The sequence below is a fragment of the Ovis canadensis genome, chromosome 14 (assembly GCF_042477335.2).
Source record: "Ovis canadensis isolate MfBH-ARS-UI-01 breed Bighorn chromosome 14, ARS-UI_OviCan_v2, whole genome shotgun sequence".
NCBI lineage: Eukaryota > Metazoa > Chordata > Mammalia > Artiodactyla > Bovidae > Ovis > Ovis canadensis.
This window is the reverse complement of record NC_091258.1, coordinates 30,110,095-30,253,974: the sequence shown is the minus strand read 5'-3', so window position 1 is coordinate 30,253,974 and position 143,880 is coordinate 30,110,095. Positions and strand designations below refer to the sequence as shown.

The window sequence follows — 143,880 nt, the reverse complement described above, 5'->3', positions numbered from 1 at the left end:
TAGATGCCACTTGCTGCACTAGAGAGTCCATATACCACAATGAAGAGAGAAGATCCCACATGTTGCAACTAAGACCTGGTACAGCCAAATAAATAAATAAATAAAACTAAAAATAGACAAGGTCCCTGCCCTCAGAGACAGTCAAGGGGGAAAGACAGATATATAAACCCACCAAGATAAGATTACAAAATCAGCACAAGTGCTACAGAGAAAAAAAAAGAGGATGTTTCTATTTTGATTCACAGCGTCAGATGTTGCAAAGGTAGGGCCCCAGCAGGGAAGGAGCCTACCCTGCTGACCCAGGACTCATATTTGGTCCCTCTCCTCCGCAGCCAAGATGTCTGGGCCAAGGCACTTCCTAGCTGGCATTACTGACTGGGAGAGAGTCAGGGGGACAGATGGATCCCTCCCACACAGTGTGGTGAAACACTTACAGCAAAAGGGACTTGGCCAGAGGAAGACTGGGGACCAGGGCATGTTATGTGAAAAAATAAATAGCCTTCCCGCTTCTTCAGCACCAAAAGAAAATGTGAAAATAAAATCTTGAGAATCCACTTGGCAAAAGAAAAGAAACATTTTAACTCCTGCTCTTCTAAAGATATTTTTTTTAATGAAAGTGCAAACCACAGAGTGAGAGAAAATACGGTATATATATTTGAAAAAGGATTAGTGTCCAGATAATGTTTTAAAAATTTCTACAACTCAATAATAAAACAATGCCCAATAAAAACTGAGCCAAAAAAAAAAAAGTGAGTAGACACACCACAAAAGACATAAAAATAACCAATAAGCCCACAAAAAGATACTCAACATCATTAGTCATCAAGAAGGTCCAAATTAAAATCAAAATAGAAAGATACCAGTGCACATTCAATAAAAGAGCTAATACTAAGAAGACTGGGGCCTTGTGAACTTCCACTGGCAGGGGATGGGCAGGGCAGGGCAGGGGGCAGGGGGTGCTGGGGACGGGGGGGCGCAGATTCAATTCCTGGTCTGGGACCTAAGATGCCACATGCTAGAGCAGCATGGCCAAAACCAAATAAATAAAAGTGGGGCGGAATGGGGGGAGGGAAGACCAACATCACGCATCATCAGTGCGGATGTGGAGTGACCCAAGATTCTCACACACCGCTAATAGAAATGTAAAAACATCTCCTTGGAAAGTAGTTGGGCATTTTCCTTAAAGGCTATCTATTATCATATGTCTCCTCGGTACCTACCAAAGAGAAATGGAAGTGCATGTCTATGCAAAATCTTAAACAAGGAATGTTCATGACAGCTTCACTCACACTGTCTAAAAACTGGAAACAACCTAAATGTCTACCAAGAAATAAACGAACAAACAAATTAGAAAAACACAACGGAATCCAGTCAGCAACAAAATGAACACACAGGATCTATATGAGTCTCAAAACATGCTGGGAGAGTAAAGCCAGCCATGAAAGGATTCTACTTACAGAAGCTCTAGAAATGGCAAATCACATCTTCAGTGGCAGAAAGGAGATCCGTGAACACAAGGAAGTGTGGAGTGACGTCAGTGTTCTATATCTGAACATGGTGGCAGCGGACGCCTGGGTGTAAACATTGGCCAGCACTCGTGCCACTGCACACAGAAAAGGGATGCATGTTATTGTGCAAATTCTATACCTCAGTAAAGCTGGCTTTAAAAATATCTCAGGCCTGGAGACTTAAAGCATGACGCCACTGAAATAAGGAAGTCAGGAGAATTTTCTCAGTGAGATAAGAGAGTTGAAACTTGCCCAGGCCCTACCTTCTCATGCCAGCTCCACCCTCTGCTGGCCTTTTCTCCCAGTGAGTCCAGATTTTCCAGCTGCCCAGACAGAGTGGTGTCTCATCCATACAATAGTCCTGCAGAGAATTCTCTAACAGTCCAGTGGGTAGGACTCTGTACTCTCACAACTGAGGGCATGGGTTCAATCCCTGGTCAGGGAATTAAAGTCATATAATTCCAGTGACACAGCCAAAACAAAAAAAAATAGTCTTGCAAATATGTAAAGAAAGGAAAATACTAGGTTGTAACAAGACCTAGAGTGAGGAACCAAAAGCCCCTCAGCGTTACTGTCCACCCCCCACCCCCAGCTGGGCAGCCCTAGTCAAGAAGATGCTTTACTCTGTGGCCCTTGGCTTCCCGTCTGTAAAACCCCTGGTGACCTGCAGAGGGCAGCTTGCTGGAGTGACAAGGCTGGAGCTGGGCCACGGGGACTGAGAAGGGAGGCGCAGGAGAGCACAGTGCTCTGCGTTCCCGTCTCATCCAGCTCAACCACAAAACTCACGGTTCTTAATTCAGGGCATTAATACCGATGAATCCAGTCAAGAAAACAGGCCTGGGACTTCTGTGATGGGCCAGTGGCTAAGACTCTTCGCTCCCAGTGCAGGGGGCCAGGGTTTGATCCCTGATCAGAGAATTGGATTCCACATGCTGCAGTGAAGACCTGGCACAATCAAATAAATTAAATAAATAAGTCAATTTTTTTTAAAATAAAGAAAACAGATCTGTGGGCCTTTTGCTCGAATGGTACAGAATCTGCTTGCAATGCGGGAGATCCAGGTTCAGTCTCTAGGTCAGGAAGATTCCCTGGAGACAGGAATGGTGACCTGCTACAATATTCTTGCCTGGAGAATCCCACGGACAGAGGAGCCTGGTGGGCTGCAGTCCACGGGGTCGCAAAGAGTCAGACAGGACTAAGCGACTAGCACAAGCAATTGTAAGAGATTGGCATGTTGTCCCACTCCTCCTGCATTTTCTCTCTTAGCTTATTCCCTCAACGGATCATGACAGAACAGTTTTCTCCTCCCTCGATGCGTGTGCCTGCACATGGAGCAGGCACCTTATTTCATAGGAATTCCCTTTCTAACACTGCAAGTCCTTTTCCTTGGCCCTCTTTCCTCATTTCTGTATAATCCAGTCTATGGTGGAATTGGCAGTTTGAAGCAGCTTCGATACAGTCATTGTATTCAATCATTTTAATATTCAAGTTCATTCAGACCCATAAGCAGAGATGTAGCCCTTTTTCGGGGAGGGCACAACTCAACACTAACCCTCTCAGAAAAACAGCCAGTCCTCAGCTCAGTGTTTCCCTGGAGTCATGTGAATATACCTTCCTTATCCTGCTGAATGGAGAAAGCAATGGCACCCCACTCCAGTACTCTTGCCTGGAAAATCCCATGGATGAAGGAGCCTGGTAGGCTGCAGTTCATGGGGTCGCTAAGAGTCGGGCACGACTGAGCTACTTCACTTTCACTTTTCACTTTCGTGCATTGGAGAAGGAAATGGCAACCCACTCCAGTATTCTTGCCTGGAGAATCCCAGGGACAGAGGAGCCTAATGGGCTGCCATCTATGGGGTTGCACAGAGTCGGACACGACTGAAGCGACTTAGCAGCATCCTGCTGAATTGCTATTGCATATTCCCTTGAGCTGCACTTAGTTGCTCAGTCCTTTGCAACCCCATGGAACTGCAGCACGCCAGGACTGCAGGGAAGTCAGGACTTCCCTGTCCTTCACCATCTCCTGGAGCTTGCTTAAACTTGTCCATTGAGTCAGGGATGCCATCCAACCGTCTCATCCTCTGTCATCCCCTTCTCCGCCTGCCCTCAATCTCTCCCAACATCAGGGTCTTTTCTAATGAGTCAGCTCTTCGCATCAGTGGCCAAAGTATTAGAGCTTCAGCATTAGCATCAGCCCTTTCAATGACTATTCAGGGTTGATTTCCTTTACCATTCACTGTTTGGATCTCCTTGCAGTCCAAGGAACTCTCAAGAATCTTCTCCAACACCACAGTTCAAAAGCATCAATTCTTTGGTGCTCAGCCTTCATTATGGTCCAACTCTCACATCCATACACAACCACTGGAAAAACCATAGCTTTGACTAGATGGACCTTTGTTGGCAAAGGAATGGCTCTGCTTTTTAATACACTGTCTAGGTTTGTTTCTTCCAAAGAGCAAGAATCTTTTAATTTCGTGGCTGCAGTCACCATCTGTAGTGATTTTGGAGGCCAATAAAATAAAGTCTGCCACTGTTTCCATTGTTTCCCCCATCTATTTGCCATGAAGTGATGGGACCAGATGCCATGATCTTCGTTTTTCAAATGCTGAGTTTTAAGCGAATTTTTTCACTCTCCTCTTTCACTTTCATCAAGAGGCTCTTTAGTTCCTCTTTGCTTTCTGCCATAAAGGTGGTATCATCTGCAGATCTGAGGTTATCGATATTTTTCCTGGCAATCTTGATCCCAGCTTGTGCTTCACCCAACCCTGCATTTTGCATGATGTACTCTGCATATAAGTTAAATAGGCAGGGTGACAATATACAGCTTTGACATACTCCTTTCTCAATTTTGAACCAGTCCTTTGTTCCATACCCAGTTCTGTTACTTCTTTACCTGCACACAGATTTCTCAGGAGGCAGGTAAAGTGGTCTGGTATTCCCATCTCTGGAAGAATTTTCCACAGTTTGTTGTGATGCACACAGTCAGAGGTTTTAGTGTAGTCAATGAAGCAGAAGTAGATGTTTTTCTGGAATTCTCTTGCTTTTTCTGTGATCCAATAGATGTTGGCAATTGGATCTCTGGTTCCTCTGCCTTTTCTAAATCCAGCTTGAACATCTGGAAGCTCTTGGTTCACATACTGTGGAAGCCTAGCTTGGAGAATTTTGAGCATTGCTTTGTTGGCATGTGAAATAAGTGCAATTGTGCAGTAGTTTGAGCATTTTTTGGCACTGCCTTTCTTTGGAATTGGAATGAAAACTGACCTTATCCAGTCCTGCAGCCACTGCTAAAAGAAAGTGAAGTCGCTCAGTCACGTCTAACTCCTTGCAACCCCATGGACTGTAGCCCACCAGGCTCCTCTGTCCATGGGATTTTCCAGGCAAGAATACTGGAGTGGGTTGCCACTTCCTTCTCCAGGGGATCTTCCCAACCCAGGGATTAAACCCAGGTCTCCCATATTGCAAGCAGTCTCTTTACTGTCTGAGCCACCAAATTTGCTGACATATTGAACACAGCACTTTTACAGCATCATCTTTTAGGATTAGAAATAGCTCAGCTGGGATGCTATCACCTCTGCTGGCTTTGTTCATAGTAGTACTTCCTAAGACTCACTTGACTTTGGACTCCAACTAACCTAATTTTCTTTAAATCAACTTCATATCAATTTATTATTTTTTAAATATTATTTATGGGCTGGAAGAAGCACAAGCAGGAATCAAGATTGCCAGGAGAATTATCAATAACCTCAGATATGCAGATGAAACCACCCTTATGGCAGAAAGTGAAGAGGAACTAAAAAGCCTCTTGAAGAAGGTAAAAGAGGAGAGTGAAAAAGTTGGCTTAAAGCTCAACATTCAGAAAATGAAGATCATGGCATCTGGTCCCATCACTTCATGGGAAATAGATGGGGAAACAGTGGCAACAGTGTCAGACTTTATTTTTGGGGGCTCCAAAATCACTGCAGATGGTGACTTGCAGCCATGAAATTAAAAGACACTTACTCCTTGGAAGGAAAGTTATGACCAACCTAGATAGCATATTCAAAAGCAGAGACATTCCTTTGCCAACAAAGGTCCATCTAGTTAAGGCTATGGTTTTTCCAGTAGTCATGTATGGATGTGAGAGTTGGACTGCGAAAAAAGCTGCGTGCCGAAGAGTTGATGCTTTTGAACTGTGGTGTTGGAGAAATTCTTGAGAGTCCCTTGGACTGCAAGGAGATCCAACCAGTCCATTCTAAAGATCAGCCCTGGGTGTTCTTTGGAAGGAATGATGCTGAAGCTGAAACTCCAGTACTTTGGCCACCTCATGCGAAGAGTTGACTCATTGGAAAAGACTCTGATGCTGGGAGGGATTGGGAGCAGGAGGAGAAGGGGATGACAGAGGATGAGATGGCTGGATGGCATCACCAACTCGATGGACGTGAGTTTGAGTTGGTGACGGACGGGGAGGCCTGGGCGTGCTGCGATTCATGGGGTCGCAAAGAGTCAGACACGACTCAGCGACTGAACTAACTGACTGACCAGGTCTTAGTTGCAGCGTGCAAGGATCTTTAGTTGCAGCATGTGAGATTTAATTCTCTGACCAGGAGTCAAACTCAGGGGTCAAACCCAGGCCATCTGCCTTGGGAGCACAGAGTGTTAGCCATGTGGACAACCAGAGAAGTCTCCAGTTTATTAGTTTTTAACTTAGTGCACTCTAAACAATAATAACCACGAAATCATGGGTATATGTGTTAATAACACATTTTCCCATTTTTCAAACAGCTCTTCCACTGTATACGCTCTGTCTGGACTGAGGTTTTTGCTTTGGGGGCTTATATTAGTTTGCTAGGGCTGCCATAACCAATTACCACAGCCTGGAAGGCTTAAACAACAGAAGTGTATTTCCTCTCAGTTCTGTAAGTCTGAGATCGACTTGTCGGTGGTGCTGATTTCTCCTGAGGCCTCTCACCTTGGTGTGTGGATGCCGCCTTCCTATGGAACAGGCAGAGACTCTATGAGGTCAGCAGCTCAAATAGTGTTACCTGCTGTCCTACAAACTCAGAAAGATCAGGCGAATGACTTGCCTGTGACTCCCTGGGTAGGAGAGAAGGGCACTCATGCCAGAACCCAGGTCTGACTCCTGGCCCAGAGCTCACTGCATGGCTCCAGTAAATAAAATAGCACAGATCAAATGACAGTCTAAAACGTAGGGGTCTATGCTGGAAAGGCCTCCTTCTCTTGCTACAGAGGAAACATACCAGAAACTGTTAGGACTGGGGACTTCCCTAGGGGTCCAGAGGCTAAGATTCCATGATCCCAATGCAGGGGGCCAGGGTTCGATCCCTGGTCAGAGAACTTAATCCCACATGCCTCAACTAAAGATCACATGTGCATTTGAATCAGTTCTAATGAGGTGGATGAAACTGGAGCCTGTTATACAGAGTGAAGTAAGTCAGAAAGAAAAACACCAATATGGTATATTAACGCATATATATGAAATGTAGAAAGATAGTAACAATGACCTTATATGTGAGACAGCAAAAGAGACACAGATGTAAAAAACAGTGTTTTGGACTTTGTGGGAGAAGGCGAGGATGGGATGATTTGAGAGCCTAGCATTGAAACATGTATATTATCACATGTGAAACAGATCAGCAGTCCAGGTTTGATGCATGAGACAAGGCGCTCAGGGCCGGTGCACTGGGATGACCCTGAGGGATGGGATGGGGAGGAAGTTGGGAGGGGGGATCGGGATGGGGAACACATGTACACCCATGGCTGATTCATGTGAATGTATAGCAAAAACTACTACAATATTATAAAGTAATTAGCCTCCAATAAAAATAAACTAATTTACAAAAAATAAACAAACCCAAGGAGGGGAACCATTGAGGAGTTTGCATTCTGGGGCAATTGCAAAGAAATAAATTAAAATGACTAATAAATATATACTGTTCAAAACTTCAAAGAAATAAATAAATAAAGATCACACGTGTGGCAACTGAAAAAAAAAAAAAAAGATCCTACCTGCTGCAAAGAAGATTGAAGATCCTGTGTGCCACAACTGAGACCCCACACAGACCAATAAATACATAAGCACTAAGCCATGCAGTGAAAAAAGAAAGAAAGAAACTGTTAGTACTGTTTGCTCTGGAGCCAGGCTACCCTGAGTTCCCTCCTAGATCTGGCCTTCACCTCCCAGAGCCTGAACAAATCGCTTCATCCCTCTTCATCTTTGCTCCCGCAGCCCTGCAACATTACCTGTTGCAACAGTACCTGCTTCAAATAAGTTAATCCATGAGGAGGACTTGGCGCACAGTATGAGAAAGGCCCAGTAGGATGTAGCTATCAATTATCCCGTTATCACAGACCGACTTCATTCTCCCCAGTGGCATTCTGAACAGTAATGCCAGGCTCTTGCCACAGGGTGGCACTCTTGTCTCTGGCCTCCGTTCTTTTCCTGAGCCCGTTTAAGTTTCATTTCTCAAAACTTCAGATTGGGCAAGGATGAAAGACACACAGAAAAAGATGAAAAAGTCTGGGTACTACAGCCAAAAGAATGTCTACCCTTTCACATCAAAAGTGCAGAAACTGCTTCATTCATTTATCTCTGCTGGCTCTTACAACTATGTTCCCAAGCCTGGCTGGTCCCCAAGCTTCAGAAAAGGCTGAAGGAGCTGATAAAACAAGATGGTCCAGCCCTCCATCCTCACCCCCCCACCCCCACCCCCACACACGCACCGTGGTGAGGGGTCAGGAGTCTGCCTGGAAGGAGTCTGAGGGAAAAGGGTGACTGAAAGACACTGCTGCAGAGCAGACTCTCAGACTTTTCTTCTTTTTCCCTTTTAATATTTACCTTTATTTATTTATTTGGCTGCGCCAGGTTGGGTCTTAGCCATGGCACATGGATCTTTGTTGTGCCATGCAAGGGCTTCCTCGTGGAATCTTTAGTTGCAGCACATGACTTAGCTCAGCATGCAGGATCTAGTTCCTTGACCAGGGATCAGACTCAGGTCCCCTACATTGGGAGCAGGTCCCCACTGGACCAGCAGGGAAGGCCCTCTCACAAACATTCATGCATATTCAAATCACCTGGGGACCATGCTAAAATGCAGCCTCAGATTCAGCTAGTCTGGGAATGAGGACCTGGAATTCTACATTTCTAACAAGCCCATCAGGGACAGACTTTATTTTCCTGGGCCCCAAAATCACTGCAGATGGTGACTGCAGCCATGAAATTAAAAGATGCTTGCTCCTTGGAAGAAAAACAATGTCAAATCTAGACAGCATATTAAAAAGCAGAGCCATTCCTTTGCCAACAAAGGTCCATCTAGTCAAAGCTATGGTTTTTCCAGTAGTCATGTATGGATGTGAGAGTTGGACCCTAAAGAAGGCTGAGTGCTGAGGAATTGATGCTTTTGAACTGTGGTGTTGGAGAAGACTCTTGAGAGTCCCTTGGACTGCAGGGAGATCAAACCAGTCCATCCTAAAGGTGATCAGTCCTGAATATTCTTTGGAAGGACTGATGCTAATGCTGAAACGCCAATACTTTGGCTGCCTGATGTGAAGAGCTGACTCATTAGAAAAGACCCTGATGCTGGGAAAGATTGAGGGCAGGAGGAGAAGGGGATGACAGAGGATGAGATGGCTGGATGGCATCACCGACTCAATGAACATGATTTGAATAAGCGCTGGGAGATGGTGACGGACAGGGAGGCCTGGTGTGCTGCAGTCCATGGGATCTCAAAGAGTCAGACATGACTGAGCAACTGAACAACAACAAGCTCTCAGGGAATGCCTATGTTGCTGGTCCTTGCACGGCTGAACCTTGAGTACCAACAGCCTAAAGGACCTGGCCCTTTGCCTGGAAAAGAGAAGCAGCATACACTCTGAGCACTTACTGTGTGTAAGCTCCTTATGGGCACTGATTCTTCAAGGCCTCACAGTAGCGCCATGCAATCAGTGCTACTGCCCCTCCTTTATGGATGAGAAGCAAAAATGGTAACTATCCCAGAGTAGTAACAGCTAATTAGCCCCAGATCCGAGGCTCACAATACACTTTTGCTAAAGCAAAGGTGAAACGTGGCCCAGCTTTCCTCCTTCCCTTTCCAGAACAAACAGGAGAGGCCGCAGACGCAGCAGAGCAGTGAAAAGCACAGATTCCGGAGCCAAACTCCCCAGACTCACGACCTCAGCTCTACCACGCAGGAGCTGTGGGGCTTGGCCGGGTGGCCTGACCTCTCTGTGCCTCGTTTTCTTCATTTGAAAACTGAGGCTAACAATAGCACCTATTTCAGGGAGTCGTTACAAGGACAAAGTGAGGCGCTTGAATAAGGTGCTGAGCAGGCACCCGGGACAAGATCAGGGCTCGGTGTTGCCTGTGCCCAGGTGGTTCCTCCAAGGCTGAGAGAACAGCAGGGACGACGGAGTCTCCACTTCAGCTCTTTAGGAGCTCACAGTTCCGTGGGAGCAGTGGAAGAAAGTGCTAGTGGAAGGGCCATCAGAGCACTCACGGAGTGCCCCCATGTGGCACTGGAAGAGGCGGCACCCAGCACGTCTGCGAGCAGTTTACATGAATTAACTTGTGTGCATCCTCCCTCCACAGAAAACTTTAATACCTTGAGTGACTCCCCCACCACGCCACCCAGCTGATCTCTGCAGCCTTGGCCTGCGGTGGCTTAAAGCAGGATTTCGATTCCTGGCCGGAGACTGAAGTCAGGCCAAGGCAAGGAGAGCACTGCATCCCAACCATGAGAACACCGGGGATCCGGGGCCAGGGACAAGACTGCGACCATCAGCTGTGCAGAGATGAATTTCCATGTAGAGATGGAAAGTGAAGCAAGTGTTTATTAGGAGGAGAAAGCGTACCTGTGGGTAGAGTCACAGGGGTGGGCTCAGACAGAGACTTGCCGCACCCTTGTGATAGTTTGAATCACTTATACGGGCATTTCTTCCAGTTTCCTCTGGCCAATTAGCTTGCTTTGCCTGCTTCTGAGCCTGTATTTGGTCTATCCTTGGTGGTTCAGACGGTAAGGAATCTGCCCGCAATGCAGAAGACCTGGGTTTGATCCCTGGTCCAGGAAGATCTCCTGGAGAAGGGAATAGCAACCCACTCCAGTATTCTTGCCTGGAGAATTCCAAGGACAGAGGAGCCTGATGGACTACAGCCCATGGGGTCGCAAAGAGTCAGACACGACTCAGCGACTAACACATGCAGGCTCCTCCCACGTGCACACGGGCATCTCTTGGCCAAGACGGATTCTAGGAAAGAGGCCTATGAGTAGGCTGGCATCGCCTACTATGGGTTGACACCTCCTCCCTTTTTGATCTTCAAGGAGCCTTTCTGAGCTTGTGTGGTCAGGAAGGTCTCCTTGACTTTGAGAATGACGAATATGTGGGTTGTTTTTTTTTTTTTCAAATCTAAATATTTTATTATATTCAGTTCAGTTCAGTTCAGTCACTCAGTCGTGTCTGACTCTTTGCAACCCCATGAATCGCAGCACGCCAGGCCTCCCTGTCCATCACCAAGTCCCGGAGTTCACTCAGACTCATGTCCCTCAAGTCAGTGGTACCATCCAGCCATCTCATCCTCTGTCATCCCCTTCTCCTCCTGCCCCCAATCCCTCCCAGCATCAGAGTCTTTCCCAATACACCCAATTGTGGTTTTGCTATATACTTTTAACTTGAGGACATCTGTAAAACCAGTACATTAGAGAAATCCTAAAATTCCATTAGCTATAAGCTATTTAAATATTGCTTATACAAAGTATTTAGGGGGTGGGGGACGTGGACAAAAGCTTATTGGCAAAACAGAAGTCAGATGCAGAAAACTTATGATTATCAGGGGATATGGGGGAGAAGGATACACTGGGAGACTGACACCGGCATGCACACTCTGCTGCTGCTCAGTCGCTTCAGTCGTGTCCGACTCTGTGCGACCCCATAGACGGCAGGCTCCCCCACCAGGCTCCCTCGTCCCTGGGATCCTCCAGGCAAGAACACCGGAGTGGGTTGCCATTTCCTTCTCCAATGCATGAAAGTGAGAAGTGAAAGTGAAGTCACTCAGTCGTGTCTGACTGCTAGTAACCCCGGGGACTGCAGCCCACCAGGCTCCTCCGTCCGTGGGATCTTCCAGGCAAGAGTACTGGAGTGGGGTGCCATTGCCTTCTCCCATGTACACACTACTATACATAAACAGATGAGAGTAGGAAATGGCAACCCACTCCAGCATTCCTGCCTGGAGAATCCCATGGACAGAGGAGACTGGCGGGCTACAGTCTATGGTTTTGCAGAGTTGGACACGACTGAAACAACTTAGCATACATGAAACACAGAACTAAAACTCTGCATAGCGCAGGGAACTCTACTCAGTGCTTTGTAATGGTCCATATGACAAAGCAATGAGTGGATACATAACTCATTCACTTTGCTATATACCTGAAACTAACACAACATTGTAAACCAACTACACTCCAATGAAAATATAAAAAAAGTACTAAAGGAAAGCCAGCACCGTATAAACAGCATACACTTAAATAAGAGATGGATGTTTCACATACAATGTTTTCTATCCACTGATAAGCTAAAGGTCCATTTCAAGATGTTTCTTTTGTATGCTTAATTAGTTTTATTAGCAAGCAAAGCCCTACAAAGGATGGCATCATCCAATCCTCAGACGCAGATTCACCTTCATCTTGACTAATCTGGAAGGAACGAAGCTCATAAGTCTCCTTGTCAGATGCAACCACACGACGCCAATCACAAAGATTGTTCTTTTTAAGGTATTTCTTGGTAAGGTACTTCAAATACCTTTTAGAGAACTGTTTCTCAGAAATGACTATGAGTTTATCTTTGAAGCGTTCAATGTGAACGACATTCCCAAGATTTCCAGTTTTTCCATTCACTTTAACCTTCTCCCGCAGAAACTGTTCCTATTTTAAAACAGAAAAAATGCCACACTAGGGAAGAAAACCCTAGATATTCACTAGGGAAGGTACCAAAATTTCCAGAATCAAAAATTCCATCTTCTGCTGGATGAGTAAGATCCAAGCTAAACTTCCAGGTCGACTTCTTAGGCTTCTTGTCTTTCTTCGGCGCCAACTTGAAGGCTTGCCGCGCGATGAGAGAGCAGAATACGTGGTCTTCTATCTCTTATCTGGGCAGGGCTGAGCTTTTCCTCCCTCCTGCTATTTTAGAGAATCTGTCCACAGGGGATGAATTCTGGTGCTCAGCCTAGGACCCATCTATTTCCTGCCTCACAACAAGCCCAGAGAGAGCCTGAGATGGGGACTGAGAATCTGCAGGACCCTCTGCGGCATAAGCCTCTCATGGTGTGGGGTGACCCCACCGTGTGAAGACACTTGGTTTGGACCACAAGGCCCCTAAAGGCACAGCTGATACCCTATACGGCATGTGATCCATTCCAGTACTGGAAGAAAACCAACCTGGGATTTACTGAGGGAAGGGGTCAAGGCTTGAACGTGGGCCTGTCCATTTTCAAGGGTGAGTCTAAACAGTACATTTTATTTTGATGTCATGATTTAAACTCTGGGTAAGTTGAATGGGCTCCTTTGGGTGATTAGTTTCTTGAGTCTTCAAGAAACTGGAAATAACCGTAACGCCCATCGGCAGGGGAGTGGTGAGTGCAACCATGGTGTCTGTACGGTGAGCAACTGGAGCAGCTAACAAAGGCAAGGAGGTGCGGCATTATTTATTACACAATAGCCAAGATGTGGAAACAACTCAGGTGTCCAGGGATGAATGGATAAAGGAGACGTGAATTTGTATGTACACAATGGAACACAATTCAGTCATTAAAAAAAAGAAGGAACTCCTGCCATTCGACGTGGGTGGACCTTGAGGGTATTAGGCTAAGGGAAATAAGTCAGAGAAAGACAAGCATCATATGATCTCACTTATACGTGAAACCTAAAACAAAAACCACACCCACAGCTGCAGAGCAGGGCGTGGGAGGGTGGAAAATACAGGCAAAGTGGGTTAAAAGGTACAGACCTCCAGTTATAAAATAGATGTCGTGGGGATATGGGGTTTCCCTGGTGGCTCAGACAGTGAAAAATCCGCCTGTAATTCGGGAGTCCCGGGTTTGATTACTGGGTCAGGAAGATCCCCTGGAGAAGGGAATGGCAACCCACTCCAGTATTCTTGTCTGGAGAACTCCATGGATGGAAGAGCCAGGTGGGCTACAGTTCACGGGGTCAAAAAGAATCAGACACAACTGAGCGATTAATGCTTTCACTTTTCACAGGGATATAATGTACAGCGTGGCAACTCTAGTTAATACTGTACTGAACAGATATGAAAGTCGCTAAGAGAATTAATATTAAAAGTCCTCATCACAAGAAATTTCTATAAGGTGGCAGATGTTAACTGGACTTATTTTAACTAACTTATAGACTTATTGTAGTTAATGTATACAGATGTTGAATCATTATGTTGTACACCTGAAGCTAATATAATATTACATGTTGGTTATACCTCAATTTTAAATTTTTCATTATTAATTAATTTTAAAAAGGAATGAGGGGCCTTGCTGTTCTGATATACAAAGATCTCCAAGACATAGTGTCCCAGGACAATAACAAGATTCAGATTGGTATGGATAGTTTGTTATTCTTTGTGCAAAAAGGAAAGGAATAGGATGTATTTCTATTTATTCCTGTGTGCTTTAAAAAGGAAAGATTGATATGAAACTAACAGCAATGCTTACCCATGGTGAGGGGTCACTAGACAACAGGGGACAACGGCAAGAGAGAATCCTTCCACAGAATGCTTCCTTTAAAAAATTGTGGTTTAAAAAAAAACACATATTAAAAAATAAATACATAAAAAGGAATAAATTTAAAAAACATATAAAGTTCACCATCTTTAAATTTTCAAGCACAGTGGTTAGGACTGTGAAGTGTATTGACACTGCTTTGCAATGTGCTGAATATGTTTTAGTAGTAATACTTCAGAAAATTGCTGAAGGCGTCCCTGCTGGCTCAGTGGTTAAAATCCTCCTGCCAACGCAGGCGACATGGGTTCGATCCCGGGTCTCGGAAGATCCCACAAGCCTGGGAGCAAGTAAGCCTGTGTGCCACAACCACTGAGCCTGCGCTCTAGAGCCCCAGGAACTGCAGCCACTGAAGGCCATGCACCTAGAGCGCGTGCTCCGCAACAAATGAGAAGCGCACACCGCAGTTGGAGAGCAGCCTGAGAAGGCCCTCTCACGGCAGCTGGAGAAAAGCCGGCGCAACAGTGAAAACTCAGCGCAGCCAGATACATGAATAAGTAGATATTTTAAACATTGTTGGGGCGCATACCCGTATTGCCTGTTTTAAAAACTAACTGTAAAATCACTATACCCAAATAATATGAATAAAGAAAATCACTGTATTGGGACAAGTTGAGGGAAAAGAATATATGCCTTGAAATCAGAATGAACTGAATTTCAAGCCTCCCCCTGCCATTTACTGGTCTGGGGCAAATCAAGTAATCCTCTAAGCCTTAGATCTCCTCTTTCTTTAAAATGTACAGAAAGAAGGTGCCCACATAAAGGGCAGTTGTTGTTTAGTTGCTAAAGTGAAGTTGCTCAGTCGTGTCCAACTCTTTGCAACCCCATGGACTGTAGCCTATCAGGCTCCTCCGTCCATGGGATTTTCCAGGCAAGAGTGCTGGAGTGGATTGCCGTTTCCTTCTCCAGGGGATCTTCCCGACCCAGGAATCGAACCCAAGTCTCCTGCATTGCAGGCAGATGCTTTACCATCTGAGCCACCAGGGAAGTCACTTAGTTGTAAGCCATGTCAGACTCTTTTGTGACCCCATGGACTGCAGCCCACCAGGCTTTTCTGTCCATGGGGAATCTCTAGACAAGAATACTGAAGTGGGTTGACATTTCCTCTCCAGGGGATCTTCCCCACCCAAGAGTCAAACCCGCATCTCCTGCATTGACAGGCAGAGTCTTTATCACCGAGCCACCTGGGAAGTCCCTTCAAAGGGCAGTGGTGAGTTTTAAATGAGAATTCTCATAATGTCCAGGTGTACTACCTAGTAGGAAGTTTCCCATCCACAATCAGTTATTTGTTCACCATACCTGGAAGAAGCCTGGACAAAGAGGTGCCTTTCAGGCCAGTGCAGTGGTGTGCAAACTTTGGAGGACACTGCAAAGAATCACTGCAGGGGTGACTTCCTGGACCCAAACCCACTGTCCCATAATCTACGGGTGAGACCAGAACACTCCACTTCTAACGTCCGCTGCTCCCCCCCCCCCCATTCCATCGAAATGCCCCACCCTCCCATCCCCACCACAACTCAGACCAAAGCGAGAAAACGCCTAAGGTGGAAAGCCTGTGCTCCTGGGAGCATCCCGGCCTACAGCTGCAAAACCTAACTGGACTTTGAGCTGTTTGCTCAAGTTACCACTAAGTGGAGGTGGTGGGGTGCTGGGGGTGGGGAAGCAAGAGGTGGCAGGCCCAAGCAGACTGAAATGGAGATGTCACTCTGGATGCAGAGAAGTTCCAGCCTCCTAGCTGAGGCTGCTAAGAAAGAGAGCTTTGGGGAGCAATTTCAGTGTGTGTTGCCCGGGGTAGAAAGGGGGGGTGCCGTTTCTGTACCTTCGATCTTGGATCGCCTTCAAAATAGCAAAAAGAATGCACTGTCCCAACTAAATTCATTCATCATCCACTTACTGAGCTTCTGGTGCAGCTCCGCAGCTTCTCTCTCCACATGGTGGATGTGGTGGAGCACAGTCCCAGCGACTCATTGCTTGCCTGTGGGTGCCAGGTGTAAGCGTTTATGTCAGAGAAAAGCACGGCGGGACGGGGCTGCTGCTGCTGCTGCCCACTTTTCTTCGGTTCCCTCCGAGGCCCTTCCTGCCGTGGGAGGCTTTTTTTGCCTATCACCCGGATCTGTTTACTTTGCATTCCCTTTCGGCCTTGCCATTGCTCCCAAAAGGTCTGCGCCTCGGAATTTCCCTGGGATTTTCATCCTCTGCCTCCGCAGGAAGGGCCCTCGAAATTGGCGGCTGCACTGCCCCATAGAGACAGCAGGTGGCGCCCTGAGCTTTAGAAGGCCTTTCGTACCAGACTTTCCTAGAGAGAGCAGAGTTGCCCCGTGCGGAGGGACCTTATAAAGAAGCCAGTGTGCACGTGAAACGTGAAGTCGACTCCCGATTCCCGTTACACCGTATCCCGGTCTAAGCTCTAGAAGTGGCAGGAGAGGGAAAGAAGGCGTCTGCTGGAAGGGCGGCAACCTCCTCATTGCAGAAAAGGGGAACTCAGCACAGGGCAGGGAGGCCCCCAAGAGGAAGGGCAGAGCCCAAATTCTAGTTCTGGAGCTGGATCTAAGACCCACCGACTGGGCTCAAAAATTTCCACTATTCTCCCATCCCTGCTTACCGGAAGGTGTGCTGGATTCTGAACTAAGATGAACAGTTCCCACATCCAGGCTTTTACATCCCTCTACGTGATTCTGGACGTTATCTCTACATCACCCAAGTTATTATCTGGTTATCATCTGTCTTAAAATCAACTAACTTTTTAAAGTTAAATATAATTATACAGGAAACACTTTATTGCTATAATAACTAGAAGCCCGATATTTCTTGCCAAAACAGGACTGTAAAAATAAATACTTAACAATTATGATTCCTTAGAGGTCGAGCTATTTCCCAGTGAAAATTGTTTGCCATAGCAGCAGTGTCACGTTTTCCACATTTTAGGAAAAACAGATTCTAGCACAAGCTCTCCCAGGAACTCTGAATGAGAGGAGACAGATGTAGGGGTGCGGGAGAAGGAGGCAGGGGGAGCTGGAGAGAGAGGCAGCTACACTTTTTACCCGGATGCAGAACAAAGAGAGCCTTGACGGATAGCCCATGTCCTTCCTGCAGTGTGCGCATATTTCCGGAAACTGCAAGTTATTTTTTATTCTGGAGAGCTGGAGGAAAAGGGTGGAGGCTTGGCTTCCTGTGAGCCTGCCCCACCCTGGAGCTCTTATGGAAAGCAAGATAACATCTCAGGGTAAGGAGATCCTTAGAGTCGCCTAGCCAGAGCGTTAGAGTGGAATGAAGGCAGGCCTCCACCCTTCTGCTTTTGCAGAGAAGTCTTCAATATTCCAGACCTGCTCGGCCAGTTCTGCCTCTATCCCTTCCTCATGATGGAAACCAGATGAGTTCCTTCACCTCCCTAAATCTCAGTTTCCTCATCTGTAAAATGGGAATGATGCCTGATTCTTAGAGTTGTTTGTGGGAGCTAAATAGGATTGTTTGTGTAGAGTCAGCCGATCAACAATTTCCAGAACACCTACTATTTTAAGTGCTGAGTGCACAGCTCAGTTCCTCATGTAGGGTTAAGCATGCATGAAGTATTTGGAAAAATAGCATATGTAATATACATATAAGTTAGTATAGTGTCTATTCCACGCTACAGCAGTTTCAGCCAATCCCCTCCTCACATGTGGTCTGCATCCTCTGAGCCCCCCTCAGTACTCCCTCATGGGGTGACGCATCCTCCATTCCACTATGGAGACATCAACTTCCCTCTCCTTCTCCAGGAAGACAAGCAGAACCCACTTTAGTCATCGCTGCCTCCTCCCTCCCACCCAGCTTCTGTAGAACACCCTGAACATTACAGGCACTCATGTGAAGTTTGTTGTCTCAAATTCCACTGCCCACATAGCTCAGACCAGAGGTCCCACAAAGCAAACACCTTTTGTTGCGCCATTTTGTTCTGAAAGCCTAACGAGCCAGGTGCTAAACCTGATTAAGGTTGAGCACCCAGAGGCTCCCCATCCAACCCCCAACTTGGTGGCCTCCCCAGCTCATGAACCCTACAGCCCCTCCCACCTCCCCGGCTCAACCATGCCTCCCACAAACAGAAAATCTAATTACCGGGATGCTGAAGCCCTTGCCTCTGTGATTTGGAGCCCTCATTTATCAAGGAACATTGATCATTCTCTGATGACTTTCCATCTCATGTAAAAGAAAATCTAACATCCTTCCCCAGCTCCCTTGGCCCCCATGCTCCAGCCACTGCCCACCTCTCAACTTCAGTCCCTTCTCTTCTCACCCTTACTCCCCAGCTTCAGGCACACAGGTCTTCTTGCTGCTCTGCAAACACACTAACTACTATCTCTGCCTAGAAGCTCTTCTCCAGATGTCCCCATGGCACCCCCATCCAGATTTCTGCTCAAACGTCAGCCTCTCCAAGAGGCCTTCCCTGCACAGCCTGTGTGGTGGTGGTGGTGTTCTGTCGCTAAGTTGTGTCCAACTCTTTGCGACCCCATGGACTGCAGCACGCCAGGCTTCCCTGTCCTTCACTATCTCCCTGAGTTTGCTCGAGCTCATGCCCGTTGAGTCGGTGATGCCATCCAACCATCTCATCCTCTGTTGTCCCCTCCTCCTCCTGCCTTCAATCTTTCCCACCATCAGGGTCTTTTCCAATGAGTGGGCTCTTCACATCAGGTGGCCAAAGTATTGGAGCTTCAGCGTCAGCATCAGTCCTTCCAATGAATATTCAGGATTGATTTCCTTTAGAATTGACTGGTTTGATCTCGTTGCAGTCCAAGGGACTCTCAAGAGTCTTCTTTAGCATCACAGTTCAAGAGTGTCAATTCCTTGGCACTCAGCCTTCTTTATGGTCCAAATCTCACATCCGTACATGACCACTGGAGAAACCATAGCTGTGTAAATAACACAAACACAGCTGCTCCTTTGCATAATCCTTGTCACTGTCGGGACACTCTTTTTCTCCATTTTTCATACCTCCATGTGGAGGGAGACCAGCAGACCATCTCTCTTGGCTTGTCGCCCTACCCATCACTCCCTGTTCTCCGCGGGAGGACTGGGTTGCCAGACTGATGAGTTTGGGGCAAGACACTGGCTCCCTTCTTGGGAAGCCAGCCTTTCTGAGGGAAGCAAGTCCTCTTCTCTGGTCTCAGTCTCACAAAAGAGGCCTCCCACCGGCCCTGGATGGAGGATGAAGAAGAGCAGGCCCGAGGGTATCCAGCCGCACCAGTCACTGGACTGTAGTTCACGAGTAAAGCATTATCTAGACACATCCTTCAGTCAACATTGCTAGTGATAAGCTCAAACATCTATTGCTCTTATGTTGACCTGTCAATTGGTTATGGATTTAGATGTGTTTCTGTTACCTACCATTGCACAACAAATCACCCCAAACTCAGTAGCTTAAGTTAAGAATGTACTATTTTTCATGAGTCTGTGGGTTGACCAGATAGTTCTTCTGCTTCCCAGGTTGTCAGTTGGAATGATGGACCAGCTGGAAAGTCCAAAAACGGCCTCCCTTGCATGGTTGGTACTTGGCGCTAGCCACTAGCTGGGAACTCATCTGGAGCTGTCTGCTGGGCCTGGAAGGGGGGCTGTGGGGGAGGGTCTTGGCTTTCCTCCATATAGCTGCTTGGGCTTCCTCTCAGCATGGTAACTAGGTTCCAAGTAGGACTGTTCCACAAGCAAGTGTTCCAACAGGAAGGAAGTAGAAGTCGACAATCTTTTTTTTTTTTTTTTACATATTTATTTATTTTTAGTTTGGAGAAGGCAATGGCAACCCACTCCAGTACTCTTGCCTGGAAAATCCCCACGAACGGAGGAGCCTGGTGGGCTGCTGTCCATGGGGTCGCTAGGAGTTGGACACGACTGAGCGACCTCATTTTCACTTTTCACTTTCATGCACTGGAGAAGGAAATGGCAACCCACTCCAGTGTTCTTGCCTGGAGAATCCCAGGGACGGGGGAGCCTGGTGGGCTGCCATCCCTGGGGTCACACAGAGTTGGACACAACTGAAGCGACTTAGCAGCAGCAGCAGTTTTTGGTTGCACTGTGTCTTTGTGGCTGTGAGCAGGCTTTCTCTAGCTGCAGTGAGTAGGGGCTCTTCTCCATTGTGGTGCTCAAGCTTCTTCTCTTGTCGTGGTGCATGGGTTCAGTTGTCCCACGGCATCTGGAATCTTCCTGGCCCAGGGATCAAACCCATGTCCCCTTCATTTGCAGGCAGATTCCTATCCACTGCACCACCAGGGAAGTCTGCCAGCACTCTCCTTAAGAATTGGCCCTAGAAGCCCTGGATCGTCACTCCTACTGAATTCTATGGGTCAGTGCAGTCACAGAGCCAGCCCAGAGTCTTGATGTGAAGAGCAGTCTTTACATACAGGGAGGGAAGAGCCAGAATTGAAGATTACTTACCACAGATGGGGGATGGAATATTGAGGCCTCCAAATTCCTACAGTTACTTCCCCACACTGTATCATTCAATAATTCATTCATTCATTGTCTTTTCCCTTCTACTAAGTTCATGAGAGCAGACACATTGCTTTGTTGATTGCTGTAATCCCAGGACTCAGAACAATGCCGGACACATCGTAGGCGCTCAGTAAATATTTGCGGAATGAATGAATTAAACAGTCATTCAACAGCCCTCAACAACTACAGGAAATTGAACAGGCCAACACGAATTCACGAAAGAAGATTTAAGCTTGTATTTAAAGGCAGGTAGTCCTGGCAAGCACATGTTCTACAGACAGGTTGAGGAGAAGCAGTGATAGAAGCTGAGTTGCTCAGCCACTTGCCTGGTGGACACATGACTGACCAGAACTCTCTTGAACTCTGCTGTTCAACATTTGATACAGACAGGAGAGCAAATTAAAAGGAACTCAGGGAGCTTTCATTACACTCGTGTGTGTGTGTGTGTCCCTCAGGGAGTGTGCAGAAAGCAGGAGGAGGTGGAATCTGAGTTTCCATTAGCTCAGCCCCAGAGACAGGGCTTTCCCTGCACTTGTTGTGTAGCCCAGTCATTCCCATTAGAGATAATGGTGGGATTAGCACCCCCCACACACACACACGCACTTCCTCAGGCCATATATCTGGACACACTTTTGTTGTGGTCACAAGTAAGGTGGGATGGTGCTACTGGCATCCAGTGAGTGAGGCCAGGGATGCTGCCAAACAGCTAATAATTCAAAGGATAGGCCCCCACAACAAAGAATTAACTGCCCTAAATATTGACTGTGTCTTTGTTGAGAAACCCTACTGTAAAGAATGATGGGAAAATACTATGAATTAGGAGCATCTGGGAGCTGGCAGTCAATATCTGTAGTAGCATTTGGTCCAGAAATTGTGTTCCCACTTAAGATGACTGAGTTTTATAAATAACTCCTCCTCAATATTGTAGCAGTTGTAGTACATTCAATAGCATGGATTGGCACCCCACTCCAGTACCCTTGCCTGGAAAATCCCATGGACGGAGGAGCCTGGTAGGCTGCAGTCCATGGGGTCGCTGAGAGTTGGACACGACTCAGTGACTTCACTTTCACTTTTCACTTTCATGCACTGGAGAAGGAAGTGCCAACCCACTCCAGTGTTCTTGCCTGGAGAATCCTAGGGACGGTAGAACCTGGTGAGCTGCCGTCTATTGGGTCACACAGAGTCGGACTGAAGCGACTTAGCAGCAGCAGCAGCAATAGCATGGAAAATAAAAATGCAAAGAAGTTATAGAGGCAAAAAAATACATGATGAGAAGTAGCAGAAGCAGCAAGGTTTTTTCTGCAGTGAAGGAAAGAGCCCCTTGCACTTTAAAAAAATATTTATTTTTATCTATTTATTGGAAGGACTGATGCTGAAGCTGAAGCTTCAATACTTTGGCCACCTGATACGATGAACTGACTCATTGGAAAAGACCCTGATGCTGGGAAAGATTGAAGGCAGGAGGAGAAGGGGACAACAGAGGATGAGATGATTGGATGGCATCACCGACTCAATGGACATGAGTTTGGGCAAGCTCTGGGAGTTGGTGATGGACAAGGAAGACTGGTGTGCTGCAGTCCATGGGATTGCAAAGAGTCAGACATGATTGAGCGACTGAACTGAACTGATTCATTTATTTGGTTGCACTGGGTCTTAGATTTGGCACAGGGGATCTTCGATCTTTATTGTAACCCTTGGAATCTTTGGGGGACTTCCCTTGTGGCTCAGCCAGTAACGAATCTGCCTGCAATGCGGGAGACCTGGGTTCGATCCCTGGATTGGGAAGATCCCCTGGAGAAGGAAAAAGCTACCCACTCCAGTATTCTGGCCTGGAGAATTCCATGGACTATATAGTCCATGGGGTCCCAAAGAGTCAGACACGACTGAGCGAGTTTCTCTTCACTTCTGGAATCCTTTGGCTTTGGCATATAAACTCTCAGCAGCATGTGGGATCTAGTTCCATGATCAGGGATCAAACACAGGCCCCTGCATTGGGAACTGGAGTCTTAGCCCCTGGACAACCAGGGAAGTCCTGAAGTCCTTTCATTTTAATGCCAAGATTCCACCACCAAAATCCCACGCATATTTCCCTTCTGTCTCCATTCCAGTGTTCCTGGTCCAAGCCTCTGTCATCTCCCTCCTAGACCCACGGTTTCCCCACTGGCTCAGCGGTAAGGAATCCGCTCACAGTGCAGGAGCCACAGGAGACATGGGTTTGATCCCTAGGAAGATCCCCTAGAGGAGGGCAATGGCAACCCGCTCCAGTATTCTTGCCTGGAGAATCCCATGGACAGAGGAGCCTGGCGAGCTACAGTCAATAGGGTTGTACAGAGTCCGACACTGAAGTGACTGAGCATGCCTAGACCCATATCCCCTGAATGCTTTTCCCAGGTTCACCCTGCCCCCTTTCCCCCCAGGCTTCCTCCCCCAGGGAAAGGCAAGAGATCCTGGAACATAAAACAAATGCACTTGCTGTTTAAAAACCTGGGAAGGCTTCCCGCTGCACTTAAAAATGAAACACAGCATCTGTAACTGGCCCGCCAGGTTCTGAAGGATCCAAACTTATTTGGGGCTTCCCTAGTGCTTCAGCTGGTAAAGAATCTACCTGCAATGCAGGAGACATGGGTTCACCCCCTGGGTTGGGAAGATACCCTGGGGGAGGGCATGGCAACCCACTCCAGTATTCTTGCCTGGAGAATCCCCATGGACAGAGGAGCCTGGTGGGCTACAGTGCATGGGGTCACAAAGAGTTGGATGCAACTGAATGACTCAGCGACTAAGCACAACATAGTACAAACTTATTTTACCTGTGGATGCCCCCTGCCTCACAGCATACTCCAGCCATGAAGGGCTACTCACCATTCCTGGAATACTTCCAGCTCAGTCCAGTCTCACATCACTGCCCCCTTGAAACTGAAGGTCTGATGACATCTGGAGATGGGCATGGACCAATCATATCACACAAATACATGTAAAAACTGGTCCTAGTGCTGTGAGAGGGCCGGAGGGACCTGGGAGCCTGGGATCAGGGGGCTTGACTCATCAGAGAGACCAGTGAATGAATTCTTGAACAAATCATTCCAGAACTGAGATCTGATGGGTGGGCAGGAGTTAACTCAGGGGGGAAAAAAAAGCTGGAGGAAGTAATGGCTTGTGCAAATACCCCCAGGCAGTGTAAGCGAGGCCAAGTGGAGAGGGGAGCAGAGGAGTAAGCAGATGGATCTTGCAAGTGCTGCAAATCAAGGTAAAGAATTTGAATTTTACTCTGAGCACATTGCAAAGCTCTTGTAAGGTCTTAAGCGTGAGATTAACTGACGAAATTTGCAATTTGAGAAGAGAACTCTAGACACAGCATCAATACTTGTAAATAATTTCTCCCAATCTTATAGCAGTTGCTCCTGAAATTCAGAGACAGGCCAGGAAGAATTGTGAAGGAGACCCCACAACTGTCAATGGGAGAGATGACATGACTTGGACTAGTGACAAAGGAAATCAGAAACACTGAACAATTTGCCACTGTATTAAAATTTGTGTGTGGCTAAGCACAGTTGTATTCCTGTTTCTTAAGTCCTAAGTGTTATTACACCAAAGTAAAGAACCCAGGAAGACCTGTCATCTTGAGTGTGTTTATCAGATTAGTGGGTGAACCAAGCAATATGACAGGTGCAAGTCTGTCTAGTTTTGACAGCATCCCGAGGTAAGGAGGATCGAAACATTAGGGGGTTGGCGGGCTTCCCTGGTAGCTCAGACTGTAGAGAATCTGCCTGCAATGCAGAGACCCAATGGCATCCCACTCCAATATTCTTGCTTGGAGAATTCCATGGACAGAGGAGCCTGGCAGGCTACAGTCAGTGGGGTCACAAAGAATCAGACATGACTGAGCAACTAACACACACACAGGAGATTATATTGTCTTCTGTTGCTTACTGTCAACGTAAAAAATATTTACAACCTAAAAGTTGAGAGTTATGTTTCATTTGGCAGGAATATTTAGGACAGGCAGCATCTCAAGTAGCTCTGAGAGAACTGCTCTGAGGAGGCGAAGGCAGGAACCAAGTTATATAGAAGTTCTGCAACAAAGGGCAGGTGATGTGAACAGCAAAAGATTGTTAAAGGAAGATGCAAGGGTCGAGGCTCACTGGAATCATTCCTTTGACAAGTACCTCACCTATCTGGGGTCAGTATCCTGTTTTCACATCCTGAATTTCCTCAGGGCTCACTGTAGGTCTGATGGCTACTAGGTGGCAGGTATTATTTCCTTCTTGAGTTCCCTCAGGGCTCACCATCAGTGGTGGCTGCAATCACTGAAGACTGTGATATCGCTATTTACTGATACAGCAGGAAATACTTCATTTCTCATTACTTTTGCATAAGGACAGAAAAGGGGGCCCATTGCACATAACAACACTCAGTACAGAGTCAGACTGCCTAGATTCAAATGCCTATTCCTACCACTTCACTTACCAGCTCTGTGGAACATTCCAGAATCTATGTTTCTCTTTCCTCATCTTTAAAGTAAGCATGATAAAAATAGCAACCACTGCTGGAGTTTTTGGAAACCAATAAACACTCTTTCTGCCCCTCCTGTGTTCAGAACTGAGAAATAAAAGCAGGTGTCAGACAGGTAGAGATCAAAGTGTCATTTTTATTACTGACAAAGCTGGACTGGAGGATGTGGCTGAGGTGACAATACTTCACCCAGTCACTGACATAGCGAGCAACCACAGACAGCAGACACACCCTCTCTGGGAGCGGAGATCCTTCTCGGAAAGTTGGCAATTGGTGGGGTCTGACAAGTTCTGCTCCTGCCCTGGTGGAGCGTGGGCAAGTGGCACTGCACCTGTTCTTCCACAGTCAACCCTGCTGGAGACAAGGGGAATACACTTTCTCCCCTCCCATGAAAACGTGGCGAGGGGAAAAGTGATTCCCTCAACACCCTCTCATTGGTTGCTATGGAGACTAGAGAAAAACTGCTACAGCATCTGTAAGTAGAATAGAGACCATGAAGGTCTCTTCCCTGGTGCCAGCTGTCGTGGGTGAGAGAAACCAGCCAGATAGTCAAGGCTGACCAACAGATGGAAGTTGTGGTTCAGAAACTGCAGGAAGCAAGGGAGTTTCTTAAAAGGGGATTTCTCTCTCTCCTTGTTCCCTATACTCAGGAAACCTTGAGAGTTCCCTAAAGGGAAATGCTGACCAGGATGGGAACTGGCAAGTCTTCTAACCAGGGGAAAAAAAACCAAAGCTGTATCTCTGGCGATACACGAACCCAATGACTTCTGAACAGAGTCCAAATGCCCAGCTTTCTTTCATGGTTGTGTGTATGCACTACTTAAGTAGTTTCAGGATGAGCTTTGGTGGGGAAAGGGGAAGAAGCTGTAGTATGCTTTTCAAGGCAGTGTCTCTCTCAGTCCTGACAGGCAATTAGGACTCACCAGCAGGAAAGTGGTTGGGAGCAAACAGGAACCACCCGGGGAAAGCCCTGCCGGATTACTGAACAATAGCAACTCCATTTAAGGCGAGGGCACTGGGAAGACAGGAAGTAACATGCTGTGCTGACGCCAGCTCCGAGTGCAGTCTATTTGGGAGGCCACTGCTCTCCACCTGACCTGCCTCAGCCAATCTCAGGTCATCCACCTGATGGATGAAGGTGGCGGGCTATGCGGACACCTAGGGGAAAGCCCAGGGGAGCAGGAAGTTGTGCGTCTGTTAAGCCTAGTGGTTCTCTTCCCTGTGCTGAGTCATCCTTCGGTGGGGGTACCAGGGGACCACACCTGTCTGAACTTCTGAGGCATATGGAAAACCCCAGCAGCCAGGATTCTTGAGAGGTTTTACCTTGGGTAATCCCTCTCACCAAGACCTTTTCCCCTTTGGCCTTTCCAACGGCAACATTTTTAGATCCCCTTCTTTCTCCTCAAGGGGTAATCCGTACAGAGCAAGGGGGTCCCCAGGCTCACTAATTCAGTATGGCTGCATAATCCACACAAAGCTTTTCTGTGAAAATAGAGCCCTAAATATATTGCGAATTTAACAATAATAATAGCTAATAATGCATGCTCACTTAGGTACTATATTGATTTTCATAACAGCAGGAAGTACTGTTGCTATCCACATTGACAGATGAGAAAATGTGGGCTTAGACAAGTAATATGCTCATGGTCCCGAAGTCTCTTATTATATGACAACATTTAGGACAAAGAAAGGAAACCACTTTATCTTCCACAATCTGTTTTCATGGAGTCAGAGAACATAAAATCTGGAAAAGACTTTGGAGATATCTGGGAGCAACCCAGGTATCTAAACCCCAAGAGGGTTTAGAGTGTACTTGCCCAAGTCCCACATTAAAAAATCACACAAGAGCCCCCAGTCCCCAGGTTTGTACATCTCCTTATAACACAACCTCCTCCTCCCCTCCCAAAAGAAAACATGTTTTGACTTTTCTTTAATCATTCCCTTCTCAATTCTCCATACACGTTATTCCCACTTTCTTCTGTTACCATTTTTACTGAAATAACAGAAAGAGGGAAAACAAAGGAAGCGGGGAGGAGGGGGTAGGAGAGGAGGAGAGAGGAGAGTGAGAGGAGGAGGGAGGAAGAGAGAACCATCTATCAACGCATGAGAAGCTGGATAACTCAATTTGCTAGAGCCCTAGGTTGGGCTTCAAAATGTCTGAAAGCAAGCCAAATCCCTAGCGTGACACTGGGTCAGTCTCGCGTACTGGCTGGGGGCTTCAATTTCCCCATCTGTGAAACCATTAATTCGCCAGCCACCAGGCCACTCAAAAGCCTCAGTGCCCTCACCGAAGACCACCCGGAGCCCTCTCGAGCGCCACCGTCGTGCCAACAACAAACATGGCGACTGAGCGTGACGTCCACTTCTACCGCCTCCGCCCCCACGCCCACCCTCACGCCCGGGGGGTGGCGACTCTCAATGACGGCGGCGGGCGGGGCGCATGCGCGGCGGCGGGGCCCGGCCCGCGGCGGCGGCGGCGGCGGCGGCGGCGGCGGTGAAGGGGCTATCTGCCCTCAGTTGCCCAGTTGCGGCGGCCGCGGCGGGATGGTGTAGCTGGCCTTCCGGCCAGGCGGCGGGGCGCGGGCCGGGCCGAGGCGGCCGAAACGGCCGACGCCGCCTGACGGGCTCGGGTGCAGCGGCAGCACGCTGAGGGGGCGTCGCCGCCGCCGGCCCCCGGCGCCGCCGCGGGAGGCCGCGCCCGCCATGGCGGCCCGGGCCGTGCTGGACGAGTTCACGGCGCCGGCCGAGAAGGCGGCGCTGCTGGAGAGGAGCCGCGGCCGCATCGAGGGCCTGTTCGGCGTGAGCCTGGCCGTGCTCGGCGCGCTCGGAGCTGAGGAACCGCTGCCCGCGCGCATCTGGCTGCAGCTCCGCGGGGCGCAGGAGGCGGTGCACAGCGCCAAGGTGAGTCCGGCCGCCGCCCCCCGCGAGATGGCCTTCCCCGGCCCGGCCCCCTGCCGCGCGCGCGCGGCCTTGGGTTAATCGGGGGTCCCTGGACGGCCCACCCCCTTCTTCCCCGCGCCACCGCAGCCAGGCGCGGTGCTGAGAGCGCCGTTCCGAGCCTCGGCGCTCGAACCATGTGACCTTGGCTAGCGGTTTCATCTCCGGCGCCTCAGTTTCCCCGTGTGTAAAGTGGCGTTGACGAAGGCACCTGACTCGGAGGGCTGCGGCGAGGCTTCGCCTAGGTGATGTGCTGAGGCTGGCCTGGAGTGAAGGCGTCGAGAGTGTTGCCTGTTGTTCAGGCTGGTGCGTAGGGCCTTGCTGGCTGGGCGCGCGACCTCCGGCCCACCACCTCAGCCACTCTTCTCTTCCCAGGCCTCCGCTACAGGGATTCTGACCCTTCGAGGGATGTCAGTCCCTCTGAGAATCTGACAAAACCATCGTAGTAGTGTAGTACTCAGAGAACATCAACAAGAGAAGGGAATGTTTAATAGTGGTGCTAAAAATAGCATGATTCCTCGTATTGGTTTTGTGTGCCGCTAACATTTATCGAATGGTTATAGCACATCAGACGTTATGTGCAATACTTCAGAAGGATTATCAGTTGCAGCCCTTAAAAAAAAAAAATCCAGTGAGGTAGATTTTATTATCTTCCTGTCTGTAACAGCTGGGGAAACTGAAACTTTCGGAGAGGTGACTCACCTTCTCTCTAAATCAGCATTTCAGACTTACACCTACTTCAGACATCTACTCCCTTCCCTCCGCAAGCCAAAATACTGCAAGAGTACATCCTCCCCTCACCCTCACCCCACCCCCACCAGCCAAGTTTCTCCAGCTTTTCCCATCAAGTAAGTGGGAGAGTCACAACTCAGACAGAGGCAGTTTGTTTCCAGAGACCTTGTTCTTGATACCATCTTCGAAATGATGAGCACTGGGGGTGGGGGGATCCTTTGTTCGTGTTCTCCTTCAGAAATTTCACAATGCCCTTGAAGAATCTGATTAGCTGTAACTCTTGACTTTTCTTAGCTTAAAGAAAAAAAAAAAACTGGTTGCTTGCTTTTAATGTGTTTAGAAAAGATAGGACATTTAACTGTATGATTCATTTCCAAGCTTAAAGCAGTGCAGATGTTGAATCAAGTTTACCTTGCTGTTCTTGATTTTTTTTTTTAATTACCTTCCTGATTTCAGACAGCTGGTCTTAACTTCTTCCCAGTCCTCTTCCTGGTTTTCTCCTCCAGCTACTCAGTTTCTTCCCACTCAGCAGGGCTGAAAAGTTTGACATGACTAAGTCCTATAATGGCTTCTGAAGTCTCTTCCATGCACTCATTCCGTTCTTTTCCATTACTTTTTGCAGCAATTAAGACCTTCTTTCTTGGTATGTGCCCTTTCTATTTCATTGCCTTCCGTCTCTCCCCACTACAACTTGCATGAGACTAATCCTCCCACAAGAAGTCTCCTATTGCCCAGCTCATTTCACTCTAAACTTTTCTGATTTACAAAACACTTATTAATCCAAGCCTACTTTATTTTTGCAGTTTTCTGCCTTAGCATCTCTCAGCTTAAAACTCAGCTGTAGTTTGACTACTACACTGCTTTTATTGTGTACTCTGCCTGCTCCAAGTTCAGCTTCACTCATGGCTCACTGCAAAGCGTGGAAAGTGCTGCTTTTGCTCTGCAGAAAAACCCTGCCAGACCCTCCCAGCTCCAGTCCTCTTGCCTGTCCCTGCTGTGCAACTCAGCATAAGCTAATTGGAAAAGGTGTGTCTTACCTTATCTTGGTAGTATGTGTCACCTGCCCATTTATCTTTGTTATATGTGTTGTGCATAATCCAGCCTTCCCACTTGTAAGAAATCTGTTTTTTTCCCCCATTGAGAGTTACTGGTAAGAGTTCAATGCTATAGTCAAAGGCTTTGTTCTCGTTAATTCATTTTGGAGTTTGCTTTACCTTCTTTTGAGAAGAGAAAATTTGATTTTTAAAAAATTTACTTGATTTCTAAAAACTAAGAACAGAGGGACTTCCCTGGTGTTTCAGTGGTTAGCACTCCGTGTGTCCACTGCAGGCAGGGGGCATGGGTTCATTCCTTGCCAGGGAGCTAAGATCCTGTATGTTAGGCAGTGCAGCCAAAAAATATTCAAGAATAGGAGAACAAACTTCAACATCTACAATATTTTAAGTTAAGCTGTGGAAGAAAAGATTTAGGGGAAGGAAGTTTCAGGGGAAGGACTTTTTGAAGCTTTTTAGCTTAGTTGTGGCTGACTCTGTGCGACCGTATGGACTGTAGTCCGCCAGGCTCCTCTGTCCATGGGATTCTCCAGGCAAGAATACTGGAGTGGGTTGCCATTTCCTTCTCCAGGGGCTTTTCCCGACGCAGGGATTAGAACCCATGTCTCCTGCATCTCCTTGCATTTGCAAGCGGATTTTTTTTTATTCACCACTGAGCCACCAGGGAAGTAGAGTCTCTGATTAATTGCAACTTTCTGGGTCTCATCAGATGGTTCCTGTTGTTTTCCTGCTTTAAAAATGTTAATTCACTACTCTTCAGCAAATGCTCAGGTAGAGGAGAATGTGGAGGTGTAGTTAGGGCTCCATGGAGAGGTGAGGTGTGGCCTCTGATAGAAAGTGATAATGTTCTGGGAAGGTTTTTTTTTTTTTGAAATAAAGGCACATGCTCTAGGAGTGACCACTTTTGTCAAAGGGGAATTTGTTGGAGAAAGTTAACACTTGGGCTGGTCTTTGAAGAACCAGGACATTCCCAGGTAGAAATGGTTGCATGCAAGGACCTAGAAGCCAGAAAAACATGGAGTGTTTGGGTAGGAAGTGTCAAGGTGCCCTGTGAGAGGTGAAGCCTCCAGGGACCCAAATGCAGGCCAGTTGGGCCTTATCAGTAGGGAGTCAGTGAGGATTTAGGGAAAGGATTTGCTTGAAATTCTGTATTTGAAGACTCAGACAGTAAAGCCTCTGTTTACAATGCCGGAGACCCGGGTTCGAGCCCTGGGTTGGGAAGATCCCCTGGAGAAGGAAATGGCAATCCACTCCAGTACTGTTCCCTAGAAAATCCCATGGACAGAGGAGCCTGGCAGGCTGCAGTCTGTGGGGTCCCAAAGAGTTGGAAAGGACTGAGTGACTTCAGTTCACAAGACTCGACTGTAGAGGGAACATTGTTCCAGTTTAGAACTAGACATGAATAAGGTGAGGAGGTTTTCACTGGGACTGGCGACTAAGTGTATGTAGGGACTGAGGGAGCCAGTGCAGAAAGGATGGTTGGTGGATACATTGTTTGACCTGTAGGTTGGTGGGATCAGCTTTCCCATACTTAAAAAACTTCTGTGCCAAGGAGTATGTTAGGTTGCCTCTTGACCTCAAGGAACCCACAGCTTAATATGAGAGACAAAGTTGGAAACATTATTAAAGAGTTGATGTGCAATGTGTTACATTAATAGGGGAAAGGAAGGGTTGCTCTGCCCAAGGGGGTGTAAGGCCATCAGATTTACATTTCTAAGCATTGCCTGCATCGTCAGTGTTTATACCGCTTGTCTTATGCTGCTATAGTACTACTTGCTGGTTAGTGATGATATGATTACAGAAATTGGGGATAAGTGTTTGCAGCTTTTATAGCAATGTGACATTACTACAGGGGCTAGAGAAGCAGTGTCTGAAAGTGAGAGGGAAACCGAAAGGGGCATTGTGCATAAAGGACCAGTGGGTGGGGACTGAAGTCCAAGGTGGCAGACATCATGGAAACAAAGGAGACTGACTTTCAGAGAGGAAGTGGAGGCACTGATATGAGCTGCCCAATTTACAAAGAAATCAAAGATGCAAAGCAAGGGTGGGATCTTTGGAGTCTGGCATTGGTGGGGAGAGATGAGGCTGAAGCGATCTCAGCTCCCGAGAGTGCCAAGGGGTAGATCCTTACTTTAGATCAAAGAGCCCCTGGGACCAGGTGAGGAGACTGCATGGGGAAGTGGCGGGTTGGTAGGAAGGAGCTGGTGACCAGGGTGCTCCTGCACAGTGTGGGTGTCTGATCTTCTCACCCAAAGGAACCCAGACATCTTCATTTCATAATGGGAAGTCTGTTTTAAGAGACAACTAATTTATGTTTTGAAAACCATGCATGCTGTGAATTACAGCTCAATAAAAGTTCTACACCACTATATTTTTCAAGTACATATTCTGAAAAATAAAAATCAATCACGGATACTGAACAGAACATGTCAGTGGACCAGGTTCAGCTTTTGGATTACATTTTTAGGACCTCTGCTTTAGACAGTAGGAGACAAGATGAATAAAGATACACTTTTTTTTTTTTCCGTTTGGGAAAGAGGGCATTTGAAGGCCTAGACTTCACTTTCACTTTTCATTTTCATGCACTGGAGAAGGAAATGGCAACCCACTCCAGTGTTCTTGCCTGGAGAATCCCAGGGACGGGGGAGCCTGGTGTGCTGCCGTCTGTGGGGTCGCACAGAGTCGGACACGACTGAAGCGACTTAGCAGCAGCAGCAGCAGCAGTAGTGTCTTAGTAAAATAGGATGCCAGTTTACACCCCAAGAGGGAGGCTAAGAACTTGAAGACAGTGCAGTAAGTCAGCATAGATGCAGTGGAACTGTTGGAAGTGCATTGGAAAGGAACAAAAAAAGTACCGGAATTGAACTAAGGACCAGGGAAGATTAGATGGTTTGAATTTATTGTATCACTTGCTCTAGAAGTTCTCAAGTAGGTGATGATTTCCGGCACTCAGAATGTTGATGAGGCCAGCACATAAAGACTGCAGGAGTCTAAGGTGCAAATGAGGAAGGCAGAATGGGGCCCAAGAAATGCTTCTCAATGGTCATCTAGGACAGTCCAAGAATATGTAAGACTTGCCTTCTGCTGTCAGTGAACTAATAGCTTGAGAGATTCAGACCAGAGAGGAGGGAGGTGAAGGCAGAAAGAATATAAAGAACTGTAAGAATCAAGGAAGGGACAGGGCCTTCGACTGTGTCCCCTCCTAGACTCGGGATCCTGCAGGCAGAGGACAAGTTCAGTGTTGAAGAATTCTAGAGGTGGTCGTTAGGCAGTTCAGAGATCAGAATCTTGGATATGGAAGATTTCTGAGGACCGAGGGGTGGTGCCTCAGTGGTCACGGGTAAAGCGAAAGCATTCTTTTTAACTTAGGGAAAGAAATGAAAGGCTAAAGGGTGATAGAGTGTGACATCTAGAAGATAATGCAGTGCTGAGGTCACTGAGGTCCATAGCAGGGAGTTGGCTGCTAGAGTTAGTCCATGAGCTAGGAGCCTGTCCTGGAGGTTAACAAACGAGGAGTGATCGGAAGTAAACAGCATGGCTGCTTGTTGTATGACTTCTCCATGAGCCTTTATGGTACTGAATTTGCTACAGCTGCCCATCAGTTGGTGTTATTTCAGGCATTACTTCATGGCAATGAATAGCCACCATGAAGCATAGCCAGTGACCTACCAAAACCGTCAATCTGGAGGGCTTACAAGGAGGGTAATTTGGAGGACTTATCAATCTTAAACACTGAAATTATTACTCAGTACACCTGAGAAGCTGTGGTCAAGTAAACTTAACATCCAACCTGCTTTTAATTTGGGAGGAAAAAAAGAGAGGGTCTTATGAAGAGTTGGTGATTGTTTTTACCTGAGTTTTTGCTTACATATTTGTGGAGTAAGAGAGGAGAAAGATAAGGGTAAAGAAAATGCAATTCCGGTAAAAGTGGTGTATATTACTTCACTGACTTCAGAGGGTTAAAATGCACCCTGTGTTGTTTAATTTCCTTTCATGTTAGAAGAATTTGGTATCTGGTTTCATGAGCAGATTTTTGAGCAGTAGATTTGTTCATGGAGGAAGTAATCCATAGATGTAATAGTGGGTAGTGACAGTTTTTGTTTTGATTTTACCAGAAAAGAGGTTGGAGGCTTTTTTCCATTTCCTGGAATGATAATTTTTAACTGACTCTGGTTGTGAAAATCATCTTCTTAAGAAAAAGTGATTTGTTCAGTCTCGTTTTAATGGTTAATATTTTGGGGTTATATCCAGAATGTTGAAATAAGGGATACTTTCACTGCTCATACTAGGGTCAAAGTGATTGCTTATGACTGTAGTTTCCCCTTCCCGATTTGTTTACCAGCTAGTATTGCAGGGTTTTAATTAAATCAGGGATATTTTGTTTGGTGTTGATTTTCTACTAAATATAATTGTATGAAGTTAGAAATCTTGCATTTCAAAAACAGTTAATAGGGGGAAGATCCTTACAGTAAAGATCTGCTTTTTAAAAGATCAGTTATGTCTTATGGAAACAACATAGGAAAATCCTTTTGTTTAAAGAAACCAAATTATTTCTTTTTTTTTGAGTTGTTTATTGAACTTGTTACAATACTGCTTCTGTTTTTTGTTTTGGTTTTTGAGCAGTGAGGCATGTGGGATCTTGGTACCCCCATCAGGGATTGAACCTGCAGCCCCTGCATTGGAAGGCACAGTCTTAACCAGGGCGCCACCGGGGAAGTCCCCCAAAGTCTGTATCTTTTTTTCTTTTTCTGGCTGCGCTGGGTGTTTGTTCCTTTGTGTGGGCTTTCTCTAGTTGCAGTGAGTGGTGGCTTCTCTTCATTGTTGCTGTGGTGTGCTGGCTTCTCACTGCACTGGCTCCTCGTGTGGAACACAGACTCTAGGTGCCCGGGCTGCGGTATTGATGACTCACGGGCTTAGTGGTGCACAGGCTTAGTTGCTTCCCAGCATGTGGAATCTTCCCAGACCAGGGATCAAACCTGTGTCCTCTGCCTTGGAGAAGATTCCTATCCACTGCACCACCAGGGAAGTCCAGAATAATTTCTTTTAATTATTAGCTTAAGAGTTTCCTTTCAACTTGGAGAAAAATTTTGTTCAGTTTTAGTGCTGACAGAATTAGCTACATTAATTGATGAGTAAGAGCTGTGTGGATTCACATCTGAATTTTCTGTGTAAAAGTCAGTTGTGATTATGGCACCTTTTCTTCAAAACTGTCTACCAATCACCTGGGATCTATATCCATTCTTGAACCTGCATGTTTAGTTCACAGCGTGTTTCATTATTAACCCTATTTTTGGGCCATTTAAAAAATTAAGATAGTTTAGGTTAATGCTGATGATATTATCTCTAATAGGCTGATAGATAGATCAAGATTTGGCTGAAGTGACAGAAATCTATACGATACAAAATGGTTTAGTTTTCTTTCACTCAACAAGAAGTCTTAAAACAACAGTTCAAAGCTGAGTAGTAGTCAGGAGCCATCAGGATCAAGGTCTCTGCAGTTCCTTTGGCCTTTCCCTTATGGTCACAAAGTAACTGATGCAGCTCGTCACCACATCTCTGTTTCAAGGAGGAAGAAAGAAGACACAGTAGCTTTCAACAACATCCCAGCAGACTTTTCCTTATGTCTTGTTGACCAGGATGATGTCATATGGCCAGTATGGAAAAGGAGCTAGGCAATGCTCAGGTTTAACTAGATTGCCCTGAACACAATCTGGATTCTGTTGTGAAAGAAGCAGAACATGGGTATTGGTAGACAGTAGCAAGGACCGCTGCACCATGTCATCTGCTTCTTAAAATGGGCCCTGAATCTCCACTGTTTTTTTGGGGTTTTTTTTAGTTTTGTTTTCATGAATAGGATTTTTTTAAATGAGCATTTTAGTTTCATTTTTTTTTAATGTAATTTCTAAAGATACAAAGTGAGCACACATCAAACATTTACTTAACTCATCTGTGGGGTAACTAGCTGCATAGGAAAACTGGCTCAAGAAACAAGATATGATCAGAAGTACTGAGAAAAGAATGTTGGAATAAGACTGCTAGACTGGATACAAAACTTGTTCATACTGTATAGGATAATGAAACTGTGATTTTGGAGGTTATCTCAGAAATCATCTGTGTCTTTACTGGACAAAAATCTGCAAGTTAATGTGTTCTTGCTTTTTTTCAATATAAAATAGTATGTTAAAAAGCACATACTCCTAGAGCATACAGACATGGGCAAACTTTTTCCATAAAGAGCCAGATAATAAATTTTCAGACTTTGCCATGAAAGGTGAGGAGACTCAGTAGAAGTGGACCAAGTTTCCCTTTTGGTTTGACACAGTTAATAAATGTTCCCAATTTAAGAAATGCCGAGTGCCCCAAAGAAAGGAATAGTTTTAGCATCCTTATGAGGTGAAACAGAAATCTTTGTGATTGATTGCCTGGTGACCTTTGCAAAACATCAAAGATAGTTTAGGTGTAGAAGACTTTCAGAGTGGTATACTACAAAGTAATAGAAAAGACAAATTATTCAGACATTCAGTAACATGGATGAATCTCAGAAATATTAGGCCAAGTGAGAACAGTCTTACACAAAACACTGCATACTAATTCTATATGTGTGACGTACTAGGCAAGGCGAGACTTAATTGTATAATTATGGTGGGGGAAAAAATCAGATTAATCAGAGCAGAACAACTGGAAAAAGACATTAAATACAGACTGGGTATTAGATGATACTAAGGAATTACTGTTCATTTTTTGGGGTACAATAATGACATTGTGCTTATATTAAAAAGAAAACATGTAGTGTGTGTGTTTAAACTATGCTTGGCGTCTCTCACTTGGAAATTAGCCATGTATCCAAAGAATGTCCGTTAGGGAACCATTTACTGTTAGTCCAACCAGGGTCTTAAAATTAAGATATTGGAAATTATGCTTAAACTGACAAGTACTGAGCAACATATAACTTCTGATATATATTTTAAAAAGTTTATAATTCAGTGTAGTTGAATGTGTACATTTTTCTTCTGCATAATCAGTCTTTTCATGAAAGGAAAACCTTAAAGTAAAAAAAAATCTTATGCATGCATTGTACTCTGCACTGGTGAAATCAGAGAAAGGACATCTGTTTTTAAGTTAGCATTAAAATGATCAAATCAGATGGATTTGTAGAAGGATTTTTTTTTAGCCATGCCATATGACCTGGATTATCTTAGTTTTCTTCCAGGGACTGAACCCAGGCCACGGCAGTGAAAGCGCCGAGTCCTAATCACTGGACCACCAGGGTTTGTTTTTGTTAAGCATGAATTTATATTCTAAAAACAACTGCCTTTGGAGTTTCAGCTTCTGTGCATTTCAGGTTGTTTTTGTTGTTGAGAAGTTAACTCATTATGAGTTCAGATGTTTCGTTTTTTTATTTTCTAGGAGTAATATAGATTTATGTGAAAGCCTGTTGTTCTCTATAAACCAACTTGAACAGAAGTTCTTTAGGAAACTTTATTATCTACTTTATTAATAACCCCTGGAGATAGGAATATATTTCACATTCACACCATGAAGAAATAAATGCTTTTTCTCATTTAGAGACACAGAAAACTTTTAGCTTTGATTCCCTGATCTTAGCCACAGGTTGAAAAGTAATCCCAAACCACAAAACTGGTGCAGGTTTATAAGGGCTGTTCTGTCAGTAGGCCTGAAACACGTTCTTGCACAAACAGAAGAACAGAAAAAGCTAAAACCAGATATTCCTGTAGTCTCTCATGCCACAAAAAGTGGTTCCCTGTTACCTGCTGACAGGTTGCCGTGTGATCAGATGCTAAAATCAGATTCCTACAGACTAGATTCATGTGTGAAACTGAGTAGGTGGAAATGCCCAGGGGATAGTCTGCAGCCTAACAGTATTAAAGGCTAGATGGACATTTGGAGTTACTGTCAGAGAAGTAAAAGTTATCTTTGGAACTTAAAAGAGCCTATTAGAGTATAATTGAGGAGAGGCCCAAGACAGAACCTTATGGAATATCTGCATTTAAGGGACAGTAGAGAAAGGCAGCAAAGGATTTGGGGGGATAGTCAGAAAGACAGGCTTTTGTTGTCATTCAGGAAAGTGGTTTCAGTTTAAATGGGGGCAGAATCCAGATTTCAAGGGGCTGACAGGGAATGGGGTTTGGGATACTTTTTCACACAGCGTGAAGAGGAAAAGACAGAGTGGCTCTATGCATGCGCAGTTGGGCTGAAGGAAGTGTTTTTTTAGGATCAAGGAGACGCACACCGGTTGAGTGGGTGGATGAAGGGGGAGTGATGAATCAAGGTCTAAGAAAATGGCATGGCTTTGAAGGAGAAAAAAGGAGAAGGGTTTATGAAAGGTAGAATGTTTAGATGAAAGCAGAGAGGCAGTCAAAGGAATTCATACATTCCCGGCTCATTTACTAAGAATGAGGAGAGTGACAGAAATGACATTGGAGACCCAAAGAGCTTACTTGGTGAAGAGTGAAGATTAAATTGCTCAGGAGAACTGAAAGTTTGGGAAGCTGTAGGATTTGAGAGACTCTCAGTTGTAGTGGGGGTGAAGTCTAGGGTGAAGTGTGGCTCCTAGTACTGTCCCCAGAAGTACGCTCAGAGGGAGCATGCGGGGAAGTCCCTGCAGGGCTCCTGGGAAGAACTTGTAGGCATTTCAGAAATAAAATTGAGAAGAAAGATGGAACAGAAAGCAAATGTTGGAAATGCACTGGAAAAATGGTTAAAATGGTTATTTTAATTCTCTAGCAATATTATTAATGTTGCTGGTCAGATAGAGACATGTTATCTTAACAGGTTAAAATGTTATCTTAACCTGTTACAGATTTGTCAGTCAGTTCAGTTGTTCAGTCGTGTCCGACTCTTTGCAACCCCATGGATTGTAGCACGCCAGGCTTCCCTGTCCATCACCAGTTCGCAGAGCTTGATTAAACTCATGTCCATCGAGTCAGTGATGCCATCCAACCATCTCATCCTCTGTCGTCCCCTTCTCCTGCCTTCAATCTTTCCCAGCATCAGGATCTTTTCCAGTGAGTCAGCTCTTCACATCAGGTGGCCAAAGTATTGGAGCCTCAGCTTCAGCATCAGTCCTTCCGGTGAATATTCAGGATTGATTTCCTTTAGGATTGAGTGGTTTGATTTCCTTGCAGTCCGAGGGACTCTTGAGTCTTCTCCAATACCACACTTCAAAAGCATCAGTTCTTCAGTGCTAAGCTTTCTTTATGGTCCAACTCTCACATCCATACATGACTATTGGAAAAACCATAGCTTTGACTAGATGGACTACGCTGTCTAGGTTTGTCATAGCTTTTCTTTCAAGGAGCAAGTGTCTTTTAATTTTATGGCTGCAGTCACCATCTGCAGTGATTTTGGAACCCAAGAAAATAAAGTCTGTCACTGTTTCCATTATTTCCCCAGTTATTTGCCATAAAGTGATGGGACTGGATGCCATGATCCTAGTTTTTTGAGTTGAGTTTTAAGGCAACTTTTTCACTCCTCTTTAACTTTCATCAAGAAGCTCTTCAGTTCCTCTTTGCTTTCTGCCATAAAGGTGGTGTCATCTGCATATCTGAGGTTATTGACGTTTCTCCCGGCAGTCTTGATTCCAGCTTATGCTTCATCCAGCCTGGCATTTTGCATGATGTACTCTGCATGTAAGTTGAATAAGCAGGGTGACAGTATACAGCCTTGACATACACCTTTCCGAGTTTTGAACCAGTCCATTGTTCCATGTCCAGTTCTAACTGTTTCTGGACCTGCGTGCAGATTTCTCAGGAGGTGGGTAAAGTAGTCTGGTATTCCTATCTCTTTAAGAATTTTCCACAGTTTGTTGTCATGCACACAGTCAGAAGCTTTGGCGTAGTTAATAAAGCAGAAGTAGATGTTTTTCTGGAACTCTCTTGCTTTTTCCATGATCCAGCAGGTCAATTTGATCTCTGGCAATTTGGTCTCTGGTTCTTCTCCCTTTTCTAAATCCAGCTTGACCATCTGGAAGTTCTCAGTTAACATACTGTTGAAGCCTTGCTTGGAGAATTGTGAGCATTACTTTCCTAGCGTGTGAGATGAGTGTAGTTGTGTGGTAGTTTGAACATTCTTTGGCATTGCCTTTCTTTGGGATTGGAATCAAAACTGACCTTTTCCAGTCCTGTGGCCACTGCTGAGTTTTCCAAATTTGCTGGCATACTGAATGCAGCACTTTAACAGCATTATCTTTTAGGACTTGAGATAGCTCAGCTAGAAATCATCTAGCTTTGTTAGTAATGATGCTTCCAAAGGCCCACTTGACTTCAGACTCCAGGATTTCTGGCTCTAGATGAGTGATCACACCGTCTTGGTTATCTGGGTCATTAAGATTTTTTTTGTACCGTTCTTCTGTGTCTTCTTGCCACCTCTTCTTAATATCTTCTGCTTCTGTTAGGTCCATACGATTTCTGTCCTTTATTGTGCCCATCTTGCATGAAATGTTCCCTTGGTATCTGCTTTTCTTGAAGAGAGCTCTAGTCTTTCCCATTCTATTGTTTTCCTCTATTTCTATGCATTGATCACTCAGCAAGGCTTTCTTATCTCTCCTTGCTATTTTTTTTGGAACTTTGCATTCAGATGGGTATAGCTTTCCTTTTCTCCTTTGCCTTTAGCTTCTCTTCTTTTCTCAGCTATTTGTAAGGCCCCCTCAGACAACCATTTTGCCTCTTTTCATTTCTTTTTCTTGGGGTCTTGATCACTGCCTCCTGTACAGTATCAACGAACCTCTGTCCACAATTCTTCAGGCACTCTATCAGATCTAATCCCTTGAATCTATTTGTCACTTCCACTGTATAATTATATGGGATTTGATTTAGGTCATACCTGAATGGTCTAGTGGTTTTCCCTGCTTTCTTCAGTTTGAGTCTGAATTTTGCAATAAGGAGTTTGTGATCTGAGCCACAGTCAGCTCCTGGTCTTGTGTTTGCTGACTGTATAGGGCTTCTCCATCTTCGACTGCAAAGAGTATAATCAGTCTGATTTTGATACTGACCATCTGGTGGTGTCCATGTAGAGTCATCTCTTGTGTTGTTGGAAGAAAGTGAAAGTCACTCAGTCATGTCCAACTCTTTGTGACCCCATGGACCGTATAGTCCATGGTATTTTCCGGCCAGAATGCTGAAACAGTTTGCCATTCCCTTCTCCAGTGGACCACGTTGTGTCAGAACTCTCCATCATGACCCACTACAGATTTGTAGGTATTTATAGTAAATGTTTGTTTTCTGCAAGGCATTGTAATGCTTCTAGTTTACATACTTTCTGTAGGACTCATGTGTCAATGTCTAAAAATATTACTCTTCCTCCTTTCTTTTCTCTTAGAGATAACATACAGTTTATGCAAGAGCATCCTGAGTTACAAGAAATCTTTAGAATCCTTAAGTGTACAGCCAAAGCAGAGAACTACTGGTCGTAACGATTTTAGAGCTCTGCCTGTAGTACATTGAAGCTTCCTTGCCTGTGTAGTTTCTCCTTCCCCACTGATGTGTGGTTGACTTGTGTGTCTTCTGTTATGTTGTGCCAGGGCGCAGTTGCGCCCCTGGCACCTGCCAGAGTGTGTCAGCTCTGCAGCCATGATAGATGATCCCACGTTGCTATGCTTTTCCACCATTGTGTCTTCCGTATTTTTGCACCTGTGCTGTCAGTTATTTGCTGTTGCGTGCTCTGCAGGTAGCACCCTCTGCTGCTCCTTTTACACTTTTATTCAGCTGCCTCAAAGCATATGTGATTTGGGAGACAAGCTGATAAAGTCCTTCAAGTGTGTGCCCATAATAAGAGATGGTAGCTGGTGAACAGTGGTGCCAAGAACCCTTTCCCCAGGGCGCACATACTCCAGAACAGCCACTTTGATCCTTTCTGTTTTTAGCTGTTGTGAGTAGCAGGGGTTGCCAGGAGCTTCTCCAATACATGAATTGTTATGATCGAGTTAAGAAGAACTGAACTTGTAGAAAGTAGAATAATAGAAATCCGTTTTGCCATATGCAAGGGAAGTTACTGTTGTATATATTATATATTCTCCCCCACCCCACCCCACCCCGACTTTTTTCCTTAAAAGCCTGAGTAAAGTAAAACAGTGTTAACATTACAGGATGGAAGAAAACAGTTTTTGACTAATATTGAAATGTTCAGATGCCAAATACAGTCAAATGGAAATGATGACTGCCTGGATCCACAGAATCTTTCTTATCAATACAGCTGATGGCCAAACATCTAGAATGTAATAACACTGTATGCCTGTATACATTATTTCTCACTCCTGGAGTATAAAAATCAATTGTTGCTACTTAGTAATTTCCCAAAAGTAAATCATTTATGAAAAAAAATTGAATCTGAATCTCAAGGGATAATTACTCATTCCTCTTGGGAAATACTCAAAGAGAAAGGAGTTTGGGGTAGGTGAAGCTATAATATTAGCTCCTAGCACAGCTCTTCCTCAAGCCTATGCAGTTAGTCTTGCATTAATAGTTTTGGTTATCTGGGGATAATGTCAGACAGCTCTGCTTGTATTGGGCATGTCTCTGCCAGTCTTCCTAGCGCTCACACAACAGGAGTTCTCCTGAGGCCCTCTGTAATCTTGTCATACAGCATCAGAGCATGTTACACATCCACTTTAAAATTTTTAAATAAAATTAGGAAGGAGGGAAGGTAATAAAATAATATTTGCACATGGGTAAAATAAATCAGATATTACTGAAAGCTTTTATGGTGAAGAATAGCAGCCCCTTGCTTTCTTCCCCACCCCCAGCTTCCTAAAGGCATCTGCTGTTTTTAGCTATTTGTTCTAATGTTTACCGAAATAGTTATGAATAATATACTGCTATTTCTTATCAATATTGGACATTATTCACTTTCTTTAAGAAAAAGGATGAGGCAAAAACCAGATCCATTTGCCCAGTTGCTATGGTCTGAATATTTGTGTCTCAAAATTAATGAGTGTTGAAATTCTAATGCCCCTTGTGATGGTATTAGGAGAGTGGGCTTTTGGCGGGTGATTGGGTCATGAGGACAGAACCCCCATAGATGAGATTAATACCCTTAGACAGTAGGCCTGAGAGAGCTCCACTGCCCTTCGCCACATGAGGACACGAAGTCCAGTCTGAAAGAGGGCCCTCACTCGACCATGGTGCACCCTGATCTTGGACTCCTCCAGAGCTGAGAGAAATAGATTCCCGTTGTTCATACGCCACCCAATCTGTGGTATTTGATACAACAGCTCAAACAGACTAAGACACCAACTTTTTTTTTTTTTTTCTTCACTTAAAGCAAGCTTATATAATTATGATATATGAATACTACTCATTGCAAGGGCAGGTTCTATATATGTTACATTATGCTCTCTTTGTGATTTAGCCTTTTTTCTAGGATTTTTATCTGTCCCTTTCTCATCTACTTAGGAAATTTGCTCTAAGCGCATCTCTAATAGTTTATAAATATTCCTTTATATCAACTATTCTTTGAGTCTCTTTTTCCAGGAAAACACCCCTAGAGCCCTCGTCCCTCCTCCAGTCAGCTGGTTGCTCATCTTATCTGCCGCACGGCTGTAATCTGTGGACTTCTATTCTACCCTTGGATGGAATTTATTAATTACTTCATTTCCCATATTTTTGGTGGCCTTCATCTTAAAATAGTTTCTCAAGAAAAGAATCTGTGGGAGTAATTTTTTCAGCAGCCTGTAGCATGCTAGAAATGTTTTTATTTTGCTTTATATTTGGTATGTAATGTGGACATTATAGACTGAAAATAATTTTTCCTTAGAATTTTGAATGCATTGTTAACCTTTTCCCCCTAATTTTCCAGAATTGCTATTGAGAATTTGACATTCTAATGGTCATTCTCTTATGTGTGTCCTGTTCCCACCTTGCACCCAGGATTTTTCTCTAGTGAACCTTTAAAAACTCATCATATTTGGATATTCTGTGGACCCTTTCAAAGTGGGATTTGGGTGCATTGGCTTCCAAACAAGACTTAATGTAATTTTTTGACTAATTATGCCTGGGGTCTTCTATATTTTAGTTCGAGGAAAAGATTTGTGTTATTTCTTTATTAAGCGTCACCCTGTCTTTTTGAAATGCCAGTTATTCAGATTTAGGATATCCTCGATAGACCTTTAAAGTTTCTTTTCTGTCATTTTTTTCTGATACTTTTGGAGGGTTCTCTTCCACTTTGCCTTTCAGTTCTTCTATGGACTCTGTTAATACTCTTTTTAAAACGTGTTCACTGCTTAATTGGGCTGCGCCCGGTCTTCTTTGTGGCGCCCAAGCTCTAGAGCGCGCAGGCTCAGTAGCTGCAGCATGTGGGCTCTCCAGTTGTGACACAGGTTTAGTTGCCCCTCAGCATGTGGGGTCTTAGTTCCCCAGCCAGGGATCAAACCACGTCCCCTGCTTTAGAAGGTGGATTCTTAACCACTAGACCACCAGGAAAGTCCCTGGCCATTATATTCTTAATTTGCTAATGCTCTTATTCTGATTATTTTTCTTTGTTTTAAAATTTGATTCCTGTTTTATGAATTCATTATCATCTTACATCTGTTTGAAAGCACTAATTAAAAAGTTGTTGAAGTTTTCTTTTCTACCCTGAATTACCTACTTTCCCTCTATTTTGTGTTCTATTTTATTGGTTTCTGTCTTCATATTTGCCAAACTTTCTTCTGACGGGTTTTTTTTTTTAATTCTTATGCTAAGTCGCTTTAGTCATGTCCAACTCTGCGTGACCCCATAAACGGCAGCCCACCAGGCTCTCTCGTCCCTGGGATTCTCCAGGCAAGAACACTGGAGTGGGTTGCCATTTCCTTCTCCAATGCATGAAGGTGAAAAGAGAAAGTGAAGTCGCTCAGTCATGTCTGACTCTTAGTGACCCCATGGACTGCAGCCTACCAGGCTCCTCCGTCCATGGGATTTTCCAGGCAAGAGTACTGGAGTGGGCTGCCATTGACTTTATTTCATATTAAATCTGAAAAGCCAATTGGAAGCTTTGTGTCTGGGCAGGATCTGTTGATAGGTGGCCTTTATTTTAGATCAAGTAGAGAATCAGCCCTTGTTTAAGAGGGTATTTGTTTTAGAAGTCTGTTATCTGGAGAAGAAACTTCTCTCCAGGTTGATTCACTGTTGCTGAGTGGATATAACCAGCTTTTTCTCATCCAGTAGTTGCATAGTCGTCTCCCATATTTGACTCCTGTGAATTCAACCTTACTTATGCTAAATAGGCAGCGTCATTTACATATTAGCAGGCAGCAGGGAGCAACTCCAGTTCTGAGTAAGACTCCACCCTGCCACTCATACTGGTACAGTGATAAAACTTGGGCAAAAAGCACTGAGCAGCTACTTGAGAACTCTCAGAAGTAAACAGCAGGCAGAGTGGGAAGGAAGACCATGGTTCCCAGTACAGCCAAACCAGTGGTGAGTTTACGTTTTACCCCTCTGTTATCCCTCAGCCTGGACTCAGTACAGCCTCACCTGGAAGTGGAAATGGGCACTAGGGCACGAAAAGAGCACCAGGAGAAGCCCTCCAGTTTTAACTCACGGGACAGAGAATGGAGTATCTGTGATAGAATGTAAAGATCTCTCTTTGTTTTTCTTCATTCCATTGGATACCAGGTTCTGAACACCCATGATGGTGGCAGAGGCCTGCAGAAGCCAAAATTCTGAGGGAGGAGAACCTTCCCCTCTGATTGGTAGGGCTGTCATCCTGAGAGGATAGGGCCAGTCTTGTTGCTTTCTCTCCCTCTCTGTCCCTTGGCTGGACCCAGGCACGGTTGCAGAAGTGCAACAAAATGGGATAACCAAAGCCCTAGCTTTCTGACTGGAAGACTGAAAAGAGGAGCCCAGGGAACCAGAAAGCACTAGAAAGATGGCAGAGAGGGAGGAGCTCAGAAAAAGGACCACCTAATAGTTGTTTATGATCTCCCAGGCTCATCCCCAAGCTGCACACATGCATGGATCTACTCCTTGTCAGCACAACAAAGACTTTGAAGTACTGAACTAATAGGAAAACCACCAGCCAGGTCCAAGATTGGCTACTGGGTACCACACCTGTGGGACAGATACACGTAGCACTGCAAAGGCTTTAAAAAATGAGCTGATATTGGAACCACAGCTCGCAGAAGACTGGGTACCTCTTGCAGCCTGAATCTAACTAGATTGAATACCTGCTAGAACAGAAGTGCTGACTTTCATCACAGACTTATTTAAATGAGCTAGAACTCACTATGGAAAATGGATACAATACAAAATTACTTGGTATATGAAGAACCACGAAAATGTTGGCTCTCATGAGAAAAGCGGAGAAGGCAGTCAGTGGCAACCCACTTCAGTACTCTTGCCTGGAAAATCCCATGGATGGAGGAGCCTGGAAGGCTGCAGTCCATGGGGTCTCTTGACTTTCACTTTTCACTTTCATGCATTGGAGAAGGAAATGGCAACCCACTCCAGTGTTCTTGCCTGGAGAATCCCAGGGGCAAGGGAGCCTGGTGGGCTTCCGTCTGTGGGGTCACACACAGTTGGACATGACTGAAGCGACTTAGCAGCAGCAGCAGCAGCATGAGAAAAGACAGAGGACATCAGTGCCAAGACAACACAGGTGTTGAAATTATCTAACAAAGAATTTAAAATATGTATTATAAAAATGCTTCAACAGGCTAATGACAAGTACTCTTAAAGCTATTAGAAAAATAGTTTCAGCAAAGAAGTAGAAGACATAAAGAACCAAATGAAAAGGTTAGAACTGAAAGCTACAATAACCTAAATAGCACCTCTCTGGATGAACTTAGATTTTTAAGTGGAGATGACAGAGGAGTTCAGTGAACTTTGTAATCTGAACAAGATGAGTAGAGGACAAAGTGTGGTTCCTAAAAAACATATTTGGAGAAATAATAGCTGAACACTTCCCAAAAAATTTGGCAGAAGATGTAAACATAATGATTCAAGAAGTTGTGAATGCAAGCATAATAAACTCAAAGACTTCCACACCCAGACATGTCATAACCACACTGCTGAAAACTGAAGACATATTAAAAATCATAAAAGCATCGAGACAGAAAAGTTCAGGGAACAACTATAGTGAGTAAATGATCAGAAACCATGGAGGCCAGAGAAGTAGCACATTATTATTTAAGTGGTGAAAGAAAAGGACCAAGAATTCTCTGTACAGTGAAATTATTCTTTGAGAATGAAAGTAAAATAAAGCATGATAAAGTATTCTTGGCTGAGGAAAAAAACTAAAGAGAAATCATTCCCAATAGCCTGCTACAAAAGAATTGCTAAAGGAAGCTTTTCAGACAGAAATGATAACACTGTATCTGGTAAATATAATAGATTGCTGTCTCCTCTTGAGTTCTTTGAGTTAGTGGTTGAAAGTGAAATTTATGACATTGTCTGATAGGATTTCAACTTTATACTTATGTAATTTATGAGATAGCTATAACTTACAAGAGAATAAGGCGGGTAGACCAAGGGTAAAGGAACTCATGTGATGAGTTCCTACAGGAGTTTAAGTTATGGAGGTGGCAGAGTGATGGCATGGAGAAGTCAGTGCTGTTAAAAGAAGATTCTGATTACTTACATTTTCCAAGAAAAGAGAGCATGCCTCCCCCTGGCCAGGTGTTTCTGGTTGCTGCTCTTGTTCAGTCGCTAAGCCGTGTCTGACTCTTTGTGACTCCATGCAACTCCAGCACACCAGGCTTCCCTGTCCTTCACTATCTCCTGAACTTTGCTCAAACTCATGTCCATTGAGTTGGTGATGCCATTAAACCATCTCATCCTCTGTCGTCACCTTGTCTTGCCTTCAGTCTTTCCCAGCATCAGGGTTTTTTCCCCCTATTGAGTCACTCTTCACATCAGGTGGCCAAAGTATTGGAGCTTCAGCTTCAGCATCAGTCCTTCAAATGAATATTTGGGATTGATTTCCTTTAGGATGGACTGGTTGGATCTCCTTGCACTCCAAGGGACTCTCAAGAGTCTTCTCCAACACCACAGTTCAAAAGCATCAGTTTGTTGGCACTCAGCTTTTATGGTCCAACTCTCATACATGGCTAGTGGAAGAACCGAAGCTTTGGCTATATGGACCTTAGTCAACAAAGTGATGTCTCTGCTTTTTAATACAGTGTCCAGGTTTGTCATAGGTTTTCTTCCAAGGAACAAGTATCTTTTAATTTCATTACTGCAGTCACCATTCTCAGTGATTTTGGAGCCCAGGAAAATAAAATCCATCACTGTTTCCACTTTTTCCCCATCTATTTGCCATGAAATGATGGGACCATATGCCATGATCTTTGGGTTTTTTTTGAATGTTGAGTTTTAAGTCAGCTTTTTCCACCCTCATAAGAGGCTCTTTAGTTCCTCTTCACTTTCTGCCATTAGAGTGGTATCATTTATATCTGAGGTTGTTGATATTTCTCCTGGCAATCTTGATTCCAGTTTGTGAGCAGTCCAGCCCAGCATTTCACATGATGTACTCTGCATATAAGTTAAAAAAGCAGGGTGACAATATACAGGAGACAGAATCGCAGGTGCCACAGTGGTAAAAAACCTGCCTGCTAATGTAGGAGATGCAGGTTTGATCCCTGGGTCGAAAAGATCCTCTGGAGAAGAAAATGGCAACCCACTTCTGTATTCTTGCCTGGGAAGTCTCATGGGCAGAGGAACCTGGCAGGCTGCAGCTCATGGAGTCACCGAGTCAGGTTCAGCTGTGCAGCTGAGCACACAGGCAGAAGCAGGAGTGAGGGAAAGACACAGCGGGGCAGGGTGCAGCAGTTTAGGATTGGCTAGTCTGGATAACTCCTGTTGGTTTTGGGGCATAGGGGCTGTCCTTAGTTTTTTGGTACCTGGCCTTGGATTGTTACAAGCCTGGTATGTGAATTAGATAAGGAAAATGGGCCTCTGTATGTGAAAGGGAAGCTCTAAGCAGGCTGCCCACAACTCCCAAGGAATCAACTAACCCTGGCTAGGTGGGGGAGTCTCTCCCCATGTCTGAAAGGCCTCCCAAGATGTCAAAACATATAAAGATACAGGAAATAAAAAACAAAATAGTATGGGTGGTAAGGCTTATACATTCTTCTTGAAATGGTAGAATATTGATTTTAAGTGGACTGTGAAAATTAAGTGTATATTGTAGTTGACGTGACTATTATAAAAACTAAATAAAGAGATACAGTAAAAAGAATGCAATAAATTAAATTGTACTACTAAAAAATGTTTGTGTAAGGCACAAGAAGTCCAGAGAGGGGAAAAGGAATTAAAAACAGAGAACAAGCTGAAAACAAACTAATGGTAGGCTTAAATCCAAACTTACCAATAATTTCATTAAAATTAAATAGTCTAAACACACCAGTTTAAAAAGAGATTGTCAGAATGGATTTTTAAAACAACCAAATTATGTGGTGTCTTGAAGAAACTTGTTTCATTAATATAGGTGAGTTAAAATTAAAAGGAAGGGAAAATATACTGCGTAAACATTAATCAAAAGAAAGCTGGAGTGGCAATACGCATATAAAATACTCAGGCAAAATACCCTTCAGAGTGAAGAGTCAGTTCACTGAGAATACATAGCAGTGCTAAATGTGTATATTCCTAATAATATAACTGTAAAATAAAGATGAAAAACTGGTAGAACTGAAAGGACAAATGGACATATTCACAGTTACAGTTGGATGCTTCAACATGTTTCTCTTAACAAATGATAAACCCATTAGACAGAAAAACAGCAAGAATATAGGAGAACTCAACACCATTAACCAACAAGGTTCTAATCAGTGTTTATAGAACATTCTACCCAGCAATAACACAGTACACGTTTTTTTCAAGGCCTATAGAATGTATATCAAGATAGACCTAACCTGGGCATAAAACAACTAACAAATTTGAAAGAACCAAAACACATGGAATGTGTTCTCTGATCACAAAGGAATCAAACTAGAATAACAGGAAAATAATAAGAAAATATCCAGATACTTAGAAACTCAATAACAGACCTGTAAATATTGGATAATTTGAAGAGAAATTTTAAAATACACTGAACTGAAGAGAAAATGAAAATAATATATATCAGAATTTGTGAGATGTAGCTAAAGTGAAAGTTGGTCAGTCGTGTCCCATGCTTTGCGACCGCATGGATTGTGGCCTGCCAGGATCCCCTGTCCATGGAATTCTCCAGCCCAGATTACTGGAGTGGGTAGCTGTTCCCTTCTCCAGAGGATCTTCCCAACCCAGGGATCGAACCCAGGTCTCCTGCATTGCAGGCAGATTCTGTACCTTCTGAGCCACCAGGGAAGCCCAAAGAGAAAGTCTGTTTCCACCCCAGTTTCAAACCGGGCACCTTTCATGTGAGGCAAACATGATAACCACTACACTATGGAAACAAGGTCTGTGTAGCTGAAGCAGTGATGAAAGAAATATAATACATAATTAGAAAAGAAGAAAAGTCTCAAATCAGTAATCTTAACTTTCACCTATCTTTTTCACTGGAAAAAGATGAGTAGAATAAACCCAAAGTAAGCAAATGGGATGAAATAAAGAGTTGAGGTCAATGAAGTTGAAAATAATAGATAAACTTGATTAAATAACAAGCTTGTTCTTGGGGAAAAAAATCAAAACTGACAGACTTGAGTAATACCGAAGAAGATATAAATTACTAATACCAGAATATCAACTACAGTCCCTGCAAACATCAGAGATAAGGAAATCCTATAACTTTACACACATAAATTTGACAGCTCAGATGAAATTAGCCAATTGCTAAAAAAGTATAAACTACCATAACTTCACTTCAGTCCAGTCACTTAGTCGTGTCCGACTCTGTGCGACCCCATGAATCGCAGCACACCAGACCTCCCTGTCCATCACCAATTCCCGGAGTTCACTCAGACTCACATCCATTGAGTCAGTGATGCCATCCAGCCATCTTATCCTCTGTTGCCCCCTTCTCCTCCTGCCCCCAATCCCTCCCAGCATCAGGGTCCTTTGCAATGAGTCAACTCTTTGCATGAGGTGGCCAAAGTACTGGATTTTCAGCTTTAGCATCATTCCTTCCAAAGAACACCCAGGGCTGATCTCCTTCAGAATAGATTGGTTGGATCTCCTTGCAGTCGAAGGGACTCTCAAGAGTCTTCTCCAACACCACAGTTCAAAAGCATCAATTCTTCAGCGCTCAGCCTTCTTCTGGCACCCCACTCCAGTACTCTTGCCTGGAGAATCCCAGGGACAGGGGAGCCTCATGGGCTGCTGTCTATGGGGTCGCACAGAGTTGGACACAACTGAAGTGACTTAGCAGCAGCAGCAGCAGCCTTCTTCACAGTCCAACTCTCACATCCATACATGACCATAACTTACCCAATATGAAATAGATCATTTGAATAGACTTACAGTTATTAGGGAAATTGAATTAATAATATAAAAATTCTCATAAAAGAAATTACTGGGCCCAAGTTATAGCAGAGAAATCTGCAAGGTGTTTTTAAAAGTTAACATCAACTCTATGCAGTCTCGTGCAGAAACTACAAGGAGAGTGAAGACTCCTATATTCATTTGCAGTCTGTGTTTTCTCAATGCCCAAACCAGACAAAGGTGGTACAAAATAATAGCAAGTAGAATCCATCAATCTACAAAGAATTATACCTCGATGACCCAGTGGTGATTATCCCACAATGCAAGGCTGGTTCAGTATTGAAAAATCAGTCAATGCAATCTATCATGCTAACAGGCAGAAAAAGTAAATCAGGACATGATTACATCGGTGCATTTAGTAAAGCATTTAACAAGTTTCAACACTTGAGTTTCATGTTCATACTCATAACTGAGTAGGAATATAGGATACCATTATATCTACTACCGTGGGCAAGAATCCCTTAGGAGAAATGGAGTAGCCCACATAGTCAACAAGAGAGTCCAAAATGCAGTACTTGGGTGCAAATCTCAAAAGTGACAGAATAATCTCGGCTCATTTCCAAGGCAAACCATTCATCACAGTAATCCAAGTCTATTCCCCAAGCACTAATGCCGAGGAAGCTGAAGTTGACTAGTTCTATAAATACCTATAAGACCTCCTAGAACTAACACTAAAAAATGATGTCCTTTTCATATTATAGGGAATTGGAATGCAAAAATAGGAAGTCAAGAGATACCAGGCCTTGGAGTACAAAATGCAGCAGGGCAAAAGCTAACAGAGTTTTGTCAAGAGAACACATTGGTTGTAGCAAAAACCCTTTCCCAGCAACACAGGAGATCCCTTTAGAGATGACTTCACCATCACCAAATAGTATTGAAATCAGATTGATTATGTTCTTTGTAGCCGAAGATGAAAAAGTTCTATACAGTCAGCTAAAACAAGACATGGAGCTGACTGTGGCTCAGCTCATCAGCTCCTTACTGCAAAATTCAGGCTTAAATTGAAGGAAGTGGGGAAAGCTACTAGGCCATTCAGCCTAAAACAAATCCTTTGTGATTATACAGTAGTTGTTGTTCAGTTGCTAACTGGTGTCTGGCTTTTGCAACCCCGTGAACTGCAGCACACCAGGCTTCCCTGTCCTTCACTGTCTCCCTGAGTTTGCTCAACCTCATACCCATTGAGTCAGTGATGCCATCCAACCATTTCATCTTCTGTCACTCCCTTCTCCTCTTGCACTCAGTCTTTCCCAGAATCAGGGTCTTTTCCAGTGAGTCATCTCTTTGCATCAGGTGTCCAAAGTATTGGAGCTTCAGCATCAGTCTTTCCTGTGAATACTCAGGGTTGATTTTTTTGGGGATTGACTGGTTTGGTCTCCTTGCTGTCCAGGGGACTGTCGAGTATTCTCCAGCACCACAATTCAAAAGCATCAGTTCTTTAGCACTCAACCTTCATTACAGTCCAGCTCTCAAATCTGTACATGACTACTGGAAAAACCATAGCTTTGACTACATAGATCTTTGTTGGCAAAGTGATGTCTCTGCTTTTTAATACACTATCTAAGTTTGTCAAGAGAAGTTGTTCAGTCTTGTGCTACTGTTTGCAATCCCATGGACTGTAGTTTACCAGGCTCCTCCGTCCATGGGATTTTCCAGGCAAGAGTAGTGGAGTGGCTTGCCATTTCCTTCTCCAGGGGAACTTCTCTACCTGGGGATTGAACCCCGGTTTCCCGCATGGCAGGCAGATGCTTTACCCACTGAGCCACCAGGTCTGTCATAGTTTTTCTTCCAAGGAACAAGCGTCTTTTAATTTTGTGGCCACAGTCACTGTCCGTAGTGATTTTGGAGCCCAAGAAAATGAAAGCTGTCACTGTTTTCTCTTTTCCCCAGTCTGTTTGCCATGAAGTGATGGGATTAGATGACATGACGTAGTTTTTTGAATGTTGAGTTTTAAGCCAGCTTTTGCACACTCATCTTTTACCTTCATCAAGAGGCTCTTTAGTTCCTCCTCACTTTCTGCCATTAATGTGGTACCGCTAGATCTGAGGTTGATCTTTCTCCCAGCAATCTTGATTGCAGTTTGTGCTTCATTCAGTACTGCATTTCACATGATGTATCTACATAGAAGTTAAGTAAGCAGGGTGACAATATACAGTGTTGATGTACTCCTCTCGATTTTGAATGAACTCATTGTTCCATGTCCAGTTCTAACTGTTGCTTTTTGACCTGCATACAGGTTTCTCAGGAGGCAGGTAAGGCGATTTGGTATTCCCATCTCTTTCAGAATTTTCCACAGTTTGTTGTAATCCATGGAGTCAAAGACTCTGTAGCATAGTCAGTGAAGCGAAAGTAGATTTTGTTTTGAATTTCCTTGCTTTTTCTATGATCCAGTGGATATTGGGAGTTTGATCTGTTTACCTTGCCTCTTCTAAATCCAACTTATACATCTGGAAGTTCTTGGTTCATGCATTGTTGAAGCCTAGCTTGAAGGATTTTGAGCATTACCTTTCTAGCATGTGAAATGAGCACAGTTGTGCAGTAGTTTGAACAATCTTTGGCATTGCCCTTCTTTGGGATTTGAATGAAGGCTGAGCTTTTCCAGTCCTGTGGCCACTGCAGAGTTTTCCAAATTTTTTGATATATTGAGTGCAGCACATTAACAGCATCATCTATTAGGATTAGAAATAGCTGGAATTCCATCATCTCCATGAGCTTTGTTTGTAGTGAGGCTTCCTAAGGCCCACTTGACTTCACATTCCAGGATGTCTGGCTCTAGGTGAGTGATCACACCATTGTGGTCATCTGGTTCTTTAAGACCTTTTTTGTAGAGTTTCTTCTGTGTATTCTTGCCACCTTTTCTTAATGTCTTTTGCCTCTCTCAGGTCCTTGCCATATTTCTGTCCTTTATTGTGCTGATCTTTGCATGAACTGTTTCCTGGGTATCTCCAGTTTTCTTGAAGAGATCTCTAGTCTTTCCCATTCTATTGTTTCCCTCTATTGCTTTGCTTTGTTCATGAAAGTCTTTTTTATCTCTTTTTGCTATTCTCTGGAACTCTGCATTCAATTGGGTATATCTTTCCCTTTCTCCTTTGCCTTTCACTTTTCTTCTTTTCTCAACTATTTGTAAGACCTCCTGAGAAAACCACTTGACCTTCTTGCATTTCTTTTCCTTGGGGATGCTTTTAGTCACCACCTCCTGTACAGTGGTACAAACCTCCATCTATAATTCTTCAGCACTCTGTCTACCGGATCTAGTCCCTTGAATCTATTTGTTACCTCCACCGAATAATCATAAGGGATTTGATTTAGGCCATACCTGAATGGCCTAGTGGTTTTCCCTACTTATTCAGTTTGAGCCTAAATTTTGCAATAGGGAGCTGATAATCTGAGCCACAGCCAACTCCAGATCTTGTTTTAGCTGAGTGTTTAGAGCTTCTCCATCTTTGGCTGCAAAAAATATAATCAGTCTGATTTTGGTATTGATCATCTGGTGATGTACATGTGTGGAGTCATCTCTTGTGTTATTGGAAGAGGGTGTTTGCTATGACTGGTGCGTTCTGTTGACAAAACTGTTAGCCTTTGCCCTGCTTCATTTTGTAACCCTGAATATGCCTGTTATTCCACGTATCTCTTGACTTCCTACTTTTGTATTCCAGTCCTCCATGATGAAAAGGACATCTTTTTTTTTTGGTAGATCTAGGAGGTCTTGTAGGTCTCAGAGAATTGTTTAACTGCAGCTTCTTTGGCATTACTGGTTGGGGGATAGACTTGGATTACTGTGATGTTGAATGGTTTGCATTGGAAATGAACTGAGATCATTCTGTTGTTTCTGAGATTGCATCTAGGAACTGCATTTTGGACTCTTTTTGTGGACTATAAGGGCTAGTCCATTTCTTCTAAGCGATTCTTGCACACAGTAGTAGATATAATAGTTATCTGAATTAAATTTGCTCATTCCCATCCATTTTAGTTCACTGGTTCATAAAATGTTGATGTTCACTCTTGCCATATTCTGTTTGACCACTTCCAATTTACCTTGATTCATGGACCTAACATTCCAGGTTGCTATGCAGTATTGTTCTTTACAACATCAAACTTTTACTTTCACCACCAAACACATCCACAACTGGGCATTGTCATCGCTTTGGCTCAGCCTCTTAATTGTTTTTGGAGCTCTTTCCTCACTCTTCCCCAGTAGCTTCGTCCAGTAGCATATTGGACACCTACCAACCTGGGGAGTTCATCTTTCAGTGTCATATCTTTTGGCCTTTTCATACTGTTCATAGAGTTTTAAGGCAAGAATACTGAAGTGGTTGCCATTCCCTTCTCCAGTCGACCACGTTTTATCAGGCCCTGACTAGCAGGGACGTGCCTTTTAGCTACTCCACATAGCTAGATGGCATGCCTGGCACACTGGTTGTCCCACTGCCTTATTGAGTGCGTAAACCTTCACTGGCCGTTCAGTGTTAGTCAGCGTACCACTTAGGGGCCAAGGCAGAGGCCCTGCTGGAGTCACCGGGAAGGGATCTGGAGAAGGCTGGAGCCGATGTTGGAGGACGCCCAGGAGCAGAGGGCTCCCCGGCCCCACAACTGCTGCTGGCCGCCTCGGGCCATTCTGCTCCCCAGGAGCAGAGGGCACCTCACTTCTTCCCTGCCACCCGCTGCTTTAGGACCAATCTGCTGCCCAGGGCAGATGGCACCCCAGATTACACAGTGGAGATGATGAATAGATTCAAGGGATTAAGTCTAGTAAACAGAGTGCCTGAGAACTATGGACAGAGGTTCGTAGCATTATACAGAAGGTGATGACTAAAACTGTCCCCCAAAAAAGAAGAGGTGGCAAGAATACACAGAGAAACTATACAAGAAAGGTCTTAATAACCACGATGGTGTGGTCAGTCAGATAGAGCCAGACTTTCTGGAGTGTGAAGTCAAGAGGGCCTTAGGAAGCATAATTACAAACAAAGCTAGTGGAGATAATGGAATTCCAGATGAGCTATTTCTAATCCGAAAAGATGATCCTGTTAAATTGCTGCACTCAACATGCCAGCAAATTTGGAAAACTCAGCGGTGGCCACAGGACTGGAAAAGGTCAGTTTTTATTCCAATCCCAAAGAAGGGCAATGCCAAAGAATGTTCTAACTATTGTAGGGCTGCGCTCACTTGACATGCTAGTAAGGTTATACTCAAAATCCTTCAAGCTAGGCTTCAACAATACATGAACCAAGAACTTCCAGATGTACAGGCTGGATTTAGAAAAGGCAGAGGAGTCAGAGATCAAATTGCCAACATCCGCTGGATCATAGAGAAAGTAAGGGAATTGCAGAGAAACATCTACTTCTGCCTCATTGACTCCACTGAAGTTTTTGACTCTGTGGATCACAACAAACCGTGGAAAATTCTGGAAGAGACAGAATACCAGATCTCCTTACCTGCCTCCTTGGAAACTTGATGCAGGTCAGGAAGCAACAGTTAGAACCCTACATGGTACAACTGACTGGTTCCAAATTGGGAAAGATGTACAACAAGGCTGTAATTATTACCCTGCTTATTTAATTTCTATGCAGAGTATATCACACGGCATGCTGGGCTGGATGAACCACAAGGTGGAATCACTATTGCTGGGAGAAATATCAGTAACCTCGCAGATGGTACTATTCTAATGGCAGAAAGTGAAGAGAAACTAAAGTGCCTCCTGGTGAGGGCAAAAGAGGATAGTGAAAAAACTGGCTTAAAACTCAACATTCAGAAAAATAAGATGGTACCATCTGGTCCCATCACTTCATGGCAAATAGATGGGGTGAAAAGTGCAAATAGTGACAGATTTTACTTTCTTAGGCTCCAGAATCACTGTGGATGGTGACTACAGCCATGGAATTAAAAGGCATTTGCTCGTTGGAAGGAAAGCTATGACAAAAATAGACAGTGTTTTAAAAAGCAGGGACATCACTTTGCCAACACAAGTCCCTCTAGTCAAAGCTGTGGTTTTCCAGTAGTCGTGTACGGAGCACTGTAAAGAAGGCTGAGTGCCGAAGAATTGACGCTTTTGAATTGTGGTGCTGGAGAAGACTCTTGAGAGTCCCTTGAACTGCAAGGAGATCCAACCAGTCCATCCTAAAGGAAATCAACCTTGAATTCTCACTGGAAGGTCTGATGCTGAAGCTCCAGTATTTTGGCCACCTGCTTCAAAGCGCTGACATTGGAAAAGACCCTGATTATAGGAAAGATTGAAGGCAAAAAGAGAAGGGAATGGCAGAGAATGAAATGGTTAAATGGCATCACCAGCTCAATGGACATGAATTCATGCAAACTGGAAGATAGTGAAGGACAGGGAAGCCTGGTGTGCATGGGATCAAAGAATGTCAGACATAGCTTAGCAACTGAACAACAACAGTCCTTAATGTGATAAAGAATATATACAGAAATCTAACTTGGTGGTGAAAGACTGCATGTTTTCTTTATAGCTTGTGATCGAAAGAAGCATGCCACCTCTCCTGACTGCTCTTTGGCACGTGCTGAAAGTTATAGCTGGGACAGTAAGGTAGGAAAGTAAAAGGCATATAGGCGAGGAAAAAAAAATCTACATGATGTGACTATCTAACTGGAATACTCCAGGGAATATAGAAAACTCCTAGAATTAGAAATCGGGTCAGCAGGGTCACCAGATATATGGTCAGCATACAAAAGTCAGTTGTATTTCTGTGTATTAGCAGTGAACACATAGGAACCAAAATTAAAATGCAGTGCCATGTTCAGTTACTCAAAAACAGGAAAAACTTGGGTGTAAACCTCACGAAACATGTATAGGACTTGTATGCCCCAAACTATGAAACAGTGATGAAAGAAAGCAAAGATCTAGAGAAATGAAGAGCCAGCATGTTCATGCAAGAGTCTACAGACGTAACTTATCCTCAAATCAAAGTGTAAATTTAATGTAATTGCTAAATAAGATTAAAATTTGATACGGAAAGGCAAAGGAAGTAGAACAGCTGAAAATAATTTTTAAAAGAAGAAAAATGTGGACACAGTCACTACCCAGTTTCAAGAGATTATATAATTACAGTAGTTGATACTGTGTGGTATTGGTGTGGTGTTGGTGAAGGGATAAATTCATAAGTTGATGGAACAGAATCAGGAACCCAGAAATAGCCCCACACAAGTATGGCCAGCTGATATTTGACGAACACACAAAAGCAACTTAATAGAGAAAAGATAGTCTTCTCAGGAAATGATGCTAGAGCTGCTAGATAACCACAACCAAAAACATGAACCTTGGCTTAAACCTTGCATTTGATACTAAAATTAACTCAAAATGGATTCTAGATTTAAACGTACAACTTTCAGATGCTGACACACAAGAAGTCTTTGGGACCTAAGGCTTGGTAAAGGAAAAAACCAATAAATGGACTTCATTAATATGAAAAATGTTTCCTGTCACAAAAGATCCTGTTAAGAGGATGAAACAAGCTATAGGAGAAAAAAATGCCAGCCTCTTACTTCACAAAGTATTCATGTCTAGAATACATGAACTTTCAAAGTTCAATAGTAAAATCTACACAGTCCATTTTTAGAAAATGATCTAAAAGAAATGAGCAAACAGTTCACCCAAGAGGGACTATAGATGGTAAATAGAATATGCAGAACGTTCAGCATTACTTGCCATTAGGGAAATGGCAAAGACCATGATGAGGTACACTGCACTCTTACTGGTTTGGTCTAGTTGCTAAGTTATATCCAACTCTTTGGGACCCCATGGACTGTAGACTGCCAGGCTCCTCTGTCCATGGGATTCTCCAGGTGAGAATACTGGAGTGGGTTGCCATGCTCTCCTCAAGGGAATCTTCCTGATCCAGGGATCAAACCCAGGTCTCCTGCATTGCAGGCAGATTCTTTACTAACTGAAGTACGCGGGAAAAACTCTTACTAGAATTTCTAAAATAAAAGCTAGTGGCAATACCAAATTCTGGGAAGGATGCAGAGAAAGTGGATCTTTTATACATTGCTAATAGGAACATAAAATGGTTTAGTTGTTCTGGAACATACTTTGGCAGTTCCTTGTAAAACTAAACATGTACTTAACATAGCACCCAACAGTTGCACTCCTGGGCATTTATTCAGAGAAATGAAAATGTAGGTCCACATTAAAACCTGTACATGATTGTTCAGAGCATCTTTATTTGTAATAGCCCCAAACAGGAGCAACCGAAATGTCCCTCAGTAGACAGATGATTAGAAAACTAGTTAAGAGGACTTCCCTGGTGGCCTGTTAGGTAAGAGTCCGCCTTGCGATGCAGGGGAGGTCCGCAGAGCAGCTAAGCCCTGCATACGGCAACTAGAGAGTCCGTGTGCCACCTGAAGCAGAAGATCCCACATGACACGACGGTCCCGTGTCCTACAGCTGAGGCCCGACGCAACCAAATAAATAATCCATGTTGTAGAGTAGTTCTCAGTGGTAACAAGAAATGAACTGGTGGTACAAGCACCAACTTGGATGGATTTTAAAGAGTTACATTGAGTGAAAAAAGCCAGTCTCAAGAGTCACATATGGTATGAGTCTGTTTATATAACATTCTCAAAATCACAGATTAGTGGTTGCCAAGGGTAGGCATAGTAGATGGAAGTGCAGTAAAGTGTGATTATAAAAGGATAACATGGAGGAAATCTTTGTAGTGATAATTCTGTGTCTTGATTGAAGTGGTGTTTTCATGAAATCTATACTTGTGAATTAAAAGACGCCTGCTCCTTGGAGGAAAAGCTGTGACAAACCTAGACAGTGTATGAAAAAGCAGAGACATTACTTGGCTGACAAAGGTCCATATAGTCAAAGCTATGGTTTTTCTGCTAGTCATGTACGGATCTGAGAGTTGGACCATAAAGAAGGCTGAGTGCCAAAGAATTGATTCTTTCAAACTGTGGTGTTGGAGAAGACTCTTGAGTGTCCCTTGGACTGCAAAGAGATCAAACCAGTCAATCGTAAAGGAAATCAATCTCAAACATTCATTGGAAGGACTGATGCTGAAGCTGAAGCTCCAGTACTTTGACCACCTGATGTGAAGACCGACTCAATAGGGGAAAAAACCCTGATGCTGGGAAAGATCGAAGGCAGGAGGAGAAGGTGACGACAGAGGATGAGATGGTTAAATGGCATCACTGACTCAATGGACATGAGTTTGAGCAAACTCTTGGAGATAGTGAAGGACAGGGAAGCCTGGTTTGCTGCAGTCTATGGGGTCACAAAGAGTCAGGCATGACTGAGTGACTGAACAGCAATACTTGTGGTAAAATGGCATAGAACTGTGTGCACTCACTGTATAAATGTAAATGTCCTGGTTTTGATTTTGTACTGCAATTATTAATATGTATTATGTAATGATTGGAGGAAATTGGGTAAAGAGTACACAGAACTTTTATATACTATCTTTACAACTTCCTTTGCAATTTCAAAATAAAAAACTTCAGACCACAGTCTACATGCAGCATAAGTTCAAACAAGTGATAGTGAAATGTTGCCCATTTGGAAATCTTAAATAGACGCTCACGTTAATATTTAACGCTGCTTGCACATCTAGGGAAAAAGGACAGTTGATAACTGTATTTTGTGTTTAACACAATTACCATGGTACAAAAGTCAGTTCAGTTCACTCAGTTGTGTCCAACTCTTTGTGACCCCATGAACTGCAGGGCGCCAGGCCTCCCTGTCCATCGCCATCTTGCGGAGTTTACGCAAACTCATGTCCATTGAGTTGGTGATGCCATCCAACCGTCTCATCTTCTGTCATCCCCTTCTCCTCCCACCTTCAGTCTTTCCCAGTATCAGGGTCTTTTCCAAGGAGTCAGCTCTTCACACCAGGTAGCCAAAGTATTGGAGCTTCAGCTTCAGCATCAGTCCTTCCAATGAACACCCAGGACTGATCTCCTTTAGGAATGACTGGTTGGATCTCCTTGCAGTCCCAGGGACTCTTGAAGAATCTTCTCCAACACCACAGTTCAAAAGCATCAATTCTTCAGCACTCAGCTTTCTTCATAGTCCAGCTCTCACAAAAGTAGCTCTAATAAATTGTTCTTTTTTCTGTTAAGGCTCCTCTGTCCAGCATCAGTTATTTTTATTCTTTACTAACAAGCCCACAAATATTCCAGGTTTATCCAAAGGAACCTAAGGAAATAAAGAACTCATGACTGAACATTATACTACTTGGGTCGAGCTTTTCCCCTTGTTTTCCTTGTATTCCTTATGTTTCATCTCCTCATCAGGAATTTTGTATTCTAATTGTGTAAACATGGAATATGTATACATTTGTATATAAATTATAGTAGGAGTTACGTGGCCATTGTAATACGTATACTACATGGTAGGTGCAGGTTTGTAAAGCCTCATAACTACATAGGTTGAACTTTTAAATAGCATTGTTTTGAATAACACCGTTCCGATTTTAGTTTAAAGTTTAGATTGGGTATCCCCAGGCTGTCTGTCCAGAAAGCTTTCACTGATAATTTAAAGTAACAGTGTTTCTATTATTTGGAAAGCACTTATGACACCCTTTTGTTAGAACTTTACATTCATTATTTAATTGAATTTCTTCACAGCACCTATGAAATGGCACTAGCCTCTCTCTCTCTCTTTCATAGTTGCAGAAACCGGGCTGAGAAGGGTTGGGTAACTTGAGCAAGGTCACCAGTTGTATGGCTGCAATTTGAGCCTGGGAACTGACTCCAGTGCCCAAGTTACTAAGAACTATGTTCCACTGTGGGTCTGAGGGCTCACATGTTTACTTGATTCACACTTCTCCCTCCAGTGGCAACCAAATTGCTCAAGAACCCAGTTCCCTTTCTTACCTCGTACAGGCCTCTTTCAGTACCAGATTTCACTAGAAACTATGGCTTCATGTCTGCGAATGGCGGCACTATTCAGCATTCTCTGGTTCTTTATATTTAGATCCACATTTCAGTAGCCTGGTCATTCTCAGAAAACAGACATAAAATTACGTAGGGTATATACATTGTTCCAGCCAGCTAGGCAAATTTTGTTGTTAAACTGGTCATATTTTAAATGTCTTCAAAAATCAGTCTGTTTTATCTGGAAACAGTAGTCGCAAAGAAAAAGCCAAGGTTTGTTTTAGAGTAAATCCTTTGACTTAACTCCTCTCTGAATTATGTCATAGTAGTAATAAATGACAACTAGTAGCAAGCAAAGATATTTATTCTTTATAGGCATAAATAAATCTAGTCTTGGTCATTATCAACTGTGCAGCTGGGCAAACTCCTAAAGATTGCATTGTAAGATACACTATTGAAAATGTTACAAATACCTGCCTTTTATGCTTAGATGCAGAGTTTTCAGTTCCTCTGAAAACAATTAAAACAGCTTATATCTTTGGTTTTAAAAACATGTTTTTTTTTCAAAGATATTAGTAGGCTTTTGACTTTTGTAAGGTTTGGTATTTGTATTTCATATGTAACATAATATGTGCTGTAAAGTGCTTTTATAAATTGATCTAATTTCTTATCTTTTCTTTACAGGAATATATTAAAGGAATTTGTGAACCTGAACTAGAAGAAAGAGAATGTTACCCCAAGGCCATGCACTGCATTTTTGTTGGGGCACAGAGCCTATTTCTGAAGAGCTTGATTCAGGACACCTGTGCCGATCTCTGCATTCTCGACATCGGTCTCCTTGGCATCAGAGGAAGTGCCGAAGCTGTGGTCATGGCTCGGAGTCACATTCAGCAGTTTGTAAAGCTCTTTGAGAATAATGAGAACCTACCCAACAGCCAGAAAGAATCAGAGGTAAAAAGGGAATTTAAACAATTTGTTGAAGCTCGTGCAGACAGTTACACAATGGATTTGTTAATTTTACCCACTTCCTTGAAAAAAGAACTCTTGGCACTCACCCAAGGTGAGGAGAATCTGTTTGAAACAGGAGATGATGATGATGTTGAAATTAGAGATTCTACGCAAGGAGAGTTTACACAGAATGCTGCCACAGGGCTGACTATTTCCAGAGATGAAACTGTTTTGCAGGAAGATGCAAGAAATAAAGCGGGGACTCCCGTTTCTGAGCTTACAAAACAAATGGACACAGTCTTTTCTAGTTCACAAGATGTACTTTTTGTTCCAATGAATGGTGTAACCCCAGATGAAGAGGCACTTTCCAAAGACAGAGTTTGTCACAAGAGGAGGTTTTCTGATTCTGAAGAAAGGCATACCAAGAAACAGTTTTCTTTGGAAAATGTTGAAGAGGGAGAGCTTCTACATGATGGTAAGACATTAGCTGGAAGTGTAATCACTGACGTCTCTGATTCTTCCACTGAGGCCGAAAATTTAAGTCCAGACGTAAAAGACACTACTGAGGAAATGGAGTACAACATTCTCGTGAACTTTTTTAAAACCATGGGCTACTCCCAAGAAATTGTTGAAAAGGTCATTAGGGAGTATGGGCCATCTACTGAACCATTATTACTCTTGGAGGAAATTGAAAAAGAAAATAAGAGATTCCAAGGAGACAGAGAATTTTCACCTGGTAGTGTGTATCCAGAGACCAACAGAACCAAAAATAAAGGTGTTTGTAGCAGCATAAATGAGCTTGCAGCAGATTCCACTCCAAAGAAAACACAAACTCACACACAGCAAAATATGGTGGAAAATTTTTCTCAGTTACCATTCAGAGTTGAATCAAAACCATGTACCTCAAATTGCAAAATTGATACTTTCAGAACAGTGCCGATAGAACAGAAACAAGAAATCTGGAGTTCAAATCAGAACTACATTTGTAACATAGACCTTGAGACTGATGGCCTTTTACCCTCTGTTGTCCCTTCAAGTCCCAAAGAAGTTGTCAGTTTTGTTTCAAGAGGAGCTTCAAGTCACCAGCCCAGAATTCCGGTTTTTCCTGAAAACGGTTTGCAGCAGCAAGCAGAACCTTTGCTTCCAAATAGTGTGAAGTCTGCCTCTGAAAACCGCTCCAGGTGTTGTAGCTCTCCTCAGTCTAAGCCCGGCTGTCCACCCCTTTCTCCACCGATGCCACTCTCCCAGCTGTTACCTTCAGTTACTGATGCTAGGTTGGCGGGACCTTCTGAGCATATTGATTGCTCAGTTACGGGGGTTCAAAGATTTCGAGATACTCTGAAAGTGCCCTACAAGCTGGAATTAAAAAATGAACCAGGGAGGACGGATTTGAAGCACATTGTTATAGATGGAAGCAATGTTGCGATTACGTAAGTCCACTCTCTTCAAATTATAGCTTTCAATAGGGCTCTTAGCCATGTCTCAGAATTGCAGTGTTTATAGGAACTATCCTGTGTGTAGTTGACCCTATTCTCTGGCTCTTCCTTCACTCTGCTAAACCTATATTTCTGAGGACAGGGAATGATGGAAAATTTGGCTTTTCACATTGCATTTCCCAATGATAAGCAGTAGAGAGACTTAAATCCTCAAGTTCTTAATGCTGTCTTAACACCACTGGGTTCTGAATACAAGGATGAAGCTTAAAACAAAAATGGGATTTCTTTTTCTGTTTCTGTACATGCCAGGTCTTAACCCAAGAATGTGCAGTGATAATAGGCGTGATGTATTTCTGTAATACTTTTGTTGATAAGAGTGACAGCAGTTTCCTTTCAAAGGAATTCTTCAGTTTGAGTTTCTTTATGGGCCTCTCCTCTTACTGAAAGTTTGTATAGTAAAAGAAGTTAAATGATCGTTTCTATTTAACCTGTCTTAGAACTCTTAGGGGGCAGTTTGATATAAGAAGAGTGTAGGGGTCAGAGTCGAGTCTCCGCCCACTGGGAACCAGCTGTTTTGACCTCAGACGGGTTTCAGCCTGCTTGGTTTCACTTGATACAACCTTTTGCTCTGAGCTAAAGGACATCTTTATCATGCTATTTGAACAACTGCTAGGTAATATCTCTCCCTGGTTTTCAAAACCAGTCACTCAACTGATTTTGAAGATGTCTTTAGTTCAGTTCAGTCGCTCAGTTGTGTCCAACTCTTTGTGGCCCCACGAACCGCAGCACACCAGGCCTCCCTGTCCATCACCAACTCCCAGAGTTTACTCAAGCTCATGTCCATTGAGTTGATGATGCCATCCAGCCATCTCAACCTCTGTCGTGCCCTTCTCCCCCTGCCTTCAATCTCTCCCAGCATCAGGGTCTTTTCAAATGAGTCAGCTCTTCACATCAGGTGGCCAAAGTATTGGAGTTTCAGCTTCAACATCAGTCCTTCCAGTGAACACTCAGGACTGATCTCCTTTAGGATGGACTGGTTGGATCTCCTTGCAGTCCAAGGGATTAGCATTTTAAGTAGTTGCAATTCAAGAAAAAGGGCATCTGGACATGGAATGAAGGAGAAGTTGAAATACAGTTGGCCCTCTAAGGTTGTGGGGTTGGGGGCCATCGACCCTCTGCATAGTCAGAATTAACCTTATTGTCAGCCCTCCATGAAGCTGTTCTGTATCTTATAGTACTGTAGTATTTACTATTGAGAAAAGGTCCATGTTTAAGTGGACCCTGTGTTCAAACTTGTGTTGTTTAAGGGTTATATGTACTTTCCTGAATTGCTGGATGCTTATATGACCTCTTTCCTAGGAGTTCTAAAACATCAATTAATCCCCTGATTTTTCAGGAATACTTGATAAAATTGAAAAATGAATTGAAAACTATTATTATGCATCTATTACATACTTGTTATTTTTTGTTATAATTTTCAGAGAAATTCACAAGAAGATAATATGATGAATTCCATTCATGTTGGGATTCACATTCATTTGAGATTCACATGTACCCATCAGCTAACTTCAGTAATTATCAACTCATGGCTTGTCTTGTTTCGTCCTTTCTCTTTGTTTCATCTGTACCCCACCTGCTGCCTTTCACCCATTTTGAAGGAATTTTCAGATATCTCATTTCCATCTATAAATATTTTAATATTTTAGTATCTATTTTTTAAATATAAAGATTCTTCTGATTTTTTTTGAATGGTGCTGTTCTTTGCTGTCAAAAATAAAAGAAAATGCCAGCACTTCACATGTAAAAGTGAATATAGGCAGTAAAAATACATAATCTGGTTGTCTTCATTTCCAAATAATGCTGTTTATTGTCATTTCACTTTGTTTTTTGGCAGTTCTTTTGGGGGGAAACCCAGCAAATGGCCCACAACTGTATGGCATTATCTAAGTAAAAATGTAAAGTGCAATTTTAATTACTCACAGCCCAAGCCCGACAGCAGTTCCTCATTGTTAAACAATTTCTTGAGCCTAATGATGATATAAAATTTAGGTCACGATTATGAGTAATATTAATCCTTTTTCATTTTTCTGTATGTGGAGAGATTTGGGTGTTCAAAGACTAAGAAATGCAAATTAAGATGGAATGAACGGTGATAATGATACTTTTAAAAAGCCTTTTTGTAGTAACTAGTGTATTTCTCAGAGGAGTTACTGTTGGAGTTTATAGAGTCACACTGGCTGTACAGAAAGGATGTTTTTGCATATCTGGTCCCTCCTACTTTGCCCATAATGCCCCCAGGCCATTGTGACACCCCAAAACACTGTTACATAATTCCTAACCTCCTTCAGTACAGTGCCATTTCTTTTGAAAACCACTGAATTAGTGCACTAAGGGAAACCACAGGCTGATTGAGAGGATTTTAATTTTCTTTGAATTCATAGATGTGTCAATTAAAAGCAACTCTTTTACAAAGGATATATTATCCTAGACAGACAGACTTATACTTAATTTAATGGAGATTGATCTCAAAATGTCAGTAATTAAAATTAACTCTTATTCTTGGAAGAAACTGTTTAATGGGTACAGGGGTTTTTTTTTTGGGGGGGTGATGGAAATGTTTTGGAACAAGATACAAATGGTGGTTGCACAACATTGTGAATATACTAAATTCACTTTAAAATGATTATTTTACATTGTGTGAATTTCACCTCAATTTTTTTGAGTCAGAAAAAAAATTATCATTCTAAATCAGCTGCTTCAGTTTAAATGGGAATTATAGACTATAAATTCCATAAAGGAAGTGATTCATGTGTGTTCGGCTCACTGAACTATCCCCAAGGATTAGTAACCACTTGGTGACAATGTGTTGAATGAATGAATGAATTAAAGACTTAATGAAGATTAGAATTGTTTGAATGACTTTTCACCACCTATTTATAGCTTGGTCTTCCAGTTGCTGTAGTAAATCAATTTGGATTACATTTCAACAAATATTTGGAATCTTAAAACTGAAACACTTGTTATATGTCAGGTACTGACTTTATCTTTTAAAACATAACCTTTACACCAGTTTTGTGAGATAAAAATTATCTGTAATATACATAACATGAAATGGCTTGAAAATCTTGTCCAAGATTATGCAGCTACAAAGTTTTGACCCATGATACAGTTCTCCAGAGCCATCGTGCACCCCACCTCTTCCCACAGACGTTGAGATTGAATTTTTAGGCCTTAGTGCCACTGGATACATTACTCCTGAGTTTCTTAAGCACTGCTGAGTAAACTTCACTAGCTTGACCTAGCTAGTTGGGGAAGTAGTTAAAAAGGAAACTTGAGTATTTGAGCAATAGGTTTGAACCCTTCCTTAAAGCCACTCAAGCCCACTCATCCCTGGGTTTCTGTAAAGCCTTATTTATTTGCCAGGCCAGTGTGAAGTCTGCAGCTTCTAACACACCGTGAGAAATTCCGAAATACCCTACTTAACGCTGCTGATTATGCATATCTCTACTTGGTTTTTCCCCTTTGTCACCGTGAGTGAGTCAAACGATGAGTAAATGGAAATTGTATGTGGTGTATGGCTAGACATCACCGCAGTGGCCAGATAACATTTGGTCTCTGTCAGTCTGAAACTTCAGCAAAGAGCACCTGACTTATCTGAATAGATAATTTTCCATGTAGATGAGGTTTGTCCCTTCACTTGCCTATATGTTTTAACCATTTTTTCACGGTAGTCTTGTATATCAGGGTTCCGTGGCTCTTGTTATTACATGGAGGCTGTAGAAAAGAATTACTCTTTCCTGGGTAACTCAGAAAGGGTTTTTCTCTCTTTCCCCACACTGCCCTGCCTGGTTCTGTGATGGCCCTGCATTTTCATCGTTTTTATCAGGTGTTTATCACCCATCTCCTCTCTGCTTTGAATCCTCTTCTTTCTAGTTGACTGCTACAATACAGAAGAGGGAAACAACACAGTGGTGTAACTTGTCTCCAAGTATATGGAAACAGAATCTCCCTTGAGAGCCTGCACATCTGGCTTCTCAGGCTTAATATCTGTTAATTCTCCATTTGCATCTGGGAACCCCAGAGCTTTGGCCTTCACCAGGGTAGAGAGGTATTATTGTATGTGTGCCCTCTGTCTCTGAGTCAAAAAAGACAGTTGGTCTATGTTTACCTGTCAGCAAGTTGTTTTTTTGTGATTACAGAGAGGCTAGGAGACAGCACATCTTTTGTTTGGTTATGATATGAAAATAAAAGTGGGACCTTATTATTTTAAACTCAGTAATTTGGCTCTACTTGATTTTATTTATTTCTTTTCTGGATTAGTCCATATGTTCTTTACCAGAAGTCTGAACTGCAATTTATTCCTGAATCAGCTCTAGAAATTTTTCAGGGTATTAAAAGTGTTTTGCTCTTATCACTGAGGATAACTAACCCTTTGAATTTTTTTTTTTTAATCTGTGCTGATTCTTCATTGCTGTTCAGGTTTTTCTCTAGTTGTGGACAGCAGGGGCTCTCCTAGCTGCAGTGTGCAGGCTTCTCTTTGTGGTAGCTTTTCCTGTTGCGCAGGGCACAGGCTCTCGAGCACACAGGCTTCAGCAGTTGGGCACATGGGCTCAGTAGTTGTGGCTTCCAGGCTCTAGAACACAGGGTCAAGAGCCTAGTTGCCCCTAGGCTTGTGGGATCTTCTCAGACGAGTGATCAAACCCATGTCTTCTGCGTCGGCAGGTGGATTCTTTACCACTGAGCCACCGGGGAAGCCCCTGGAATTTTGTTTTCGTGCTAATGTTTCTAGAAACTCCACTTTCCCCCTCTAAGCTTGAGAGAGGTTCCAGGGCAGTATATTTCCCTCCTTTTCCTTGAAAAGCATTAGTCGCTTGATTGTGTCCAACTCTTCATGACCCTGTGGATTTTGGCCCACCAAACTCCTCTGTCCATGAAATTCTCCATGCAAGAATACTGGAGTGGTAGCCATCCCTTCTCCAGGGATCTTCCTGACCCAGGGATTGAACCCAGGTCTCCTGCATTGCAGGTAGACTCTTTACCATCTGAACCACCAGGACCCAAAGGAATGGACTGAGACTTTATTTCCACTTAGTTTCTGCTGTTGCTGTCAACAGAAACATTTAAGGAAAAGAGGAAAAAGAGTTGATATACATTTGTGTCTGATGAATTAGCTAAGAAGGCACTTAATAAGCTTTTTTAGTGCATGTCTCTCAAGACTAAGACCCTCTGTACAAAAACTACCCCCCTCAAGCCGATTTTCCAGGAGCAAATGCCATATTGCTACATTCCTGCCTCATTTAAATGCTTTTAGATAAACAAGCCACTGCTAAGTTATTTCATCAAGAATGGGTTTGTTTACTTGTGTACATTTCCCGGTGTGGAGCTGATGCCTGTGCAGTCTCTGATTTATGATTCACTGAGAAGAGTGGGTTTTAGCCTCTAAAAGGAGGCATTTCTGAGCCACTCCTCTGAATGTTAGATGCTTGTTACAGGTCCAGCCCATTCTTGCTCCATGAAAATGGAGATTTAGTTGGGGACAGTACCACTGGCGATAGTGGAAAGGGTTAAAACCTCTGCTTTTCCTTAACTGCTGGAGAATAATTTTTAAATATTGTTCTTCATTTCTTTTGAAGTTGGTTTTGGGGTGGAGAAACAGTTTTTAATCCTCTGAACCATGAGTTACAAAGTAAGGGCTCGATCTGGCCACCACCTGTTCTGGTAAACATGGAACTTAGCTCCAGCCCCTCTCTTAGAGTTGACAGTTCTGTGGTGCGGCCGTGTCTGGTGCTCACTCGTGTTCAGTACCGTCCCTTGTTTAATTACTTTCCCCTTGCTTTCTGCTTCCCTCACGAGAATCATATGCCAGGGCCCCCAGGTAGTTGCATGTGAGTCTTGCCGTCAGCTTGTTTCCTGGAAGCTGTAAACTGAGTTGGTTTCCCAGTTGTCCAGAGAGGGGATGCAGCCCTCCTGGATGGAGGCAGATGCATTTGAAACCCCTGGGAGCTGTGGTGAGAACATGTCACGGGATCATTCTGATCATAGCTGCTTCTGCTGCGGCCACAAAGTCCTTCTAACATTCATTAAAGATTCTTAGAGGCCAGTGGACTAGGCCTCTCGAGAATGGGCTCTTCATCTAAAACCAAACATAAAAGGTTTCGTAAACAAGTATAGCCCCGAAGCTCAAACTGCCCTCTACCACAGAAGCACACTCAAAGCAACTGAATAAAATAAAACAGAAATCACGAAACTACTGAGTCACATCTCCTATCATGGTTTCTCTTGGCTTTGCAAAGCAGCAGACTGTTAAAGGAAATATTGTCCTAATTGTTTTTGTTGTTTGTGGATTTTACTTTTTCACTTTATTCTGGTAAAACTTAACATGCTTGAAACATGCTTTCAACTGAAATAAATTTTACTTATTTTCATATAGCCATGGTCTGAAAAAGTTCTTTTCTTGTCGTGGAATTGCAATTGCGGTTGAATATTTTTGGAAGCTCGGCAACAGAAACATCACTGTATTTGTTCCACAGTGGAGAACAAGGCGTGATCCTAATGTCACAGGTGAGATGAACTGATTTTTCCAGGTTACTAATAATTAGGTAATCAGTTGGCTCTTAATTGCAACACACACTACTTAGAATAGTGCCATGTGCCATAGGCAGCAGCTTTAAAGCTTTAAAAACAGAACTAAATTTGTTGGACCCAGTTAAAAAAAAAAAATCAGTTGAACAGAGTGTTATAGCATAAGACATACTTGGGGGAGGGATGGAAAGTTTAATAGATGTTTATAAAAAGTTATGTTAGTCTTCATTATATATCACAAAAATTTTCTTTGACTTTCTAAAAAGTTGATTAAATATGTCTTTCTACTATGCTAGGTTTCTTCCTCTTTAAATAGTATTTTTGAAAATGATCATTTGATAGATTTGGAACCTTCACATAAGATGTCTTTTTAACAGTTTGTTTAATAGCTTAATATAAGTCATTTATGTTCACTGGGTAGTACTGCATGGCTGACCTGCAGACCCCACATGGAAGATTTTAACTTATTATGGATCCTGAAATACCCAGAGAAAGTTAATGTTTTTCTTTTCTTGGGTCTTAATAGGAAGATTGGTGAAAGGGCTGTGCCAAGCAGCTTGATGCATCAGACAGCTGCTGCTGCTGCTAAGTCGCTTCAGTCGTGTCTGACTCTGTGCGACCCCATAGATGGCAGCCCACCAGGCTCCCCCATCCCTGGGATTCTCCAGGCAATACTGGAGTGGGTTGCCATTTCCTTCTCCAGTGCATGGAAGTGAAAAGTGAAAGTGAAGTTGCTCAGTCGTGTCCGACTCTTAGTGACCCCATGGACTGCAGCCTACCAGGCTCCTCCGTCCATGGGATTTTCCAGGCAAGAGTACTGAAGTGGGCTGCCATTGCCTTCTCCGATGCATCAGACTACCTGGAAATAAAAGGTAGACTGGGAGGAGGAAGGGTGAGAACAGGACCCACGCAGCACATTGACCAGGAAGTAATAAAACTTAGTTGCTGTTGAGGATAGAAATGGTGAAAGTACATTTCCCAGGTATCCCAGCTTCCCTCCCTCAGGGGAAGTGTATTTGTCCTAGCAGAGGGTACTTGAGAATAAGGCAGAACTACTCATTTCAGTCATTTTTGCAGTAGGATCCCTGAAAGAGTCTTGTAAGCCTTATGTGCTGTGCATTTCTAGAGCCATAAAGCACTGTGTGTGGACATTTCAGCCTGAGTCAGTGGTGAGTGCCACTGTAGGGAATGTAGTAGTGGGACTCTCAGACCCTGAGCCTGTAGCTGCTGTTTTGCCTATTACTCGTTTGTGGTTTTGGCCCTCTTCTTTCTCTGTCATGACCCACTCCCATGAAAATCAGTAAATATTTGTACCGATAACAGAGAAGAGATTAGATAGGGTAGCAATCAGAGGGAGATCTGACAGACTCTTGGAATAGGGACCAAGCAGTCCTTTTCGGGATCAGGACAGAAGAGTCTATCTGCCTCTCTGGCATCCCTCTTCTAGTCCATCCCCTGCCCTCTCTCAGGGACTTTGGCCCTCACTCTCTTTGTCCTCTATTGCTTGTAATAGAGCTGAGAAAAAGTTCTTAATAGTAAGATCCTTTATGTATAGGTTTATGGTTTATTCTTAAGCAAATAAGTTGAACATTTTTAAGTTTAAAAAATAGCTAAAGTCAATTTTTACATTACATTTGTTTTGGAATATGTCTTCCTTGGTTTTTTTCCCCCTTCCCAGTAAGTTCATAAAATGTAATCTTTGTGAGTCAATAGAAAAAAAGTTACCCACAAGTCTCCAAGTGAAACATTTGGGGGTGCTTTCATTCATTGAAACATCTGGGTAGTTAGCCTTTTTCTGAATGTGTATTCAACTTATTCCATAAACAGAACAGCACTTCTTAACCCAGCTCCAGGAGCTTGGAATATTATCTTTAACTCCTGCACGGATGGTCTTTGGAGAAAGAATTGCTTCTCATGATGACAGGTATGAAAGGCTGTTTTCTTTCTTAAGTGGGTGTGGGGTGGTGAGGAGCCAGCCATCTGCTCCACCAGACAGTTCATCTGGCACCTGAATCCACATCTTAAAAGGACATGCTTGACCCAAGTTTGAGAATTTTAACATTCATAGTCTTTAAGGTTATATATACATTCAGGGACATTACCAAAGAAGCTATTGAGTTAAAAAACTTTTTTAATAAAACATGGCTGAGAATCTGTAAGTAAAAGCCCACATTGAGTTGTAGTCTTTTTAAATACTTCTAGAAGTAATGTTTGTCTTGTCTTAGTGTGGCAGCCTCAAGGGTGCTTTTCACACTTCCTCTGTCTCCTCCTGGTTCTGTCTGGCTGGTGACTTAGTCTGTCACTGTGATGCCTGAGCCCTCAGCATTTCTTCCATATAATAGAAGATGGTCTCAGCTGACCCTCGTGTTAAAGGAATAAGCTGCCTTTCTTAGGTTGGTACATTGCTCAGGGAGCAGGTGCTGAGGCGAGTGTCTAGGAACTGAAGTGCTGGCGTCCTGTTCTTTGCTCTCCTGCCCTCACCTTCTGTCACTCTGACCTCTAGCCCTTACAGCACCCTGGTGGTGTTGCCTCATTGTTCTACCACAGTGCTCCCTCACGTGGAAGACAGCGCTTAGCTTGTAACCCAAGGTAGTGAATGATGGTCAGATGGGTGAGAGATGAAAAGAGGAGCTTGGCAGGGGAAGATAACTTGGAGTGATAGCAGACATTCAGCAGAAGGTCCGAAGGGCCTCCTCACTGACAACCTCTTGCCCTTCACCAGGCTGGTATGAGAGACCAGATCTGGGGAGAATCCGAGATGGCACGAAAGAGTGCGGGAGGAAGCACCTGGGGGTAGGGGCGTAGGTGAGAAAGTTTTGGGAGATTGGGACGGAGGGATTACCCTTGCTCCAGAGATACTGGGTAGCGACCCTGGAGAGCTCACAGGAAAAGGCGGGTTGGACTGCCAGGCTCATGAAGAGCCTTCCGATGCTGTTACCGCAGCAGCTCCCTTCTCACACCTACAGAATTTGAATGCATACGCAAGTGTGCAAACTAGGTTTCCACTTAATTTATATGGCTCTCTGGGTTTTTAGCAGATGTGAACATGTGTCCTGATTCACAGTGCACGCCCAGAAGCTTTACTGCCTATTTTCATTAATACTTGTAGACAAACATTACTACTTACTGTTCATGCCAATTAGAAATAATTTAGGATACTCATGCTAAATATATTTACTTATCAAGTTTTCCTAAGATTTCTGAAACTAATGAGGCTTGTTTTTTGATCTTTTAAGTACCCCCTACTGATAATAAAAGCAGTTGTTTTGCGCCTTTAATTCCAGTGATTTCACTCATTTTATTGTTTCATTATCTTTGTTTGCATTGCCTCAGACAAATGTGGTCATCCTGACTAGGGGACGAAACTCATATTATCCTCAGAAATCTCTCATTAAGAGGGTTTGAACATGAATAATCTCGAATGATGAAACAGAATTCTCTGTAATGTTTACTTGTTAAACTTTTTGGTCACCATATGAAAGTGAAAAGTGAAAGTGAAGTCACTCAGTCGTGTCCGACTCTTTGCGACCCCGTGGACTGTAGCCCACCAAGCTCCTCCATCCATTGGCTTCTCCAGGCAGGAATAGTGGATTGAGTTGCCATTTCCTTTTCCAGGGGATCTTCCCAACCCAGGGATCGAACCCAGGTCTCCTGCACTGGAGGCAGACGCTTTAACCTCTGAGCCACCAGGGAAGCCCATACGATCACCATATATCTTCCCATAATTTGTATTTGAGTGTATCTATAACTTGGACTAAACCTAATGCCAGTTCTGGACATCTTCTTAAGTCAGAGCAGAAAATGTGAATTTAGGCTAAAAAAAAAAATGCGGGGCTGACTGTGGCAAGGCTAATCTTAGAACCAAAGTACTGTAGCTTAGCAACTGAAAACTGAATAGTGATTTCACAGGCATCGATTCTGATTCATTCCTTCTTAGTCCTTATGCATTATCATATTACCACTCTTTATTGATAATACAAATTGTCTAGAAAAATGTGTAAATTGTGGTTAAGATTATTTTTTAAAAAGATTTTATGAAAACCAGACCTTCATTTATAATCATTCTAGTAATTTTAGGTGTTCAGTATTTCAAGTTGATGTTCAGTTGACAGGGGCTTAACTTTTCTGCATCCCAACCTTGGTTAAATTCTTTGATTTTCCTGTGAAGAGGAAATCCTTTTGTTTTTTATAGTAAAGCTACTCTGAGCTAGGGATGCCTGCTTGCCTGTTTTAACCACTCTTATATTACCATAGGTTTCTACTACACTTAGCAGACAAAACTGGTGGCATAATTGTAACAAATGATAACTTCAGAGAATTTGTTACTGAGTCAGTCTCCTGGAGAGAAATAATTACAAAAAGGTAAAACATTTTTCTTTGTCTTTGGTCAGAGATGTTTTTTGTTGTTTACTGTTTGTGTTTTGTCCACCTTGGAAGCAGTTCAGGAGACCACAGGTACCATAAGACTGTGCTTCCAATCCGCAGGGTCGCTGGCCCCTGTCAGTGAGCTGGAGGGCTAAGCACAGAGCAGCACCAGCAGGCCATGTGTGAATGCGCTCTGGTGCCCACAGGCGTCTTCTGTAGACCACTGTCCCCTGGCAAGAGGAGTATCTTTGTGGCCCAGTTAACTGTGTGATGGAGCAGAAATGACCACCTAGCTTGACCGTGGCCTGATGCCGAGGGACACTTGAGCAAGTCATTGGGCCTCCCCCGGGCTTTACTCAACAGTGAAATATGAAGGCTAGGTTTGATAACAGCTGTGATTTCAGCAAGAGGATAGTACCAAAATCAGTATGCTGACTGGGTTTTCACTTTGGGGAAAGGAAAGAATACTTCTACTTTTTAATATTGGATACTTTTCTTGAGCATTTTACCATCAAAGTTTAGTCATCTGTATTGAAAGCACATTGAATATCCAAAATAACAAAGTAAGTTTTCTGTTTGTGATGACACTGAGTGTGTTCAGCTGCATTAAGATCAGTGAACACAGGCTTCCAGGACTTTCTGTAAACAAGCATCATCTGACAAGTACTTACCAAAAACCAGTAGTCTTATGGTAGTGCCAGGGATGAGTCATAAGTGCCGGAAATCTAAAAAACATATCTTGAGGTTGTGTATATCTGGTATAACTGGTATATAACTAGTATAACTACATACTTACCTGTCTAGGGGGTTTCATGGTTGCCTCTTGTCTGATATTTATGTTTTTTGAATCATTAGAGGGTTTTAGAAAATGATACCCAGGTGAAAGTTAGTTACTATATGCATTTGACCCATATGCTGTTAAGAAACTGTTGTTGATAGCTGAAGTGAGAATTGGTCTTTGACCTTTTGGGCACAGTTAACAAGCCATTAATCTTCTAGCACATGTTTCTGTTGGATTTGTGCCCTGAGCTCATTGTCAGTGTCTGTTGGACGCTCATCTGTGTGTGCATAGAAGGTTTAAGTGAAGACTCACTCACACACCAACCCACTGCCTTCCAGAAGTCATAAAGCAAGGCAGAAACCAAGATCTAGGCAGCAAATCAGCCATTTGGACTTTTAAAAACATTTTTCTAGACTTGATAAATCATATTCAACTGACCTTCAGTATTTCTTGGTATACTAATTCCCTTTTTAAAAGAACATCAGTAGGTTTGCTTATGAGCTCATTTATTCAAAACTTAAACCTTTGCTGAGCACCCATTGTATCCTATGGTGACAGTCTTTCCATCTTGTTTTTCAAAGTTATATTGAACGTTATATTAAGAAAGGAAGCTGCTTCCCAAGCCCAGATAAAAATATGAAAGTCTTGATAAGTATGAGAGCCAGTAGGTAAAAGTTTCTCACTCTGTTGTATTTGTATACAAAAGAGAAAGTGGTTTCATGGGGTGTGTTTGGTTTTCTTTGCTTTAGCTGTTAAGTGAAAGTCTCTCAGTCACGTCCAGCTCTTTGTGACCCCATGGACTATACATACACAGTCCATGGAATTCTCCAGGCCCGAATACTGGAGTGGGTAGCCTTTCCCTTCTCCAGGGGATCTCCCCAACCCAGGGATCAAACCCAGGTTTGCATTGTTGCAGGCAGATGCTTCACCAGCTGAGCCACAAGAGAAGCCCAAGAATACTGATAGAAGAATACCCCAAGAAGGGATGGGTAGCCTGTCCCTTCTCCAGTGGATCTTCCCGACCCAGGAATTGAACTGGGGTCTCTTGCGTTGCAGGTGGATTCGGTTAAGCAGTCTTTTAATTTACTTTTTTCCCCCACATTGTAATTATTCTCCCTGTTGTAGATTGCTCCAGTATACCTTTGTGGGGGACATATTTATGGTTCCTGATGACCCTCTGGGAAGAAGTGGACCTCGATTAGAAGAATTTCTTCGGAAGGAAGTCTTCCTTAGGTATTTATTTCCTTTTCCGGGTTGTCCTGTGCTCACAAATCTGTTTCAGTTGGTTGTGCTTCAAGTGCAAGTGCACTTTCTCCCTGAGTGTTATGAATGGTGTGTTATTTCCAAGAATAGCCTTAGATTTAGTGCTGGTGAAATATAGGGGGAATGTCTCCCAGAGACCGAATCTTCATCTGTGGCTCATTCGGTTTTAGTCCCAGAAGAGAGGGTGGGAGCCAGACTTTCTGTGGTCAGAGAAGACAGGGCAGGCGGTGCTGGCAGCCGTGCACTCGTGGGTGCTGACCAGGCTCTGTGTGTGTGTGTCTCTTTGAGGTCATTTCGCCAAGTCATCGACTTTGGATATTTTATGCTTATATGAATTTACTTACTATTCAGGAATCACTACCTGGGAAACTGTTACTATCTACCTCACCGAGTAGAGAAGCAAGTGTTCTATATTTGTCTGAAATGAATTTGATAGCTTAGGTTTTCTTTCTTGTAGATTGGGGTTTGTTTGTTTTTTTGTGTTTAAAGATGTGTTTCCATTTTCAGAGTTCTCAAGAATGGACATTGTTAGTCCTGTGTGCCTAAATGGCAGATCGTATCCCCCAGTGATAGGCCTTTTCTCTTTTTAAAAAGTGAAATAAGCTACATTTCTGTGTATTTCTCAGCTGAAAGGGGTGTAAGCTGAAAGGAATGAGAGACAGCTCCCCCAGCGATTCAAGACAGTGAGACTTTAGAGCTGATCCTCTCCGTTTATGACAGGGCCTTTGGGGGATTCTGGGTTTGGATTGGAAAGGGCAGGTGGCTCACACAGAACTGTCTTCAGCACACAAGACCAGCATGATTTCCACTCCCAGGTCTTGTGAATCATTTATCTTTTGAGCCTTTGTGTTTCATTACACAGATGAGGGCTCCGTTCCCAAAGGTCCGACTTCTCTACCTGCCTCCACCAAGAGAATGGTAGCCATTTTAAGCACCTGCTGAATGGCCATACATCTTATTTTTCTTCCAAAGTCTGAACTTGGAAATTCTCTGCTAGGCTTTAAGACCTGAGGCCTGTGTGCAAGCATCAGGGTCCATGGGTCAAACTTAACGGAAGGAGAGTTCTTTCTCCTCCTCCAGCCTCAGCAGCCTGGCATCAGGCTCAGTCCTGCCTGCTCACGTAAGAGCTATTGAATACGAAGTTAGTCATTGCACACACACACACACCCCCGCCCCCACGGAGGGACTGTGCTTTTGAAGTTGGGAAAAGTGTTCAGTCAGCGCCGTTTCTCTCCTGCAGGCAGAATCAAGTGGGGGCTTTTTAATGGTAGAGATGCCCCAGACACACTCACGTGCATTCAAGTTGTGGACACCAACATCTCACTCAGACTTGAGGGGCTGGGGAGGCAGCCTCTCTGCCCGAAGATCCCCATCAGCCTGGCCCCACAGAGAATCTGAATCTGCAAGAGAGTATGGTCCTGTGTCCAGATCTTTTGAAAGCTTCCTGGTACACCCTGGTTCAGAGCCAAGCAGCGGGGTGGGGTCAGTCCTCACAGCAGCAGGCCAGGAAGTGGAGTGGCTCAGGAAGAGCCAGCATTCCCTGTCACGACTGGCCTGGAATTGGTGTTAGTGGCATCCCCACCAGCCTGTCTGTGGGTGGTTGCCCTCCCTGCCATGGCTGCAGTCTTCTCTTGCCTTCAGAGGCCAGGGAGCAGCTCCTTGAGTTTTGGTGTCAGCGGCAGATTTTTTTAGACAGATTTCTTGTTTGTCTTCTAACCTAGCTCACCAGGGCTTGCTTCCATTCACAGAGATATGCAGCCCCTACTCAACGCCCTGCCAAGTGTGGGCATGTTTGACCCCAGCTTCAGAGTCCCTGGCGCCCAGGCAGCCAGCACCAGCCACCAGCCTCCGACCCGGATTCAGGGCACCCCACCCAGCCACTGGCTTCCTCAGCAACCCCGCTTCCCACTTTTGCCCAACCTTCCCAACATCCAGCAGAATCTGCCCATGCCAGCACAGAGATCTCCTGCAGAAACCAACGAGCTGAGGGAAGCCCTTCTGAAGATCTTCCCTGACTCGGAGCAGAAACTGAAAATCGACCAGATCTTGGCGGCTCATCCATACATGAAAGACCTGAACGCACTCTCCGCCATGGTATTGGACTGAAGGCTGTTGGGAGCTGGGGCTCCGGGCTGAAGACACATACACGCAAGCTAGTGTCTGCACGTGGCAGCAGGGAGTGACATAATGTGAAGAAACCAATTTCCCAGTGGAAATGCTGTTGTAGTGTATAGGAGGAAAAAACACAGATGTTTTGTGTATAAAAAAATCTGGGTTTTCAAAACCAGCTTTTTTATATATATACATTATGCTGCTATTACAGATTTAACATTTTCTGTAAAAGGAAAGTCTACATTTTCTGCCTGTTCAGAACTGTTTAATAGCAGTTACTCTTGAGTGCACTTACATTTTTATGTTTTTTAAACTATTTTCCTTAATGCTGAAAATATTGACAAATGGATATGGTTAGCCTTTCTTAAAAAAAAAAAAGTTGCTTTCTTAGGGAAAGCAAGAACTCTTAAAGTATATTTTCTTGAGATGACTATGTCACGTCCACTGACATGAAGTGTGCTCACCCTCCTAGCCTCCTCTACCCTCACCCCTGGAATTAGAGTCCGTAGGAGTTCATTTTTGCTCCTCGGGGGGTCTTTCATTGGAGCCATTTGTGAGAGTGGACAAGTGGTGCCACTAGATGGCACCTTGTGCCTAGCCATTGTTAATGACCAGGGTAGAGTTAGATGCACGGAGTATCCGGCTGGGAGAAACTTGAGAGCCCACGTAGTCCAGCCCTTCCTCCCTTCCCACCCTGCAGAAGAGGGAACTGAGGCTCCAAGTGCCCTCTGTCTGGACGTGCGCCCAAGTCCACAGCAGTGGACTGGATCCCTCATGCATGGCTGGGACACTCACCACTCAGTCCCTGACTGACTCTAGAAGTCACATCTTAGCTCTGAAGATACTAGTGGGATGTGAGGAAGTTTAGTGAAGAGCGTCATTATTACAGTAGTTTGGTGTCCACAACCTTGGGAGACGCCCCAGGTGAAGTTTGTGCAGCTTTGCCAAAAAACTGGCTTTCTCTTCTCGAGAATGACCCAAGCCAATAAATAGCATTAGTAGCTTCTGTGGGGGCCCAGAGCCCCATATTTATTTTTCCTGTATTAATCTCTTTAGTGTTCTCCTAAGCTGCCCTTCCTATGGGTCTTTCTCAGAATTGATATCTTAGTATTGTGTTTTCAGTGTTGCCTAAATTCTGTGTCAGTGGAAATTCTTTTTCTGGATAATTAACTGTTAATATCATTCTTGTTCTCTGGACCTTCAAAGGGCTTTGTATTTTATACTTGTGCTTTCCCCAGGCTGCTCACGATCAGTTTCACGTCTGCCTTGTAGATCACATCTCTTGTGGCCCCCAGAAACAATTCCAGAGGACTCAGTTCAGATTTGTTCTTCATGGTGAAGGGACTTAGTTGGCCTTGAGCAGACCTGGCTGGCTCCCCACAGTGCTCCCTCCAGGCATGTATGATCCTGCATCCCTCTAGGGGTGAGTCCAGAGTCCTCGGGTGGCCAAATTCGGACTTCAGTCATGTTTTCTCTTGGATGCCTTTAAGATGCATTCTGGTGTGGAGCTGGTTGTCAGCTGGGGGTAGGATACCCAAGTCATCCAGCTGTGCACGTGGAGGCCAGAAGGCAACTTCAGTCACAGCCCTGTGCCTCAGCTTCACAAATGATGGTTTTTAAAAACAACAGCAGAGGTGTGAGGGCTGGGTCTCTCTCACAGTGACTTTACCTTCCAGGTCAAGTGGCCTTGCCAATCCATCACTGCTCCTGTTCAGAGAAGGACCCGAGGGGCACGCCTTGACTGCCAGGACTTAGCCACTGGTCTTCCTGGAAGTGGGGCTGAAGCTCCACTGTTGCTAGGTAGAGCTGGCTAGGCCTAGAGGTCAGGAGTTTTGTAGGCTCTAGAAGTGACCTGACCTTTGAATTACATAAGCCTCTGTGATCTTAGTATTGTCTCTGAGAGCTCCACCAGCCCCTTTGCTCTTTCTTGAGTGCCGGAAGGCAGAGTGCAGAAGGTAAGTGGGAGGAGTTGCAGAAAAGCATTACTTACTTGCCTTGGTAAATTACAACATGAAACAGAATCCGCAGTTCTTTCTGAAATCTTGTCAAGTGTAGTTAAATTTAATATTTTAAAGCTCAATTCTCAAACCATTCTTTTAAGAAGTCATTACCTGTTCTCAGACTCCTCTTAATACCAGGCTCAGTGTTGACACTCACGGTCTGCCTCCCCTGGTAGGTGTTCGGAGCCACCTTGGGGAGTGTCTGCAGCAGTGTTCTAACTCCTCCAGGCGACTCAGCACCCTGTATTCCATGGCATTCCTGCGAAGCAGGTGCCAGGGCAGAGGGTGCCACCCTCGTTCGGTAGACTCAGAGAAGTTGTCCGGAGTTAAAGAATAAGTAGGCAGTGATGCTGAATGATCTCTGGGCCTGCATTCTTCCCCATGCCCCAGACTGCCACCCGGGAGAAGAAAGACTGGTTTGGTCTTTCTGTCAAGTAGTCAGTGTTTGAGACCCTATAGTCCAGTGGCTAGAAAAACAGTAAGAAGGCTCAGCCGTCCTGGATGAAGGGTCAGCGTTGTTCTGGCAGGCTTAGCAGGGCGTGACTGCCATCAGGGACTCCGTTGACCTGTTGTAGCTTTTGGTGTCAGTGAGAGGAGGGATAATCTTCCTTTATCGCTTAGGCTTATTGTGGCATTTGTGGAATATGATCCGCAAATAGAATCCGTGATGCTCTGAACCTCCACCCCCACTGAGTCTCATGCCCTTCCCTCCACCATGGGAAATGGCACTGGGCCCACTGGAGTTGGGCCTTGGCACCACTCCCACCTCAGGCCCAGCCTGCCTCCCATACATCCCTGAGACGTGGCCTTCCTTAAGGAATTTCCCCCCACCTCTACCTCCACAGCACCCTTCTACGTCCCCACCTGTCCTCTTCATCCTGGGTCCCTCAGCCCATCTCCTCTCATCTCCCAGCTGTAGTTTGTTTGGTTAGTTACTCTAACTCACTCCATTTCTCATCTACCTCTCTCATTTTTCCCTACATATTTCTGATCCTGAGAGTAAAACAACCTGATTTCCCTAAGGATCTCTGTTCATTGCTACCTTCCTTCCCCCTCCCACTTTTCACTTCTGTGTCTGCAAACTTGGCCTCCACCCCATCACGTGGGATTAATTGAGGGAAGTCATTGGAGACCAGTCAGTTTCCAAATTCGGAAACCTTTTCCCAATCCTGAATCTCCGTGTCCACATTCAGTAACTGTAGCATGACATTGTTGACCCTTCAGTTCAGTTCAGTCGCTCCGTCATGTCCGACTCTTTGCGACCCCTTGAGTTGCAGCACGCCAGGCCTCCCTGTCCATCACCAACTCCCGGAGTTCATTCAAACTTATGTCCGTCGAGTCGGTGATGCCTTCCAGCCATGTCATCCTCTGTCATCCCCTTCTCCTGCCCCCAGTCCCTCCCAGCATCAGGGTCTTTTCCAATGAGTCAACTCTTTGCATGAGGTGGCCAGAGTATTGGAGTTTCAACTTCAACATCAGTCCCTCCAGTGAACACCCAGGACTGATCTCCTTTAGGATGGACTGGTTGGACCTCCTTGCAGTCCAAGGGACTCTCAAGAGTCTTCTCCAACACCACAGTTCAAAAGCATCAATTTTTCGGCGCTCAGCTTTCTTCACAGTCCAACTCTCACATCCATTCACGACCACTGGAAAAACCATAGCCTTGACTAGACTGACCTTTGTTGGCAAAGTAATGTCTCTGCTTTTTAATATGCTATCTAGGTTGGTCATAAGTTTCCTTCCAAGGAGTAGTTCAGTTCAGTCGCTCAGTCGTGTCCGACTCTTTGCGACTGTTGACCCTTACTTTCCCTATTTTCTGAGATCTCCCTCACTCCTAAACAGTCTTCATTCCTTTTCCTTCTTATACCTAAAGGCCAGTTCAGCAGAAAGACCAGCTCAACAGGTGGTCTCCAAACTTCAGACCAGCTGTGGGACGCATGATAGGGAGGGCAGTCATTAATAAAAATGCAGATGGCTGGGCACTACCCCCAGAGAGGTTTATTCAATAGCTCTGGCGTAAAGCGTGGAAATCTGCCATTTCAGCAAATTCCCTGGATGGTTCCCACACAGGTGGTCCATGGCCCACATTTTGAGAGTCGCTCACCCTTAGAGATCAGCACACTTCCTTGACTCGAACCATCCCCTCTTTGCTGAAGTGACTGCCAGCTCCAGCCCTGCCCCTTATGAGTGCATATTTAGCTCTACTTAGAAGCCCTGAGACATCCCCAGACCCACTGCCCCCAGGCCCTCTGCCTGCGCCTGTTCTCTTGTCTTTCCCCACCCACCCTGCTACAAGGTCCCCTCATCCACCATTTTCCGTTTTTGGCCATTGCCCCCTGCCCCGCATCTTGTGCTCATGGCCTCCCTGTGGGAATCAGGCTCTGACCTGTCAGCCCGCCTCACAGCTCTCCCCCTCTACCCCCCTGAGACTGCGCAGCTGCCAGATTTATCTTCTGAAGATACGCGTCTGCACACCCCTCTTCTTGGTCAGTGACCAGTGGCTCTCTTGACCAGAGTATCAAGTTTAGACCCTCCTGAGCTTAATATCCTTGGCAGTCTACCTCCCAGTCATACATAATGGCCCACTCACTGCAGCCGCACAATTTCCTCCGTCACCTGTGGGCTCCTACTCCGAGTGAATCTCTCCTCTGCTAAAATACCCTTTCTCCCAGATGGCTTCCCCCTCAAAGGCCCAGCCCTGTGCCCTCTCTGCCCTTGCCTAAAGCTGCTGGCCAGAAGCAGCCTCCTGGTGTTCCGTGACCCCGCAGCACTGTGTCTTGCTCCCGGCACTGGCCTCTCTGGTTGGTGTCACTGCGGCTGATCGTGTATCTGTCTTACCTCTCTTTCTAGACTGTGAGCTCCTCGTGGGCAGGGCTTTCTGTGTTCACTCTCTGTATTTCCCTCAGCACCTAGCACAGTGCCTTGCACTTAATAGGTGCTCAATAAAGTCTGCTCAATTGACCTGGAGGATGGTGCCTTTTTGACAGCGGCATCTGGCAGCCAGCAAGGCCTTCAAGTATCAGATTCTCGGCAGTTGCTCCCTGGAACCCACTACTCTCCATTTTTCCTTCTTGTCAAGTCTCTACCACCACCAGGTCCAGGAATGGGCACCTGCCCCCAGCTGAGCCAAGCAGTGTGCTCTGACCTGCTGCCCACAAGGTGGCCCATCTAGGCCAAAGTATGCTTTGTGATTGCCCCCTCTGGTAGTGGGGGCTAAGACGTGTCATGCGCAGATCTCATGGAGGCCGTTTTCTGCCCTGGGTGGGAGGCGGGGTGGAGAGAAGCAGAAGCGTGACAGTGTGATTCCTGTTGTCATGGAAACCTGATGGCACTCAGATTCTTCCCCAGATGCCTGTTACCCTGACACGCTTCACTTTTCCTTTATGTTGGGTTTACATCCCTTGAAATCAAAGACTCTTTAAGTGAAATACATATCACTGTCCATACACGTGGCAGATTAAATAAGGGAGGCTCATCACATCTTTAGGGAGATCCCAAAGACCAGCGCTCCCCAGGTGGCTCGGTGGTAAAGAATCTGCTTACCAAGCAAGAGACCCGGGTTTGATCTTGTGTTGGGAAGATCCCCCGGAGGAGGAAATGGCCACCCACTCCAATATTCTTGCCTGGAAAATTCCGTGGACATAGGAACCTGGTGGGCAACCGTCCATGGGGGTCACAAAGAGACACAGCTGAGTGACTGACAACACACACAGCAAGACCATGTGTCAGTGCTGCAGGAGAGCCCCCTAGTCAGCTCTCACGGAGCCTCAGGAGACTCCACCCCAAGACCATGCACCAGTGCTGCAGGAGAGCCCCCTAGTCAGCTCTCAAGGAGCCTCAGGAGACTCCACCCCAAGACCATGCACCAGTGCTGCAGGAGAGCCCCCTAGTCAGCTCTCAAGGAGCCTCAGGAGACTCCACCCCAAGACCATGCGTCAGAGCTGCAGGAGAGCCCCCCAATCAGCTCTCAAGGAGCCTCAGGAGACTCCACCCCAAGACCATGCATCAGAGCTGCAGGAGAGCCCCCTAGTCAGCTCTCAAGGAGCCTCAGGAGACTCCACCCCAAGACCATGCGTCAGAGCTGCAGGAGAGCGAACCCCCAGTCAGCTCTCAAGGAGCCTCAGGAGACTCCACCCCAAGACCATGCGTCAGAGCTGCAGGAGAGCCCCCTAGTCAGCTCTCAAGGAGCCTCAGGAGACTCCACCCCAAGACCATGCGTCAGAGCTGCAGGAGAGCGAGCCCCCCAGTCAGCTCTCAAGGAGCCTCAGGAGACTCCACCCCAAGACCATGCGTCAGAGCTGCAGGAGAGCCCCCTAGTCAGCTCTCAAGGAGCCTCACCCTCACACAGGCTGGTTCCTCCTGGCATCTTCATCCTCTTGCAGTTGTGTCTCACAGACACCTTCATGTGGATTTTCTTGCTCTGTCCCTTAGCTGGACAGAGGCCAGGCCGGCTGCTTGGGAGTTAGACCTTCCACATTCTGCCATGTCACTGGTTAGACAGCCGTGATGGGGCCAGCCCTCCTCGTCTGGGGCTGCCACGAGGAAGAAACGGGCCTAGAGCAGCGCCTGGCAGAACCCCCTCAGTGATGGTCACGACCGGCTCTGCCCTGTAGCCCAGCGGACACTTAACAAGACTGTTCACACCCTGTAGGCCATCTCAGAGGCGGAGACCTTGTCTTCCGGATGCTGAATGTTCTCTGTTCCTGCCAACTCATCCTGAGTGTGGTCTAGACCCTCCTCAGGGCCTCAGCGGTCCTGCTGTCTGCTGGGCAGGACGTCAGTCCTCTGACAGGGTCGGTGCCCTTGAGTGCCTGGCGGGCTCATGGCAGGGCGGGACGCAGGGGGGATGCCGGCAAAGCCACTGCTTGGCCACAGAGTGAGGGAGCGCTGATCCCCTGGCTGACACAGCCCCTCCAGGCTGCGTCTTGACTCGCCCACCCCTCCCACCGCTCCCTCGTGTGTGTGTGTGTGTGTGTGTGTGTGTGTGCGTGCGTGCGTGCGTGCGTGCGTGTGTGTGTGTCCAGGATGCAGGACTTGAATTCCTACAGGCCATTTCACCTCCCCAAGAGGCAGACTCCGCCAAGGTGACTTGGCAGCCGGAATGGCACCCGAGATGGACTGCCTCCCTCCATCCAGTGACCAGAATGGAGGGCTTGTGACCTGGGTCAAGGTGGTCAGCCCGCTGGCCAGAGGGAGGCTGTGGAAGGAAGCTGCCTCCCCTGTTCCTGAGGAGTGGGGCCCATGTCCAGCCTGGTTCCTGTGGGAGGTGCTGGGAGCACATTGTTGTTTCTTGTTTGTTTAACTTGACCAGCACTGTAGAAGCGCCGTCCGGAGTACACTTCTGTGTGCGTCATGCCCTCCTTTCTGCTCCTTTACGGGGACACAGAGCAGTCAAACGGCCTTTGATGGCTTTTGAAACTGAAAGCAGCCTTTTTGCAGCTCCGGTTCCAGTCTCCTGTCATATGTGGTTCCAGGGCTGGTGAAAGCCATCAGGGAAACGGAGCCTAGGCAGACAGGGGTTTGCCCAGAAACTGGTCGTCAGCGCCCAGAGTAAGCCCTGGAGCTGCAGCGCCTGCGCCTCGAGGCTTCTGGAATCAACCCCCTGTCACCTCCTCCCATAAGACTCCGCGCCGCAGACGGTGGCCTTTGGGGCTTTCCTTCCCACTCCCTCCACAGGTCCCCAGGGAGCCCAACTTGGCCTCACAGCCTGAAACCCAGTCTGGGGTCAAGCCTGGGCAGGCCCTGTCCTCTCCCCTCGCGGCTCTCAGAGAGAGGAGGAGGGGGCCTCCCCTGAAAAGAATGCGCTTGTCTGCCCGCCTGTCTGGCTCTGAGATCAGTCTAGGGTTTCAGCCACCAAAAAAGGCCGCAGGAAGGAGAGGGCCTCCTGCAGCTGGCCGGGAGAAGCTGTGGACACTGGCTCACAACCTCCCAGACCGAGGGTCCCTCGACAGCGACAGTAGGTCCCACCCCCGTCTTGCAGCCCCTTCCCACTGAGGTGTCAGGGCCCTGGCGCTTACTCCCACTTTAAAGCTAAGGAACTTGAGGCCCAGTGGTAAGTGGTGGGGGGAGGGCTGGAGGCCCAGCACCAAATCCTCTGTGCTCTACTTGCCAGCCCCTCTACCCAGTCCCCCAGCTGTCCTGAGCAGCCGCTGCATGCCTTGGACGGTGCTGGGGGAGGCGAGAAGGCCAGAAGGGCCCTTTCCAAAGCGCCCCGTGCTCCCCCAGCCCTAGCAGTGAAGGTGTGTGGGCCCTGCTCTGGCCCTTCTTGCTGTGTAATCAGAGGAAGTTACCCTCTCAGATGAGGCCAGTCCCCTCATCTCTGAATGAAAGTGAGGGCGCCACCCTCACAATGGGTGGTTTTCAATCCTGATGTGCGTCAGAGCCACCTGGAGGAAGGGCTGTAAATGCACTGGCGTCCAGGCCTCACCCCGGACTGGGGAGATCAGTGAACGGAAGCCCAGGGATCCCAGCGAGCCCCCGGCTGAGAACCAACGTCCCGTGAAGAGTTGGTCCCACTGGGATGAAATCCCAAGACAAGGCCCTGGCCCCTGACAGTCCTTCCCACATGCGGCTCCAGTAAGGGCTTGTCCTCAGTGTCTCATCCAACTTCCGGTATTTTACAAATCCTTGGCCCCACAGAGGCAAGACTCAGAGCAGGAGGAGAGCAGAGGGAGCAGGGGCATGGGGCCCTCTCTCCTGTGACCAGTGGCTGCAGCTGGCTTGGCCATTTCTCCCACCACCAGCCCAGCTGTGTGTCCTCGATTCCCGGCTCTACTTACACCTAGGGACGGTTTTGAACAAAGAGTGGAGCTCCTGGTGACCTCCTGGGACATCGGCCTCTTTTCTACCAAGCAAGGGCCTTCCTGCCAGCCATTACCCACCCTGCAGACACCTGTCACTGCTCCACACGTGCTGGCAGGGCCTGGGAGCCCAGCGGGGTCAGTGCGTGCCTTGAAGACCGGAGGAGTCTGCCGCATGAAGACCTCCTAGTTCAACAGGCAGAGGCCGGCGGGCTTGGGCTCCAGCACCCCCCAGCCGCTAGGTGAGGCAAGCCCTTGTCCAGATCTCACCTGCTGCCCCGCTGGGAGAGGCGGTGTCTTCCTTCAGAGTGTTTCTAGTCGTCTGACACTTCCAGCTTCCTTGGCCCAGGGCCTGAACATGAGCACTGAGCATCAGCCTGAGCATCACCAGCAGATGGAAGTTGTGCTGTGTGGGGACAGTGGAAGGTGACCGGCTGATGGCACAAGCCAGCTGGTGGGAAGAGGCCCTCGTCCGTCACAGCGCAGGTGGCATCAGAGGGCTTCCTGCCTCAGAAGTCTCAGCATCCAGCTCGAAGCCATCTGCTGCTGCCACCTGAGAATTACTGTCAGAATTACTGTCCCGGCTTCACCCACCTTTGGGGCCTCCATACCCGCCATCACTGTCAAGGTGACTCCCAGGAAAGTCTGAGGCCAGGGGTTGAGAGCCCTCCCAACAGGAAGTGACTTGACGACATGAACCTCGACCCTCTCCCTTCCCCACGGCCCCATCCAGACTGAACCTAGACCCCATTCGTCTGGTCTTTCAAGGTGTCCTTCACAGTCCCACCCACAGCTATTCACCATCTTCCTGCTTGGGTGGGTCTCTACAGCTGCCCAGTGGGGCAGGCAAGAATGATTCCCCTATCCTACAGATGTGAAAATGGAGGCAGGGCTGTTCTGAGACGAGACCTAAAGGGCCAGGACTTGAACCCTTGTGTCCATACGCCTGTGAGTAACTGTCCAGTGAATGACTCCAGAAGCCACAGTGAGGTGTCCATACATCCACTGACTGATGTCAGTCTCTAGTCCCTTCTGAGTACTTTTCTGCTGGGAGGGGCAATGATAGGAGGAGACCAGAGACAGGTGTGAGTGTGGTGGATGGGGGTCAGCCTGGTGGAGGGGGTGGGCTTGTGGATGAAGAGCACTCAGGGCAGAGGATCAGCAGCTGGAGAGGAAGGCCATAGGGGAGGCTGGAGACGTCAGGGAAGAGGGCTGGGTTCATCCTAAGGGATGTGTTCTGCCTTCTTCTTTCTCTGAATTGGGGGCCAGCTGGGGTACATGGTCCTCTCTTTGGAAAAACCTTTCCCAAGCCTGTTCCCGCACCTTGTAGACAGCCCTTGCTCCAGCCCTTCCTGGCTCTTGGAACAGAAAGTTGGCCTAAGTTTCTGGCTAACCCAGCTCTGTTCCTGCGGTGGGTAGAGGAGGTGACGGGATGGGCTCCACCCAAGGAATCCCCGCTGGGCTCCCAGGAGACACCCTGGGAGCCCCACCTGTTAGCAGGATGTGGTGGCCTTTCACCAGATGGTCACACTTAGATCTTCCCCCAAGACGGCTGGGCAGCAACACCTCGGGCCCTCCATTTGTCGCTTCCCTGAAGAGCCGGGATCGAGGTGTGTTCTGTCCAGTCACCTGTGACCACAGAGTTGCAAGGCCTTCCCTGGTATAGGAAAGGCGCTTTGGCTCCTCTCTGGGAAAAGGGCAAGTTGGCTTTTCTAGGAGCGAAGATTCGTTCCTAATCACAGCAGTGTATAACCTCCCTAACTCCTGCGTGCCTCAGCTTTGGTCATCTCCATTTCACAAGGTAATGCCTGTTGTCTGCCTCATATTACTCAAACAGACTTAATTCCTGTGTCCTTTTTTTTAAACTTCTTTGTTTTAGCCAAATTCATTTGTTTATTAAGTTATTGGGTTTTTATTATGTGCCAAGCAGCATATTTTGCTAAATTCAGTATAATTCATGAGAGAAAATGCTCAAGAAAGAGATCACTCTAATTCATAAAGCAGTTTCATTGCAAAATTTGCAAACCAAGTGATTTCGGATAAGCTTTTGTTAATAAAATATTTGAAATCTGATCTTTTTTCATGTTGAAACTTTATTATTTCTTTTAAATGAAGCTAACATTTATTGATTTAACTCAGGCCTTGTTTTTTTTTTTTCTTTTTTCTTTTTTTAACTGTTTGAAGTGTGGTTGACATATAGATAAGCACACAAGTCATAAACAGGCAGTTCTCTGAGTGTTTCCAAACCCATCATACCATACCACCAGCATCCAGACAAAAAACAGAACACGTGAGCTTCCAGGAGCCCCCAGTGTCCTCCCCACCTCACCAAGGTAACCACGACCTTGACTTCCAATGGGCTTTAAGAAGGCATCACCCTCTTCCTTCTGTACAGGATGGACCAGGACCCTTAAAAAGAAGGTGAGAGAAAGAGCAGAAAGGCGGCTTCCAGGATTCCTGTGCACTCTCGTGCCCTGGAGCTGGTTGGGGCCCCATGAACTCTGGGACTTTTCCAGCCAGCTGTGCCCAGGAGTAACCAGGAGTCCCCTCTGGCAAGTGAATCTACAGAAAAACCCTTGTCCGTTGCTTTCCAAGAAAAAGAGCACTTTTTTCTTGTTTTTAACAATTGTATGAGGTCTTCAGAATCACATGCCCAATTGGTGTGGGCCAGAGAAAAGTAGCAAAGTTTCATTTTTTAGAAAGCTGGAACATTCAAGGAAGAGCAGTCCAGCTGGCTTGCATTCCAGGGCATTTTTTTCAGCACCCTGCCTTCCTTCACCCTTCTCTAAAGGCAGGGCGCCCCTCGCCTGCCTGTTATCTTACCCTTGATAATTGCAACCAGCTGTCCAGAGCGGAAATTCACACTTCCAGGTCCATGCAGGCTGCTCTCTGGGTGACTGTGAAGGCGGAAGTCCCCTGCCACCCCCAAGCCCATCTCCTCTCAGGTCAAGGAACGCCCCCCACCACCACCACCAATTCTGGTTCCAGCTCTTCTGTGAACTCCCTCGGGCTTGTCCCTTTCCCTCTTGGAGTATCAATATCCCCAGATGTAAAACAAGTGAGCCCCCACCCTGCTACTGGACTGGCCTTTGAGACAGACCCATGGAAGTAAGATTGCTGCAAGATTTTGGGAGGGGTAGTTCTCCAGGCATCAGCTCCATGCCCACTCTTCCAGGAAGACCCCCAGCAAGGCCCCTGTCCCTCAGCACATCAGCTAGTCCTGTGTATTCAGCAGGTCCTACATGTGCTGCAGGGAGCAGACACCTGTGCACAAGGCAGTGCGGCGTCTGTCCTACTGGCGCTGTGGCGTGGGTCGCTTACCTGGCTGGCATCTCCCATTACTCCTTCGGGGTGAGTGTTACATGAGTAGTAGGCCGGGGCTTGAGCTTGCAATTCTCTTCATATATTTCTCTCAAGAAACCTGGTTCCAAGAACAGATGCGCTCAACCTGGCTGAAAATAGGAGCAAATTTTTCAGGAGCCACCAGTCCCAGGTGGCGCTAGTGGCATAGAACCCACATGCCAATGAGGAGATTAAGGAGACCTGGGTTCAACCCCTGGGTCCAGAAGATCCTCTGGAGGAGGGCATGGCAACCCATGCTAGTATTCTTGCCTGGAGAATCCCATGGACAGAGGAGCCTGGAGGGCTACACAGAGCTTCACACATAGCTTCACAGAGTTGGACACGACTGAAGCGACTTAGCATGCAAGCACCAGTCCAGTTCTGGCTCTTCCAGGTCTCACCAGGCTTCCTTGGACAGACTCCACCCCTCCCCCACTTCAGGGTGAGGGGTTGGGGGCTGACCTCTGAAAACTCGTCCAGCTCTGATTTTTGCTGATTCTTGGAATCTGTTTTTCTCATCCAGAGAACAGGAGGCCAAGAGCAGGAAGAATAAACTGAGACTTCCTTAGAAAGCAAGCAGATGTTTGTTAAAAGTTAGATGAATATCTACCCTATGGCCCAGCATATTCCACTCCTAGGTATTTACTGAAGAGAATGAACCCATATGTCCAGAAAAAGACTTGTACAAGAACATCTATAGCAGCTTTATTCCTAATCACCCAAACAGGAAGCAGTTCAAGCGTCCAGGAGGTGACATGACAAACCAATTGTGGAACATCCAGACGATGGAATATTACTCAGCAGATACTTAGACAATACCATTCTGGCTGTACAGGTGATGCAACAGGATGTATGAATCCCACAGTCGTTACACTGAGGGAGAAAAGCCAGATGAAGCGTACATGCTGCATTAATTACATATAGAAAGTTCTAGAACAGGCGAAACTACGGGAATAGCAATCAGAAAGTAGCGGTGAAAGGAAGCTCTGAGGGAACTTTCTGGGGCAATGGAACTCTTTTATTTTTTAATATTAATATTTATTTGGCTGCACCAGATCTGAGTTGTGGCGTGCAGATCTGGCCAGGGATGGAACCTGAGCTTCCTGTATTGGGAGCTCAGAGTCTAAGCCACTGGACCACCAGGGAAGTCCCCTGGAACTGTTTTATATCTTGTTTTGAGTGCTGGGTATATGGGTCAAAACTACTGTCAAAACACTGACTAAACAATTATATTTTTACATTTTAATGTACATAAATATTGCCTTAATTTAAAAATTAATTAAAACAGGAAAGGAAGGAAAAGCAGCTAAAACCTTTCGGTCAGGCCAGGAGGCCGCAGGCTGGGAGTGCAGTTTGTCTTGTTAGAAGTTAACAGTTTGCAGGCCGGAGACATGAGGATCCTGGTGGGCCATTTTCACAGGCACAATGTCATCAAGTGAGACCAAGAGGGTGGGGGTGCAGAGGAAGCAGGGACATGAGGCGCAGCTTAATGTTTCATTGGCTACAGCCCAGGAGAAGGGCTCCTCTGTCCTTGAACTGGACGTTCACTGAGCTCTCCCCCGTGCAGACACCATGGCGGGCACTGAAGATACAGCAGTGACCAGAAGACGTGGTCCCTGCCCTCAGGGAGCTCTGTGAGAGAGAGACCCTGAACCGCGTGAATCACACCAACAAGCCCCTCACCCCAGACAGAGGACTGAGAAAGCACAGGGAGCTCCCAGATCACCAGCCTGGAGTCCTCCCCCTGTTCAGCTCCAGAAGAGTCGCTCAGAAACCCTGAGTTTAGTTCTGAACTGAGTTCAGAGCTGAGTTCTGAACGACTGCAAGGTTTTAACCAGATGCAGGGTACCGAAGAGGGCATCTTTCCGCAAAGCCAGAGCCTAACGCAGGAAGCACAGACCCCAGGGCCGAAGGGGCGAGGCGGGCAGCAACACTGCTGGAGCAGAGCACGGGACAGAGCAGCGGCGACCGCTGCCATGCGACAGTTGTTGCAGGCCTGGTGTGGCCCCATCCTCCTGGTTTTGTTTTTCAAGAAAACCTAGAAATCTGGAGTTTCTTCAATGTAAACACAAATCGGTTTTCAACTCTTGTCACATTTTAAAATCACTTTTATAGATTTATCACTTCTTTAAATCACTTCAGAGCAGCTCCAATCAAACTTCCAGCAGGATTTTTTAGTAAAAACATGCCAACTGATTTTAAAACATGTTGAAAAGCAAAAGAACCTAGAATATCCAAAAACAATCTTGGAAAAGAACAACAAAGTTGAAGAATCTCACTACCTGATTTCCGGATTTAGTAGAAATCTACCGTCTCAGGACATTATGTTTCTGGCCAAAGGACAGATGTGTAGATCAATGGGATAGAAGAGTGTCCAGAAATAGATTCACACAAATATGATCAACTGATTTTTGACAAAAGTGCAAAAAGGATTCAATGAAGAAAGGGTCATCTTTTCATTAAATGATATGACAGTGAGACAGATGGACTCTTAGGTGGCCCCTCATGACCCCTGCCTTGTCGTGTTCACACCTTTGTGTAAAGCCATCCTCTTGAGGGTAGGTGGGACCTGTGACTTGCTTCTAACCAATGGAATACGGCAAAGTGATGGGATGCCTCACGTTGCCATGGGATGGGAAGCCCCATGGCTTCCTCACGTTGTACAAGGCTCCGTCTTGCTGGCCACTTGCTCCAGAGACTCTCCCTGAGGACTTGTTGGAGTAGGCAGCTGTGTTTAGAAAGCCCGCAAAGCAAGGAACTGCAGGAGAGAGACTTCTAGGAACTAGGTGGCCTGTAGGAGCTGAAAGTCACCAGCAAGAGGAATTCCCCCCAAAATTTGGATGAGCTTGGAAGCATACTCTTTCCAGTCAAGCCTCCAGATGAGAACATAGCCCAATGAGCCCCTACAATGACCCAACTACGCTGTGCTCAGACTCCTGACCCATAGAAACTGTGAGATAATAAATGTGTTTTGTTTTAAGCCTTTTAGCCTCTAAATTTGTGATAATTTATGACGCAACACAGAAAATCCATAAGCTAAAAAAAATCTCTGGGCTTCCCTGGTGGTCCAGTGGTTAAAAGACGTGGGTTCCAGCCCTGGTCTGGGAAGATCCAGCATGTCTCAGAACAGCTAAGCCCATGACCATAACTACTGAGCCCACACGCTGCAACTGCTGAAGCTGTGTGCCTAGAACCTGTGCTCTGCAACAAGGGAAACCACCACAATGAGAAGCTCTCACACAGCAACAAAGAGTAGCCCCTGCTCACCGCAACTAGAGAAAGCCCACGCAGCAGCAATGATAAATTTTTAAAAATAAAACCTCTACCTAAATCTCATATCATATACAAAAGTCAGCTCTCAATGCAAAAGCACAAAACTTCCAGGCAAACACTGAACACAGGTATATTTGGCCAGACAGTGGCCAAGGTGGGAGCCACGGGGCAGGGCAGAGGCAGCGATGGAGGGAAGCACAGTTGTGACCCACTAGGACTCCAGGTCCAGAGCTGCCCAGGCGTCACGTGCATAGCAGCAGCTTCAGCCCTGGGATCTCTCTGGGGGCAACTCTGGTCTCCTTTTGCTCCCAGCTGCTCAGTCCTTCTGCTTTCTCTAATCTAGAACAAATCTGATCGGTTTAGCTAACACCACCCCAACAGGGCAGAGTTCTTTGCCACATCGTAGGTGACTGACCAACCTATGGATGCACAGTCCTGGCTCAGTGCCCCCCTAGTTCTTTCAGTTTCCACCCCTGAGCTCAGCCAACCACTGCCACCTCCCAGTGGGGCCGCAGGAGGGACGCTGGATGACCAGATGCTGTGACTGTCTCCTGAGAAAGACAGCTCTGTGCCTAAGTCACTTTGTGCCATCATTCTGAGGTTCCCTGGAGAGGGACACAGGCCAGGGATGCCATGGTCCTCTGGTGCCCCCCGCCACACCCTTATTCCTGCTGCGCTGCAAGCTCAGGCGAGCTGCAACTGCCGGAAGCCCTTGGAAATGCCAGGAAGCAACCCAGAGACAGGTGTTAGAAGCTGAGGGGGGGGAGGGGTTGCAGAAAGCTACCCGGGTAGGGCAGGGCCATCCCTTTCTAAGAAGATGCTCTGGGGAAATAGGCAGTGCTGCCCTGAGCCACCACTGCCAGTGGCTCCCAGGGGCCTCTGGGCAGAGTGAATTCAGCAGCACGTCTGTGTGCAAGAGCGATGCAGGCCCAGGAGATGGGAGAACTCAAGTAACTGAAGAGAACGACTCATGAGCCAAGCAAGTGTCACCATGTGTGGAGAGAAGAGCAAAAGGGTCCTATGGAACCAAAGTTAGGTAGAGGGTGCTGGGCTCCCCATTCAAGAGGAGCTAAGTTTTACACTGCTTTGGCTAATCTACCCAGATCAGTCCCTGACACAGCACCCCAACAAACACCCTCCAGTGTTTCTTCATTCGTGGACAAAGCCCCCAGGGTTCTCAGAACACTCTGCCTCCCTCTCTCCCAGGCTGGTGATTCAGTCAAGTCTGTATAAGCACAGCCTTGAAAGAACAGAATAGAAGGATTAGCTGACTTCCCGATGGGCAGTGGGTGGCAGCAGGGTGGGGTGGGGACCATGACTCCTCCTCGAATGTCCAAAGGACACAAAAGCTGTTGCAACAATCTCAAAAAGTAAATCGCAGTTTGTTTTTTCCTGTGGCCTTCATCAAGCTAGGAAAGTAGTAGAAAGGAAACGGGTACTACATAGGAGAAGGGGTCACCGTGCTCTCCCTGGTCCTAAACAAGGTGTCAAGCAGGCATCCAGCCATTTGGAAGACCTTGGAGGTAAGAGAGGGGGCAAAAACCCCTGAGGACAGATGGAGGCAAAGGCCTGTGACTCCCAGGCCTCCTACAATGCCGCTGTTGCTTGTCATGAGATGCAGGTTGCCATGGTGGTGGGTGGATGCAAGGTCCAACTGAGGAGAGGAGACTGGGAAAAGGTCTCAAGGGAAGATGCTGGGGGAAGCTATTTTCTTGTTGTGTAGCCCACAATGGTCTGAGGACTTTACACGGCCTCCCCCTAGTGTCGACCAGGGGCCATCCTGTGACAAGCGACACAGGTGCATGAACCATCCTGTGACAAGCGACAAGGGTGATCCAAAATATAAGGGACCCCATGGTGGGAGGCTTCCTGGAGGAGACACATGTGGGATGGGCCAGGCTGTAACAGCTATGGACTGTGGGAGCGTGCAGAGGGACAGAGCACTCCAGGGTGAGGGGGCACCAAGGCCCCTGCAGGAATCAGCTAGTTGTGTGCAATGCCCTGGGAAGAGACCGAAGGATCCTCAGCCATGAGGGGGAGCTGCCAAGTGCACCAGTCTGAAGTCTATCAGCTCCAGTGGCCATCAGGGCCTGCCGTCTGCAGCCACCCACTGGTCCCCAGCCATCCTGGTGCACCTCCTCACTCACTGTCACCTGCCGGTGCCCAGGAGACTCCTGGAAGCATCAGAATTCTGCCCTGAGGTTGCTGGAGCAGGCCCCTGCCTCTCACCAGCTTCGTTCAAGCCTCATGTTGTGAACACAGAGCCAAGCACTGTGCCCACTGCGGGGACAAAACAGAGAAAGCAGACAGGGTTCCGCCTCATGGAGCTTACGTCCCAGTGGGAAATGAAGCATCGCTCACAGAACATGCAAATAGCCATCATGCCAGTGCTGCTTGTGTGCACGTGACGGGGAGGGCGGGGCCACGGAGTCGGCCAATGCATCTGTAGCTGCATAGCAAATTACCCTCAGATGCAGTGGCTTAAACAGCAATGACCGTTCACTATCTTTCATGGTTTCTTTGGATCAGAAATATAGAAAGAAAGGACCCAGTGGGGGTGGCCTATCTCTGATGCCTGGGGACTCAGCTGGAGGACTTGAAGCCTGGGTGCTGGAACTACCTGAAAGCTCACTCACTCCTATGTGAGCCTGGCTTGTTGGTTAGGACACTCCTGTGGTCTTTCTCTGAGGCCTGGGCTTCCTCACAGCATGACACCTGAGTTGTAAGAACAAGCAGCCCAAGAGAGAAAGAGCCTGGAGGAAACTGCATGGCTTTGAAAGGATCTCCAGGAATCCTATAGTGTCACTTTGACATTTTCTTCTGCTTGCTGCTGCTGCTGCTGCTAAGTCGCTTCAGTCGTGTCCGACTCTGTGCGACCCCATAGACAGCAGCCCATGCGGCTCCCCCGTCCCTGGGATTCTCCAGGCAAGAACACTGGAGTGGGTTGCCATTTCCTTCTCCAATGCATGAAAGTGAAAAGTGAAAGTGAAGTTGCTCAGTCGTGTCCAACTCTTAGCAACCCCGTGGACTGTGGCCCACCAGGCTCCTCCGTCCATGGGATTTTCCAGGCAAGAGTGCTGGAGTGAGGTGCCATCGCCTTCTCTGATTGAAGAGAACCAACTTCAACCAACTTCTTCTGGTTGAAGCAGTTATAAAGATGGAGCCAGGTCCAAGCGTAGGAGACAGAGACTCTGACCCCTTGGAAAAGAAGCATCAGTGGCATTTGGTAAGAACCTGAGGGATGGATATATATAATACATATATCATGCTCACGCCTAGTTATTCAGTCTGACTCTTTGCGCCCTTTGAACAGAAGCCTGCCTGGCTCCCTGTCCATGGGACTTTTCAGGCAAGAATACTGGAGTGGGTTGCCATTTTCCTCCTCCAGGAAATCTTCCCAACCAAGAGACTTAACCTGTGTCTCCTGCATAGAAGGCAGATTCTTCACCAGCTGAGCCATCAGGGAAGCCTGTTACATATATATATAATATTAATGTATGTATACAATATATAGACGCAGCCTTCTTTGGAAAATAGTCACTACATCCCAGAAGCAAGCCTTGCAGGATGCTCTGGAGTCAGCCAGATTCCAGGAAGGAACCCTCCAGACAGAGAGAGAGAACAGGGACCACTCTGAGGTAGAAAGGAGTCAAGTGCACGTGAGCTCCAGGGAGCAGCCCTGCGCTCCTAGAACGAGGGTGTGCAGGGTCAGAAAGTGAGGCCAGGAAGGCGGGTGGGGCAGACAACACAGGGTTCTGGGGCCGGGTGTGTGGGCTTGGGCTCTGAGCCTGAGGGCACACTGAAGCCAGGGAGTGACCCAATCAAATAGCTGTTCCAACAGGCTTCATCTGCTGCCGAGTGGAGATGGGCTGGATGGGGCAAGAGTGGGCGACGGGAGACAGAAGCGTCCGTGCCCCTTGGTCTGAGAACCACCTGCCTAGAGGCAGTGGAGTGAGGACTGAGCCCACCCAAGGGTGTGAAAAAGGCCCCCGGAGAAGGCAGGGGGTGGGATGGGCAAGGTGGTCAGGCAAAGAGGGAGATCTTAGAAGGGAACCTAAGCTAAGAGTGAGCTAAGAGCTGCCCCGAGAAACCCCCTGACCTGGACCTGGTGAAGAACCTGGTAAAATCTCTCTGACAGGTGCAAATCCCCCGAGGCCCCCTGGGTAAAAGGAATACTGTATTTCTTGGCACTTCGTGATGACATCTCTTGGTCTTTCTAAATAAAATTAAATCCTTTGGGGGCCCCATTTGCTAAGGTTGCAAAGACCAGATTATCTACTATGGTTCAAGGTGTCTTCCCCTGCCTCTGGTTGTGCAAAAACTGCAGAATGTTGCCATCTGGATCCACGGGGACAAGGTCCCACTACCCAGCTGGGGTGTTCCTTGTTGGGGGCCCTGGTTTAGGAAGATGAGAGCCATTCAAAGACAGACCCACATCTATAGACCCAGGTCTGCATGCCAAAAACAGTCTGGCCCCGACCAGCAGCTTCCTGGAGCCAGTTCTCTGGGATGGAGGGGAATACTCCATCCTCCAGAAGTCCAGCTTCCCGTTCCGGGGCCCCTCCCTCTTCCTCCTTCAAAGCCCACAACCCAGCTCCTCCCCTCCTTGGCCGTCTAGCGCAGTCCTGCCAAAGAGGCCCCTATTCATCCACAAAGCCTCTCTGAGGAGCTCTGCCTGGAAATCAGACAGCCATTCATTTCCTCCCCTGGGCTTCAGGTGAGTCACAGACCTGACCTCTGCATTCTGGGGGTGCTTAGACATCCTCCAGTGTTGACAGCAATGGAGAGCAGACCCCAGGCTACATGTGTACAGAAATCCTCCTGCTGCTTTGCCCTCAGAGGACAGCGTGGTGGGGCCTCAGGTTTTCCAAGGGTAGAGGGAATTGTTGGCCCCCCTGATCTCAGAGATCCCCTCCAGCCCTGCTGCTCTGAGACTCCGGGACAATAGAGCCACATGCAGCGGCCGTGGCATCAGAGGGGGCCCCTCCCCCAGGCCTGCTGGGCAGGGCTGCAGACAGCGCCCCAGAGGCTCCCAGAGCTCAGACAGCCGCCGCCCAGGGAGAATTCGCCTCCCCAACAAAGGCTGCCGTTTCCTGTCTTCCCACACGTGATCCCAAAACAAAACAAAACCCAACACGCTCTTTCCAGCCACCTGGTTGCCCCTGCAAGTCACCAGCCTGGATGCCAGACACGGCGGCCTTCCCTGGAGTCCCTAGGGATCCCAGCAGACCTGCATCTAGCCAGGCTGCCCTGGAGCAGGGAGTCAGGGCTCCAAGCTGGTGGGAGTCAGGCCAGCTAACAGCATCCCTGAAACTGGGTGAAGCCTGGCAGCAGAGGTCACCTGAGTGTTTCCCTGCCTAAGACTGAGGGGAGCTTAGTCCAGAGCCAGGAGCCGGGGGCTACCCTCCCGGGGCTGGGTCTGTCTTCAGCATGGCGGGCCCTGAGCTGGAGTTCTGCTCTGGACTCCTAGCCAAGCCTCGCTGCTAGGACTGATTTCCCAGAGCCCTGAGCTGCTCCGAGGTTCTGAACAGTTTAGAGCCCAAGGCTCCTCTCTCCCCTTGACCTTTCATCCATCCTTGTCACCTCTCCTTTAATGGACCTATCGCCCTTCTAGGTAACTCCCACTCCGCCCTCAACCAAAAGTCACCCTCCCACCCAGTGCTGCGGCCTGGAGCCCTGGTGTCTCTCCAGCCGGGGATCTTGGAAGTGCTGCTGGCTTTCAGGGCAATGCCAGCACCCTCAGGCCCTCTCCTGGGACCAAATAACAGCACCTCACATCTCAGGTGCCTCTCGTGTGTCTGACGATCAGCAAAGTGATGACCACTTATGCATTCCTGTTTCACCTGACTCAGGGGGTTAAGTGTTTCTCCCAGGAAGACACAATGGGAATTCAATTCAGGTCTGTCTGACCCCCAAAGGCCATGCTCCCTCTCTCTCTCTCTTCTGCACAGCCTTTCCTCACTTCAACCCACCCCTGAGCCTCAGCTGAGTCCTAGCCCTCTGCACCCCAGCTTGGCTATTGTGGTGGCCAGGTGCCTCCTTTGGAGAAAGCAGCACGCCCTGTAGGTGAGGACAAGGCTCCGGGAAGAGCTGTCAGCCAGATAAAATCTGCAGCCACCAGGCCCCGCTGGCTTCCAGGTGACTTTCCCACTATGCGCTCTGGTTCCCTCTGCTACTGGGCCCTGCCCTCCTGCCCCTGGGGAAGGCTGGTGGTCCACTTCATTCCCTGCACATCACGAAACTCTGTTCCTGACTTCCCTTCCTCAAATTTGGAAACCAGTCTCCTGCCGGGTCCCTATTACTTTTCTTTTTATTTATTTTTAATTTAGTTTTTACTTTATATTGGAATAGAGTTGACTTACAGCGTTGTGTTAGTTTCAAGTGTAGAGCAAAATGATTCAGTTATATATATACACATGTCCTTTTTGAGATTCTTTTCCTATATAGATTATTACAGAGTATTGAGTAGAGGCTCCTGGGCTATACAGTAGGTCCTTGTTGATTATCCAGTTTATGTACTCATGAGTGCGTGCTCAGTCGTGCAATCATGTCTGACTCTTTGCAGCCCCGTGTGCTGTAGCCCACCAGGCTCTTCTGTCCACGGGATTCTCCTGGCAAGAATAATGGAGAGGTCCTGACCCAGGGGTCAAACCCGAGTCTCCTGCATCCCTTGCAGTGGCAGGTGGATTCTTTACCACTTAGCCACCTGGGAAGCCCCATTTTATATATAGTAACGTGTATATGTTAAGCCTAACTCCTAAATTATCCCCACCGCCCCCATGTTTCCCCTTTGGTCACCGTGTTTGTTTTCGAAGCCTGTTTCCTGTCTCTGTTCTGTAAATATGTTCATTTGTGTCATTACACCCAAAAGTGAAAGTGAAGTCGCTCAGTCGTGTCCAACTCTTTGCGACCCCATGGACTTAGCCCACCAGGCTCCTCCGTCCATGGAATTTTCCAGGCAAGAGTACTGGAGTGGGTTGCCATTTCCTTCTCCAGGGGATCTTCCCAACCCAGGGATTGAACCCGGGTCTCCTGCATTGCAGGCAGACGCTTTACCATCTGAGCCACCAGGGAAGCCCAATTATACCTGAGGAACTTTAAATACTGATGCTCAGATCCCACCCCCAGAGATTCTGATCCAGTTGTTCAGGAGTGTGGCCTGGGCATGGGCAGCTTCAAAGCTCTTCAGGCGACTAGCGTGTACAGCCAGGACTGAGAGCCGCTACAGCGCACTGGAGCTGATCCATGCTGATCTGTCCCGGCACTGGCACTTCAGTCTCATTCAGCGTTGGCTGGATGAATGAGGTGGCCCCCATAGTCCAGGGAGTTGGGGTGGCTGCTGCTAGTGCCCTGAGATGGGACAGCACTGCCTGTTCCCTCCTCCTGCACCTTTTTGCTCTCCCTGACCCCTCCTTCTTCTTCTATCAATGAATAAACTTCATTTCTTAGAACAGCTTATGTTCAAGGCAAAATTGAGCAGGAAGCACAGAGATTTCCCATATACTCCCTTTCCCTACACACCTACATATGCCCCCACCACAGAGGTACATTTATTACAATCAGTGACCCTAAATTATCACCCAAAGTTCATAGTTCACTCTTGCTGTTGGACATTCCATGGGTTTGGACAAGTGTATAATGACTTGTGGGACTTCCCAGGGAGCACTAATTATAAAGAACTTGCTGCCAAGACAGGAGACATAAGAGATGCAGGTTTGACCCCTGGGTTGGGAAGATCCCCTGGAGGAGGGCATGGCAACCCACTTCAGTATTCTTGCCTTTGGAGAATCCCATGGACACAGGAGCCTGGTGGCTTACAGTCCATAGGGTTGCAAAGAGTTAGAAGATTATCTTATTGATTTTAAATCTTTATTCTTTTCTAAAACATACATTCAATGCTATAAAATTTCCTCTAGATACTACCTTTGCTACATCCCATAAATTTTGATAAATTGTGGTTTCATTTTCATTTAGTCCAAAATGTTTTAAAATTCCTCTTGAGATTTCCTTTTCGACCCATGTGCTATTTAGAAGTGTGTTGTTAAATCTCCAAATACTTTGGGATTTTCCAACTATCTTTCTGTTATTAATTTCTAGTTTAATTCTATTATGGTCTGAGAACAGACTTTGCATGATTTATACTCCTTTAAATTTGTTAAGTTGTGTTTTGTGGCCCAGAATGTGGACTATCTTGATTAAGGTTTCATGTGACCTTGAGAAGAATGTAAAATCTGCTGTTGTTGGATGAATTAGTCTATCGATGTCAATTATATCCAGTTGACTGATGGTGCTGTTGAGTTCAACTATGTCCTTACTGATTTTCCTCCTGCTGAATCTGCACATTTCTCTTAGGGAGTGATAATGTCTCCAACTATAGTAGTGGATAATCCTTTGCTCCTTGTAATTCTATCCGTTTTTGCCTCACATGTTTCAATGATCTGTTGTTAGATTCATATACCAGAAGATAGCTGTGTCTCCTTGGAGAACTGACCTGTTTATCATTATGTGATACCCCTCTCCATCCATGATAATGTTCTTTGCTCTGAAGTGTGCTCCTTCTGAAATTAATATAGCTACTCTTTCTTTTAATTACTGTTCAGTTCAGTTTTTTCACTTTGTCGTGGCCAGTACTTTGTGACCCCATGGACTGCAGCACGCCAGGCCTCCTTGTCCATCATCACCTCCCGGAGTCTACCCAAACTCATGTCCATTGAGTCGGTGATGCCATCCAACTGTCTTATCCTCTGTCGTCCCCTTCTCCTCCTGCCCTCAATCTTTCCCAGCATCAGGGTCTTTTCAAATGAGTCAGCTCTCTGCATCAGATGGCCAAAGTACTGAAGTTTCAGCTTCAACATTAGTCCTTCCAATGAATATTCAGGACTGATTTCCTTTAGGATGCACTGGTTGGATCTCCTTGCAGTCCAAGGGATTCTCAAGAGTTTTCTCCAACACCACAGTTCAAAAGCATCAATTCTTTGGCGCTCAGCTTTCTTTACAGTGCAACGCTCACATCCATACATGACCACTGGAAAGACCATAGCCTTGTTTGGATGTTATTGCCAACGGATGTTTGTTGGCAAAGTAACGTCTCTGCTTTTTAACATGCTGTCTAGGTTGGTCATAACTTTCCTTCCAAGGAGTAAGTGTCTTTTAGAAGGGTATAACTTTCTCCATTCACTTACTTATAATTTACATGTATTTTTATATTTAATGTGGGATTGTTGTAGACAACATATAATTGGGTCTTGTTTTTTTACTTCACTCTAATAATCTCTTTTAATTGATTTAAGTCATTGATATTTAAAGTGATTACTGATATAACTGGATTAATATCTACCATATTTATTACTGACTTCTATCTGTTGCCCTTGCTCTTTGTTTCTATCTTTGTCTTCTATACTTTTTCTACCTCTTGTGGTTTTAATTGAGCATTTTATATAGTTCTATTTTTTCTCCTTAGCGTATGAATTATACTTCTTTTTGTAATGGTTGGCCTAGGGCTTGCAATATATATTTACAATTAATACAATTAATCTAAGTCCACAACACTACACCACCTCACCTAAGGTAGTGCAAGGGCACTGTAATGTTTTTAATTTCTCTCTCCCATCCCTTGTATCATTGCTGTCCTGCTGCTTCTGCTTAGTCACTCAGTCATGTCCAACTCTTTGCGACCCCATGGACTGCAGCCGGCCAGGCTCCTCTGTCCATGGGATTCTCTAGGCAAGAACACTGGAGTGGGTCTCCTGCATCGCAGGCAGATTCTTTACCACTGAGCCACCAGAGAAGCCCCAGTGCTGTCAAAAATATATATGTGTGTGTAAATATATATATATATATATATATATATATATGTGCTGCTGCTAAGTCGCTTCAGTTGTGTCCAACTCTGTGCGACCCCATTGACGGCAGCCCACCAGGCTCCCCCGTCCCTGGGATTCTCCAGGCAAGAATACTGGAGTGGGTTGCCATTTCCTTCTCCAGTGCATGAAAGTGAAAAAAAGTGAAAGTGAAGTCACTCAGTCATGCCCGACTCTTAGCGACCCCATGGACTGCAGCCCACCAGGCTCCTCTGTCCATGGGATTTCCCAGACAAGAGGACTGGAGTGGGGGCCATCGCCTTCTCCGAGATATATATATATATACACAGACAAGAGCACTGGAGTGGGTGCCACTGCCTTCTCTGATATATATATATATATACATATATATTCAAAGGCATTGTTGTTATTATTTTGAGCAAGTTGTTGCCTCTTAGATCAATTAAATAGTAAGTGTTTTTTACATCCACTTTCTCATTCTGGCTCAGAGGGTAAAGCATCTGCCTGCAATGCAGGAGACCTGGGTTCGATCCCTGGGTCAGGAAGATCCCCTAGAGAAGGAAATGGCACCCCACTCCAGTCCTCTTGCCTGGAAAATCCCATGGACAGAGAAGCCTGGTAGGCTGCAGTCCATGGGATTGCAAAGAGTTAGACACGACGGAGTGACTTCACTTTCACTTTCTCATTCTCTAATGCTCTTAATTTATGTAAGTCAGAACTTGTGACCTATGTCATTTTCCTTCTTCTGACAAACTTCTTTTAATATTTAAGACAGTTCTATGATAACTAGTTTCCTCAATCTTTATTTATCTGAGAAAGTCTTAATCTCTTTTTCACTTTTGAAGAATAATTTTGCAGGACACAGAATTCTAGGTTGGAGTCTTTTCTCTCTCAACACTTTAAATATTTAACTCTACTTTCTTTTAGATTGCATGGAGAGAAGTCAGATGTAATTCTTATCATTGCTCTGCTGTAAGTAGGATTTTTTTTTTCCTCTGGTGTCTTCCAAGATTTTGTGTTTGTCTTTGATTATCTGAAGATTAAATATGAAAAGCCTAGGTGTAGTTTTTTGTGTTGTTTTGTTTTGGCATGTATCATGCTTGCTGTTCTGTGAGCTTCTTAGATCCATGCTTTATTGTCTAACACTAATTTTGGAAAATTCTCAGTCATTATTGTTTCATATGCTGCTTCTGTTCCTGTCTCTCTCTCTTTTCCTGCTAGTTCCATTGCACTTTTTAAGTTGTTCCACAATTCTTGGATATTTTGTTCTGTGGGGTTTTATTTTTAAGTCTTTTCTCTTTGCTTTTTAATTTTGAACGTTTCCATTATCCTGCTTTCAAGCTCAGAGATTCTTTCCTTAGCTAATGAGCCCATCAAAGGCATTTAGCGTTTCTGTTACTTTTTAAATTTCTAGCACTTCTCTTTGGTTCTTTCTTAAAAACTACATGTTTCTGCTTGCTTTATCCACCTGTTCTTGCCTGTTGTCTACTTTTCCCATATTTACCATAGTTCTTTTTTTTAAAAAAAATCCTGTTCTAGTAATTCTAACATTCTTGCCATATCTGACTCTGGTTCTGATGCTTGTCAGTATCTTCAAACTGTGGTTCCTGCCTGTTAATGTGTCTTGTATTTCCTTTGTTGAAAGGCAGACATGATATATTGGGTAAAAGGAACTGTGGTAAATAGGCCTTTAGTAATGTAGTAGTGAGATGGAGGAGGAGGGGAAGCATTCTGTAGTCCTGTGATTAAATCTCGGTCTTTTGGTGACCCTGTGCCCTGAATTATGAACTATCAGTGCTTCTCATTTGTCCCCCACCCCCTGCCTTAGGTGGGGCACAACGGCTGGAAGGGGCTGGAATTGTGTATTTCCTCTCCCCTGTATGGAAGGCTAGAGTGGACCAGAGATGGGTATTTCCCTTCCCCCAGGTTGGTGGTGGTTGTTCAGTTGCTAAGTCATGTACAACTCTTTGCAACACCATGGACTGTAGCATACCAGGCTCCTCTGTCCTCCATCATCTCCTGGATAGATTGATTAGGTTGATTAGGCTCTGATAAAACCCCAAATTTAGGGCCTGGCAAATAGTCTCCTTGCCTGTTGAGAACAGAGTGCTGTGGTATATTTCAAAATGATGTCTTTTCCTTTCCCCCTGCCAGAAGCACAGGGGATTTTTTATCTCCAATATTCACTGTGAGACCCTGATAGAGCTCCTGGAGATAAAATTCACAAAAGCATGGTAGAACTCCCATGATCGGGTCCCCCTGGAGTTTTTAACCCTCAGAGTTGTTCATATTGAGCCTCCAACAATTCACTAATTACCGTTCAGGTTTCCTTACACTGGCTCTTGCAGACATTTCTGCTCTAATAAGTTGTAATTCTCTGTATCCCACCTATCTGAGTCTCCAGTTTTGCAACCTCACTTCTCTGATGGTCTTCAGAAGAGCTGCCTATTTTTCAGTTTGTTTAGTTTTTTAACTTGTTGTTAGGACACAGTGGCAACTTCCAAGCTCCTTCTGTGCCAGACTAGAAACCCAAAGTCCCTTCCTCTGCTTTCCAATGCCTTTGTTGCTGTTCACTCAGTCATGTCCAACTCTTTGAGACCCCATCGCACCAGGCTCCCTGTCCTTCACTATCTCCTAGAGTTTGCTCAAATTCATGTCCATTGAGTCATTGATGCCATCCAACCATCTCATCCTCTATCACCCCCTTCTCCTCTTGCCCTCAATCTTTCCCAGCATCGGGATCTTTTCCAATGAGTCAGTTCTTCACATCAGGTGGCCAAAATATTGGAGCTTTAGCTTCAGCATCAGTCCTTCCAATGAATATTCAGGGTTCATTTTCTTTAGGATTGACTGGTTTGATCTCCTTGCCATCCAAGGGACTCTCAACAGTCTTCTCCAGCACCACAATTTGAAAGCATCAGTTCCTTGGTACTCAGATTTCTTTATGGTCCAACTCTAACATCCACGCATGACTACTGGAAAAACCATAGTTTTGACTAGACAGATCTTTGTTGGCAAAGTAATGCCTCTGCTTTTTAACATCCTGTCTAGTTTTGTCATAGCTTTTCTTCCAAGGAGCAAGCACCTTTTCATTTCATGGCTGCAGACACCCTCTGCGGTGATTTTGGAGCCCAAGAAAATAAAGTCTCTCACTGTTTCTGTTGTTTCCCCATCTCTTTGCCATGAAGGGATGGGACCAGAAGACATTATATTAGCTTTTTGAATGTTGAGCTTTAAGCCAGCCTTTTCACTCTTCTCTCTTACCTTCAACAAGAGGATCTTTAGCTCCTCTTCACTTTCTGCCATTAGAGTGGTGTCATCTGCATATCTGAGGTTATTGATATTTCTCCCAGCAATCTTGATACCAGCTTGAGCTTCATCCAGCCTGGAATTTTGCATGATGTGCTCTGCATATATGTTAAGTAAGCAGGGTGACATTATACGGCTTTGATGTACTTCTTTCCCAATTTTGAACCAGTCCGTTGTTCCATGTCTGATTCTAACTGTTGCTTCTTGAAATGCATGCAGGTTCCTCAGGAGGCAGGTAAGGTGGTCTGGTATTCCTATATCTTTCAGAATTTTCCAATGCCTGCCCTCCAGCAACTCCTCCCCACTCATGGACAGGCCCATGCAGGTGAATCTTTGGGGCCTCCCTCAATAGTGAAAGAGAAGAGCACTTGCTGGGGAGGTTACATCTGACCAGGGAGATGGACCGGCAGGTGGTCCACAGAAGAAGCACCCCGCCCCATCCCATTCCACTCTCCATCCTTGGGCTCCACTGCCTTCCTCTGGGAAGTAACTAAGTTCTAGGACCTGTACATTCTCAGTTTAAAGTACTCTCCACACACACTCACCCACCCCAGCCTCTCTCCTAACTTTCCTAATTAGCTCTGACTCAGCCTCAGGAATAACTCAGATTGGACCCCAATCTAGTTTGGGATTTTCTGATACACTGTCATGGAACAAAGCCTGACTGTAGAAGGCCTTCAATAAATCTTTGTGGCAGAGGGACTTCCCTAGTGGTCCAGCCCTTAAGAATCCACTTTGCAATGCAAGGGACATGGGTTCGATCTCTGGTCGGGGAACTAAGATCCCGCATGTGGCAGGGTAACTAAGTCCATGTACCACAACTTCTGAGCCCATGCCTCAGCATGAGAATCCATGTGCCTCAAACTACAGAGCCCATGTGCTCTGGAGCCTGCCTGCCACAAGGATGATCCCGTGTACCACAGCTAAGACTTGCTGTGCTATGCTGTCGCTCAGCCATGCCCACCTCCTTGCAACCCCATAGCCCGCCATGCTCCTCTGTCTAGGGGATTCTCCAGGCAAGAGTACTGGAGTGGGTTGCCATACCCTCCTCCAAGAGATCTTTTGAACCTAGGTCTTCCACTTTGCGGGTGGATCCTTTATCATCTGAACCACCAGGGAAACCCAAGAATACTGGAGTGGGTAGCCTATCCCTTCTCCAGCGGTTCTTCATAGCCTAGGAATTGAACTGGGACCTCCCGTACTGCAAGCAGATTCTTTACCAGCTGAGCTACTAGGGAAGCCCAACTAAGACCTGACACAGCCAAAATAAATTAATAAATATTTTTAAAAATTCTTTGCGGTAGAAATGAGTGCACAGAACTGAGTTTCCTTCCTTTAGTGGGTACAGCTCCTGCTGTAATCAAACATTCATTGAGGTTATTATATATAATGTCCATCTTTCCTTTTAGGCCATGAGGATTTATTTTTTCATCATTGAACTCCCTACATTTAGCCCAATGTGGTATGTGTTAATAGTAGTTAATCAACAAATAGTTCATGAGTGGATGGGTGGATAAATGATGAGAGACGAATTGAGCCCTCACTGAACAGAGGGGTTTAAACGTGTTTGGGAGGCGATGCCACATACACAGAAGCAGGGGTGGGAAAGCACTGTTTGGGGATGAACTCACTGGCGTTCTGGGGAGACTGTCAGCAAGACAAGCTTGCACCTGGAGGCTAAATACCTCGTGGATTATGCAAAAGCATTTTTTGGTGGATATGTTGGGGTGGTGGAGAAAGGAAGTATTTTACCCCAGTCTGCAGCTCATGTCAAAGGCAGGCTGTGGGAGAGCAGGCAGGCCCGGGTGGGAAGAAAGCTTGTTGCAACCAAACACCGAGAAACCAGTCAGTGTTCCCAGCAGCCACTGACTCATGGGCAGCCTCTAGGCAAGGGGCAGAAATGGGCCCTCCAAACCCAGCGTCTGGAGCCCTGCTTTGGTGGGGAGTTTCGTATCCTAGTTGACTGTAGGATACAAACATTGATAGGATGATGAAGGCTCATGGGGGCATTAGGATCCTGGTCGGGGGGCTGAGGTCAGGAGCAGGTCCTCCTTGGGTGGTCAGAGCCCTCAGTGGGAGGAATGGAGGCCAGGCTCTCACGGAGCTAGTCGTAGACTTCTGCCAGCCCATGGATGGTGCCCCATGCTGTGGACTGCAAGGTTCTGGCTCTTCCCGTGTATGAGACCTCAGATTTGTTGTGGCAACACGGAAGCCCAGAGACCCACGGGCTCAATGTATAAATGGGAAAATAGGCCTAAAGTGAGCAAGACAACGTCCAGGGTGCCACAGAAAGGCAGCAGGCAATCTGAACCTGGGACCAATGTCCCAGGACACCAGGGCCACCCACTTACTATCTTTAGAAGGTTGCCCTCACCTCTCTGAGCTTCAGTGCACTCATCTATAAAATGGGAATAAAATACCTACCTTAGAGGACTGCTGTATCAAATGTTTCCTCCATTCAATAAGCACTCACTGAGGGCTATGGCAGATTCTGCTAGTTATTCTCCCTTGTTGGAAACAGAACCCCTCTTTTAGCTGAGAACACAGCCGCCTGGCATAGATTACATTTCCCTGGCATGTGTGGTGATGAGAAGGAAGGTAAGTGGAAGTGGTGTATGAAACTTCTGAGAAGCCTGACAAGAGAGCATGATGTGCATTCCCTCCCCCTTGCTGGCTAGAATTTGGCTGGGATAGCCAGAGTGGCCGTCAGGGACCATGGCACTGTGGTCAAGGCAGAAGGTGCCTGGGTTCCTGATCATCATGGGGTCACCATTCCACAATCCTGGTGTAAGCAACGGGACTCCTTACCAGCAGCCTTGGATCACATGAGACAAGAATGAGTGTGTATTTCTTTTAAGCCACTATTATTCTGGGTTTTCCGTCACTCACTGCTAAACCCAATCCTAGTTGACGTGAGAGCCATTTACGCACCAAACACCGAGAAAGCAGTCAGTGTTCCCAGCAGCCACAGACTTAAGCCTCTGCACTGGGGATAAAACAAAGTAGAACTGCAATCAGCCCCTTCCTTCCTGAAGCTTCCGGTCTGGTGGAGGCAAGAAACAAAGAGAAAAGCACATACGGAAGTGAGAAGTACAAATGTGCCCAGAGGGTGGACGATGCACGGTTTCTGAGGAAACCACACGGAAGCAGCAACGTGAAGAGTGAGAGGATTCACCGGGAAGTGGAGAACTGAAGATGGCTGCAGCATAGAGAAACACCCTGCGGCAGGAGGCGCCGTGGAAGAGGGACGGGGCGGCCACGGGCAGAGCTGGGCCTGCCTGGCGTGAGGCGAGCAGGGCAGACCACGCCAGCCGCTGCAAGCGCAGTGCTGTTCCTCAAAGCAGTATGGAGGACAGTCCCTGTAAGGGGCGCACGGTGTGCGCCCAGCAGCAGCCAGGCTGTCTGCAGTGTATTTTGAGAGGATGGGACGGTAATAGGAGAACTGGGGCGCAGAAGAGCCCCAGCCCAGCAGAGTGAGGGCAAGACATCAGAGCATGAAGAGGACAGGCCTGGAGGAGGCGAAGGGGAGGAGCGGGGAGAGGGCCAGGAAGGCCCTTGGTCACTTGAAGGGCTTGCTCTGTGGCCCGTGTGTGACCTTTTCTCTTGAAGCCTCAGACAACTCTCACTCCTGAGCCCTGGGTGAGACTGTCCTTTTATCTTTTTGCACAGAAACTGACCAAGGGCTTCTCTGAGGTCCCCAAAGTGCAGAACAGAGACAGCAGAGAGAAGGGACAGCCAAGGCCAAAACCAACCACAAGAAAGTGAGGCCTCTGGGAATCTGCCCTAAACTCGAGAACACTGGACTCCCCAGAGCACAGTGTGGGTGTGAGCTGGCTTGTCTGGACCTCAGAGGCCAGATGCCCCCTCCCTGCTCACAGTCAGTGATGCAGCTCTGAGCTGCCTGTCTAGTAGGTGGGGGTTGAGGGTGAGTCACTGGCTGGGAGAGGGATTTAGAAAAACTTGAAAAGCCCCGGGGCCAGAGTGATGGATGGTCCTCTCAGCACTTCTGAGTCATCTACCTGCACTGGCTGGACCCCCAGCCCTCTGGGCATCGGGGGTGCAGTTTTCCCAGGCAAGGTAAAGGAGAACGCCCAGGATGCTGCTGTAGTTAGGATGGACATGCTGAGTTAAGGCTTCATCAGGCCCCTGAGCACACCTGCCCTGGGGTGAGAGCCCAGGATCAGGACAGCTGAGGCACCTCTGAAGCTCTGAGGACTCATCTGGCAGGAAGGGACCCAGGCCTCCCTGCCTCTCACCTGAGACAGCTGGTGGCGGAGCTGGCTGGTGCTTGCCACTGCATTTACTCTGGATTTCCTTCCTCCCTGTCTTCCTCCATCCGCCCCCTCCTTCCCTTTCTTTCCTCCTTCCCCCCTCCTCTCTTTCTCTCCCTGTCTACTTCCCTTGCTCTCTTTCTCCTTCCCTCCCTTTCTTTCTTCAAATTTTAAGGATTTAGTATAACAAATACAAAAAAAAAATAAAAAAAGAAAAATACCCAAAAGAATAAGGAAGAAAATAAAAATCTCTTAACACCCACACTCCCTGAGCTAATTACCATTCTGGCGACAATTTTATTCTTTTAAAAACCAGCATTTTTTCTTAAATAAATGGTTCAAAAATGGATTTAGATATTCAGAAAGTCTGCAATGATAATCCAGATAGTTCCTATATATTGCCCCTGTCTTAGTTTGGGATGGTATAACAAAAATACCATAGACCAATGGCTTAATCAATAAACATTTGTATCTTACAGTTCTAGAGGCTGAAGAGTTTGAGATCAAGGTACTGGCAGATCCAGTGTCTTGATGAGGGCCGTCTTCCAGGTCGCAGACAGCTGTCTTCTGTAGCCTCCCCTGGAGGAGAGCAGAGACCATAAACAAGCTGTGTCTTCTTATGAGGCACTAATCCTCTTCAGGAGGGCTCCACCCCCATGACCTAATCCCCACAAAGGCTCCACCTTCTAATATCATCCCATCTGGGGAGGACACAAATATTTAGTCCGTACACTCCCACAAGCAATTGCTCCTATTATTGTTAACATCTACCTAGTATGTTTCACACATTTGTTACAACTAACGGGGCCAACGCATCATTAACTAAAGCCTACGCTTCCCTCAGATTCACATTAGTTTTCCCTAATGTCCTTTTTCATTCCAGGATCCCATCCAGGATTTACCTGCCACGTTTCCTTAGGTTCCTCTTGGCTATGATAGTTTCTCAAGACTTCCCTTGCTTTCAATTAACTTGAGAGTTCTGAGAACTGGCCATATTTATTATACAACGTCCATCAGCTGGGATTTGCCTCAAGTTTTTCTCATGATGAGGCTGAGGCTATGTGGTGGGGGAAGAGCCCCTCTGGAAGAGGCAGCATCTAGTAGGTAGAGGAAAACCAAGAACTGGGACTTCCTTTAAGAGGAGGAGCTTGTCTGGTTCCTATTGACACTCCCGGTACCAGCTGACTTCTCAGACCAGCAGAGAACAGGAAAAAGGATGCAGCCAGACTGGAGGTCCCCCAGAGCAACGTCTGCCCCCCATGCTTCCTTCCCAAGTGACTCAAGTTCATGACCTTAAGTTGATTATTAATAACGATGGATGGCATGTGTGCAGCCCTTCAGAGCTTACAAAGGATTCTTATTAATAACAAAATGAGTCACTAGAAAAGCTGCCCCAGGGCCCAGCACTGAGGTCAAGTAGCTATTGTGAGTAGCCCTGCAGCAGGCCAATACATGCCCATTTCACAGATGAGAAACAGGCTTACTGACACTACATGACTCATGCAGTCACAAGGTTGAGAAGAGAGAAAATGGAGATTCAGAATCTGGATATGACCTGACTCAGTTCCAGGCTTTCTCTATTACACAGCCCCGCATGCATATTAACTTACAACCAGGTCTCATGCGTACAGATGAAGAAACCCAGGCTCGCAGTGGCCCAGACCAGCCTTACCAAAGCACCTGCCCAGAGTCCAGGTGTCCCGATCCACCCAGGGTCAGTGTTGGGGCACTAGGGTGTGGTCTGAGGGGCCACTGGCAAGCAGCCCACCAGGTGGCATTCATGGGCAAGGCATGTGTGAGTGGAGCCTCGTTAGTTTGGTGGTCCTGTCTCTTTGCTCCCTGCAGGGCTGCCCAAGTGTGGTCAGCGTTACCAGCCACACCTCAGCAGCAAAGGAACCAGAAAGGACCTTTGCAGTCACCTCTCCCCAGACCCCGGAGAACCTAGGGGTGTCAGTCCACAGCCGCTCCCTCAGCACAGCCTGAGCCTGGCGCAAAGCAGCGCTCACAGTACTGAGGCGTGAACAAGTCAGGTCACTGCTTGCGGGCTGGAATGCCAGCCTCCCTGGCCCTACTGTGCCACCAGTCCCTCCTCCTTCCCAAAGATGGGGTGCTCGCTTCCCACTCTCAGAGCATCTGCCTCTGTTTTTGCAGGGTCCTGTCTCTTAACTTGGGCTTCCCAGATGGTGCTAGTGGTAAAGAACCCACCTGTCAATGCAGGAGACATAAGAGACACAGGTTTGATTCCTGGGTCGGGAACATCCGTGGAAAAGGAAGTGGCAAGCTGCTCCAGTATTCTTGCCTGGAATATTTGCTACTCCTTGGAGTAGCAAAGAGTCGGGCACGACTGAGGTCACATACACACCTCTTAACTTACAGGTTTCCCTTTAATTGAACCCAAACATCCTCCCTTTGGCTTTGGTTAAACTTTCTGGAGCCACACGCAACAAAAAGGTCTTTTCTTTTTACGCTCAGGTGGGTGCCCCAGCCTCGCCCGCAGCTTCCCTGGCTTCGCCTCCAGGCCCCGCCGTCCCCCTGTCCTCTCACCCTAACGCACTTTCACCTCCCGCCCCCCTCCTTCTCGTTCCCCTTTACAGGTTGAATTGCGCCCTCCCATAACCACCCTCTGTTAGCTGTTTGGGTTCCCCTGGTGGCTTAGACAGTAAAGAATCTGCCTGCAATACGGTAGGTCCCAGCTCATTCCCTGGGTCAGGAAGATCCCCTGGAGAAGGGAATGGCAACCCACTCCGGTATTCTTGCCTGGGGAATTCTGCGGACAGAAGAGCCTGGTGGGCTACCGTCCATGGGGTCACAAAGAGTCAGACATGACTGAGCGACTAATATCTAACTGATATCGTGTTGTTCCAACCATCAGTACCTCAGAGTGTGACCTTATTTGGGAAGAGGGTGGTAGCAGAGAAAGTGAGTTAAGACAAAATCATTAGGGTGGTCCTAATTCAATATGACTGGTGCCCTTATAATAAAGGGGAGACGTGGACCCAGAGGGGAACACACACAGAGGAAAGGGGCTGCGAGGATTCACAGGAAGAAGATGCCAATCCGTGAGCCAAGGAGAGAGGCCCAGAGCAGTGCCCCCTCGCTGGCCTCAGAAGGAACCAGCCCTCCGACTCAGACTTGATCTCAGGCTTCCAGCCTCCAGGAGTGGAACATACTCCTGCTGTTTAAACTCCCAGTCTGTGGTCCTTGCCATGGTAACCCCTGTCATTTATTTATTCAAAAACACTGGGCCCCTGACGTGTGCCAGGGATAAAGCAGTGAAGATTAACATAAGGGGCAAATGATAGATAACGTGAAGGGGTTGCCTTCAAGGGGCTTGCATTTCATGAGGCTTACACAGGAAGATAATAACTATCTTAAGATGAAATAATTCCACACTGCTAAAAGCTCTGGAGGAAATAAAATGTGGACTCCTTTGGCTCTTCATCACCTCTCTCCCCATCAGCCCTTTAGCCTCTCCTGAGCAAATGGCTCTAAGAAGTTCTTCACCCAATCCTGCCTGCCCAGCCATCCACCATCCCATCTCTGGAGAAACCCTTGAGAACATGACCCGCCTCCTGGTGCCTCTGGTTCTCCTACATTCCCGAGACCGCAGCGTCCTTTACACAGTCCCTCAGACTGCTCTTCAGTTGCCCCCCACCTTCCCACCTACCTGCTGCCTTTGCTGCCTTTGTGGACTCACGTCCCCTCTTGGCTGCCAGGAGCCAGCCCTCTCCCTGCTGCTTTTCTCCTTTGCTGCCTCCTCTCACTATTCCCCCTTCTTTTCTTTAACTTTTCACTTGGAAGAATTTCAAGGCTACAGAACAGTGGCAAGAACAGTACAGTGAATACCCTTATATCTTTCATCTAAATTCGCCAATCGTTAACATTTTGCCTCTTTGCTTTCTCTCTACATGCGTATACTTATTACTAGTATTTGCTGAACCATTGGAGAGGAAGTTAGAGTCATCATGACCCACCATCCTGAAATATTTCAGCTGTATCTCCCGAGAGCGGAAATTCTCTTATGTAATCCCAATTTAAATATTAATTAAGGGAATTTGATATTGAATTGATATTTACTATCATTGAAACTACAGTCCAAATTTAAATTTCATTCAGTTCAGTTCAGTCGCTCAGTCGTGTCTGACTCTTTGCAACCCCATGAACCACAGCACACCAGGTCTCCCTGTCCATCACCAACTCCTGGAGCCTACCCAAACTCATGTCCGGTGAGTCAGTGATGCCATCCAGCCATCTCATCCTCTGTTGTCCCCTTCTCCTCCTGCCCTCAATCTTTCCCAAAATCAAGGTCTTTTCAAATGAGTCAGCTCTTCGCATCAGGTGGCCAAAGTATTGGAGTTTCAGCTTCAACATCAGTCCTTCCAATGAACACCCAGGACTCATCTCCTTTAGGATGGACTGGTTGGATTTCCTTGCAGTCCAAGGGACTCTCAAGAGTCTCCTCCAACACTACAGTTCAAAAGCATCAATTCTTCGGCTCTCAGCTTTCTTTATGGTCCAACTCTCACATCCATACATGACTACTGAAGAAAGCATTAATTGCCCTAATTCATGTCCTTTGAAACATTTTTCTCCTGATTCAACAGCCAACCTGGAATCTCACATTACACTGAGCTGTCATGTGCTGCTCCCCTTCAGAGAGCCACCAACGCAGAGGGCAGCCCAGAAGTGGCTTCGGTCACAGGGATGTATGGACGGCCCTGGGTTTGAACCTGTGCCATGATCTCTGGCCCTGCTTTGCCCCCTTCTCTGTCTCATGGTTATTCACTGTTCCCTGCACTGCCAGTTCCCCAGGGCAGGGGTCTGAGTCATCTTGTTATCCCTGCTGCCAGACCAGGGCTGGAGAAGCACATCAGGAAGAGTAGAAGAAACACCGACCTGGAGTCAGTCAGACCTGGGTTTAAACTGTGGACCCACCAGCCTCTGCCGTCATGCCCTCCATCAGGTTATTCAACAGTAGCTCTGAGCAGATAATACGGCCTACCCTGCAGGATTACTGTGAGTATTGACTTAGGTACTGGCACATAATAGCCTGGAAGGAAGGCAGGAAATAAAAAAGGGAGGGCGGATTCGAGGCAGTGGGAAGGAAGAAGGATGCCAGTAGAGCTCACAACCTAGGCGTGCAATCGAGTGTGAACCCTGACCACCCTGGGGCTCCTGGGTTCACTCGCACTCCCACCCCAAACCCCTGGCTCTAAGCAGCCTGACCCTCCCAAGCTTGGTGGAGAGAGAGCCTTGTGTGAAAGAAAGCACATTGAAGGACACGTGAGATCAAGCTAGTTGGACTCCTCTGGCGGTCCAGTGGTTTATAATCCACCTGCCAGTGTGGGAGACGTGGGTTTGATCCTTGGTTTGGGAAGATCCCACATGCCACAGAGCAACAAAGCCTGGGAGCCACAACTCCCGAGCCAGTACACCTAGATCTTGTGTCTGAAACAAGAGAAGCCGTCACAGTGAGAAGCTCGAGCAACTAGAGAAAGACTGACCAACAACGAAGCCCCAGTGCCGCCAAAAATAAGTAAAAATTAAGAAAAAAATATACATCATATATGTAATATATATAATATTATAAGGATAGTGGGATTTTAAAAAAAAGAAATGAGAAATCAAGCTGGTCTGGAGCCGACTCCCAAGATGAAGAAGTGAGATTCAATCACCGTTGAAAGAGACCAGCCCATCATGTTGACCAGATACTTGATGGGCATGATAACCGGGCCATATACCAGCCCAGCTGGGGAACACTGCCCACAGAAGGAATGACCCACGTGGGGTCCAGTGGGCCTAGGGCCCTCTAAAACTGCCAGAACTGAGCTGCAAGCTCAGGGCTGCCCTAGGAACACGTTTGTTAATATCAGATTCCAGGGCAACAGCTGGACTCAATTTAGCTGTGGAACATCAACAGGGAGGCCTGGCTGCCTGCCAGCACCCCGCAGGAGGCCTGAGCCTGCCCTTCCCTTTCCACGGAGATAGAGTTGCTGAGGGCTCACCCTGGCCCACCTAGCCACCTTGCACCTTCCCAGCACCCCAGGGAAGGAAAGGGGGCAACCAGCACTCACTGGCAACTCAACATTTGTCTTTTGCAGACTGGTCTCCCTGCCTGCCTCCCAGATTTTCCCAAACACTGAAGTGATCGCCGTGGCTCTCTGTCTACACGGATTTGGGGGTTTCTGAGAGTAACAGCTCCATCCACCCAGTGCAAAAGGACCCACGTATACTCATTATCCCCGAAAACACACACACACAGGAGCACCATGCCACGCTCTGGCATTGGGCTTCCATCACGCCCTGCACTCGGCAGTCCCAGGTTCTCAGAGGAGGCAATACATCTAGCTCAAGCCTCATTGCCTAGAGATGGGCAGGGACTTGGCAGAGGTCAATCAGCAAAGCAGGTTCAGATCCCAGTGTACTCCACTGTAAATAAATACTATTAATGAGAAAATAACATTATGCTTACTGGGTGCCTAGTCTAAATCAAATCTCCTGATGAGTATTTAAAATACAGCCATTCTTTTAAATTAATCCTCAGAATAACTGGAGGCTTGGTGAGATTAAATATTTCTCCCAAAGACACAAACTTCTAAAACGTGGCAAAGCTAAGACTCAAACTCAGGGCTGCCTGACATCAAATGATTGGATTTCCTCCACAGCAGTTCTGATGTCTGAAATTCCACCAGTTAGCTTTCTCAGGTCCTGTGATTAAAATGTAAATGGCCCTGGAAAGGTCCCCCTTAAACCATTCCCAGCCAACCTGGGATGGGGAGCAGGAGGGAAGGTCACCAGAAGGGGACCTGCTACCTCCCACAAGGAGGTGAAAGGGTGTGAAAGACTCTTGTTCCAGCCTTCCCAACTTGTGAGCCTCAGAGATGTGAGGTGAAGGTGGAGACTCCTGAAAATGCCTTCCTGGGAAGAGACCAATTCTGTGCAAGGATAGTTTTCTAGCTGGGCTGTGCTGGGACTCGGAAAGAGAAGAGGGTCACTGTGAGTATATAGATGGAAGCTTCTTGGGACAGTTTGGTCATTTAGATCAAGAGATCTTCAAGTATGCTTACTTTATGACCCAGTCTTACTGTCCCACACTTCTTGCTAAGCTTAGATTACTGGGTACACTCAACGCTCAATAAATATGTGAAAAAGACCATGTTACAAAAAGGTAGATACTGTTCCCAAAGATACATCTGTCTAGGGATCATGAATGTCTTTGATGCTCCCACTGTGTCCTCGGTTCTTCTTGTTTTTTAAGTAGACATATATATAAAGCCATTGTTCTAGTCTGACATTCATCCCCACCCTTTTTGATAACTTAACCCTGGTTTCCCTCCTAGTCAATCAGTTCATGTATTCCAGGCACATGACCTGGGCACAGCCGATCAGGATCCTCTGACTTGGCCACAGTGATTGGTTCATATGACTTGAACTAAGCCAAGGGGATTCGATTCTGAAACTATTGGGAAAGAGGGCTTCTATAGGGCTTCCCTTGTGGCTCAGCTGGTAAAGAATCCGCCTGCAATGCGGAAGACATAGATTGATCCCTGGTTTGGGAAGATCCCCTGGAGAAGGGAAAGGCTGCCTACTCCAGTATTCTGGCCTGGAGAATTCCATGGACTCTATAGTCCATGGGGTCGCAAAGAGTCAGACACGACTGAGTGACTTTCACTTTCTTTTTCACTTTCGTTGGGAAAGAGAGGCTTATTTTCATAGTTGTTATGAAGCCAGCAGGTGAGCCTGGTGCTGTCCGCAGCCAACCAGACACTCATTCCAGGTGTGTGTAGAGGGGTTGCCCTCTTCCTCATTATGAGGGCTGGTGTGCGAAATGGGAGCCAAATTCTTCCCGACTGTTAACCACACCATGGGAGATTCTACCGTCATTTTTCCTTTGCCTCATATAGGCTTTCTAGACTCAAAATGGCGATGCCCTTGGAAGCATTATATGGGCTAGTGACTAAAATAGATCAGAATCCTCCAATCTGGGCCTGCTTGCTGTGGTGTGTGGCGAAAATAAGACCAAGGCAGGCAGTGAGGTTGGCAAGATGAGGGACCGATTGACAGCATCCGAGTTCTTCCGTCTATCCCCTGTAACTCCTTGAGAATATGAAAAATTCCCTTGGGTGGGTGGGGGCAGGGCACGAAGGCACATGAGAGTCAGGATGCTTAAAGAAAGTAGAGAGAAAAAGTGAGATTGTAATATAAAAAGCGGGTTGAATGGAAAAAAAAAAAATCTTGCTGGGCCTGAAGATTTAAAGTGGCACAGACTGACTTCAGGGGAGTCTTCATCTGTGTTAGAAGCCAGAGATTTTTGCTCCTCATTCTAAGCAGGGAGTCATTTGTTCTGGGTTGGGCAAACAAGAGAAGTAGCCAGGAGAAACTGAATCTACATCCGAATCCATTTGCTTTAGGTTCTACTTACGGATGTGGCAGAAGTCACAGGGAGACAGACTCAGGGGTGAGGGGTGGGGAGAAACACACCATCCCTCTCCATGGCCACGCCCAGCCATCAGGCTTTCAACCAGCTGCTGAAATCATGGGGCATCTTATGAAAGTGTGTCTTTTTTTTTTCCTTCTAGAATTGCAGCCTGTAAGAAGTTGGGGCTGTGAATTCATTAAGGATCAATTGATTAAAAGCCTTGGATTACACAACTTTCATAGTTATTTGCAGGGGCAAAGTGCCTTCTTCAGGAAAATAGATCGCCCGGGAGGAACCTGCGTTTTTGCTTTGACATCTGCAGAGGTCTGTCTTTAATGTCCATGTACACTGGTCCTTACTGGTTTGGAACTGAGCTCTGGATTGGGGTGATAGGTTTTTGCTGTTCAACATGCTCTTTTTAAATTTTTTTGTGTAAAGCTTTTAAAGAGATGTGGAGTTTATTTTTGAGTTAGAGACTCTTCACTTTTTCTCCATTGTGAAAAACATTGCGATAGTCATGGGCCTGAAGAATTACAAGTGTGTGATTTTAGTTAAGAATGTGCTTTTTATTTTTCTTAGACGCTTTCTTACTTCGAAGCTAGTTTTCAGTGTCTGACAACCATATTGGCAGAGACCAGAGGGAAACGAAAGGGATGTAAATTGGCAACCTGCCTAGAAATGAGAGAAAATTCTTCCTTACTAGAGTCACTAGCTTAGCCAAGTCTATAAAAAAAGAAATATTCTTGTGCCACTTTTTTCCTTTAAATTTTCTTGTACCAAAGTAACAAGAACATGTTAAGGAAAAAAAAAAAAAGATACAGAAGGGCTAATAATGAAAAACAATTGTTTCTTGCTCCTAATAAAAAATTTCTTTGAAGTTCTTGTACCAAAGTAACAAGAACATGTTAAGGAAAAAAAAAAAAAGATACAGAAGGGCTAATAATGAAAAACAATTGTTTCTTGCTCCTAATAAAAAATTTCTTTGAAGTCTGCCTTGCCATGAATCCTTCCATATCTCCAATATTTCACTTACACAGCTTTTTCTGTTCTTGTTTTTGTTTTGTTTTTTACTGACATGCAATTCACATGTAACAAAATTCACTGTTTTAAAGAGTACAATTAAGTGGTTTTGTTTGGGTTTTTTTGATATATACACAATGTTGTGTGACCGTCACCACTATCTGATTCTAGAACATTTTTATCCACCCTCCGAAAAAAATTATTCATTAGCAGTCATTCCCAATTGCTCCACCCCCTCAACTGCTGACAAATAATAATCTCTTTTATGTTTCTATGGATTTGATTCATCTAGACATTTCATAGAAATAGAATCACACAATATATAATATTTTGTTATCTGGCTTCTTTCACTTAGCAAAATGTTTTCAAGTTTCATCTATGTTGTGCTATATATAAATATTTCATCCCTTTTTAGGATGGAATAATATGAGCGATACCAAGAGAACATTTCATACAAAGACGGGCACAATAAAGGACAGAAACAGTGTGGACCTAACAGAGGGGGGAGATAAGAAGAGGTGGCAAGAATACACAGAAGAGCTGTACAAAGATCTTATGACCCAGATAACCACGACGGTGTGATCACTCACCTAAAGCCAGATATCCTGGAGCGTGAAGTCACGTGGGTCTTAGGAAGCATCACCAGGAGCAAAGCTGGTGGAGATGATGGAATTCTGGCTCAGCTATTTCAAATCCTAAAAGATGATGCTGTTATAAAGAGCTGCACTCAATATGCCAGCAAATTTGGAAAACTCAGCAGTGGCCACAGGACTGGAAAAGGTCAGTTTTCATTCCAATCCCAAAGAAAGGCAATGCCAAAGAATGCTCAAACTACCACACAATTGCACTCATTTCACATGCTAGCAAAGTGATGCTCAAAATCCTTCAAACTAGGCTTCAACAGTATGTGAATTGAGAAATTCTAGATGTAGAAGCTGGATTTAGAAAAGGCAGGGGAACCAGAGATCAAATTTCCAGCATCTATTGGGTCATAGAAAAAGTTAGAGAATTCCAGAAAAACATCTAGTTCTGCTTTACTTACTGCACTAAAAGTCTTTGACTTTGTAGATCACAACAAACTGGAAAGTTATGAAAGAGATGGGAATACCAGACCACCTTATGCAGAGAACAGATAACAACATGCAGGGAAACCTGTATGCAGGTGTGGGGAGAGAGGAAATTGGCCAAGATGGCATGTTCAGGCTTTCCTGCCCCACGTTTTGTAAATAATGACGATGTAACAGCTGAGATCATTTGTAGCACTGCGTATAAGTGTCACGAGGTACTCGCTTGGTTGTGGGCTACTTTGTGTGGCACCCCTATATCAGCTCCACCCTTAAAGCCACGGGAATTACTGCTTTATCATAGCTGTTTGTTGGGTCAGCCAGGAGAGGAGAGAGCACAGCGTGTCTGCTGCTATGGCTGCTGTGTCTGCCAGGACAGAGGCTGTGTTATGGCTGCCGTGCCAGCCAGGAGAGAATACACGTACCTGCAGTTCCTATGGCTCCTTGAGTCTCCCAGCCTCTTAAGCTCATGCCTTGCCTATCCTGGCCTCAGTGAACAGTGTGGACAGGGAGATGCAGCAATACGGCAGGTCAAGAAGAGACAGTTAGAACCAGGCATGAAGCAATGGACTGGTTCCAAATTGGGAAAGGAGTACATCAAGGCTGTATATTGTCACCCTGCTTATTTAACTTATATGCAGAGGACATCACGTGAAATGCTGGACTGGATGAAGCACAAACCAGAATCAAGATTGCTCGAGGAAATATCAATAACCTCAGATATGCAGATGACACCACTCTTACGGCAGAAAGCCAAGAGGAATTAAAGCCTCTTGATGAAGGTGAAAAAAGAGAGTGAAAAACACTTTCTTTGTGAAGAAAAAGAGAGTGAAAAAACTTAAAACTCAACATTCAAAAACCTAAGATCGTGGCATCCGATCCCATCACTTCATGGCAAATAAATGGGGAAATAATGGAAACAGTGACAGACTTTATTTTCTTGGGCTCCAAAATCACTGTGGACAGTGACTGCAGCCATGAAATTAAAAGACGCTTGCACCAGGAAGCTTGGGCTTTACTGGTGGCTCAACTGGTAAAGAATCTGCCTGGAAAGTGCTCAACTGGCAAAGAATCTGCCTGGAAAGTAGGAGACCTGGGTTTGATCCCTGGGTTGGGAAGATTCCCTGGAGAAGAGAATGGGCTACCCACTCCAGTATTTTAGCCTGGAGAATTCTATGGACCATAAAAAGAAAGCTGAGTGCCAAAGAATTGATACTTTTGAATTGTGGTGTTGAAGAAGACTCTTGAGAGTCCCTTGGACTGCAAGGAGATCCAACCATCCTAAAGGAAATCAGTCCTGAATATCCATTGGAAGGACTGATGCTGAAGCTGAAACTCCAATACTTTGGCCACCTGATGTGAAGAACTGACTCATTTGATAAGACCCTGATGCTGGGAAAGAATGAAGGCAAGAGGAGAAGGGGAAGACAGAGGATGAGACAGTTGATGGCATTCATCAACTCAATGGACATGAGTCTGAGTAAACTCTGGGAGCTGGTGATGGACAGGGAAGTCTGGCATGCTGCAGTCCATAGTGTTGCAAAGAGTTGGACACGATTGAGCAACTTTCACTTTCAATTTTCTCCTAGAAAGAAAAGCTATGACAAACCTAGACAGCATATTAAAAAGCAGAGACATTACTTGGCCTTGAAAGGTCCATATAGTCAAAGCTATAGTTTTTTTTTTTCCTGTAGTTATGTATGGATGTGAGAACTGGACAATAAAAACACCTGAGTGCCAAAGAATTGATGCCTTCAAACTGTGGTCCTGGAGAAGACTCTTGAGAGTCCCTTGGACAGCAAGGAGATTAAACCAGTCAATCCTAAAGGAAATCAACCCTGAAAATTCATTGGATGGACTGATGCTGAAGCTAAGGCTTCAATACTTTCGCCACCTGATGTGAAGAGCTCGGTCATTGGAAAAGACCCTGATGCTGGGAAAGACAGGAGGAGAAGGAGATGACAGCGGCTGCGATGGTTGGATGGCATCACTGATTCTGTGGACTAGAGTTTGAGCAAGCTCTGGGAGACGGTAAAAGACAGAGAAGCCCGATGTGCTGCAGTCATTGGGGTCGCAAAGAGTCGGACACAACTAGGTAAGTGAACAACAATATTCCATTCTATGGATATACCATTCTTTGTTTATCCATTAATCAGGTGATGAAGAACATTTTGTTCGTTTCCTCTTTGGGGCTATTACGAATAAGGCTGCTATGAATATTCAAGTACAAGTGTTTATATGGACATACGCTTTTAGTTTTTGAGATACATATAACTATTTTTGATGTATCCCTTTAGACTTCCTGTTATGAGAGATGAGTATTTAGCTTGTTTATACTACTCTTTCTCCTCCTGTGGCCCATCCCACCAATATAGTATTAGACATTTTTACTTCCTGTCTTCATTACATTTGAAACTATAGCAGTTGTGATTGCTTTCCACTCAAATAATAGAAACCTGACTACAGTGACTTAAATGCATATGGAGATATTTTTCTCACTTAATAAATCCAGTTTATTGCTAGTTCAGCTGCCAACAACTGCCAGTGGGGGCCCAGGTTCTTAGCTTTCCTTTCTGCTATCCTTAATAGACTAGTTTTTATATTCAAGCTTATCTCTTTTTGATTACAAGATGGCTGCTGCAGCTCCAAACATCACATCTGCATACAATCAAGAAAGAAGAGACTGGATGAGAAACAGAAGTTATGTGGGTTGCCTTTTATCAAGAAAGCCTAAGATTTATTAGACCTCCTCCCACTGGCAAACCTCTACTTAAATCTCATCGGCCAGAACTATATTACAAAAGCAAAGGGTGGCAGAGAATGAGATGGTTAGATAGTATCACTGACTCAATGGACATGAATTTGAGCAAACTCCGGGAGATAGTGAAGGACAGGGAAGCCTGGCGTGCTGCAGTCCATGGGGTGCCAAAGAGTCGTACACGATTTAATGACTGAACAACAGCAACAACATCACATGGCCACGTCTTACTGCCGGGGAGTTACAGAAGCCTGCAAAAAAAGGGATTGACATCGTCATTTAGATCAGTGGTTCTCAGCCGTAGCTGCATATTAGAATCTTCTAGGGATATTTTAAGATGTCCTGATGTGCACATGGTCTTACCCTAATTTAGTGGTTTCCAACCAGGGGTGATTTCCCACCCCCCATGGGACATTTGGCAATGTCTGGTGCTATTTCTTATTGTCATGATTAGGGGTGCAGTGTTCCTGATATTTCATGAGGAAAGGCTAGAATACTGCTAAATATCCCACAATGCACAGTACAGCCCCCCACAACAAAGACTTATTCAGTCCAAAATGTCAGTAGTGTCAAGATAAGAAACTTTGCCTTAGGTCAATTAAATTATAACTGGTAGTTCCAGTGTGCAACCAGTGTTGGAAATCACTGCTTTGTGAATGACCCATGACCTGTGGCTGGGCACATTGACACTGAATAAAATTGGCATTCTGTTACTAAGAAGCAGAGGGGAGTAGATATTGGTTGGGCAGTATGTCTTCTTCGGAGAAGGCAATGGCACCCCACTCCAGTACTCTTGCCTGGAAAATCCCATGGATGGAGGAGCCTGGTAGGCTGCAGTCCATGGGGTTGCTAAGAGTCGGACACAACTGAGCGACTTCACTTTCACTTTTCACTTTCCTGCACTGGAGAAGGAAATGGCAACCCACTCCAGTGTTCTTGCCTGGAGAATCCCAGGGACAGGGGAGCCTGGTGGGCTGCCGTCTATGGGGTCGCACAGAGTCGGACACGACTGAAGTGACTTAGCAGCAGCAGCAGCAATATGTCTTCTTTGGCAACCTTTGGTCATATACTGACACTTTCACCTCTAATTCCATTAGTTATATAGTATCTTTTGGGTCTTTCTTCGTGAGGTGAAGTTAGCCCTCTCACTTTGCATTCTTATTCCCCCTTCTGCCTTTCAAACTTCTATAATTTGAACTTTTACACTGACAATATTAACAGCATTTATTGTCTTTCCTGTAATCAAAGTTATATCTGTATGTTGTCTCTCTGTAGCTCCTAAACACTGAAATTTAATAAACAGGATTTATATTTTGACAATATGAAATTTCACTGAAGAACCAAGAAATGTTTTATAATAACTTTTTTCCTTTATCGGTTTTCATTTTCCTGGAGTTTGTAGTTTCCTTTTCCCCTTGCACTATTTAACTTAGGCCATTTTAAAGCATTGTTCATATAACCCCACTTATATCTGATATTAAAAAAAAATGATCAAGGAAGAGAGAAGCACGAAAACTGACCAAATTCCTTGAGAACAGAAAGCTTTCACAATCAATGTCAACTTTCTATTATATGAAAAAAAAATGACTTAGAAATCTAGTTAATGTGAAGTTGGGGAATACAGGATTGAATGCTAATATGAATTTTATGTATCCTATGTTTAATCTTTAGGATTTGAAATAGCTCAGCTGGAATTCCATCACCTTTGCCCGCTTTGTTCACAGTGATGCTTCCTAAGGCCCAGTTGACTTCACACTTCAGGATGTCCGGCTCTAGGTGAGTGATCACACCATTGTGGTTATCCGGGTCATTAAGATCTTTCTTGCATAATTCTTTTGTGTATTGTTGCCACCTTTTCTTATTATCTTCTGCTTCTGTTAGGTCCATACCCTTTCTGTCCTTTAGTGTGCCCATCTTTGCATGAAATGTTTCCTTGGTATCTCTAATTTTCTTGAAAAGATCTCTAGTCTTTCCCCTTCTATTGTTTTCCTCTGTTTCTTTGCACTGATCACTTAGGAAGGCTTTCTTATCTCTCCTTGCTATTCGTTGGAACATAGCGTTCAGATGGATATATCTTTCCTTTTCTCCTTTGCCTTTCACTTTTCTTAGCCATTTGTAAGGCCTCCTCAGACAACCATTTTGCTGCTTTGCATTTCTTTTTCTTGGGGATGGTTTTGATCACTACCTCCTGTACAATGTTATGAACCTCTGTCCATAGCTCTTCAGGTACTCTATCAGATCTAATATCTTGGCCACCCGATGTAGAGAACCAATTCACTGGAAAAGACCCTGATGCTGGGAAAGACAGAAGGCAGGAGGAGAAGAGGATGACAGAAGATGAGATGGCTGGATGGCAAAACTAACTTAATGGACATGAGTTTGAGCAAACTCCGGGAGATGGTGAAGGACAGGGAAGCCTGGTGTGCTGCAGTCCATGGGGTCGCAAAGAGTCAGACACAACGGAGTGACTGAACAACAACAAATGTTTAATAAGTATTTGGTGAATGTTGTTAAATATTTGCATCCATTTAGAATAATGTCACTGAATGCTTCTAATTAAAAAGAAGGAAAATTTCTTGATGCATTTGTCAGAAATAATACCACATGATTTTATATATCATGTAGGGTGACCTAAGGATATAGTGATGGATCAGCTAGCAATGGAACAACTGCAGACATTTCTTATCTGCAATGGCTATTTGTCATTACTGACTGCTGTACAGCTGACGAACTTTAAGTGAAATTATGCTCAGACTTCCTGTTACCAGGAAGCAAGTTCCCTGCTGTTGTTAATGTCTGCAGCAGGAACATGCTGTGACCTCCAGGCTGCTGACCATCTACCCTGATTGCAATTCCACATGTGAATTCCTTCTGGACCTCAGTGGCCATTTAAATAGCTTTATGATATACTTCCAAGAGCTCTACACAGCCGTGTAGATGAATATGTGGATTCCCAGAAGCTGTGTAATTTAACTTACCCTATAGGTAGTACAATATCATATTTCCACAGATTATTTTAGTATGCAGTATAGTTACATTTTTTTTGTTACTACTGATTGGCTAATTTTTATTAAGATAAAGTTTATATACAGTGAAACACAGATATTAAGTACACTCAAGGGATTTTGACAAATGCATACAGTTGTGTTATCAACATCTTAATTGGCTAGTTTTCCCTTTGGTGAATTTAGTGTTATTTGGAAATAATGTCTAAAGATCTCTGAAAAGGATTTTTTTTCCTTTTGCTTTCTAGAACAGTTTGTGTGTGTGTGTGTGTGTTAAAATATACATATCATAAACTTTACTACTGGGGACATTTAGTGCCTTCACAGTGCTGTGCAATCATCTCCACTATAAACTTCTAGATCATTTTCATCACCCAAAGAAAAACTGATACACGTTAAACATATTTCTCCCTCCCCCCGCCCCTCGTCAACCACTAATCTGCTTTCTGTCTCTATAGATTTGCCTAGTCTGGACATTTCATATGAATGGAATCATACAGTATATAGCTTTTTGTGTCTGGCTTTAAAAAAATTTTTTTTAGTGTAAGTGGAATTCCCTGGTGGTCCAGTGGTTAGACCTTTGTTGTTCCGTTGCCAAGGGCGCAAGTTTAATCCCTGGTCAGGGAACTAAGACCCCACATGCCATGTGGCAAGGCTATAACTAATTAATTAAAATAAAACTAGCATAAGGTTTCAAAGGTCATCCATTTGGTCGCATGTATCAGTACTTGCTTTCTTCTTATGCCTGAATAATAGTCCCTGGTATAAACTATGGTATAAATACACCATAGTTTGTTTACCCGTTCATCTGTTGATGGACATTTGGGTTGTTAACACATTTTGGCTCTTGTGAATAGGACTGCTATAAACATTTGTGTATGAGTTTTGTTTAAACACTTGTTTTCCATTCTGAAAAAGGTATTCTATTTGTCTTCCAAGTAGCCCAGATCCGGCAAATATCTTCAAGATAAGAGAGGCACTGGGAGCAGGCTGTTTTGTTCTCTCACTGCCTGTTACTTCCACTACAACAAAAGAAAACAAAAGAAAAAGATCAAATCCGTGGTGAAACCACCAAAGAAGAAAAGGTTCACAGCTGTGATTTTTGACAACACCCTCGACCACTGCTCAGGAATGTGAGAGTCACAGGCATGTGTGAGTCACAGGAATGGAGAACAGAAAGGAGGCATTGGTGTGCTTTTAGTTATCAAAATCACAAGTTTTCCTAACATTTTGTGTGAAAGGTTTTGGTTCCCACGCCTGCATCCAAAGGGGATTGCTGTCTGAGCCACATGACTTCTTAGTAGCTAATTGTCAACCAAGTTGAAACGTGTAAAAAACAGTAAAAGTGATTATTACTCAGCAGGTAGTCCTGGCAGTGGTTGTTAAGCTTGCACTGCAGTGTGCAGACATTAGGAAGGAGGGTGGAATGAGAGAGAACATTTGTTCAGCCCTGTAAAAGCGTTATCCAAGGTGAGTGCACCCTGCAGGTTGAGAATCCCATTAAGTTTCCCCTGCCCTCCAGCCTTCCAACCCAACGTGATTCCCCCATCCTTGGCATCCAGGCAATTCTAGAACCATGAGAAAGGGATAACCCCAAGTGCAATGACCCTGTTGGATCAGTACAGACCGTGGGTGGGAGCTGGGGACTAGCTGAAGACCAGTAGCAGCTCAGCCCAGCATGCCCCAGGGTAAAAGTCCCCGGAACCCGATGCAGATCCAGCCAGGCATTTTCTCCTATTTCCATCAGCCCAGCCCACCAGAAACGGTCTGCCTTCCTTTGTCAGTGACTGCCCCGGGGTACATCAATTCCTTTACAACCTGCCTCTGACTGTGCGATCTTGGGTGAGTTAGTACATCTCAGCTTAAGTTTCCTCAGTAAAGTGGTGGCCATCAAAGGGCCTACCATTTAGGATTGAAAGAATTGAGTTAATCCATATAAAGCGCTGAGCAGAGTTTCAGGCAGATCACTCGTGGAAAAAAAAATTATTCTGCTGACAGAATGAGAAGTGCACAGGAGCTCATCAGATGTGATAGAAACTGCAGGGCACCTGAGCCCCTCCCTAAGGGCCTAAAAATGGGAACAGGCTGGTGAGAAAGCAGAGTATATCCAGATCTCCATATGGCATGGACCAAGAGAAGCCAGCTCGGCACCTTGCCTGCCAACTGTATACCCATAGCCTGTCCTGTTAACCACTGTGGTTCAGCCCGGATGAAAGTGTTCCAGCTGATTAAAGGTCTTCTGATTGTACTAATTCTGCAGGTACATTTAAATCTATAAAACTCCCTCTAATACACTCATTCATTCATTCAATAGCCATTTACTGATCTCCTCCTGTGTGTCAGCAACTGTCCTAGAACCTGGAGAAACAACAACGAATAAGACAGATAAATGTTTATGCTCTCATGGAGCTCTTGTCCCAGAAGGGCTTTTTGCCACATGATGCCGGTGCCCTTAGCTCCTTGTCACTGGACTTTTCTATGCTTCAATTTCCTAATCTGTAAAATGGAGATAATAATAATAGCTACCTCATAAAATTGTCATGAGGCTTTTGGTGGGGGGAGGGGGGTGGTTATTTGTCTTTATTGAGGTATACTGGACATATAACATTTTCCTAGTTTCAGATGTACAGCATAATGATTCAATATTTGTATATATTGAGAAATGATCACTGCAAGAAGCCCAGTCAACATCTGTCACCAGAGGTAGTTTATATATATATTTTTTCTTGTGATGAGGACTTTTAAGATCAATTTGCTTACTAACTTTCAAATATGAAATAGAGCACTATTAACTAAGGTCTTCATGCTACAAATTTCATCCCCATAATTTATTTTATTATTGGAAGTTTGTACCTTTTGATTCCCTTCACTCATTTCATACAAACCCCAACCCCTGCCTCTGGAAACCACCAATCAGTTCTCTGTATCTATGAGTCTATGTTTTTTGTTGGTTGGTTGGTTAGGTTGGTTTTAGATTCCACATATGAGTGAGATCGTATAGTATTTCTCTTTCTTTGTCTGATTTATTTCATTTATTATAATGCTCTCAAGATTCATCCGTGCTGTTACAAATGACAAACTTTTTCTTTTCTATGGCTAATATTCGTATATATCTAGGAGAAGGCAATGGCGACCCACTCCAGTGTTCTTGCCTGGAGAATCCCAGGGACAGGGGAGCCTCATAGGCTGCCGTCTATGGGGTCGCACAGAGTTGGACACGACTGAAGCGACTTGGCAGCAGCAGCAGCAGCATATATATCTATCACATTTTTTTCATCCATTCATCCACTGTTGGACAATTACATGGTTTTCATTACCGTGATTCTTATAAATAATGCTGCGGTGAACATGGGGGTGCAGATCTGTTCCGAGTTAGTGCTTTGCTTTCTTTGGATAAATACCCAGACGTACAGTTGCTGGATCACATCATAGTTCTAGCCTTGAGTTTTTGAGGACACTCCGTACTGTTTTCTATAATGACTGTACCAATTTACAATCTCAGCAACAGTGCACAAATGTCCGCTTTTCTCCACATCCTCACCAACACTTGTTATTCCTTGTCGTTTTGATAATAGCCATTCTAACAAGCGGTACCTTATTGTGGTTTTGATTGGTATTTCCCTGATGATTAGTGATGTTGACCATCTTTTCATGTAGCTATTGACCATTTGTGTGTCATCTTTAGAAATATATTTATTTAGACCTACTTCCTATTTTTAATCAGGTTGTTTCTCCTAATGAGTTATTATCATAAAGCACTTGGAACCGTGCAAAGCGCAAAGTAAGCACTGGGTAAGTGCTAGCTAGTATTATTTGGGTTAAGTTCGAATGAAAAGCAGGTTTGGGAGAAGATCAGCAGTTTCTTTGGGGTGCTTGCAAATGCTGCTGCTGCTGCTAAATCACTTCAGTCGTATCCAACTCTGTGCGACCCCAGAGACGGCAGCCCACCAGGCTCCCCTGTCCCTGGGATTCTCCAGGCAAGAACACTGGAATGGGTTGCCATTTCCTTCTCCAACTGTTAATGCTGAGATGCCTGTTAAATATCCAAGAGAAGATTGTTGATCAGGAGCTCAGATATACACGTCTAGATGTCAAGGGATGGGTCTGAGTTGGGGATGTAAATCTGGGGATAATTGGCATAGAGTTGATTCAGATCAGCAAAGGAGCAGAGACGAGACATCCCGAGCACTGAGCCGTAGAGCACTCAAAGTTTGAGAGTTGAGGATCTGCGGAGGAATTAGCAAGGAATACTGAGAAGGGGCGATCAGAGAGGTAGGGGGAAACTGGGAGAGTGCAGAGCCCCAGCACCAAAGTGAAGCAAGCCTTGCAAGCAAGGAAAAGGGAAGGTGTGCTGCCTACGGTCCTGCTGGGTCAGGTGAGATGAGGACTGTGAAGTGGTCATTGAATGGGGCCACAGGTAGGTCCCAGGTAACCTTGCAATGGTTCTGTTGTATGTTTCAGAGAGGATGGGAGGTCATGAGTATAGGTATTACTTCTGAAGATATTTCTGTAGAGAAGAAAAAGGGAAAATGAGGCCAAGAACATTTTCTTGTCTTTATTTTTGTAATAGGCACTTTATTTGCAGTGATATGAAAATATATTTGAAGTATTCTTTTGTGAGACTTTTTGGCTGCACTGTGTAGCTTGAGGGTCTTAGCTCCCTGACCAGGTATTGAACCTGGTCCCAGCAGTGAAAGCACCAAGTTTGAACCACTGGTGGTGGTTGTTGTTTAGTCAGTAAGTCATGTTCAACTCTTTGAGACCCCATGAACTGCAGCAGGTCATGCTCCTCTGTCCTCCACTATCTCCAGAGTTTGCTCAAATTCACGTCCATTGAGTCAGTGAAGCTATCTAGCCATCTCCTCCTCTGCCACTCCCTTCCCTTTTGGCCTTCAATCTTTTCCAGCATCAGGACCTTTTCCAATGAGTTGGCTCTTTTTATCAAGTGTCCAAAGTAGTGGAGCTTCAGCTTTGGCATCAGTCTTTCCAATGAACATTCAGCCTTCCCTTGGGGATCAACTGGTAAAGAATCTGCCTGCAATGAGGGAGGCCTGGGTTTCATCCCTGGGTTGGGAAGATCCCCTGGAGAAGGGAAAGGCTACCCACTCCAGTACTCTGGCCTGGAGAATTCCATGGACTCAACAGTCAGTCCATGGGGTCACAAAGAGTTGGACACAATTGAATGACTTTCACTTTTCATTTAGGATTGACTCATTTAGGTTTGATCTCCTGGCAGTCCAAGGGACTCCAAAGAGTCTTCTCCAGCACCACAATTTAAAAGCCTCAATAATTCAGCACTTGGCCTTCTTTATGGTCCAACTCTCTCATCTGTACATGACTACTGGAAAACCATAGCTTTGAACTTTTTTGGCAAAGTGATGTCTCTGCTTTTTAATATACTGTGTACATTTGTCATAGCTTTCCTTCCAAGGAGCATGCATCTTTTAATTTCATGGTTGCAGTCACCATTTGCAGTGACTTTGGAGACCAAGAAAATTAAATCTGTTACTGCTTCCACTTTTCCCCCTTCTATTTGCCATGACATCATGGGACTGGATCCCATGATCTCAGTCTTTTTAATATTGAGTTTCAAGCCAGCTTTTTCACTCTGCTCTTTCATTCTCATCAAGAGGCTCTTTAGCTCCTCTTCACTTTCTGCCATTAGAGTGGTATTATTTGCATATCTGAGGTTGTTGATAATTCTCCTGAAAATCTTAATTCCAGCTTGTGATTCACCCAGCCCAGCATTTCACATAATGTACTCTGCTTATAAGTTAAATAAGCAGAGTAACAATATACAGCCTTGATGTACTCCTTTCCTGATTTGGAGTCAGCCAGTAGTTCCATATCTGGTTCTAACTGTTGCTTTTTGACCCACATACAGGTTTCTCAGGAGGCAGGTAAGGTGGTATGGTATTCCTATCTACTTCAGAATTTTCCACAGTTTGTTGTGATGCACACAGTCAAAGGCTTTAGTGTAGACAATGAAATAGAGGTAGATGTTTTTCTGGAATTCCCTTGCTTTCTCCATGATCCAATGAATGTTGACAATTTGATCTCTGGTTTCTCTGCCTTTTCTAAATCCAGTTTGTACATCTGGAAGTTCTCAGTTCATGCCCTGCTAAAGGCTAGCTTGAAGGATTTGGGGCATAAACTTACCAGCATGAGAAATGAGCGCAATTGTGCAGTGGTTTGAACACTCTTTGGCATTGCCCTTCTTGGGATTGGAATGAAAAGTGACCTTTTCCAGTTCTGTGGCCCTGCTGAGTTTCCCAAATTTGCTGACCTACTGAGTGCAGCACCTTAACAGCAGCACCTTTTAGGATTTGAAATAACTCAGCTGGAATTCCATCACCTCCACTCCACTAGCTTTGTAGGAAGGCTTCCTAAGGCCCCCTTGACTTCACACTCCAGGATGTCTAGCTCCAGATGAATGTCCACACTATTGTGGTTATCCGGGTCATTAAGACCTTTTTTCATATAGATCTCCTTGTATTCTTGCCACCTCTTCTTAATCTCTTCTACTTCTGTTACATCCTTACTGTTTCTGTCCTTTATTGTGCCCCTCCTTGAGTGAGATGTTCCCTTGATATCTCCAATTTTCTTAAATAGATCTCTAGTCTTTCCCATTCTATTGTTTTCCTCTATTTCTTTACACTGTTCATGGAAGAAGGCCTTCTTATCTTTCCTTGCTATTCACTGGAATTCTACATTCAGTTGGGTATATCTTTCCCTTTCTCCCTTGTCTTTTGCTTCTCTTCTTTCCTCAGCTTTTTAAAAATAATTAATTTACTTTAATTGGAGGATAATTACAATATTGTGCTGATTCTGGCCATACATTAACATGAATCAGCCACGGGTGCACATGTGTCCCCCCAGCCTGAACCCCCCTCCCACCTCTCTCCACACCCCATCCCTCTGGGTTGTCCAAGAGCACTGGCTTTGAGTGTCCTGCTTCATGCATTGAACTTTCACTGGTCACCTATTTTACATATGGTAATATACATGCTTCAGTGCTATGCTCTCAAATCATCCCAGCCTCGCCTTCTCCCGCAGAGTCCAAAAGTCTGTTCTTTATATCTTTGTCCCCTTTGCTGTCTCGCATATAGGGTCGTCATTACCATCTTTCTAAATTCCATATATATGCATTAATATACTGTATTGGTGTTTCTCTTTCTGACTTACTTCACTCTGTGTAATAGGCTCCAGTTTCATCCACTTCATTAGAACGGACTCAAATGCATTCTGTTTTATATCTTTGTCATCTATTTGTAGAGTCCTCAGACAACCGCTTTGCCTTCTTTCATTTCTTTTTCATTGGGATGGTTTTGGCCACTGCCTCCTGTACAATGTTACGAACCTCTGTCCATAGTTCTTCAGGCACTCTGTCTATCGGATCTAATCCCTTGAATCTATTCATCACCTCCACTGCATAATCATAAGGTTTTTCATTTAGGTCATACCTGAATGGCCTAGTGATTTTCTCTACTTTCTTCAAGTTAATCCTGAACTTTGCAATAAGAAGTTCATGATCTGAGCCACAGTCAGCTCCAGATCCTGTTTTTACTGACTGTATAGAACTTCTCTATCTTTAGCTGCAAAGAACAGTCAATCTGATTTTGGTATTGACTGTGAAGAGTCATCTCTTGTGTTGCTATGACCAGTGTGTTCTCTTGACAAAATTCTGCTAGCTTTTGCCCTGCTTTGTTTTGTACTCCTAGGCCAAACTTGTTGTTACTCCAGGTACCTCTTGACTTCCTACTTTTGCTTTCTAATCCTCTATGATGAAAAGGACATCTATTTTTGGTGTTAGTTCTAGAAGATGTTGTAGGCCTTCATAGAGCTAGTCAATTTCAGTCTTTTGGCATCAGTGGTTGGGGACTTGGATTACTGTGATATTGAATGGTTTGCCTTGGAAATGTACCAAGATCATTCTGTTGTTTTTGAGATTGCACCCAAGTACTGCATTTCAGACTGTTTGGTTGACTATGAGGATTACTCCATTTATTCTAAGGAATTCTTGCCCACAGTAGTAGATATCTGCATTAGTAGTCATCTGAATTAAATTTATCTGTTCCATAAATGGACCACCAGGGAATTCCCTGTGAGACATTTTAATAGGATAGTTTTATCAAAGAAAGGCACAAAACCCTAGGAGAAATTGTCACTGTTCTAGTTATACTGTTTCATGCATTTCTAATACATTGAGTAAAGTAGGAATGTTAATTCAAGAGCTTGATAATAATATAAGCCATATGTGTATAATAACTGATGTTACAAAATCATTGCAGAGCCTTGTAACTAATACCCTACATACAAGTAGTTCAATGTGACATATATCATGGTATCTAAAGAGAAGAAGAAAGCTGGGAACATAGAAGGAAGAAATAAAACCTGAAAAGTTCTTGTATAAAGTATGATGGGAAAGGCTTTCGTGAAACTCCTATACTGTCAATGAAATAAAGCTGCGTGGTGTCTCTGGGGTCACCCAGTCAGAGCAGGTAACATAAAGTGCACCCCCAGGACCCAGAGTTTAGGCTTACAAACAAAAAACTTTTGCTGCAATTAAACCATCAGCTGTTGTAGCTGTCCACCACGGCATGGCCTGCGGGGAATTCAGGATGGAGAAAAACAGGCTACTGGCCCTGAATAGCTATGATGCATATCAAAGCAATAATTTCAAGCAGCCGGGACCCTTGCATAGTGTTTTAGGAAAACACTAAAATTGTTGACTTGATATGTCTGTTTTCTGTGATTAGCAATACTATTTTGATGTTCAGCTACATGATTGTTTTTGTTGTTTTTCAGAAAAACTGTATCCTGACTCCTCCCCTATCTTGTTGGAACAGTTTCTCAGAGCCATCTGAGAGGCTGATTCCCAGACTATAGTCCTCAGTAAGAGCGCTGAATAAAACATAACTCTCAAATTTTAGGTTGTGCATTTTTTTAATTTGCATTATTTTACCAAAAGGAATCAGAGCCTTCTTGATGGGAGGTGGGGGTGGATGGGGACTTACCGCACAGTTAGAAGGCTTGAAGCATCTCGTGATGAAGAAGCAAGGATGCTTTCAAGACCTGAGGGTTCTGTGGAGCTAGGGAAAGAGGCCAGCCTGGGGGAGGACCTCACTTGGAAGGGTAACCACGGAGTGAGGAGTTCAGAAGGAAAATTCATAATCTCAGCCTTTCTGAAGATGCTGAGACTGTAAAAGTTCTCAAGTCCTGAGAAGGAAATGTTAGCGTGGTATGTTTTATAAGGTAGTTATAATGCCTATGTGAATTTTCAGCATTGTTTACTAGACAAAATGTTATATATTGATTGAACCAAAGTATGTACCAATGGAAATGTCGTCTACTAAGATTTTGTTCAATAAGGAAAGTAACAGACTAATTTATTTTGCCCTATATCTTAATCAGTTTGGACTGCTCTAACAAAAACACCGTAGACTGGGTGGCTTATAAACAATAGAACTCATTTCTCATAGTTCTGGAGGCTGGGAAGTCTGAGATCTAGGTGCCAGAAAATTCAATGTCTGGGTCATAAATGGCTGTCTTCTCTCTGTGTCCTCACACAGAGAAGGGGCAAGAGAGCTCTATGGGCTCCCTTTAAAGCACATTGTTGACTGGGGAAAAAAATGCACAATCTAAAAGTTGAGAGTTATGTTTTATTTGGCGAACTTTCTGAGGACTTAAGCACAGGACACAGCATCTCAGATAGCTCTGAGAGACTGCTCCAAACAGGCAAGGGGTGGGCGGGAGGGGTGCGCCAAGATATATAGGAGTTTTTGCAGCAAAGACCAGGTAGTAGAAACATCAAAAGATTGCTGTTAATCAAAGACAACCAGATATCTCAAGTTAAGGAATTTAGTGCTTTTCTATGAATGGGAAGATGCAAGAATCTGGATTCATTGAGATCATTCATTTGATATGCACCTCAGTTATCTGGGGCCAATATCCTGAGTTTTTCTCAGGGTGTTTCTCAGGGTGCACTGTCTGGGGCAGCTGCAGGAGATGACTACTAAATGGTGGGCATCTTGTTTCTCTCCTAAGCTCACCATTGGCAAGGCTCTAATGTGATGCCTTGATGGCTGCAATGTCCTGTGTTTACTGAGATGGCAGGCACTGTTTTTCACTCACAATGATAATCCCATTCATGAGGGCTCTGCTATGATGAGCTAATCACCTACCAAAGGCCTTACTTCCAAATACCATTACAATGGAATTAGGTTTCAGCACATGAATTTTGGGGAGAGCACCTTACAAGCCATTTGACCTCTCCAAGTTGTTTGATTAAGTGGATATTCAGGATTTCTGAAGCTTCTATCTGCTCCGAGTGGTTTTTGATTGGGAGGTAGTGTTGATTAATGTGTTAAAAGGTGTCTATGATAGTCTGTGAGAACTGTTTTAAACTCAGTGTACATACAGGCTTGTTAGTTGCCAGTATAGAAACTCAGGATGACATGTCCACCTGCTTTTTTCATGAGGAAAGTAGGTCTTGTTCTTAGTCTAAAGAATATTGAGGAAGTATTTCAACTAAAGACCAAGGACAGAGATGTCTTATTCCCTTGGTCCACTTGTCTATTTTGAAACTTCCATTTTAATTACCTACTCCTATGTCTGTTTCTGGTCTCAACCCATATTGCAGAAGCCAAGCTCTACTTGTACATTCTTCCTGCTGTCTGATTCCCACCAAAATTGACTTTGCCATCCACCTCGTGCTTGCTGCAACTAGAGAGAAATTACTTTCACACTTGGATTGATGAATAAGTCACAGGGGACCTTTCTGGAGAAACTAGAAGACTGATACATATAGAGAAGCATAAGGCAGCTGGAGTCAAGGGCCTAAGCTGCCCAAAGTGTCTCACCCTCAGAGCCAGAGCTTCTGCTGCCCTTCGTGGCTGACTGGGAGAATCTAGCTGTGATGTTCCAGGTTCCTGGTGCACAGCTCCTAAGACCCTTGGAAAGTCCAGAGTGATCAGTGTCTTTCGTATGCTAATGACGTGACTAGTGGCTGGGGGGATGGGGGCTGACCACCAGAAAGACCAGGCAATTGGTCAACTGATTCAATTCAGTTCAGTTCAGTCGCTCAGTCATGTCCAACTCTTCGCGACCCCATGGACTACAGCACACCAGGCTTCCCTGTCCATCACCAACTCCAGAGCTTACTCAAACTCATGTCCATTGAGCCGATGATGCCATCCAAACATCTCATCCTCTGTCTTCCCCTTCTCCTCCTGCCTTCGGTCTTTCCCAGCATCAGGGTCTTTTCAAATGAGTCAGTCCTTCGCATCAGATGGCCAAAGTATTGGAGTTTCAGGTTCAGCATCAGTCCTTTCAATGAACATTCAAGACTGACTTCCTTTAGGATGCACTGGTTGTATCTCCTTGCAGTCCAAGGGACTCTCAAGAGTCTTCTCCAACACCACAGATCAAAAGCATCAATTCTTTGGCATTCAACTTTCTTATAGTCCAACTCTCACATCCATACATGACCACTGGAAAAACCATAGCCTTGACTAGGCGAACCTTTGTTGGCAAAGTAATGTCTCTGCTTTTGAATATGCTATCTAGGTTGGTCATAACTTTTCTTTCAAGGAGGAAGGGTCTTTTAATTTCTTGGCTGCAGTCACCATCTGCAATGATTTTGGAGCCCCCAAAATAAACTCTGTCACTGTTTCCAGTGTTTTCCCATCTATTTGCCATGAAATTATGAGACCAGATGCCATGATCTTAGTTTTCTGAATGCTGAGTTTTAAGCCAACTTTTTCACTCTCCTCTTTCACTTTCATCAAGAAGCTCTTTAGTTCTTCATTTTCTGTCATAAGGGTGGTGTCATCTGCATATCTGAGGTTATTGATATTTCTCCCAGCAATCTTGATTCCAGCTTGTGCTTCATCCAGTCCAGCATTTCTCATGATGTACTCTGTGTAAGGCAAATGCAGAGAAAAAGAGAGCAAGCCAGGCAGTCAGGCAAGAAAAGGAAATTTATTAGAGGGAAAAGAGGGGGTGACTGGCTCTTAAGGACAACCAGCGTTCTCCCTTTCTGACGGTGTCCTTCTTATACCCCACCAATGAAAAATTTCTCCGAAGGGATGGTCACGTAGCTGGAGGTCTGGAATCCAGTGGTCTCACAGCTTTGAAAAGACAGGCGCCAGTGAGATAACAGGATGCCATTTGAGCAATTTGGTCAGTCTCACAGATCACTGTGATTTATTCTTTGTTTGTGAAGTTGACATAATGAGCCATCTTATCAATGAGACCCTTTGTGGGCCCTATCATTCCAGCCTTTTTGATGTAGGATAAGGGCTGAAGGTCAATCTTCTATAACTGCTTCCTGTGGGACAGGAAGAGGTGAGATAAGAAAAGGCTGGAATGTGGGTCAAGGGTATTTGTGTGGGGTCAAAGTTTTTGATAATTTGAGTGAGTCAGAAGTAGCTCATGGATAGTTTGGTTGGTGAAGACTTGTAAATGGTCCTGAAGCAATTTTTGAAAAAGGATGCATTAAACACAGGCCAGAAGTTAGAATAAGGGTAAGGAGAAGGAGAGGGCCTAGAAAAGGTATGAGCCAAGGCACCCAATTCCAACTGCTTAACCAGTTTTCCCATGAATTACTGAGGTATTGGTGTATTCTCGAGGCCCTGTTTATCAGATTTCTTCCTGTTTCCTTTACAACGCCTGATTTATCGGTGGAGAAACAGCAGGCTTCCTCCAAAAATAGGCATAGGCCTCCTTTTTCTGCTGTGAGGAGATCTAATCCTCTCCTATTTTGGAGGACCACAGCTGCCAGGGAATCTAGCTGGTTTTGGATAGTGATAAGGCTGTTAGCTATGTCTTCTAGGCTGTCAAGGAGATCTTTAGAAAGGCTTTGATAGTAATTTAAAGAAGTTGTGAATCCTGTGGTCCCTGTCCCAATCCCAGCGGCTATTCCTAAACCAATTAATAGAGGAATGAATTGAATTGCCCGTCTGGTTTGGTTATGAGTTAGCGGGATAGGAAGGGTCTGATTTTAGGAGCCATAGAAATATCTGGGGCCAGATATAGCAGGGTGCATGTTCCTGTCCAGTTAGTGGGAAAACAAAAATAAGTAGTGGTTCCACATAAGAAAAATATTCCAGGAGTAAGAAGACAACAGCTGAAATCGATAGCAAATAGGAGTCTTTCTGGGAACTTGTCAGTGGTCTCTGAAACTGACAGTGAACTCGCCAGTGTATCCCCTACACGAGGAGTATTTACACCACACGCAGAAGGGAGTCTTCCTGAGAAAGGAAGAGAATGTCCTGCAGTTCCTGAGACACGATAGACAGATCGGCCTAAAGGGAAGGAGAGATGTGAAGTGTGATTACAGAGGTGTGCCGGTATAGTTCCTAGTTGGGGGTAAGAACTGTTCATAGAGTTTTGTCTGGAAAAACAGAAAGAAGCCTGTTGCAGACGAACTTCAGAAATGGTGGGTATTAAGGAGCAGTAACCAGACTAGATCAGACAGTGGGCTTGGGATAGTAATAGAGGCTTTGAATTTTGAGAGAAGGTCTTTCCCAAGAAAAGGATTGGGGCATTTTGGGAGTATGAGAAAAGAATGGGAAAATGGGGTATCTGGAAGTGTGCAAGGTAGAGGCTCAGTTGTCCGTGGTGTAGATGTTAAACTGTCAACACCCATTACAGAGACCCGAGAAAGTGGCCCCCGTGTCAGTGAGAAAGGAGGTTGGCTTATCTTGCACTGTAAGAATTACCCTGGGCTCCGTAGAGGTCATGAGAGTCGGGGCCTGGGGCCCTGGGCACCTTCAGTCTTCAGCAGCGAGTCCGAGGAGGCTGGGCAGAGCTGGGTCAGAGGACTCCTGTTTGGGACCAGGAGGGGATGTCCGGATCCCTGGAGGGGGTTTTGGGCAGTCGACGTTCCAATGTCCCTTTATGCCACAGCTGGGACATGGCCCTGGAGGGGGTCTTGGCTTTAGGCATGAGCGGGCCCTGTGGCCTTCTTTGCTGCATTTGAAGCAGGGCCCAAATGGCTTCCTGACTGTTGGTTGATGGAGGCTTGGAGCCATGTAGGGCAGTGGCTAAAATGTGGCTTTTGGTCTCATCTCGTTGGGCCTTCTCTAGCTTTGCCTATTCTTCCCGGTTATTGAAAATCTTAAAGGCTAAATTTAAAAGGCCTCATTGAGGGGTTTGAGGGCTTTCTTCTGCCTTTTTTAGTTTCTTTTGGATATCTAGGGATGACTGGGAGATAAAATGGGTGTTAAGGACAATGGTGCCCTCTGCTGAAGTGAGGTCTAATTTTGTGTATTTTTGTAGCGCTTCCGTTAACCAGGCTAGAAATTGTGTCTGGTTTCCATCTAGTCTTTGAGTTATTTGCCAGAGCTTATCAACGTTGACGGCTTTATGCCCTGCCTTTTGAAGGCCCACAGTGAGACAAGCCATCATATGATTATGGGCTGCTCACCCAGGTCTCCCTGCCTGATCATCCCAGTTGGGATCTTCTCAGGGGACAGCCGTGGGTCAGTCCTGCGCATCTCATCAGCATGCGCCTGAGAGGCTTGCCATACTCGTACCTTCTCTTCTGGGAGAAGAGTGGAGCAAAGTATGATGTAAATATGATGCCAGGTTAGGTCACAAGACCGGGTCAGATACTTGAATTCTCTTAGATAATTATTCGCGTCTGAAGAGAAGGAGCCAAGACGCTTTTCAGTCTGAGACAGACGGTGAGGGAGAATGGGACATAAACCTGAGCATGCCTTCTGCTCCAGCTACTTCCCATAAAGGGAGGAGTGGAGCTGGGGAAGGAACGGGGTCCTGCAGTGAAGTTTCCTGTTTTAAAGTTGTTCAGACCGGTGGGGAGGGGATCTAGGGAGGTTGGGGTAAAGTCTTGGGACCCTCGGGGTAGAGGGTGGGGCTGAAGTCTCAGAGCTTATCTCAGGCACAGGATGGGAAGGGATTTGGAAGGCCTGTGCTTGAGAAGGAGGGAGGGAGGAGGCGACATATGGTGGAGGTTGTGGAACTGGATCTGGAGCTGCAAGGGGATTGGGAGCGATAGCGGGTGGGCTGTGGTCAGAATGGTCAAAGGAAGAAGAAGAAAAGTCTGAACAGGGATTGGAGACATTGTTTTAGGAGGATGTGGCCCAGAGTGGGCTAAGAGTA

General features: G+C 45.3%; 1 protein-coding gene, 2 long non-coding RNA genes and 2 other non-coding genes across 6 annotated transcripts; 2 read left to right on the top strand and 3 right to left on the bottom strand.

Moving 5' to 3' along the window:
* Positions 1–27,646: 27,646 nt before the first annotated feature.
* On the top strand, positions 27,647–84,633 carry N4BP1 (NEDD4 binding protein 1). The gene is made up of 7 exons (XM_069549794.1): positions 27,647–28,146; positions 62,870–64,563; positions 71,000–71,130; positions 72,979–73,075; positions 75,406–75,513; positions 77,423–77,530; positions 79,309–84,633. The coding sequence occupies exons 1-7, from the start codon at positions 27,949–27,951 to the stop codon at positions 79,664–79,666; spliced, it is 2,694 nt and encodes an 897-aa protein (XP_069405895.1). The 5' UTR covers positions 27,647–27,948; the 3' UTR covers positions 79,667–84,633.
* On the bottom strand, positions 74,773–74,844 carry TRNAW-CCA (transfer RNA tryptophan (anticodon CCA)). The gene has a single exon. It is a non-coding gene; the product is annotated as a tRNA-Trp (tRNA).
* Positions 84,634–90,545: 5,912 nt separating the features above from the next.
* Positions 90,546–92,558, bottom strand: LOC138418436 (uncharacterized). The gene is made up of 3 exons (XR_011248560.1): positions 92,277–92,558; positions 91,794–91,924; positions 90,546–90,881 (listed from the first exon to the last, which is right to left on the bottom strand). It is a non-coding gene; the product is annotated as an uncharacterized lncRNA (long non-coding RNA).
* Positions 92,559–99,706: 7,148 nt separating this feature from the next.
* LOC138418437 (uncharacterized) lies at positions 99,707–129,455 on the top strand. 2 transcript variants are annotated; one of them, XR_011248562.1, is made up of 3 exons: positions 99,707–99,804; positions 127,421–127,525; positions 127,968–128,329. It is a non-coding gene; the product is annotated as an uncharacterized lncRNA (long non-coding RNA). The 2 variants fall into 2 exon arrangements; XR_011248561.1 differs by lacking the exon at positions 99,707–99,804 and adding an exon at positions 123,321–125,086 and having other exon boundaries at positions 127,968–129,455.
* Positions 102,090–102,161, bottom strand: TRNAC-GCA (transfer RNA cysteine (anticodon GCA)). The gene has a single exon. It is a non-coding gene; the product is annotated as a tRNA-Cys (tRNA).
* Positions 129,456–143,880: the final 14,425 nt, after the last annotated feature.

Coding starts and splice junctions, on each gene's coding strand:
- N4BP1 (XM_069549794.1), top strand. CDS start 27,949: ATGGCGGCCCGGGCCGTGCTGGACGAGTTCACGGCGCCGGCCGAGAAG. Junction 64,564..70,999: donor GGAAGCAATGTTGCGATTAC/GTAAGTCCACTC, acceptor ATTTTCATATAG/CCATGGTCTGAAAAAGTTCT. Junction 77,531..79,308: donor CGGAAGGAAGTCTTCCTTAG/GTATTTATTTCC, acceptor TTCCATTCACAG/AGATATGCAGCCCCTACTCA.